The 144,179-nt window shown below is 38.1% G+C and overlaps 8 protein-coding genes across 12 annotated transcripts in view; 4 read left to right on the forward strand and 4 right to left on the reverse strand.

The window, feature by feature from the left end:
* The window catches only part of LOC134748594 (uncharacterized), a 22,426-nt gene extending 15,697 nt beyond the window's left edge, over positions 1-6,729 (forward strand). The window contains exons 10-11 of the mRNA XM_063683385.1: positions 1-1,868; positions 1,903-6,729. The exon at positions 1-1,868 is cut by the window's left edge and continues 1,247 nt beyond it. The gene's annotated coding sequence lies outside the window, so the exon portion shown is untranslated. The remainder of the gene's footprint in view (positions 1,869-1,902) is intronic.
* Positions 1-9,529, forward strand: part of LOC134748543 (trichohyalin-like) — a 10,341-nt gene extending 812 nt beyond the window's left edge. Inside the window, exons 3-5 of the mRNA XM_063683332.1 lie at positions 1,738-1,820; positions 7,185-9,162; positions 9,396-9,529. Of these exons, the coding sequence (XP_063539402.1) occupies positions 1,738-1,820; positions 7,185-8,339 (1,238 nt within the window). The 3' untranslated portion in view covers positions 8,340-9,162; positions 9,396-9,529. The remainder of the gene's footprint in view (positions 1-1,737; positions 1,821-7,184; positions 9,163-9,395) is intronic.
* Positions 9,530-12,262: 2,733 nt separating this feature from the next.
* Positions 12,263-22,261, forward strand: LOC134748631 (transcription initiation factor IIA subunit 2). Of its 2 annotated transcripts, none has more exons than XM_063683428.1 (4): positions 12,263-12,569; positions 12,823-12,950; positions 13,091-13,197; positions 13,762-14,188. In XM_063683428.1, exons 1-4 carry the CDS (start codon positions 12,498-12,500, stop codon positions 13,782-13,784), a joined length of 330 nt encoding a protein of 109 aa, XP_063539498.1. In that variant the 5' UTR covers positions 12,263-12,497; the 3' UTR covers positions 13,785-14,188. The 2 variants fall into 2 exon arrangements, with proteins under 2 accessions (XP_063539498.1, XP_063539499.1); XM_063683429.1 differs by lacking the exon at positions 13,762-14,188 and adding an exon at positions 21,567-22,261 and having other exon boundaries at positions 12,265-12,569.
* Positions 22,262-23,252: 991 nt separating this feature from the next.
* On the reverse strand, positions 23,253-55,314 carry LOC134748590 (proteasome activator complex subunit 4B-like). Of its 2 annotated transcripts, XM_063683380.1 has the most exons (30): positions 54,875-55,314; positions 51,853-51,993; positions 50,627-50,743; positions 49,500-49,619; positions 48,412-48,456; positions 47,325-47,535; positions 45,972-46,125; positions 45,100-45,277; positions 43,692-44,963; positions 43,120-43,272; positions 41,977-42,151; positions 41,509-41,651; positions 40,447-40,579; positions 40,014-40,149; positions 39,183-39,309; positions 37,964-38,209; positions 36,924-37,168; positions 36,345-36,475; positions 35,477-35,665; positions 34,352-34,547; positions 33,562-33,758; positions 32,577-32,695; positions 31,873-31,994; positions 29,226-29,368; positions 28,540-28,708; positions 27,785-28,013; positions 27,116-27,257; positions 26,557-26,726; positions 25,786-25,936; positions 23,253-25,187 (listed from the first exon to the last, which is right to left on the reverse strand). In XM_063683380.1, the coding sequence occupies exons 1-30, from the start codon at positions 55,102-55,104 to the stop codon at positions 25,134-25,136; spliced, it is 5,838 nt and encodes a 1,945-aa protein (XP_063539450.1). In that variant the 5' UTR covers positions 55,105-55,314; the 3' UTR covers positions 23,253-25,133. The 2 variants fall into 2 exon arrangements, with proteins under 2 accessions (XP_063539450.1, XP_063539451.1); XM_063683381.1 differs by lacking the exon at positions 49,500-49,619 and having other exon boundaries at positions 54,875-55,313.
* Positions 55,315-57,496: 2,182 nt separating this feature from the next.
* Positions 57,497-75,089, reverse strand: LOC134748591 (superkiller complex protein 2). Its single transcript, XM_063683382.1, has 22 exons — positions 74,930-75,089; positions 74,678-74,851; positions 73,792-74,047; positions 73,020-73,199; positions 72,244-72,536; positions 71,514-71,626; positions 70,399-70,630; positions 69,393-69,576; positions 68,928-69,065; positions 68,572-68,686; positions 67,406-67,532; positions 66,479-66,583; positions 65,624-65,780; positions 63,648-63,792; positions 62,961-63,283; positions 62,499-62,627; positions 61,739-61,871; positions 60,759-60,933; positions 60,009-60,225; positions 59,106-59,332; positions 58,318-58,470; positions 57,497-57,687 (listed from the first exon to the last, which is right to left on the reverse strand). Exons 1-22 carry the CDS (start codon positions 74,966-74,968, stop codon positions 57,547-57,549), a joined length of 3,756 nt encoding a protein of 1,251 aa, XP_063539452.1. The 5' UTR covers positions 74,969-75,089; the 3' UTR covers positions 57,497-57,546.
* Positions 75,090-78,864: 3,775 nt separating this feature from the next.
* On the forward strand, positions 78,865-106,223 carry LOC134748614 (senecionine N-oxygenase-like). The gene is made up of 8 exons (XM_063683409.1): positions 78,865-79,058; positions 89,782-89,969; positions 100,571-100,709; positions 102,524-102,695; positions 104,062-104,334; positions 104,901-105,061; positions 105,441-105,584; positions 105,967-106,223. Exons 1-8 carry the CDS (start codon positions 78,981-78,983, stop codon positions 106,165-106,167), a joined length of 1,356 nt encoding a protein of 451 aa, XP_063539479.1. The 5' UTR covers positions 78,865-78,980; the 3' UTR covers positions 106,168-106,223.
* Positions 106,224-108,007: 1,784 nt separating this feature from the next.
* On the reverse strand, positions 108,008-115,266 carry LOC134748592 (uncharacterized). Of its 2 annotated transcripts, none has more exons than XM_063683384.1 (2): positions 115,246-115,263; positions 108,008-111,795 (listed from the first exon to the last, which is right to left on the reverse strand). In XM_063683384.1, exon 2 carries the CDS (start codon positions 111,785-111,787, stop codon positions 108,296-108,298), a length of 3,492 nt encoding a protein of 1,163 aa, XP_063539454.1. In that variant the 5' UTR covers positions 111,788-111,795; positions 115,246-115,263; the 3' UTR covers positions 108,008-108,295. The 2 variants fall into 2 exon arrangements, with proteins under 2 accessions (XP_063539454.1, XP_063539453.1); XM_063683383.1 differs by having other exon boundaries at positions 108,009-111,795; positions 115,127-115,266.
* A 1,071-nt stretch (positions 115,267-116,337) lies between these two features.
* On the reverse strand, positions 116,338-131,472 carry LOC134748613 (senecionine N-oxygenase-like). 2 transcript variants are annotated; one of them, XM_063683407.1, is made up of 8 exons: positions 131,336-131,472; positions 127,540-127,742; positions 126,493-126,631; positions 125,578-125,749; positions 119,762-120,040; positions 117,707-117,870; positions 116,773-116,916; positions 116,338-116,560 (listed from the first exon to the last, which is right to left on the reverse strand). In XM_063683407.1, exons 1-8 carry the CDS (start codon positions 131,399-131,401, stop codon positions 116,363-116,365), a joined length of 1,365 nt encoding a protein of 454 aa, XP_063539477.1. In that variant the 5' UTR covers positions 131,402-131,472; the 3' UTR covers positions 116,338-116,362. The 2 variants fall into 2 exon arrangements, with proteins under 2 accessions (XP_063539477.1, XP_063539478.1); XM_063683408.1 differs by lacking the exon at positions 131,336-131,472 and adding an exon at positions 129,174-129,327.
* Between the last annotated feature and the right edge of the window lie 12,707 nt (positions 131,473-144,179).

The following is a 144,179-nucleotide window of genomic DNA, read 5'->3' on the forward strand; positions in this document are numbered from 1 at the left end:
AGTCACGGAGTTTAAAGCGGTATCCATCCAATCCAGTTATTGTTGACATAGCCAGACTTACTCGTATCTGCAATTGAACGCGAGTCCTGCCGACCTCTGAATGATCCGATGTCTGCCTAACCAAATCCAACCGTCATATTCAAAAAAATAAAGACAAATAAGGTCCAGTCGTAAATTGTGAACCAGACGGTAGTCACAAACTCACAAGTCGTGGTGCGTGCAACCATAATCCACCTATTGTTAACAGAACCAGATATGCGTCTCAGCGCTGCGTGAAACCCAGCCATTATAGATAGAGCCTGACACCAGACACCGACAATCTTCTGATATCCTGCCCGTCCCCGTCCAGAACCCATCGGAGTGGTGGGTGCTAATCATAATTAAGCTATTGTTTACAGAGTGGCCACGTATCTGAACTTTGATCCTACCACCACCTTTAACCTGAATCTGACTTCGGGTGATGAACCAGTCGTGAATAGGTTACCTACCTAAAAAGTTGATCAGGTCTGCTGGTTCTGCTTGCCAGAGGAATGCGAGTCAACATAGATACACCAAAGAGAAGTCTACTTTGTCGAGCTAGCCAAGTCTATACGCGAGAACGGGTGCGTCAACCATTAACAGAGGCTGTGCGGTGCATGGAACGCGCATTCTAGAGAATCCAGCTCGCCATGAAGTTGCAAGTTTTATTTTTGCCTATCATTGTCGAAAGCACACGTGTGCACATCACCCAAAGCGGCGTGAGAAGAGAAGCCCAATATTAGCGCCAGCCCGGTTCGACCACCAAAGCCCGCTTGTCACTGCCTGCCAGACTGGTGCTCTCCTGCTTCATCATAAGGTTCGATATATTATTAGTGCACGATTATAATTTTCTTTGAGGTACGATTTTCATTTTTACGCCAAGCCACTCATAACACAAAATAATAATAATGCCTCCTCCAAAATCGGCGCCCATATTTGACAGTTTCCTGTTATCTCCATCAGTCTTCGTTCAAGCCTTGCCCAGGTTGTATTTCTTCAAGTGTATTCGACCACCGTCATCGAAACGAGATCCAAAGACTCCAATTTTAACACTGCGAAGTCTACTAATCGCCGAGCCAAATCGTCTTTTACATTGGATTGTGAGTCTCTTTTTGTAAATTTTTGTCTTAGTATAAGTTCATCGATCTGCGGGTTGCAGAGTCATCATTCTTCAGATCTTCGGGTTTGTCGTTTCTTAGATCATCGGCTTTGTCGTTTCCTAGATCTTCGTGTTCGTCAGGCTTCGAACTTCGTGTTCGTCATTCTTCTAACTTCGTGTTCGTCGGTCTGCGAACTTCGTGTTCGTCGGTCTTCGAACTTCGTGTTCGTCGATCTGCGAACTTCTTGTTCGTCGGTCTTCGAACTGCGTGTTCGTCGGTCTTCGAACTGCGTGTTCGTCGGTCTTCGAACTGCGTGTTCGTCGGTCTTCGAACTTCGTGTTCGTCTGTCTTCGTGTTCGTCGGTCTTCGAACTGCGTGTTCGTCGGTCTGCGAACTGCGTGTTCGTCGGTCTTCGAACTGCGTGTTCGTCGGTCTGCGAACTGCGTGTTCGTCGGTCTTCGAACTGCGTGTTCGTCGGTCTTCGAACTGCGTGTTCGTCGGTCTTCGAACGGCGTGTTCGTCGGTCTTCGAACTGCGTGTTCGTCGGTCTTCGAACTTCGTGTTCGTCGGTCTTCGAACAGTAAGTTCATCGGTTTGAAAACTGCGAGTTCAATTTTAGACTGCGTGCTCGTCGGTTTTATAACTTCGTGTTCGTCGGTCTCCGAACAGCAAGATCGTCAGGTGGTCGGCGATCTTCGAACAGTAAGTTCGTCGAGTTGCAAACTGCGAGTTCAACGTGTTTTTGTCTGCGTGTGCGTCCATCTCCGAACAGCAAGTTCGTCAGGTTGTCGTCGGTCTACGAGTTCAACGTGTTTTAGACTGTTCATCTGTTTGCGGGTACACTTTTCTTAGGCCTTCGAGCTGCGGGTTCATCTGTCTTCGAACTGCATTTATAATATGTTGGTCTGCGTGTACGCCATCCGTCGGTCAACGGTCATCTTAACTTCGGGTTCGACGTACTTCGAAATGTGGGTTCGACAACCTTCAAGCACTTGTAAGTGTATTACTTTTTAAAATATCATTTAGGGAGGTCATCTGCCGTCGATCGCAAGCACCTCCGCGGCTACGTACCCTGTTTTCGTCCTTCGAGCAATATCCGGCTCCACACTTACCATATTTTAGATAATCGTCCGCAATTCTCTCTTCGTGCCCTGCTTGTCAGACTTCGCGCCTTGCGGTCGCCATTCTTCGTGCTTCGCAATCACCTGTCTTCATGTTTCATTCACCATGACACTGGCTACTGACTACCCGCCCTACAAGCCTATTGTACCTCCGTGCTTCTAATTCTTCTTGACTCTACCTACACACAGCGCCCACACGTAAGCCTGCTTTATTTCACAGATCAAGAAATATTCAACAAAGGAGCAAAAAGAAAAGGCCGGCATTGGAACTTAAAAACCCATAGAAGCTCATAGGTACAAGAACGCAACGGACCTTTAAAATGAAAGAGAACTCTGGTGGCGTCAGTTATACCGCGAGAGCGTCAAAGCGTAAGCCTTTTGCTCCGCAGATGGTGTCATCAACTGTTACTGCACAAAAAAAACTATCAGCATTTAGGTATTGAAGAGAAGCAACAACCAGAAATGTATCTTGTATGACTGGACAGCATCTCTCCTACATCAAACAACCCATCCAGGCAACCTACTTATATTTCTTAATTATGATAAAAAGTGTGTCTAACGATTTTGTTGCAGACAATAATATCACGTGAGCATATTTTATCACTTTTTGAACGCTTTATCTGGACATGTGATGCCTTAATGTTTTTTTCCATAGTTAGTCTACTTAAAGAATATTATTGGTATGTCACTAATATAATAATGTAATTTTCATATTTGTATACTTAACTGTGCATTTGTACTTTATGTGTTTTGACTGGTTACGTGTTCGAAATGTGTGTTTAAATCTGTTTTAGCCGAACCATCTCAATAGCACTAAATCCACAAACCTAATGAATTGCACAGATTGGGTACTCAAGAGCGAACGTCTTGCTTTGTTTAGGACTAGTCTGGAATTGTTAGTTTCTTTTAGATATTGGATTACCTACTAACGTAAGAAGCTTGCACGAGCAGACTGAATTATAGCCGCATGGGACGCTTATTACGAAACTTGTTTTTGGCTCTTCACCCAAAACTAGAAATGTACTACAACAATAATATGGGCATGAAGTTGCGCCTTCATATTGCAAGACCCTATTTAGAAGGTATAGCAGATTTTTTTTACTTATATAACAAATGTTAATGTAGTAACCTGTTTCTTGATCTTTATTAGACGGTAGAAGTGCGGAAAAATTTTGTATGTTCGCAGGTGAAATGTGCATAATAGGTATTGGTACTTTTAATATTTTTACTCTTAATCCAGTTATTGTTTACGTGTCATGTAATATTGTCTACTTAGTTTAAAGGTGCTGTTCAATGCTTGATCCAATATGATTTTATCTGCTTTTCCACTCGTGTTCGATGTGTGTCGTATGTTTTTTTAGATTTAGATACTGCAACATTGACTAACGGCTGCTTGGCACGGCATGGTTATGGAAAAAGAACATTGCAACAGCTTGCAAGTATTAGTGAAACCTGCAATCCTGAAGATATTACAGATTCTATAAATTGTACAGAGCGTAACCTGGGATGCGTGCAAAACTAACATATGGGCGAAGATTATTGATTACTGCAGCCGAGAATTCTTTTGTGAAATGTGCTGTTTGTGCATTGCTTTTTGGTTGATTATGTATTTGAAGTGTATCTGTATATCGTTTTGGTTGTGTTAAAACTATGTAGACTTTGGCGATAACGGAGTGCACGACAATAAAGTAGATATTAACACGAAACTTCGATAAAAGCTGGAATTGTGTGCTTGACTTGATATACTTAAATATAAAAATACAGAGAAGAAAAACTAAGAACATGGTACGTACGCTAATACAACCATTTCAGGATGACAGGAAGGCGAGAGGACCTATATACGAATTTACATTGAATTGCTACATATGTATTAACGGCATGGAATGAAACTAAGCACCTTCGACGATAACTTGAGTGGTGCCCTTAGCCGTAATAGAAAGATAGATGCAAACGAACACAGAGGGTAAGGAAATATGTTTTTTTTTTTTTTTTTCAATTTAACGGAAATGGAAATTTGGCCTTTCGGAGTTGGAATCTGGAATAAATAAAATAAAATAAAAATAAATAAATTCACAAAAGGATGAAGATTAACGCTAGATCAGGGACAGAAAACGGAAAGTAAAAAGACGCACTGAGATTTACAAACAGGTACAACCAATTTTATTTTTTTAGATTATTCCAATTCGAAGATTTTAGCTAGCACTAGTGTTCTCTTGATCTGAAATATAGAAATAACGGTAGCTAGTGGAGGTTCAAAAACATACAAATCAATGGCTCTCGAGGATTTTCAGCTTATTCGTACAACTAGAGAAGGTATGTTTTTTCAGACATTAATCTGATGAGTAACAAAAGCGAAGGTACATATGGATTTAAAATGTTTATTAAATGCAGCATAGGAATGTGGTACGTAAGCTAATTTAAGATTTTTAGATAAAAATAAAATCGATCTCTAAAAGTGTGACTGAAGAATCTGAAGCAATTGAGAAGAAAATCGCAATTACTACTTAAATACATAATATCAACACATACACTTGGTACGTACTGACTCAAGCCTAGATGAAACATCTATTTCCAATACAGATACCTATACTTACTGAAGACAGCGGTAAAGGATAAAGAATGTCGATATTGAGCAAAGACAATCGAAAGTATGAGGTTTGAACGTGGCCATTAAAGACGATTAAACACACATTGGGTACGTACGTACGATTTTTTTTCTTCAGATGACTCATAATTCGGAATACTCGATAATTTCAGATTGACCTATTGAGCAATATTGGATGTTTTGAATTGAACACTGAAGGTATGAAATTCTCAATTTTTTTTGAAATAGAACACTAGTACGAGGTAAGAACGTGGTCCAAAATAAGTACGTGGTACACAAGCTTGAAGAAGGGTACGTAAGATATAACATCGATTCTTAACCTACTCGAAGATTAAAAGTGAAACATAAATGGCACAAGACAGAACGAGGAAACTAAGACAGAAGATAGTCATCAACTGGAACACGTGTGGTATGTAAGCTAATAAAGATACGGTCGAACAACTGTTCTCCTAGAGACTACTTCGAACTACCATACCATTTGGAACTGGACTCGGAAATAATGAAGGTACTGAATTAAATTACACCATAAGGAGTGTCGATGTCGGTGTCTATAGCCAAGTAAATGAAAGATGCGAGGTTCGTTCTTATTAACGGGATTAGGTATGTAAAATTCATGATTTTTTGATGGAACACCGGTTCGCCTTACTCGATGATTTCAGACTACCATGGAATGCCAAAGGTATGAAATTATAAAGAAGCTGATCACTAAAGCTAAGAATACAACGTTCGAACGTAATAACTAAATAGGTACAGAGTTCAAACTAGTACTGGAACGTGATCTAATTCATAGCAGTCTACGAGATCCATTGAACTTACACAATGTGGTTTCAAGGTGCGTAATAAACAAAGTTGACTGCGACCGGACCAGCGAGGAATATCCAATAGCTGTTAAGCCGCTATGTAAGACAAGTAAGCGAAAGAAAATAACTACAATTTTGAAAATTAAAGAAGCAATATAGCCATTCGAATTTAGAGTAGGTAAGTAAGTATGAAATAATGAGGATTTATTTACAGACTTTATTAACTTGAATTATTTAAAGAGAATGAATGAATTCTAAGTCTACTTGCTAAATCATAGATTGATTAAAAATATCTATTGATGAAAACAACATACGCTACATCTATTGGTATAAACAACATGTTACGTCGTCTATCGACACCACAAATCATTGAATTGAACAAATGTTATTGGCAACTTCGGACACACGAAGGTATTGGTAAGTTCCTTAATAAAGCTTGTTTCAGATCTCAAGTTAAGGTTATCAACATAAGCAAGATTAAACATATTGAGATATGTATAAATAAGATTGCAAGCAATCGAACGACACATTTGTATGATCCTTAACAAGTTGAAATAAGAATATCAATATTGACACTAAGACGCTTCCCATACAATATCCTACAAATACCGGTTGAAATTCGTATAGTATTAACAACAAAATAAAAAAAGATCACTTAAGCTTTTAAGTTCTTGTAAAAGCAAGGAAACTGAAGACATACTAATAAAACGTAAACATAGAAAAATCTATAAAGAATATCGTCGTCGTCAAGCAGAATAATACCTATGCGAAGTATGAAAATAACGAAAAGATAAAAACTTCATCATGAAGGTAGAAGAATAGAATGTATAAAGAAGGGGGACCAGAAAAGACGTGAAATGATTATACACACAACTTAAGCAAACCTATACTAAAAGAAATGCAGAATAAAACAAAACTAGAATGGACAGCGTAAAGAAAGAAGATTGAAGAGGGCACGAAGAAAGAAGATTGAAAAGGGCACGAAGAAAGAAGATTGAAGAGGGCACGAAGAAAGAAGATTCAAGAGGGCACGAAGAAAGAAGATTCAAGAGGGCACGAAGAAAGAAGTTTCAAGAGGGCACGAAGAGAGAAGATTCAAGAAAGGATAAAGAAAGAAGACTGAAGAGGGCAAGAAAAAAGAAAACTAAAGATTACGTGAAGAACGATGACTTGAGAACGCATTAAGAACCGATACCCAAAAACCCATGCAGAAAGACGACTGGACAACTGTAATTAGATATTTACGATAAAAATACCATTAACAAAAAAAAACAATGTAAAAGCATGAAATAAAAAAAATAAAATAAGAAAAGACCATGAAGAAGGAAGACTCAATTGCAAAATTGCAAGAAAAAGGAAGACTCAAGACTGCAAGAACGAAACCTTAAGACTACAAGAATGAAGACTCAAGAGGGCAAGAAACAGGACTCAAATTGCAAGAAACAAGACTCAAATTGTAAGAAACATGACTCAAATTGCAAGAAACAAGACTCAAAATTGCAAGAAAGAAGACTCAAGAGGCCATGGACGAAGACTCTAGAGGGCAAGAACGAACACTTTAGACTGCAAGAAAGAATACTCAGACTGCAACAAAGAAGACAAGACTGCAAGAAAGAAGACTCGAGACTGCAAGAAAGAAGACTCGAGACTGCAAGAAAGAAGACTCAAGACTGCAAGAAAGAAGACTCAAGATGGCAAGAAAGAAGACTCAAGATGGCAAGAAAGAAGACACAAGACTGCAAGAGGGAAGACTCAAGACTGCAAGAACGAACACTCAAGACTGCAACAAAGAAGACTCAAAACTGCAAGAACGAACACTCAAGACTGCAACAAAGAAGACTCAAGACTGCAAGAAAGAATACTCGAGAGACAGCAAGAAAGAAGACTCGAGGGGGCAAGAAAGAAGACTCAAGAGGGCAAGAAAGAAGACTCAAGAGAGCAAGAAAGAAGACTCAAGAGGGCAAGAAAGAAGACTCAAGACTGCAAGAAAGAAGACTCGAGACTGCAAGAAAAAAGACTCAAGACTGCAAGAAAGAAGACTCAAGAGACAGCAAGAAAGAAGACTCGAGGGGGCAAGAAAGAAGACTCAAGAGGGCAAGAAAGAAGACTCAAGAGAGCAAGAAAGAAGACTCAAGAGGGCAAGAAAGAAGACTCAAGACTGCAAGAAAGAAGGCTCAAGAGGGTAAGAACGAAGACAAGAGGGCAAGAACGAAGACTCAAGATGGCAAGAACGAAGACTCAAGACGGCAAGAAAGAAGACTCAAGAGGACAAGAAAGAAGACTCAAGAGAGCAAGAAAGAAGACTCAAGAGGGCAAAAAAGTAGACTCGAGACTGCAAGAACGAAGACTCAAGAGGGCAAGAACGAAGACTCAAGAGGGCAAGAACGAAGACTCAAGAGGGCAAGAACGAAGACTCAAGAGGGCAAGAACGAAGACTCAAAAGGGCAAGAAAGAAGACTGCAAGAACGAAGACTCAAGAGGACAAGAAAGAAGACTCAAGAATGCAAAAAATAACTCGATGCAAGAACGAACGAAGAAGACTAAAGAGGGTAAGGAGAAAGAAGACTCGAAGAGGGCTAGGAGAAATAAGACTCGAAGAGGGCAAGGAAGAAGTCTCAAGACTGCAAGAAGGCAGTCTCAAGACTTCAAGGAAGAAGACTCAAGATGGCAAGAAAAAAGACTCAACTGCAAGTAGAAAGAAAACGAGAGAAAGAAAAATCAATATTGCAATAAAGAAGATTCAAGAGGACACAAGAGGGCAAGAAGAACGAACACTAACACTAGAAAACATCAAGAAGGAAAACTAAGAGGGCATGAACGAAGACTCGAGAGGGCATGAAGAACGAAGACAGCATGATGAACTAAGACTCGAGGGCATCCAGAACGAACACTAGCGAACACATGAACGAAGACAGACACTAGAGACTACATCAATAAAGATTTAAGGGGGTAAAAAGAAGGAAGACTAAAGAGAGCATTAAAAGAAGACTGCAAGAAGTAGACTCAAGACGACACGAAGACAAACATTCGAGAGGGCATGAAGAACGAAGAATCAAGAGGTCACAGAACAGGAAAAACAGACTCAAAGTAACATGATTAACATGAAACAGAACACTAAAAAAATAAAACTCTTCAGGCAGAAGACAAAAAAAAATTTACATGCAGACAGAAGACTGAAGGGTATAGAGAAGAACGGAAAATCACAAGGGCAAGAAGATCGAAAACTCATAAGAGCAAGAAGAAAGAAAACTAGAAAGAGATCGGTACAAGAAAATAGAATCCAAAGAGTATAAAGAAATAAATTCGAGAGATGATGAAATGAAGTTGAAATGTAGTCACTATAACTAATAAGCAGAAGAAAAAGGTTCAAAAAGTCGTAATCGAATGAGACCAAATACCTAGACACAAAATTCAAAAGGATGCCGAGTGAAAACTAAGAAAGCAGCTTCCAGGGCGAGAAAGAAAGAAAAGTCGAGACTACGATGCGATATTCATCGACAGGCAAATACAAATTCAAGGTTGGTAATTAAATTATTATTATTTTTTGTATTTTTACTTAACATTAGGTAACTTTTAATTCGTATTTTCCTAAGAATGAAGCCCACCTTGTTCGATTTACCTTTTCTCAAGGACGAGATTTTTAGTTCGAATACCGCTCTTGTTTCCCTAGGCCCCCTAGGACCTAATCTAAAGAAATCGTATTTAGTTAGGACCTGTCATCAATATTAATTTTTTTTTTTCTTTTTGACAGCGCTACGTGTATGCAGTGGTTCCGTTCCAGTTCATGAAGGCTACACCTACCAGCGGAAAGACGAAAACTTGCAATTGTTGTAATATGTATACGATTGTAAAGATTCAATAATAATTAAAGTTGTTAATATATCAGGTTACTAGTATTTACTATTAATTACCTACTTAAAATGGCCTTACAGTGAATTCGCAACGGAATTCCTCATCTGAATGATGGTTCAAGGAAATGCATACAATATTTCAGATAATGAATTCCTTACGCGCTGGCCACTAGGAGGATATAACCAAACGGAGACGCCAGCGCCACGTCTGTAATTTTCTGTACAAAGTGCCGATTTTCGCGGGGGAGGGGAACGTCAAATGTCAAATTAGCCATGCCAGGATAAACGTCAATCCATACATTGTGTATGACCCAGAGTAAAGTATAATAGGTATGACCATTAGTCGACTATTTTTGACAGAAGGGATTCCGTTTGGTTAACATCCTCTTGGCTCGCCACGACATTGCGCGATTGGCTTCGGCTACCCTAGATAGAACAGCAGTTTTCCGTATACAATTAGTAGATTGTGTCACAAGGGAGCAAAATGACATATTTACGGCGAGGGCGTAAATTGAATCCTTAACAAAGCGAAGGATTCTATAATAGAATCCCGAGAGTACCGAGGGATTCTAAAGTAGAATCCTGAGCATAGTGAGGGAGTCGAGTGTGTTACCATGTGACACATACTGCTTTTCACATCACCTATAATGTAATTATGATGTTTAAAGATATTATTTAAGTTAAAAAAATAATGTGCAAAAAAATGTAAAAATAGTGTCCTAGAACAGAAAAGTGTTACTTTGATCCCTCCTAGCAGGGAAGAAAAGTGCCACTTTGATCCCTCCTAGCAGGGAAGACGAAGCCCGTTTTCGAATTGGTGATGTTAAATAGTACATTACGATACAAGTGATAAAAAATAGGAGATTCGCAATAAGTGTTGATAAATTAAAATACTCCCTTCGGTCGTGATACCCATTCGCACATGTATCGTACAAAGTTTTACAGTACATATAACCCTTTAACACATTCACTGCCCCCCAGGCACATGTGCGTTCACCGTCATACAAGTTTGTTCCTAGGCCACGCCCCCTGGCAGTGAATGCGTTAAATTTTCGACATAATATTTGACACACCATTCAAGATGACCTTCGTGCGGTGCGATGGTGTGTAAAGGCCTTATAGTTTGACAAAGGACTGTCTCATTTCAAACATAGACAGAGAGAATCATACTATCTTTGTCTTACTAGCACCCAAAAGAAAAGGATAACTATAGTTTTTTTGTTCTTATTTACTGACAATTTGATTTGACCAACTATATAGTTATACGTAAATTAATGTGCTAATTATCGCACTAGATAATTATAGTTGGTCATTACACACGAGGCGATATTGTGCAATAAGAAAGCCGATGTGTGTAATGACCAATGCACACGCGTTTCATACGACGTTTTTCAACACACGCGACGAAAAAAAAGAAACTTTCATATTAATCAAATTTTAATTGTTAAAACAGTTAGTAAAAGTCTAAAATCTGTCATACTGCCGGCCGCCCCTCGCCCCGGCCGCGGGCGGGCCGGCCGGTGCCCGCCAGTCCGACCAATTAAAGAAGGCTCCGTTTCCATGCATATTATTAGCAACCAGTTACCTTCTTAATTCAGTCGGATAATATAATGAAAATATCTAGGATTATGAGCCAAAAATCGGTGGAATAAAAACGTCGTTTTGAGCAAGTGTGTTGAAATAGATATTTTATACATTTCAAATATTGTTAACGATGTGTACCGGAAAATTCGGCACGACCATCGGTAAACTGGCTCCTGTACACCATGACGTGACCATGACCAAACCATGACCCAGTGTAGGCCAGCTAATGGCCGTATTACACCATCGCACCGCACCAAGGTCATTGTGCGACGTACCCATAAGTAAGAGCGAGAAAGAGATATCGCTTTCTCGCTCTTACTTATGGATGCGTCGCACAATGACCTTGGTGCGGTGCGACGGTGTGTTACGACCTTAAGAGACGCATTTATGCGTTAGAGGGAACAAATGATATTGCTATGTCATTCCACCGCATAGCTGCGTCCCTTAGACTGGCCTACGTTGGGCCATGGTGTACAGGAGCCATACTATGACCCCGTCCATACGTTTTCTATGGGACGATTACCCCTCGTCTACATTTTTTAAATTTGCCGCCTTTTTCTACTGACAAAATTTGCTTGACCAACTATATAAATCGCATGCCATGGAGACTATATATCCATATCGCATGCGATTATCGTGACGTTTGGAGAGCCATTAGCTGGGGTAATATTTTGTGGTATATGAACGTACCCTTGAATAGCTTGAAATAATAAAAAAAATACCTAAGGCCCCATAAGCACGAGGGCTTAAAAAGCGTTGCGTGTGCGACGCACCCATTAGTAAGAGCGAGAAAGAGATATCGCTTTTTTGCTCTTACTTATGGGTGCGTCACATACGCAACGCTTTTTAAGCTCTCGTGCGAATGGGGCCTAAAGGTCCTGTAAAATAATAAATAAATTAATAAAATAAAAAGCCCGCTATCCCTCTCTCTGCTCTGCTTGCATGCTGCTGTTTTTCTTCATCTTTCATTTAATTTCACTCATTAATGGCATTAATGGGGTTGTCAACTGTCAAAGGTTTGCAAAGATGGCGCCATCATAGCTTGCCATTTTTTTTTGAGATTTTGATGAGGTTTGGCTTAAACGGCTGGCATCCAGGGCATAAACTTCCATTAAAAAAAACAAAAATCTGACACAAATCTAGGGATTGACGCATATTGACAGGCCAATTATTATTCTGAGGGGCAAGCTATGCTGGCGCCATCTGCTATTTTTGTTAAACATACTTCGACCAGTTCGACCCTCCTTCGACCGGCCAACCCCATTAAATGCAGTTATTGCAGTTGTTCGTTTCGTTTTTAGGGTCCGTATTCCGTATTATTCTATCATATAGTGGCGTTAAAATTCAGATTGTCCTGTTGAAAATTATTTAAAAAACCGTTTTCTTTGTGTATGTAAGTTTAAATTACACAATCTATAATGTCATATCAACTGTACAGAAATACTACGATCGGAAACACGTTACAAGAAAGCCTTGACGAACTGATCCAGGTAGATGTTTATTTGTATACTTTTCCTGTTTTGAAATTTCGTTTCTTAACATACTATATCTTTTGTGTAATGTTATCTCTGTGTTTAATTTACATATGTATTAGTTTAGAGTAAATAGATAAAATTGCAATACCCTTACAGGGTGTCATGTTGTGATACATTATCGATTAAGAACATCTGTAATTTTACCAATGTGAAAGCAATAAATATATTATTATTATTACTAGAGTTGCTAAAATGAATTTTATTTCAGTATGGGCAGATAACACCGGCTTTAGCAGTGAAAGTACTATTGCAGTTTGACAAATCTATAAATACAGCTTTATCCAACAGGGTGAAATCTAGATTAACCTTTAAAGCCGGAAAATTAAATACTTACAGGTATGAAAATTGTTATTCTATTTTAATTAAATTATGTACAATGTAACAGGTATAATGTTGTAATGTAATCCATGCTACCAACCAGCCACCCATCAACTTGTTGCTTTTATATTATTCAAATGATTTATTTATATTTCCAGGTTTTGTGATAATGTGTGGACCTTTATGTTGAATGATGTGGAGTTCCGAGAAGTGCAAGAAGTTGCTAAAGTAGACAAAATCAAAATTGTAGCTTGTGATGGTAAAAGTAAGTACTACAGCTCACTTGGTTGTGTTTTCTAAAAATAATTAATTTAGGGTACACCACCTTAGTAGCAAAACTAGCAAACCAATGCAGAATAAAGAACCATATTTGTGCGAGTATTATTAACTAAATTGCTGGCCTCAATCTACCCAATGCTGGACAACATGTTGATCTATTATGATATCTCTTTAATATCTTTAAATTAGGCACAATTTTCAGTTCTAACAATCAAGTGTTTATCTTTTTAGGGTTCCATACCCAAAGGGTAAAACCGGGACCCTATTACTAAGACTCCACTGTCCATCTGTCTGTCTGTCACCAGGCGGTATCTCATGAACCGCGATAGCTTGACAGTTGAAATTTTCACAGGTGATATATTTCTGTAGCCGCTGTAACAACAAATACTAAAAAGTTCGGAACCCTCGGTGGGCGAGTCCGACTCGCACTTGTCCAGTTTTTTTTATATTTACAAGCGCAATTTCACATGGGTTCACAGAGTCATTCAAACACAAACACAAGTCTTACATATTGCAATAGCAAAACACACTAATATGTTTTTTGTTTCAGATGTTGAGGAATTAAGGAGATAATATTTGTGGTGGTGGTATAGTGTCTAATTCCAATAATTATCTTGAAATATTTTTGTAAGGCTCTAGTTTTGAAAAAGGGATTCAAGTATGCATCAGTATAAATACTCGGCCTAATTCGATTGAGAGCCCTTTGTCAGTATTTCAGTTTGGTTTGTTGTGATCTATGATTATGAGGTTAAATAAGACTTGACACTGGTGTTGTGTTCTGTAGTGTTAGGGACATGCATTTCCATTGCTTCATAATTCAGGACAAATACTTTTTTAGGTTTTTTGGTAATTGTATAGAATAAATTGAAATGTTTCATTTAAAATTCTGATTGTATTTAATTCATTAATCAATTAATTCAATTAATTTTATCATGTTATGTATTGTCTTTAAATTAAATAAATTATACCTCGAAATTTTCTGTCTCTAGAATAAAATAAACCTTTAAAACCATATTTATAGTTGGTCTAGCAAATCTTCAGTAGAAAATGGCGGCAAATTTAAAAGATCTAGACACGAAGAGATATCGTCCCATAGAAAATTTAAATTTCGGGCCTTTTTCTACTGACAAGATTTGCTTGACCAACTATTTAAATCCTCCACCTGAATGGGTCTTATTTTTTTCTGAATGGCAACATTTAGAAAGGGACAGAGACAGAGGTCTCCCTCATGGCTCTTGCTCGGCACGTTTTCCTCCTTACCGTGTAAAATTAATCTTTAACGTAATACAAATAGAGTACATTTTATTTATTGACTTTTTTTCAGTATGTCTTTATGATATACTAGTTTATAAGTTTACATTCGCGGCTCGTAGATCGGCTCATGGCTCGTCTCGGCCACAGCTCGTCGAGCTAATCGATTTTAAACACAAACGGCACGGTATCCCGTTTGTAACCGAATGACAGCCGAAAGCGAATGTAAACAGCAAGCGCGCGTCCTGCGCTAGCCTCTTTGACTCGTTAGTGGAGTCAATATAAAGTTTAAGTTACATTAAATGCACACTCAAATTTTTCTACATGGGTGAATTCTATATCATATTGAATACCCGTCTGTAAAGTAACAACTTGATATCAGTTCCCGTTTTTGAGAAATAAAACTTTTTTTTAAATCTTTTATACTACTTAAACAATAATTCCCACATAAGATATTTTTCGTAGAATGGGTTATGAAGCTTATACGACTACACGGTCAGAATATCTCTCGACAATAATGTAAATTATAGATTTATTGAAACAAATTATTATTTTGTAAGTTTTTCATGACCGAGGAACTCCCACACCGAGAGAAAAGTTTACTATGGTGGTTGTGAAGTAGTTGTATCGATCATGTTTAAAAATCTCCCGAGTCACTACTATATTTGTAGAATAGCAGCAAGATTTTGGAAACAAACAGCAAATAATGTTCTGCACAATTAATGGACATTTCTAGTTTTTTGCCAGTAACTGCACAAGTTATGGAAGAATAACATATTCATTTTTCTCTCGATAATTAAATCAATTTCCAGCATAAAAAATTTAAAAAGTATACGGTATTTCCAGGCATTCACAGAGGCCAATTCGAACTTTATTTAAGATGTCAATAATATATAATTTTGTTATCATTCGCCCGACCGTCTCACTCGCACCAAAACATATTTTAACTAGTACGAGCGAAATGCACACGCAAATTAAAAAAATGACATTTTTAATAACAAAGTTCGAATTAGCCTCAAGGTATATTAGGAAAGTATACCTTATGGCTTATGGCATTGCGTTAAGGTTCAATAGTTCAATGCATTAAGTGTCTGTCTTTATATGAAAAACAATAGCTGTCAAATTTTTATATCTATTCACAAAACGTTTAGAATACTGGATGCTGTGTCAGATATAAATAGACCCTTGAAGTCTTACAACTATCTATTATGCTTGATCTGAATCTTACTGGTTAGTAAGGACCGTCCACTTAGTTATACTTCGAATAGCCGCCCGGACAAATTATAAAGCTAATTTCGAATTTTAAATTTGGACAATTCACGAGAAGAGTAACGTAACGTCAAACGATATGTTTGTCCCTTTTCAACGATCCTGTCATCCGATGCTTTTAGTAGCGGGAGCTGTGAGAGTGAAAGACGCAAATGTCAGCAATTCTTACCGCTTGGTATTTGTCAGCGAGCGCATCGCGACATGAAACCAGTATGAACCTGGCCCTCGATTACGTATAATTGTAAGGAAACTTGGGATTAAGTTATATTAGTCTAAGGTCTAACAGTTGAGAATAAGACGTGCTCTGAATATACAGTGTGGAATTTTTTTATGGGCCCTGAAGGGAAAGTGCCTTAAAACCTTAAGTTAGCTCATTTTATTTTTAAAAATAAACAAAACTGCATTCAAAGGTTTTTTGAAATTCGCTTGTCTCGCCTGGGAATCGAACCGACTAAAAATTCCAAACAATAAACACTCCCTATTTTATTCTACTAGTCGATACCACGTCGATACAGTTAATGTTAATGATAACATTTCTTCAAGAAACATTAGGTCTTAAACTCGTCTGTCGTAGCAAAATTGAAAAAAAAAATTAAAAACCTTTGAATGCAATTTAGTTTCTTTTTAAAAATAAAAGAATGTCTCCTTTAAGTAAAATGAGCTAACTTAAGGTTTTCAGAGAATTTCCCTCCAGGGCCCATTAATTTGATTATTAAATTATAGTGGTAAGTAAGCGCATTGAGTATGCACTTTTGTCTGAGGCGATGCCGCTTGGCACGATTGATTGTTCCTTAGGGCAAATAAAACTGATTCAGCCCGGTAGCCACGAGATCGTAACGCCCCCCAAAAGGGGGGTGAAAGGGTCGGCTCCCCAAGTCCAATCTATGCTATATTTCTTCCTGTTCTTAGCAACTAGGGTAACTTATATATCATTTTCGTATAATTTAGGAACGAGGAATTCATTTTTGAAAAAATTATTAGACCTTTCCATACAAAAAATTTAATGTTATGTAATTTTTTGTGACAATTTTCCCTGTTACAATTACAGTGTGGCGATTTGCACTAAATAAAAAAATGGACAATGTAGCCCATTTATTGTTCATTCTGGAAAATATCACTTTAAAGGAATAGCTGCCGAAACGCCTGTCAAAAAAGAGGCGTTTTTTCTTACTAAGCGGCGTTTTAAGTTTCCAAGTTTTTATTCCTTACTTGTTGTTTTTATTCCTCACTTGTTGTTTTTATTATTTTTTCGCAACTGTGTTAAAAAACGTCGTTCGATACACGTGCGGAAATGTCATTCTTCACTCGTCCCGAGTCTTGCCAAGATACCTATCTCGGTACTCGTGAAGTAATGACATACTTTCCGCACTAGCATCGAAATGTACTATTTATTTCATTTGGGCACCAAGAAGTATGTTGGTAGTAAACCTTTTTGCGAGTAAAATAGTATGTAATAATGATTTAATATAATATTGTTAATTAACTAAAGTTTCATTATTGCGTCATTTCATCTCATAACCCTACTACCCATTGAATTGAATGACCTTTTTCACGTTTTCTGCAGCAATGCAGTCGACTGCAGCAGCAATATTGAAGCGCGACATTGCTGTCGACTGCTACGGCAGTAGCCGTAAATGTCAAAATCAAATTTCCTGTCTGGATTTTGACGTTCATTTAAAATAAATAATCAAAGGGGATCATCGATTTTGGGCCCGGAGGACAAACCATCGCGTATATTATGGTACACTACACAGACGGTTACAGTAATTATAAACGCAATTGATTACGGAAAAAGATATAATATTGGGTGTAAATGAAACGGGAATGTATTATACAATAAAATAAATTATATCTATTATTAATTTCCGTAAATCACACCATCATCTTTATTAGCATAGCATAGCTTAACGCTCAATTTCGCACAAACCGTGAGGTTTTCACTAAGGAGTTTAAAATTCTCTTTGCACTAAACTTTATGGTTGGTAAAAAAGTGTGTATTCTAATTTGGCACTAACTGCCACTGTCTGTCATTGCTATGTCATAGCCTCATAGCTGACATACGTGAGATATATGCCGCAATGTATGCATTGCGCGTTTTATCGGAGCTTTGCCTGAGGTGTGTTAAGTAAGCGCGCAATCAAAATTAAACATGCGTAAACAATCGTTACGCGTACCGATGAAACTGGGTAAGTTAGTCATGGGAGAATTAACGGTCGACCGCATCGCGAACTCTCGGCAGTTCAAGCGGACCGATCGTCTACCGCGAACATTGAAGTGAGACGGAGATATGGAAGTCGATCAAACGTTCTCTACAGTGAATCAGTACCCGTCAGTTAGTGCCTGCGTGGGTAATTTAAATAGCTTGGACGTCGTAATAATTATGGTTGTATTCCATACAATATTACATATACGTGAGATTTTTTTTGTTATTACACTAACATGAGTAAGAGATTTATGAAGGTGAAACAAAAGTCGAGTGTCCATTTTCTATAAGCAACAAAAAAAAATTCGAAACAAAAATGGTTAATAGTAATTAAACGGATTCATTTACGTTAGAGATTTTTTTGTAGAATATAGTAAATATAAAGAGCTTAATTAACATGTAATTTTTATGTACACATTAGTTGTTATTTTTATGTAAAAAAAAAAATTAATAAAGAAAGTTATTGGGGGCAGGTTTCTGTGCCAAGCTGGAAGAAAATATAAATACTTAATGAGTATATGCCTGAGAACAGCATATTAGAAAATCTCTAGTGTGGGGATTGATGTTTTGGTTTATTTCTCTATTTTAGTAATAATTTGGATTTATAAAAACAAATTGACATATTTTGTGGAGATTTTTTTCAAAATATATTATTTGTAACATAGGTAATCACATCTCAAAAAATCTCTAATGTGAGAATTAATGTAGATTTCTCATACATTTTGAACTGTGCGGACCGGCCTATCGTGCCCAAAAAACCGCTCCTTCACGCGAGCCAGGCGAGCGCGAGACGAGCCACGAGCCCACCGATTACAGTCACGTCTCGTGACTCGCACGCACGCGAATGTAAATCGGACCTATAGATGTCATAGATGTGATCTCCTCTCCTGATCTCTATGGTCTCTATGATGAAGTGTTGACTCTGCTGATCTGTTGTGTTGTTAACTCGCAGTAAGAAAATCAAGCGTTGTTTGAAAAACTGCGATTGTTTTGTGTATTAAAGTTTAGATTACACAATCTATAATGTCATATCAACTGTACAGAAATACTACGATCGGAAACACGTTACAAGAAAGCCTTGACGAACTGATTCAGGTAGATGTTTATTTGTATACTTTTCCTGTTATGAAATTTCGTTTCTTAACATTCTAGTTGCTAAAATAAATTTTATTTCAGTATGGGCAGATAACACCAGCTTTAGCAGTAAGAGTGCTATTGCAATTTGACAAATCTATAAATACAGCTTTATCCAACAAGGTAAAATCAAGATTAACCTTTAAAGCTGGAAAATTAAATACTTACAGGTATGCAAATGTTATACTAGGTATTACAAATAAATAATTTTATATTATAATTGGATTATTAATATAACTAATGGCTCTGTGAGCTGTAGACCTCGCGACAAGCTTAAAAAAATGTATAAATGCTTACTTTGTTCAGTCATTATCATAGCGAATGAGTCTAGCTAGGGGTCTTTGCCATAGACCCTACGACCCTACTGGCGCTTAAGTCCTCTATGCCGATATCCGCTATTTTCAATATTTTCCAAAAACGAAAACAGTAAATTTCTATCTAACTACTGAACCTGCTCACAAAATTTCATGAGAATCGGTTAAGAAATGCGACCTGCAGAGGAGAACATCACAGACATGTGAAGGTTTTTTTGCCCAAGTTAAAACGGATACCTTCGCTAATGCTCTCTCTTTAGCCTTTTTCTACCCTTTGGGTGTAGGCCTCCTTCATTTTGCGCCATTCATAATTCATAATTTATTGATAAAGGTAATTGTTTACACGTCAAGAATATTTGATTACATTTAACGAAATGTAAATTAAATTCGTCGCGGTTCTGTGCGACTTGGAGCCACTCTTTCCCCGCAGTATTCTTAATGTCGTCGTCCCAACGCATCTGGGGTCTACTTTGAGGACGCTCTTCCCCCCATGGTCGCCACTCGAGTAGTCGTTTGCTCCACGAATCGCTAATGCTCAGTCAATATTATGTAGGTTCGTTACAACAGGTATACCTAACTTATGTAACCCATCAACTTGTTGCTTGTTTTATATTTTTTAACTGATTTATGTTTCCAGGTTTTGTGACAATGTGTGGACCTTTATGTTGAATGATGTGGAGTTCCGAGAAGTGCAAGAAGTTGCTAAAGTAGACAAAATTAAAATTGTAGCTTGTGATGGTAAAAGTAAGTTCCTTTTCTTATATACATCCTCATTTTCATCTATTTTTCATCAAATGAAATTAGGGTACACCTTGTAGGTACTATAGTAGAAAACCAAACCAGATATTTATCAGAGATGTGTATGACACTACAGCATTGTCATGATACATCTATTATGCTAATAGATCTAATAGATGATCTCTTCTCTCCTCTACATCTCTTTAACATGCTCACTGCGGCACCGGGCCTGAAGACCTGACACAAAGTATGGTAAATTATGAATTACACTAATTGCTGCAGCAAACAAGTTAAGTTATTACATACCTAGCTGCTGCCATACAATCGAAGTTGAACTCAATTGTTGTACAAAGTTTTCAGACATAGATACTTATATGTTACGTAAATGTTCTAGACAAGTTTTATGTAGTGATGTAATTTAAGCATGTTGTTTTAAAATTAGAGTGTAAGTGTAATGAAAGTTAGTGTGTCGATTGTATGGGATGGGAGTGGTTTTTTGTTTTTGGCGGTGGGCTTATGTGACTCTTAAGGGTCTCCGGCAAGCTCGGTTCTCGATACAAACGTAGTTCTGCTCTGATTTTAAAACGAGTAGCTAGTTTAGTTTGTACTCACAATAGGATAAGGTATATCTATGTCTGAAATTAGTTTATGTAGCTTCAGATACCATAGTTAAAAAATACAGCACATTTACGTTTTTCATACAAAACGTGTTTTTGCTCTATATCGTTTGTTTTATAAACTGGAGCTATATAAAGTAATTTTAGACCTAGATACACCTCATGTCATTGTATGTGTAAATTACATTCCTAAACATAGTTTTAAAATGAAAACGGAACTCAGTTTGTATGGGAAGGTGAAATTCGGCCGAGCTTGCCAGAGACTCTTAATATCACACATTAGACATTAGAAGATCATGTTCCTATTATCATGTCCCAACCTATTATCATATTTTAGAATTTTAGATATTTACATGGGTAACGTTTCCCATTATGGCATGTTTGAAGTCAATTCTCACAACTAATAATTGCAAAAAAAGTACACTAATTACCAAAGAGGATATAATAAGATAGAGCGGTACTGTCATAGTAAATTTTGTAACCACTGTAAATTCACTGCCATCTATCGACATACTTTAAAACTAAAAATGAAGATTTATAAAAATACGTTAAAATGTATTTAAATATGGATAAATGTTTTTTTTGTTTGCATTAATTATATTTATATGATTTTGACCCATGTTCTTTCACTGATATGCGTTAAAATTATAAATAACAAACGAAACCGTCAACGCCCTCTATACGAGAGTAGGCCAAAACTAGTGGCGCCATCTGATCGAGAATCAAATTTTCGTGATTTTCGAGGCACGTTTTTTCCTTAGACTGTATCCATCCATTACGGAGTTATATCCCTTTGCTAATTACTAATTAAATGTATTTTTCCTTCCAGATGTCGAGGAAAGGAAATAACATTATTGGTGCTGGTATAGTGTTAATTCCAATCATTATCTCAATATATTTTTATAAGGCTATAGTTTTGGAAATGGATTTAAGTCGCTGCTTATCCAGAATGTATGCATCAGTATAAAATATTCAGGGCCTAATTGGATTGAGGGCCTTTTGTCAATATTTTAGTTTCGTCTGTTCTGAATCAATGTTCATGTCTAGGGCTCTTGACACGTTTGTGTACAGTAGTAGAAGGACACTTCAATACCAAAACAAGGGACATGAATTTTCACTGCTTCATTTCATCCATTAAGATTTCAAGACAAATACTTTATTAGGTTTTTTTTGGTATATTCTTATTTTTTAGATCCACTATAGGTATCATCATTCGCTTGCTCTTGTCCCATTCACTTGGGGTCGGCGCAGCATGTCTTTTTTATTCCATACCTGTCTGTCGCCCGTCATCTCATCATTCACTTGCGTTCGTTTCATATCATCTCTCACACAGTCCATCCGCCTTTTCACCTCCTTCCACATTCATTACCTTTCTCGTGACATGACTTCCACTATAGGTATATCAGTAGTTTCGTTTTTGATTGTACGGAATACATTGAATGATTTTATTAAAAATACTGATTCTAGTTAATTCATATCATATTGTGTATCATGCTTAAATTTAATAAATTGTATACTGGTTTATGTTTGTTTTCTTCAAACAGTCCATCAAATAATAGTTTCTATTACTTAGTCCCAAAATGTCATTTATCATTTTTGGAATTTATATCTACAGTTTGGACAAATCAGATAGGTAAATAAGAAAAAACTGGCAGGGCATATTGGGTCTTGCTTATTGCAGAATCTGTACCTGCAAGGTCAAGGAAATCCTACATGAGCCTGAGGTCAGTCAGAAACCTCTAATTCGAAGAATTGGCGCAGGCACGTGTTTTAACGAAAACGCCTGCAATCTGAACTTTCAGCAGAAAACAAAAAAGGCTTTATTGTAGTCTAGTTGCTTCACGATTTTTTCCTTCATCGAATTGGATAAAAATATCAAATTATTTTTGGGCATATCTCTAAGTTTATGTGAGGATATATGTAGGTGTACTTACATTACATGTATATGTGTAACTGTGTATGTACAGTCGAGGTATTAAACTATTAAATATCGATACAGACATAGTGCCAAAAATATACACACTACCACAGAATAAATAATAGTACTACCGTATACCGTACAGAAAACAGAATGGACTTCCTACAAAACCGAAGTGTGACAGTGATTCAGGGACGAATAATGTTGTGCCTTTCTAACGCATGGCACTATCCCTTTCGGCTATTTAGGGTTGTCAAAATTCAAGTCATTATCTTATCTGTGGTCGTGCACGCAAAGGGACGTCAAGTTGTGCCAACCCTAGATTGCTCGAAGCAATGCTGAGCCGGAGCCGAGACTGCCCGAAAGAAGGAGTGTCGCCCCACTGACACTACCTACAAGGGCAATGAGGTCGTGTATACATATTTTTGGCACTTTGTCCGTGTCGATATTTAATACCTAGCCTAGACATTACACTTACCTACATGTGAAAGGAATGTTCAACAATCTATTAAACTCTAATCTAATAATAATCGACAAGGACGACAAGCTCGGGTCATTAATTGATTCTGAAAACGGAATGGAAATAATAAAACAACGTAACCATTCAAAATATATTTTATTTATTATCTAAATCAATATTTATACATATTATTTACAAATCTAACTTTTCAACAGATCTTTAAGAAACAGCCGATTACAAATTGGCTAAAAAAACTTCGGATTATAATTATTGGTAACAAAAAATATTCACGTACTTATTTATCACTAACAAAAAGAACCGAAAAATAAATTTGCGTCTGTCCTTGTTACAAAAATAAATTGAATAGCCCAACCTCATTATAATTAATTATCATAATTTTCGAAAAATAAATGAAATGTTAATGGCAGAATGTGGTCTCTTGAGCTTGAAGGAATGAATCTACCACCCACCTTACAAAACCAACACCATCACAGCATAGAAGACGTGTTAAAGCTAAAAAAAAAATCTGTCCATGTTCTTTGTATTACGTTCAGCGGAAAGTATATCTTTGTTATCGAGGTTTTTTTCACAGTCGCTCGTTGTCTTACTTTAAGATAGTATATTTCGTTCGTAGGTTTTTGAAGAAATATTTTAATATTTTTTAGATTATTCTACAAAGATCTAGGGCATGGGCACATTAATTTTTAGAGCTAAACTTAACAAAACTTGTACGATTAAAATTATACATTTGTGTAATGTTATTTTTGTCTTCTCACTTCCAACAGTAGTTATTTTATGCATTGATACATAGTAATAATTTTATTTTCAGGGATCATTATTTTTATATTTAATTTGTAGGAAAACAATCAGAGATTAATTACATCTTGCATAGAACTTTGCAGCGACTTGAAAAGAACAAAGTGAGGGAGTGTCATTAATTGCTAAAAGCAGAATAGGCGAATAAAAATAGAACTCAAAAACCTTACAAAATCAGTTTCATTTTAACAAATATAACGAAACCAATCAGCGTTCATTTACCGTATATTTCCTGAACTACCTCACCTACATTTTCATACTGTAGGGTGTCAAGCACGCCTTTTATTACGGAAGTAAGCATAGTGCGAACTTAAAATGAAATTGTCTAAGTGTAAGGCCTGAGTGGACGCTTCTATGCAAGACCCACGCCGCACGTCGCCCCAGCGACGCGTGCTGCGTGCATGTTAAACAAATGCAAACGTACCTATAGGAGCGGCATTAGTGCACGTACTGCACGTGCACGCACGCTGCTCACATCACTTGTGAGCCCGCCGCCACGCTGCACGCCCCGCCGAACGAGCGTCCACTCAGGCACAAAACAAAAGATATTCCAAGATTCGCCTTATAATTTTAGAGATAGGAGAAGAGATACATAAGATGTTAAAACGCTATGTTTTTGTGAGAATCACCTAGCAACTGTTATCATAGTTCCGATTCTAACGTGCATACGTTATACGTGGGTCATTCTACTTTTTTCCATTAATTTATTGCCAGAAAAAAGTATGATAGATATTGAAATCGTGTACCAGAAAAAAGTATGATAGATATTGAAAAGATATTAAAGATGTATTCCCAAATTGTACCTGAACCAAATAATTGGAATTTGTTGAACAAAATTCATATATTAATATTGATTAAAGTAAAACGACGGTAACGCAGTGGTAAATGCCTTATTTTCATAGAAATCGGGAGACAATCTGTAACTGATTAAAAATATCATAATATATAAGAATCAGGATTAATAGCCTAATTAAGCCTCATTCTCCGTCACAAAACAGAAAAAGAAAGTAATGGCAAAGTATTCTAAAATACACCAAAGAGTGTCAAAAAATTATGCACAACGAAAAGTAGAATGGCCCACGTGATGACCATTATTGATGTTCTTTCGATATGAATAGGGGAGTCGTGCGAAGTTTTCATCCTCCGTCGACTCCATAAATGTTCGACGAGTGGCTGGATTCATCGGTCCACGAGTCTGAATGCTAAGCGCAGTATGAGGGCGGGGACGTGAGGTCGGCTAGCAGGTCCAGTTCCTCCTGTAACATAACAAACGTTCGATGACTTCTGGTCATGGAGACTATATAAAGGAGCAAAATCTCTGTGTATGAAAACTGAAAAGTGTCCATCAAAAACAGGCAGGGAAATAGGCGGCGCCACCATACACCGAAATGAAATGTCATGGACCTAGTATTTTATATAGATGTGCGCCCGTGCGACCGAACATACGCAATGCGACAAAATGAAAAAGTATTAGTATAACCAATGAGGATATAATTAGATAGAGCGGTACTGTCATAGTAAATTTTGTATCCGCTGTAAATTCACTGCCATCTATCGACATACTTTAAAACTAAAAATGAAGATTTATAAAAATACGTTAAAATGTATTTAAATATGGATAAATGATTTTTTTATTTGTATTAATTATTTTTATATGATTTTACCCATTTTCTTCCATTGATATGCGTTAAAATTATAAATAACAAACAAAACCGTCAACGCCCTCTATACGAGACTAGGCCAAAACTAGTGGCGCCCTCTGATCGAGAATCAAATTTTCGTGATTTTCGAGGCACGTTTTTTCCCTAGACTGTATCCATCTATTACGGAGTTATATATATCTTTGGTATAAACCTGTGTGAGCTGGTCGCGGTGTCTCGGCCAGTCGTCCTGGTGCGTGCGGCGGAAGTCGGCCAGCGCGGCGCGGATGGCGGCCGGCACCGGGTCCGGCGCCGACGTGTGCCGCGCCAGCTCCGCCAGCACCGCGCCCAGCGCCCCCCCCAGGCTGCGGATGGGGATATACACTCACAGTTACAACTAGCCCTTATAAATATACTTTGTCAAAGGACTGTCTCATTTCAAACATAGACAGAGAGAATCATACTACCTTTGTCTTACACTAGTACTACCACCCAAAAGAAAGAGATGAGTATAGTTTTTTTCTTCTTCTCATTTACTGACAATTTGGTTCGACCAACTATAAAAACAAAAACCTGCAGAGCATGTCTAGCCACACAATTAGCCTCATGCATGAAGTTTATATTTGAACGAAATATTTTTTATTCGGATGTTTGTTACCGTTATATCATGTTACAAATGCATTTCCGTTATTAAATGATCATTTAATTGCTTAAAATAATAAATAAAAAGTATAAAAATATGCTCGCGAAAAGCAAGTGAGCGAAACATCACGTGAATCTAATCTAACTCATCGACGAAACTAAGGCGCCGCGTGCGTCCAGTCCGCGGTCTAACCGATTTCAGCGCACACCGTTTCGCGTCCTCAACCTTCAAATCCACGGTTCATAGCTCAATATCTAAGACCAGGAACTGCTGTGGCAGATCTTGAATTTGATCCCTGCTCGATTTTTTTAAAATTCAAATAGCCCTGTGATTGATATGTACCTGTAGGGGCGGGAGGCGAGGTAGGCGCACAGGCCCAGCACGCCGGCGTGGCGCTCCAGCGGCGCCTTGCTGCGGCACGTGAGGGTCAGCGAGCGCAGCGTGCGCTCCTCGTCCGGTAGGGCTCCGCAGTGCATCAGGCCTGTTAGAAGCTTGCCGGCTGCTTGCCGCACCTGAATAAATTCGTAAAACTTTCGTTACAAACTTATTGTGATAATTAACGAACATCCCTGCTAAAAATGACGGCGGGAGCTGTCGTTCCGTAGAGAATTGTTAACCATTTCATACAAGCATATTTTTTTCAAGTACGATGGCATAGTGACGAAAACAGATTATGTGGAACCAGTCCTTAGAAGAAGCAATTGTGCCTTCGATCTATTTGACGACGGCGCACGAAAGATTTGACAATTTGAGGAATTAACGTTCAATGGCGGATTCAATAAATTACCTCAAACCGAGGGTCCCTCATGAGCTTGAGCGTGGAGTTCTCGGCTCTCACAGCTAACTCTGGCTGGTCGCACAGTAGAGGTACAACAGCAGCGGGTGATATTCGATGTATTACCTCAAGTCGCGGGTCCCTCATGAGCTTGAGCGTGAAGTTCTCGGCGCGAACGGCTAACTCCGGCTGGTCGCACAGTAGAGGCAGGCCGTAGAACAGTAGCGGCTGCGCGAAGTCCAGGCAGGCTAGGCGCGCCCACCACGATCTGGTAGGAAATATCAAATAGTTAATAATTACATAGTACGTGGATGATTTGTTTGATTAATTATAAGAATGGCATGATTTAACAATTGTACTTACTGATATTGGTAGGTACATGCCAGAAAAAAACCCTATTTTTAAATTTTGAAACAATGAGAGCTGATGCTAGTTTAGAGACCTTAAAGACGATTACCCCAAAGGGTAAAAACGGGACCATATTACTAAGACTCCGCTGTCCGTCTGTCTGTCTGTCACCAGGCTGTATCTCACGAACCGTGATAGCTAGACAGTAGAAATTTTCACAGATGTATTTCTGTTGCCGCTATAACAACAAATACTAAAAAGTACGGAACCCTCGGTGGGCGACTCCGACTCGCACTTGGCCGGTTTTTTTACGATTACCTCCCATCCGCCAGTCTCTATAGTATGCAGCGCCCGTTCAAACGCCCCAATGTCATTGAAAGCGAGTGCGACAGACGCTAAGTATCTATCAGCGGCTCTCGCTAGTTCGTCGTCATGTGTATAGTTTACCTCCCAGCAGCTACAGTCTCTATAGTCAGCAGCGCCTGCTGGAACGCCACAGCGTCGTTGGCAGCGAGCGCCACGGACGCCAGGAAGCCGTCGGCGGCGCGCGCCAGCTCGTCGTGCGGCACGGAGGGCCCGCGGGCGGCCAGCGAGCACGCGGTGCCCACGAGCGAGTACTGCGCGGTGATGGCGCCGTGCACGCCGCGGACTATCATGCCCATGCAGCCGCGGAGAACTGCAACAAAAACTCAGTGTTCAATTTACACTCGAGATCTAAATTATCGACAGTAACAAAACGCTAAATATATTTATAAACTACCTTATTGCCTACAAATTAAAGTCGTGAATATTTATGGCCCTTATTGTTATTTCAGAACTAACTATGCGCACACAATTTAATGAAAGGATTTTTTTTTAAAGATCGCTAATTATTGCGGGATACGACGTCCGCCAATTTGAGACTCGTTCAAATTTGCCTTACTAGCCATAAATAATTATCGGTTTTAGGTGCATACCACTTTGGCATGAGAACTGGAAAACCAAGGCGAATTTACGATTTTACTCCTATTTTAAAAAAAAAATTGTATGCGTTTAGGTAGTATGTTAAAACCTATTACTTTATTACAAGCAAGCACCCATTTTTGTAGCGTAATTTCCCCTGGCGTTTTCTAAGGACTCTCCTGGCTTGTTAGCATTCGCATTCTCCAGCTAATGATATAGAAGAGTGAGTGACACAGTGTTAAATTTTTTTTAAATATTACCTGTGGTAAGCAGGTTAATAGCCCGTGCGTGGTCACGCAGATCAGTCGCTACACTATCGCCGCCGAGCCGCAGCGCCGTGTCGAGATGTGTCGACAGATTCTTGTCGAGTCGCTCGCCTCTGGCGTTCTCTGAGGATTCTCCGGGTTCGTTAGCGTTCTCATGTTCCTGCTAATAATAATAATAAAGATATTATTTACTTACTTGTGGTTTCTAAAGCAGAATCTATTCAAAATTACAAAAAATAAACTGACATGTTCATTCAAAATTCACAGTCAGTTCAACGTTTATTTTTTGCTTATTTATTTATTTATTATTATAGTATTTTATATACTTATGAAGAAAATTAGAAACATGAAAATTGAATATAATTAAATAATCTCATGATACGACGGTACGTGCGACGGCGTGGTACGTTTTCAAGCAAAAGGTACCACATTGTCGCTTACCACAAGGATGAAATTTGCTTGTATCTTTATACGTATACCTAATCTGTCAGAGCGTCTGAACCTTAAAACCACCACGATACAGCCGCTTTTTCAACGACATTGTTGCTTTGGCACGCGCTCAGACACAATGGCCGACCGCTCCCATAAAAGAAACAATAGCTTTTGTTTAACAGATTAGGGTCTTAGGCGTAAAAATCATTTGAGAAAATTCATAGTATAAAGTTAGACCTGTAGCATACCTGAGTATCATCAATTGGGTCGAGCCTCGCACTCGCGACGGGCACGTCCACACGGGGCGCGCGCCGCTCGGGCGAGGGCGAGCGCGCGCGCGGTGAGCGGCGAGCGCCCGCCATCTGTGCCATGGACGCTGCCGTTTTTATCACTAGAACACAACAAAATATATATATATATTTGACGACCGGTCTGGCCTAGTGGGTAGTTACCCTGCCTGTGAAGCCGATGGTCCTGGGTTCGAATCCCGGTAAGGGCATTTATTTGTGTGATGAACACAGATATTTGTTCTCGAGTCATGGGTGTTTTTTATGTATTTAAGTATTTATATATTATATATATCGTTGCCTGAGTACCCATAACACAAGCCTCCTTGGGCTTACCGTGGGACTTGGTCAATCTGTGTAAGAATGTCCTATAATATTTATTATTTATTATTATTATTATGTTCGTCCTTTACATAATCTCGGGACCATGGGGTCCCGGACATTTGGAAGGCGTGCGTGGGGCCGAAGCCAACACGCAGAGGCCCCTTGTAAAAAGACAATTTACTCTAAAAGGTGATGTGACACCAACCGATGATTATCCCTGTATGCACTATAGTAGTGCACCCAAGGACAAGCCCCGGTTAGTGCAGGACTATTGCAATGATAAGAAACAAAATAAACTAGACTATTGTGTTGAGATGTTAGTGTACTGGTTACCGGGTCTATGGAAATACTATGGCACCTGCCCCAATCTATGTTTAAAAACACGAAAAAAATGGACAGGTGGTGACTCGCCAACTCACAATATGGGTCCCCGAAAACGGCCGCTCGCACGGAGCGACAAGGGGACAACATCGCGTGAGTGGCTCAGGGTGTGGAGAGGTGTGCACCGCTTTCTACCCAGTGGCTGTAAACACTCACAGCCACTGTGCCAACTCGCGTCTTATGCATATTTCACTTCCACCCTGCAAGCATATAGCTCTGACACCCCACTCTGGACGGCCGGTAAAGGCAAGCCAGAGGTGAGAGTCCTGCGGCCCCTGCTCAGTGTTCACTCCAGCCGGCCAATGAAGGCAAGCCGGAGGGAGGGGCCTGACCGACTCTCGGGGGTATGGGACCCAAGGGACGTCACTTCCCATTCAGCTCGCCACAAGCTGCCCTGGGGGCTTATTATTATTATTATTATTTGTATCTCCTCGGATTTCTCGGGCCTATAAATCCCGGTCTTTTGATAGGCTTGCGTGGGGATATAGATCCAACACGTAGAGGCCCCTTGGAGAGCTTTAATGTCATGTAGAACGCCTGCTGGAACCCGTTCACAGGTGCAACAATAGACACCCATGAACCGGTTGCAACAGGCATTGGGACTATTGTAGAAAAAGTGAACAGTATACCGGTCTATGGATTGAAGTTTGAGTGGACAATGAGACTGGGCTATTGAAAAGAAGTCCGGACACCTGCCATAACAATGCTAACACACGTTATCGAGGCAGGTGGTGACTTGCCGCTGACTAGATGGGCCCCTGAAACTGCCGTCGTGAAGACGACCAGGAGCAACACCGGTGTGAGCGGCTCAGGGGTGTCGAGAGGTGTGCGCCGCTTTCTACCCAGTGGCTGTTACCAGCCACTGTGCCAACTCGCGTCTTATGCATCTTTCACTTCCACCCCTGGAGCATATAGCTCTAGCGACTCCTCTCTGGACAGCCAATGAAGGCAAGCCAGAGCTGAGAGTCCTGCGGGTCCCCTTGGGGTCCACTCCGACCGACGAAGACACGCCGGAGACGGAGACCCTGACCGACTCTCGGGAGCACTCGGGTCCGTGGGGTCGTTACTCCCCAACAGCTCGCCACAAGCTGCCCTGCGGGCTTATTATTATTATTATTAAAATAAATCAATGGATGAACGCGCAAAACTAAAATCAAATGGCACTGCAATCAACGCGTGCGCACGCTCATTCGAGTTGCTACCCGGATTGAGTTTCCGTTTTCATTGTTCTGAGAATTACTTCAATAAAATCACTTTGTTTGTATTATGTTATAATTCTTCAAAATAGTTGTATTAATCCACCTAGGTAAATATTTGCTACACTATCGCATTGGGTAATTGTCATGATAGCTGTACCGTTATTAATTTATAAAAAAAAATTGACCAATTATTTGTTCAGAGAGTTAAGAATCACTTGTCACCTCGGTTATCCCAGCCGGGTTAGCACATGATTGGCGCGACAGTATCTCGCCGCGACATAGACTACTCGTCCCCCTTTTTTTTGTTTTTTTTTCTCTGTATTATTCTGTGTAATTCGAAATATACCTTTAATATGTTCTCACTACTGAGGTGAAAAATTATGTGTGCAACACGAGAGCAAAGTTATTTTAAATCCCGTGTTTTTGAGTCTCTCGCTTAATTAACTTTATTCATAAAGTTAGCAAAAGACGGGTAGTCTATCTCGCGGCGAGATACTGTCGCGTCAATCATGTGCTCGGCCTACAGCGCCTAAAAAAAAAAAGTAAGTAAATACGAAAATTCGAAAATGATGACCTTCGATATTGTAGATAACGCCTGTTAATTTAAAATGCCGTTACAACTAGTTTGTCACTTGTTGTTTGCTAGAAAGACACAAAATCGAAGAGACATTTTAAGTGTTATGAATACAGGAGGCAACACTCACCAATATCTCCATTCTCGTCATAAAGGGGCTCCAGTCGCGGGCGCACGGAGGCGAGGAAGGCGGCGAAGCGCGGCGCGCCGCCGGTGAACACCAGCTCCGTGTCAAAGATCGTCATAAGCAAACTAGAGATATAATAGAGTTTAATGAATATTATACTGGTCTAAATCGTTATATAATGAATATTTTAGTACAGTTTAACAATTATTATTATTAAATTAAAAGTAAAACTAAAAGTAACTAAGAATAACAACTTATAAATAAAAAAATTAAAAAACAAAACTACTCTTAATTAAAAAACATCTAAATAAGGCCCCCGCGGCATTGTGCCAAAGATGCTGGCAGCATTCCCTCGCTGAATGGCAATACTTATGCGCCAGCTCTCTGGTCACCGGTTGCGTCGACGAGCTTTTTGCTAAGTTCTTTAAAAAGAACTTTTGCGCTTGGACTCCACGGCCCCAGTGTCTCGACACCAAATGCCACAAAGTGGTATTGTGGGCCGAGACCTCGGTACTTTGCGAAAGTACAGTTTGATGTGTCAAAGATTTTCCAATATTAAAATGTATTTTATGCAACATAACGTAACGAGGTTTAAAAGTTATTATCCAGTTATACAAAACACAACTTTACCTAACATAATCGTACAAATTAACCGTGAAAGCTAATACTATAACACCTTCTTAATTAAATAAAGGAGCACAACACACCTGCCAACTGTCTCTCGCACGTTCTGGTACGGGTGCTGCATAAAGTTGGCCGCTTCAAGCCTCGCCAGAAGCTCGAAGCCGAGAAGAGCCGTCTGCCACCTAAGAGAGCCAAGGGCACCCTGTAAAAATAAAATCGTAAGTAGCTCCATGCATGATTTTTTTTAAATTTTTGTACACCGGAGAAAATAAAAATACTTTTGTAAACCTTCAAATTATTTTATTAAAAAATATTTAAAATGTTTAAAAGTTTTGAGCGGTTGAAACGCTCATATCTTTTGGTGCGAATTCGAGAGAGCGTGATGAATTCACATGTTGGACGGTTCAACTGACGTTTGCTACTAATAACACTTATGTCCCTTATGTGTTACTTCCTGGCAATGTGCCGATTAAGTGGCTTGTTTATGAAAAAATCCTGAAGAAAGGCCAGGTCAAGAGCACCCTAAACCGGCGAGCGTGTATGAGGAATGTTATGAAAGTGAAGGAAGCGAAAGAGGAGGAAGATCGTAGCAAGTGGAAATCCGTGGTCTCTGCGTACTCCTCCGGGAAATAGGCGTGATTATATGTATGTATACGTATATGACACTTATGTGAACTAATCTGTCGAACGCGTGACGTCACGTGACATTTCGCGCGTTTCTCTCACTAGCTTCGCGGGCGAATTTGTGTGCTTTTTATTTATTATTTTAAGCCATTAAATGATAATTTAATAACGGACACGGGACGTGCACTTTTAACATGATATAACGGTAACAAAAACCCGAATAAAAAATATTTCGTTCAAATATAAACTTCATACATGAGGCTAATTGTTTACTTTTATCACATCTAACGTCTAATACACATGCAGAGCGTTCACAAGTAATTCCCAATTGAGAAGAGCCAATATTTTTTCAGTTTGACTAGTGTTCGGGGCAGGTGGCAGGCGTGGAGTTGATGTTGGACTCTGTGATTCAATTTCATAAAGTTATAATCTAAATTTACACACCTGCAGCGCGTACAGCCTTGCGCACACCACGAACGACGTGTGCTGGTCGGGGTCGTGCGCGCTGCTGGCGGGCGGCGCGCACAGCTCGAGGAGCTCGCGCAGGAACCCGCCGCCCCGCGTCGGCTCCAGCTTCACCACCCCCGAGGCTAACGAAGTGCCCCAGTCCTCCATGGTTTCTGGGATGACGGATGTTAGGCCTGGAAAAGGGAAGTAACTTGAAGTCTATTCGCCTAAATTGATTTCATATTTATTAAATCCCAACTTTAAGTCAAATCCAATGAGGTTAAGCCATTTAACGCTCAAGTTTACTCAAGAGTTGAACATAATAAATCCGATACGGGATTAATATGGATGTTTTTAATTTGTAAATACAGAATTTTTAGTCTAACAGACCCCTACAATGAAAAAAAAACCGGCCAAGTGCGAGTCGGACACGCGCACGAAGGGTTCCGTACAATTATGCAAAAAACGGCCAAAAAAATCACGTTTGTTGTATGGGAGCCCTACTTACTTACTATGAGATACTTACTAGCTATGAGTCTAGCAGACAGACAGACAGATAGACGGACAATGTAGTCTTAGTAATAGGGTCCCGTTTTTACCCTTTGGGTACGGAACCCTAAAAACAAATACAAACGTATGCAAGCAGACTTAGTGCCTGTTGCACCATCCTAACTTGACAGACTGATCAACGTCACCCGGCGCGCCGCTGCGGTTTACTATGAAACTTTCCATAGGTTTGTACCCTAAGACAAGTATTTACGGACATATTGAACAAAAGTTAACATACCAGCACTATAAACTTCAAGCACACTGCCATAAATGCTCAAGGCATCCTGCCGGCGCCAGTACCGCGGCGCTCTTAACGCAGACGCGGCCACCTCGGACGCGAAACGTTGAGGCGCTTCCTGTGAGTCGGCGGCGCAGCGCCGCGCGTGGACAAGGAACTTCTCCGTTATGACTGGACCGAATTGGGTGAACAGAGACTGTGGAGAAAAATGTCTATTACCAGGGCGCCATTTTATAAATCTACATACAATATACAACTTTTAAAAGAGGTTTGACACGCGCTTGACCAACGGTGCGGAGTGATATTATCACATTTTTTTTTGTGCGGAGTGATATGATGACTTTTTTGTGCGGAGTGATATGATCACTTTTTTTTGTGTGGAGTGATATGATCACTTTTTTTGTGCGAAATGATATGATCACTTTTTTTTTGTGCGGAGTGATATGATCACTTTTTTTTACTGTTGACGCTTTAGACTTGTAAGATTGTAATTAAAAGCTTTAAAAATCCGCCGCGAAAAAAAACGCTCCTGGTTGCCTGTTTTTCATAGTCAAGGCAGTATCGTATAGACCTGTTAAATTTTGGTTTTAACTGTCATATTGTGCAGTATGACGTTACTGATAGTGTACTAGATTTTTCCGAGCGATTTTTACTTAAAATATTGGCTACGTGAAGCCTGTAAAGGACATTAGGTACACTGATCCACCAACTCAAGTACACAAGGATTTTGATATGTATCCCAGTGAAAAAACAATTGCAATATACCAACTAACCTTAAACATGGAGAACCGCACTCCTCTAAACTTGTCCTTCCCCTTCTTCTCTTCCACCGTCAAGAACGACACCAGCTTTCTCCACGTTGGCGTCATCGAAGAAGAAATCGTACTATGTGACCCTCACTTCATTTTTTTCCTGAGGTATATCAGAGGAATATCTCGATCCTTAGTGGGATTTACACAGTGCAATTTTTTGCAGCGATACAATCACGGTTCAGTCTCGATGTGGTAGAGAAGAGATACAGTAAATTAATGTCAGCATCGCGCGACCGCCAAGCGCATTTGTATCGCTACAAAAAGTTGCAGTGTGTTAATGCTCTTGGAGAATAACTGTGATATATCAACTAACCTTAAACATGGAGAACCGCACTCCACTGAACTTGTCCTTTCCCTTCTTCTCTTCCACCGTCAAGAATGACACCAGCTTCTCCACGTTGGCGTCATCGGAGAAGAATTCGTGGATGTGACGCTCGCCTTCCTCCATCTCTGCGGGGGGGACATCGCTGGAGAACACTTGTTCTGATGCTGGAGCTGCTACCTGAGGATTTCGTTTGAAGAATTCATTTAGAAATAATATAAGATTATTTGCCTAAAACACTTGTGTCAAATTAGGCCTTATGTAGGGCTATAAAGAATTTTGTTCCTATTTTAGACTAACATTGAGAAAAATATGATTGAAAATTTAGATATTTGACAAAGGTTTAGTGGATTTAGTTGTGTTGTGTAAAGGTCAGTTACACAAATATTTTGAAAGCAATGGTCTAGAAGAGTTTGTACCTCAACTAGTTTTAGCTGTGCAAGGTCGGAGGAACAGTCCGTGTAGCCGATCACATACCCGTTGGTACGATCTAAGTTTGTCCTTTTTAACCTAACCACAGAATAAGTAATAGTATTATTATACAGAACGGCCACGCACCGCCCCGCCCCGACTCGAATTACCTCGCCCCGCGACAGAAATCTGGCGGACTTCTGGCGTGCTCTCAGTACTATTTTTAAGCAACTTACTCACACTGTGACGCATGACGCGTGTACGGACGTGCCGTACACACATAGAAACGCGAGTGATTTTTGATGTATAGCGTGTCTGCCCTGTGACCTAACCATGGAACCAAGAGAGAACCGCATGGAAATCCAAAAAAATGTAGCAGAAATCCTCAAAATGATCACGACCTTCAACAATCAAGTAGTAGTATTTAGTAAATCCTGTGAACAAGTACCTCAAGCTGTTCAGGCCAGCAGTAGAAGCCATAGTTAGGGTTCCTTAGCCAGGGCCGGTCCCACTCCTCATCCGTTGCCGGCACTTTCTTGTCTTCAGACCACATGGCCCATTCCAAGTCCTTTCTGTAACCTGCAACATAAAAACATGCACACACATTTTTTAGAGTTCAAAAAAACTCGAGCCTTATGAGTCTTAGGGTGGTATTTCATATGTCCAATGTGTATTGCGTCTCACATTTTGCTTAATGAGAGAGTGATACGCAATGACATTGGACAAATAAATTGGACGGGTGGAATACCACCCTAAACTAGATGAACTTGATAACTTCAGTCTTTTGAGGAGTGAGTTGAGTCCTATTTCGAATCTTTTGGGTAATTGTGACATAAAAGGACTCTAGCCCAAGAACAACGATTCGAAATTTTAAAAGTTAATGAAAAATGTCACTATAGAAATAATTTGTTTACCTAAATCATACATTGTACTTACACCGCGTCTTGAAATTTGTTGCAAAAAGTCTTCTCCAGAAAGTCCTCTCTGGAGTCAAACAAATCTGTTAGATAAATCTAGTGTAAATTACCTGGCTCAAACTTTTTCGGTTTCTTCACCCCGGCGACCTCATACGGATCCACCTTAATCTTCTTAAGCTCCCTCTTTCTCTGCTGCAGCGTGAAGTGCGTCAACTTCTGTGCTGTTCTGCGTACTGCTATATCGTCGTGTAGTAAAGAATGTAACGCGAGGCGGACGGCGCGTGCCGTGTAGGGGGTTTGGACTGATGGACAGTAGGTCAGCATTTGCATGGCCAGCTCGAGACGGCGCCATTGACTGAAAAAAAAAGGTAACTTAGCATACTTACTTAAGAAAAAGATGTAAAATAAGTTAATAGGTGAAACAAATGTTCACAATTCAGGTGTGACCAAAAATAACGACCAAGAATAAGAATAAGAATTTTTTTATTGCCACATTATCCAGAAGTACAAAAGAAAATAAAATAAAATTACATAAAACAAGAATAAGAAAAACAATTATTAATTTATAAGTACAATCAATTGGGCAAAGGGTTTCCAGTCTCAGCGTGTGCCGGGCCGAGATGCCCGGCGCTGGTTTTCAGACCGGTCCCAGACTAGGACGGTCGGAGGGTAGCATAATTATTAACTATATCAATTACAATGACAACACCAAATCTTACTATCGGAAAAATATAAAAAAAACACTAGTTGCTCTTTGGTTGCGTGAGCCGAATTGTACACCTAGGAAATGGAATTCATTTATAGTGGGTATGCAATTCATTTATAGTGGGTATGCACTTTTGGGACCCAGGGAGGTTTTGGGATTATACTGAGCAACTTTTACTTGGGACCAACCACTAATCGCGAAAAAAAAATCTCCCCCCCCTAGAAAATGGACCAACCAAAATGTATGAAACAGCCAAATTTTTTTTCGCGATTTCGTGTTTGGTCCCATAGTAAAAATTGCTCAGTATAATCCCAAAACCTCCCTGGCAACGGGAATGAACTTATTTTTTTAGCCACCGTGTATAAGCACATAATCGGAACATCAGCGTTTTATTAGGATACGTGGAAAACGTCACTTCTACATTTGGACAACAAATGTACTTACACATTAGGAGTCTCAGCGACGTCAACCAACTCATCTACCAACTCCGTGTAGATTTTCTCAATCTTGTCCGAATGCGCGAGCTCCCTAGCTTCAGCATTGGCCAATAATTCCGCCAGCTTTGCTTCGGAAAGTTCAGCTTCGGTGAAGAAATGCTTGGCTGCTTCTATGGCGGATTGGGAGATGACCAGCCGGGTGTTTACTGTGGGGAAGTGGCGGTGAAGGGTTTCGCTGAATGCTTGCTCCAATCTGAAAAAAAAAAGGAATGTTGTTTGATAATCATACCGTAGAGCTTCTCTTTTAATTACCCACTAAGATATAGAACAAATAAGATATACAGGGTGGGTAAAAAATAAGTGCATTCCCGTTGCCAGGGAGGTTTTGGGATTATACTGAGCAACTTTTACTATGGGACCAACCACGAAATCGCGAAAAAAAAAAATTCCCTTACATAGAAAATGGACCAGCCAAAATGTATGAAACAGCCTAATTTTTTATTGCGAATTCCGGGTTGGTCCCATAGTAAAAGTTGCTCAGTATAATCCCAAAACCTCCCTGGCAACGGGAATGCACTTATTTTTTATTTATTAGCCACCGTGTATAATTAATGTCATTAACGGGTCTAACGCGATTAAATTAAAAAAAGATAAAATAATGAAATTTAATCGCGTTAGACCCGTTAATGACATTAATTAATTATCCGGCAGAATATCAGTTCCTTGCTCGAAAGAGTGAAGCGTATAGCTGAGTCGGCACCCTTTTGCTGTTGCTGCAATGCACACAGTGCAAGTCTTTCCGCTATTCCTGTTGGTGTTATGTCTCAATTATTTATAAGATTTTGTATTTTGTTTTAATTGATTGTACATTTTGTTAATTGTGTATTTTTCTGTTTGTCGATATTTCTAAATTGTGTGTATTTGCAGCAAACAAACAAATAAACGCTTTATCTATCATCTATCTAATTATGTATACAAAACGCGAGAGTTTAAATAAGATATAGTTGCAAAAAAAATACAGTATTTTGTGTATATTTTTAAAATACTTTCGTTATGGTTCGAAAGGAGTTTCTTTTGTTTAGGTCTACTATTGACTGGTAGATAATATCATTAGGCATTAAATTTACCATCTGTATATCTCGTGCACCAAATTTTCCGGTTTTTGAAACTAAAATAATTCATAAGAAAGACAAGTTTTCTGAAGTTCAAATTGGGTCTAGTCTTACCGTAGTATGCTAGGTTTTTCACTGAGAGGCGCTTTGAGTATAGCCGGCCAGAGCGTCTTGACCACCTCCCAGTCTTGTTTGGCCGTCAGTGGACCAGTGCGCGGTCCCAGCATTATGAACAGAGCGCCTACGGACAAATAAACAAATAAACGAGGTGTTGTCTGGCAATAGTACATTGTGCAACATGGGGCGTAAGTTAAATATTACAAATGAGAGTACAGTTAAATTTGATTTTTAGAGTTGCAATATTATTACGCCCCGAGTTACACACAATGTTTTTAATCACACTTGCGATACAAAAACGAAGTATAAAGACAAAAAAACCGTTAATTATAATACTAGAAACTTCATAATTCCCTAGGGAAAACGCTTTTTCTATAGTTCCCGCTAAGCCTGCGTGCAATTCCACATTTACTGATCGAGTGTGATGAAAAATATAATTACCCTATTAGGAATACAGCGAGTGGGCAGGAGACTTAGAAATCGCCTCGGAGCAAAATGGCATTGGGAGAGCCAAATACCATTTTTATGGGAATCACATCGTAAACTGTGGATCAGCGTCACATTATTTATTGACAGTATCGGAATCGGATTTTCCATATTAGAGGTGTTTTTCGATTTGTCACAATCTGTAGATATCTATAGATTATAGACCAGGGCGCCTGGCCTACGTGCAAATCGTTAACGCTCCCTAGCGTATCGTAGTCATCTCTATCACTCTTCCTTAGTGCGATAGTGACAGTTGCGTTTCGTTCGCTATGGAGCGGACCCAGGTTTTGTTACTATAAAATTATAAATGGTATAAATACAGATTATATATGCTATAAATACCTTTGTGCCTCGCATGCCACTCATCGCCCTCGCCGCCTTGGTGAAGCAGTTCAGCCAATTTTGGTACCAAAGCGCGGTAGGAGTACGGGTAGTGAGATAACATCCAGGATAAACGGAGTTGAGCGAGCATTCGCACCTGAAACCATAATATCATTATGTTTTGACACATTGCAAGACTGAAGTATAGAGAAGTAAACACGTTGGAGGATCTGCCACCTCGTGTCCTAAATCTAAATAAGTTTTTTTTTTTATTAAACACTTTGGCATCTATCCTTTTATAAATTGCATATATTCGAGAAATTAAGACGGTTGCCGCCGCGAGCGGGTGGGACAGGGGTTATGGCGTTAGCCGCGTAATTTGAAGCCGGTTCGAATCCGGCCTCGGCCACTGGATGGTTTAGTTGGTCACTTTTTCTAGGTTTAAAATATTTACCGAGCTGTATGTGTTGATGGACAGTTCATACAACGCGTTGAGTGCTTGCAGTGCGGATGGTGTTATGCCCGCGTCGCATACGAGGTCTAGTCGAGCTTCGTCTTGCAGTCTGGCCCCATCTGCCACCAGCGTTCTACGGAAAAGACAATTGGAGTCAATGTGTGAACCTCACTCTCACATATGGATAATCATAGTATATTATATCTTGTATAGGCATGGATTTGGGCACCACAGCTGAGGTCACGCAGAACATGTCATGTAGGTAATGATAGCGGGATTTTGAAACTAGCATTTCTTTCAAGTATGTAAAACAGTCTGCGCCGGTCCGTCACCGTCGACGCAAGCTCCTGATGACGTTCCTCGGTACGAAGTGAAACATGTCGAGCGTTTTCGACTTAAAATACGTGAGTGACCCGTTATTAATACGTTTAATATATGTAAAACAAGATTTACTAAACACTTCCTTCAAAGAATTTGGCTTAAATATTGTGCACTATAATCCCATTCACTCATTCTTTCATAAACTACTTTTTTTGCAATCAATGTGTCTGTAATCATTCAGCTCACCCGTCCTGCTTATGTTATTTATGACAGTTCAGAGTACATAATATTGTCTTCGGTTACCGCGATAGTTACTCATGAAATAAAACTATGAAAACGGATTATATCGCGTATATTGAATTTATAATACATCCCGACGTTTCGAACCCTTTACAGCGTTCGTGGTCGGGATGTATTATAAATTCAATATACGCGATATAATCCGTTTTCATAGTTTTATTTCATGAGTTCAGAGTACAGTTTACTCGGACCAAATTTTTCTTAACACCTTACATCACATGGCGACCCTGCCAGTACGACTTTGGTGCTGCACCAGCGGAGTACTGCTAGCCAGAAAAGATCTTGTATACAGAAAAAAACTTGTACATATGGTGAAATTGGTGGAGTGCTTATATTGAACATGACAATCATTTTAAATGAATACTATAAAATGTACCCCACCCCACCCCAGCAGGGGGTAACAGGAAAAGAAGAAGAAGAGACTATAAAATGTATAGGTACCTTAATTTGGCGGCACCATGTGCATCGCCCGCCACGCCCCCCCGCCCGTCCAGCGCGCGTTCCAACGCCCCGTATGAACGCAGTCGAGCTTCAAGCCCCGAGCCTGAGCGTAGCCCCTTCATCACCACCGCTCGCTCCCAAACCTGGCAAAAATCCGAAATGTATTCTTGGGTATCCAGCGGGACTATTTTTGAAACAGAAATAAAATTTGGGGACTATGAATTAACAATTAACCGAACTACGATAATATTATCACATATTTTTCAACGGTCTTGTCAGCAAGCATTCATGCTTGGACCTGCAGCAGTGGTCGTGTAAGCGCTATCCGCAAATTCTCGCCGTCAAATGTTACTATGTGCCTTGTATAAGGACTGTTTTCGATTTTGTTTGAGTCTACTTATTGATCTACTTCCAAGCCAAAATTTAAGATTCTAAGTTGTCTAGAACGTGCATAGCAATTTTGATTACCTGTATAAGCATCTCCAATCCGCGCGTATCATCGGTCTTGTCAGCCAGCATGCGCGCTTGAACCTCCAACAGCAGCCGTGTGAGCGCTACACGTAGGTTTTCGCCCTCTAATGTGACTGTGTGCTTCACGCCGTTCGTGAATGGAATACTGGTGGCTGGCACGAGGGATTCCATGCTGAAAGAATGGAGTATTTATAAATAAATATTAGAGGACATTTTTACACAAATTGACTAAGCCCAAGGTAAACTCAAGAAGGCTAGTGTTGAGGGTACTCAGACAAGAATATATATAATATATAAATACATAGAAAACAACCATGACTCAGGATCATCACACAAATAAATGCCCTTACCGGGATTCGAACCCGGAACCATCGGCTTCATAGGGTCACTACCCACTGGGCCAGACCGGTCGAATTTATATAATCTTTCTCTTCAAAACGCAAACGACAAATAGACCACAAAGGCGCTTTTGTACATCAAGTTACATATCGACACTACTTTGTAATAATTTCATATCTCATACTGATATTCAAAGTTAAACCGCAGTAACTCCACACTCTTGGTTGACAGAAAAAAATATACGAGCTTTTCCCAAAGTAGTGACAAAGGAAATGAATTAGGCTGAGTATAAAGTCTCTTTATTAAATTACTAGCTTTTGCCCGCGACTTCGTCTGCGTGGACTTAGTAACCCCAGCTAGAGCGCCTGAGCGTAGATAGCGCCTGGAGAAAATCTTATAGCAATTATTCAATTTGAGCATATTATGCACACAAATTAGCAGACACTTCATTAATTATCTCAATTCCACCCCGCTTTTTACTTTCTTAAGGGATGATTTTCGGGATAAAAACTATCCTATGTCCTTCTCAGGGACTCAACCTATCTCTATGCCAAATTTCATCTAAATCGATTCAGCGGTTTAAGCGTGAAGAGGGACACACAGACAGACAGACAGAAAAACTTTCGCATTTATAATATTAGTATGGATGTGAGACAAACTGTAGAGGTTTCTGTGGCATGTGATGTGAACTATAAAATTCTGACACTCAGACGCAATATTTTAGGTTTAGTGACTGATCGGTTAAATTTAATTGCACGGAACGCTTCAAATGTAAGCTGCACATAATAATTAATAACTCACAGGGTCACAGGCTCTTCATTAGGCGGCGGTAGAAAGGTGCTGCAGGATAATACGGCGTTGATGACGTAGAAACAACGCAGCCTTCTCTCGCGGCACATGTCCCTTTCGTTGGACAGCCATTGACGTAGACGCGCTAGCTCTGGTTTCAGATATCTGGTGGAAGATTTGTTTATGTCACTACATTGATATGTTTTTTATAAAACCTCTTTAGAATTTTCAATGCAATGCCAGAGACTTTTTCATGTATACAGTAATGGAGTATACTTTGTTTTTATAATTCCAGATACTGAAATGACAGTTCGACCATCGAATCTAATATCCAATCATTTAGTTTTGTACCAATATTGATCTAAAACTGAATTGTTGTTACTGTCATTAGTATATATCGACGCTGAATTGACTTGAATAGATGACGCTTTAAACATCAAAAAGTATAAAACATTTCCAGCTAACATCGGGTCAAATCATCGGAGCTGAAGCTAAACGACTGACATTTTATCTCTTTCATGAAATGGATAGATCTTTTTTCTGTAATAAATGTGGTGATAGTCTATTTTTTATCTTTGACATACCTGTCAACCAGCATCTGCGCACACGCAGCTTCCTCCTTACACGGCACGTGCCACTTAAAGTCCGCCTCCTTCAACAAACACCCCCTCCCCCACTCCCTAACTGGCAACCAAGTCTGCGGCGCCGACCCATAGTCCTTAGGAGAACTCCTCCACTCCTTCAAATCCACAAAACATAACGAAGTAAACATGCGGCTTAATATCTCACACGCACGAATCAGAGAGTACTTAGCGTGAAGTTTGAGCGCTTTATCCAATACTGGAATTATCTGCGGAATGTATTTCAGTAGCACCACCCCATCGCATTCAACAACATTCATGAGCAACACCAAACTGTATGACAAGTCTCTTTGAGGGTTCTCATCGCGAATAGCCTCTTCTGTAGATAATAACTCGTTTAGCTCTTCGCATAGATCGGGTACGAACGCAGCTAGAGTAGATTCGGAGTCGATGCGAGCGAAAACTTTTAGTAACACTCCAATCATACTACCTGACACGTTTGTTTCATATGTAGATTCATTCGCGAATGCTTTAAATTTCTTCAAAGCTTCTTTGAATATTTTAGGCGAGCATTGCATCAATACAGAGGTAGCAGCTGATGAAATAGCAGTTTCCATAACCGCATCCGTTTTACTACGAACGCTGTCGGATTCCTTTGTATCCAAACGCACATGCTCCATGACACTGGATTCTATGATCGTGAACAATCTATCAAGGAACACTAGTACGAAATCCTCGAATTGGGCTGTAGATTGACAGGTTAATGATTCTTCTTCTGTTAAATCTGGCCAATGCTCATGGGCTGAACTACAGTCGATATACGGGACCATCCAACTGAAGATCAGTATAAAGTGCAAGGTAACTAATGTCTTTTTGATATCATTAGGATCAAGACCGGGCAGAACGGCTAATAACAAAGGTACAACATGTGTAGGTCCTTCAGGATAGTCGCCATGAGCGCCTTGGAGCATGGGTCGTGCGACGGCCGCCACCGCTGACATAGCCGCGGTAACCCTATGAGGTTCTGTTAGGGAAGTTAGAGATGTCCTTAGCCTCTCAAGTAAAGGAGGGACCACTATAGCCGGTCTCAGAGTAGCGAGGTTTTGCAAAGCGATGGAGATGTCTAAAGAACCGGAGCGGCTGTAGACGGCTTGGAGTGTCGGTTCTAGGGTGATGTTGACGAACTCTGTGATGTCTTCGTCGCGGAGTTTGTACGCTTCTGGCGTTTTGTTCTCCCAGCTGTTTCGGTAGCGCTTTTCGCGTTCACGACGCACCCTGGTAAATATAGACAAAAATTTACGCAAAATATCATTATGATTAGAAATGTCGAATAGTATTATTTATAATACATTCAGTACAAGACATATTAAGAAGAAATCTTGTTGAAATGTTCCTCAAAGGTAACAATTACCTGTTCAAAAACTCCCTTGCGAGCTTCCTAAGCATATCTCTAAGACGGTACGACCAGCGACCCGCATTGGCGCTGTGCAAGTAACTCTCCACCGCGCCTACGAAGCAACGCAGATGCTTCAGCGTCAGCCCATCAGGGTTGATGGTCCATACGATCCATGTCGCCATGTCTTTGGTGTCTGAAAGGAGGGCAAGTTTACGGCTTTTGCTTGAGATGTGACAACATTTAGGGATTTAGGCGAAGTGCTTGTCGATTACTGAAGAAATATATGATTAATTTTTTTTAAGCTTCTTAATATGATCTAGCCTAGTTTTCGCATCATACTGACCTACAGGCTAGGACCATGTGGACACACAAGCAGATATAAAGTGCAATAATAATAAATAAAAATAAATAAATAAATAAAAATGTTATTTATTTAGGTATCAACCCATTACATTAAGAATAATTATTATATTAATCTAATTTATACATTCTAATATACATTATAATTATACATTCTAAAATAATAAACTCTTTATGTGTTGTAATGTCCTTTGTACCAGTTATTAAACACTTTTTCTGAATTATTATTATACTTAGATCACTAGATGGCAGAGCTTACGAATAATACGGGCAAGGAAGCGTGCATGAACTCATAGGGGGTTGCATCTGCTTAGGGTCGTTGTTTAAGTTTTCGATTCAGGACGCGAGGTGGAAAACCCTCTAATGCACACGTCCGCATATAATTTTGTCCGAATAAAGTTTGTATTTATCCTGATTTCAATTAACATAGCGTCAAGCTTATCGACTAACAAGATAAATACGAACCCAACCGAGAAAACAAGACGTCAAAACATTATTTACTACACCTGTATCCTGTACCAACTTACCAAGGGAATGGTTCTTGGAATACTGCATGTCCTTATAATTGACGGGAAGGTTGAGGGCGTGGAGGAACCTGGTGAACATCTTGGGCACGTAGGGGCTCCAGTCCACTGTGCCGGGGTTCTTTTTGGCTAGCCCGGAGAATAGGGTCATTAGGTCCTGAAACATATATTTTGTTATTGTCGTATTGTATGGTAGTTTGGGCGATTTTCCGCAACTTTATTGTCGTTAAAAAACGGCTAATAATTTCTCAAGGCTCGCGGACAAGATATCGCGACGTCAGAAAAGTTACATCAAAGTCACTTGGACACAATATAGCACACAAGAATTAAGGTCGTTTTGCAATATAGGTATTATTTTGTATGTTTATAATTTTTACGTTTCTTTTTCATTTAAGAAAAAATAACTCAGAAAACTACTATAGTCGGAGGAGGTAAGAAGTAAATTTTGACAGCTATGAATTGTCTTATACACGGTAGCTAAAAAATAAGTGCATTCCCGTTGCCAGGAAGGTTTTGGGATCATACTGAGCAACTTTTACTATGGGACCAACCACGAAAAAAATTTCCCTCCCATAGAAGATGGACCAGACAAAATGTATGAAACAGCCAAATTTTTTTTCGCTATTTCGGGGTTGGTCCCATAGTAAAAGTTGCTCAGTATAATCCCAAAACCTCCCTGGTAACGGGAATGTACTTATTTTTTAGCCACCGTGTGTATATGACACTAAGGCTATCAAATAAACGGTAGGTCTTAGTTTCGTAAATATAAGGATCAATTCTTAACTTACACCGACTTAAGATTCGATGAGATGCAATGCAAGTTGCATTATGCAACTTCTAATAATTTTTTTATTCATGAACAATATTCATTGTGTATGAAATATAAAAATATACAAATATACAACTGCATAGCATTAGAGGATTGTTTATTATGTCACCTAGAAATCCCTCACTACGCTCAAGATTCAATACCAACACAGTAGGTTGACATGTTTACAACTTTGCTTGCATAACTATTAATTAGTCCGGACAATACTGAGAAAATGCATAGTTGTATAGATAGATATATCAGTCAGTGGCCTTTCAATACCACTACCGCCGGTATCTTATTGCTTATTGGATTCGAGCCACAAGTTAAGTTTTGGCAGAATTCCACTTATTAGTAAAGGAGTTCCGCTTGTAATATTAGTTGTAGTTTATTATGCAACACGGCCGAGATTGTCGAACCACAGTTCGATGCCCATGCGCCGAATCTTTAGGGTACAGTCCCACCGGCACTCGTAGCAACCCAGTCATTTGGCTCATAATGCGGGTGTTTGATTGTTAAGGTTGACCATGTTTAGAATTTTTACTTACCGAGATTCCACACGGCGAGTTGTAGCAAATATCCCATAACGCCATAAGATTATCGAACCATAGCTCGTGTCCATGCGCCGCATCTTTAGGGTAGAGCCCCACTGGGAGGAACCCAGTCATTTGACCCATCATGTGGGTATCGGTGGACCACGGGTGGATTTGAGGTAGGAACTCTTCAAGCATTTCTTTCGTGGCGCTTAGTTCAAAGTACCTGGAACGTTTGGTTTGTTATAATTATGGCACATTTTTCGAAACATAAATGGCTTATTCATTACAAAGTCATCATTTACATTTTTTAAGTTCAGGACACTTTCTAAGTAAAGGTGTTTTTAGGGTTCCGTACCCAAAGGGTAAAAACGGAACCCTATTACTAAGACTCCGCTGTCCGTCTGTCTGTCACTAGGCTGTATCTCATGAACCGTGATAGCTAGACAGTTGAAATTTTCACAGATGATGTATTTCTGTTGCCGCTATAACTACAAATACTAAAAAGTACTGAACCCTCGGTGGGCGAGTCCGACTCGCACTTGGCTGGTTTTTTTAACCCTTTTAACGACACGCCTGTCGCGCGCGGCGCGTTCTCGCGAACCTTGTCAAAATGCACGAAGGCACAGAAGAAATAAAAGTATTTACTACTGTATAGAAAAAACACTTCCTCAAAACCGAAGTTTGACAGCGACTCAGGGACGAATCACGCTGTCCGTTTCTAATGTATGGCACATCCCTTTCAGCTATTTAGGGTCAAGTCATTATCTTATCTGTGGTGTGTGCACGCAAAGGGACGCCAAGTTGTGTCAACCCTAATAATTGCTCGGAGCAAAGCCCGAAAGGAGGAGTGTCCCCCCCCACTAACGAAGGTTGAGATTGGGCTGTAGCCACGCGGTCATTTCATTTCCAAAGGGTCTTTAACGTTTAACTTGAGAATATAGATAACATTATAAAGTGAATGTCCTGCCTAATGTTTGACAGGCTACAATTTAAATAGTTGACATTCTATCTGTCACCATTATTACAAGGAGTTAGGATTGCGGATGGCAACAATTGGGTGTCAAGCACTGAAACACTTACGTTACGTATAGGTACTTACGGTCTTGCGCATTTCACCATAGACATGTATGATCCTTCCAAAGATCTGAAATAAAACCATATTATTAAATTTAATTTGCATTAATAATAAACACTCACATGCATTCTACCACCACTGGTACCAGTTACCACTGCCACCACATCGTCTTGAAGAAATGATGATAAACTCTGGCAAGCCAACTTTGCACGAAATTCAAAATTTGTGCGGAAGATCGGTCCTTCACGTTTAGGCATATTTTTCGAATTTGCCGCATTTTTCTACTGACAAAGTTGGCTTACCAGAGTATAAACTGGATACATTTTTGATGGGATAAATGCAAAGGTATTTTTTGTTATAGTAATCGGATGTCGTCAACACTAAAGACCTTTGTCGCGAGCATTACAATATTTACAATTTAACAACTGCACTGAAAATCTTCCTCGCGACAGAAGGTTTCCATCGTCGTTAAATTGCTTTGCTTAGACTGGATTCGATAACGGTATCCATTCAAACATTCATTCAGTTTTTTTCCCACTTACATATTGTCCTTCACTCCCATCCCATTCATATCGCATTCACTTTTTCTTAGCTCCCTCCAAAATTCACGTCTACCTAAAGGTGTGTCCACCTATCACGTTTCATACATGCTTCGATCTCGCACTGCACGAGCGCTGTGCATCGTTAGCGACCGATTCTTAAACAAGCGCAGTCGTCATATCTGGACGCATTCTTTAATATTTTTCTTGGCAAACGAGGTTCATTCATCTCTAACTCTCAAGTATCATAAAACTCGGCTAAAACCTTATCCGATGAGGACAGAATCCAGGCTAAGTCCGGCGACAAAGATCATGGAATACATAGATAACTTTTAATGTGGGATTGACAGATGGATTTAATACTCTTGATTTTCGACCTGAATACAAATAGAAATATAAAACACAGAAAAAAAGACTATGATTATTATGCAATGGAAGATATCAATCTGTCAGTTCCAAATTATCTAGATACACCTCTAGTGTAGACGATAATGTAAACCAATGACTGCCGATCAAATGAAAGATGCCTTGCTGCCACCAAGAATGACAAAAGCGAATCAATGTGATCATTACGTCGGCAGCTCATCTCCTGGCCGGGCCATTCCGAACATGTTTAGGGCGTCGTCCAGCCCGTTGCCTGATATGAATTTGCGTATCATATCTAGCATACCGCCTCCAGTGCCACGGTTAGGCCTAGATACAGATGAAGATATTAGGGAGCGTCCAGATCTGGTAAACGTACCGGTGTACGAAAGGCTCGGTATAGTCGGTATAGTGTATAATCTGTATAATCACCGCTAGTTGCGCGCGAACAATTTTCGAATAGTGCATCAGCTGCGCATTCGTCAGATCTAGATGCACTTTTTTACTTAGTTTATTACTTAGTATTTTATTATATTACTGTACCTAACTGGAAGGAGTTTTACCTAAAAATCTCTAAGTTATGACATTCGGTATGGAAATATTTGAGTCCCGGAAAAAAGGAAATGATACATTTCATCCTGAAATGTATGGACCCTAATTGAGGTCAAAGCTTGCACGATACGAACGAAGCCGTAGGCGAGGGTTAGTATGTAAGATAAAATAGAAGCCGTAACCTATACACTTTAAATAATCATTGCATCTTGCTTAGGTAATAATAGTCATGAATAAATTGATTTCTCAATTACGTAAGACCATTAGTCATAAATAGTCGGTAGGTATTTGTGTCATGACATGATATAGCTAATTTGATATAATTGCTTAACTGATGAAACAATTTCGTTCATTCCGTTATTATTATTAAAATGTTACCAGTTTTGGGTGAGAAATAGCAGCAGTAGTATAAATCCCGGTTCACATTTGTCTGTCGCGTCGTGTTGTTGTGTCATGACGCATATCGGTTTCATACATTTAATATGGTTGCGTTCACATTTGTCTGATGCACGCTGCGTCGGATGAACATTTACTATCAGCCTCACAAGTAAAAAGGTTACTGTTAAGCTCGGTTCACATTTGTCTGTCGTATCGCATCAGAACGGCAATCGGTTTCATACATTTAATATGATTGCGTGCACATTTGTCTGACGCAGCGTGCATCACGACACGTCAGACAAATGTAAACGCGATTATATTAAAATGAAACCGATATGCGTAACGACACAACACAACACGACACGTGACAAATGTGAACCGGGCTTTAGAATTATAAGGCTACTTACGTGAGATAATGATAGAGGCCAATGCTAGTGGTGTTCTTGGCGAAAATCTTCTTCCCAACATCGTAGAGGGGGCGCCATGGGAGGGTAAGTTCCTCGGGAGATACCAAGTGCTTTTTCCTAAAATTAGACAGATTTAAGTTAATAAACTGTGTGCTCTGTGTAACATGTTGTAGATTAAGGGGAATATTAAAATTGATTTAAAGTTGGCGGTAGGGTTTTAAAAAAACAGATGCAGTACCGTCTATACCATAAGGGCACACGGGGGCCGTGCCCAGGGCCCCCATCCTCAGGGGGGCCCAATCCTCAGGGGGCCCCGAAGGACAGACAGAAACAGTGATCAACTGGGTCGAAAATAAAACTTACTTTTGTCTTAAAATTTAGAGGTAGACCAAGATAACTGCAAGGATTTTGACAGCACAGCAGACTGTTATTTATACGTCATAATTTCATAGAAGTTTGACGTTTAACACTTGCAAAGTGAGCTATCAAAATCGCTGCAGACTTATCTTGGTCTAACTCTAAGTAGTCTGTCAAAATGATGTTGATTTTATTTAACGAAATAGAAACAAAATAAAGTCATTCTTTGCCTTTCGTTCTTTGACTTTTCGTCAGTCTAAACTTTTTATGTCGGGTACTAATTAATAATTTATCAGAACGCATCCAAATTTACTACGTACACCATTTAGCGATCACCTATGCAAACCACCTCGATTCCAAAGCCTCGTACCAATGAGTTTTGGATGTATGAAATGTCATTTGATATTTACCAGTCGCTTTTCGGTGAAGGAAAACATCGTCAGGAAACCGGACTAATCCTAACAAGGCCTAGTTCCTCCTCTGGGTTGGAAGGTCAGTTGGCAGTCGCTTTCGTAAAAACTTGTGCCTACGTCAATTCTTTGGATTACTTGTCAAGCGGACCCCAGGCTCCCATGAGCCGTTGCAAAATGCCGGGATAACTCGAGAAATGATGATCCTTTCTTCTTCGTGTTAGGAGCTATATAAGACTCCAAAGCCTATGTATCACTGCGACCATCTCTGATGTATTGTGATCGCCACCTACTACAACTCTCGATCCAAACCTGCAACTTCAAACAGCTGCAGGATCTTTTTGATCTCGAGAGACTTTAACTCTTCCGGGCGCAATATGTGTCCGCCCAGGATTAAGTCACGAGTACGCATTAGGCAAGGGCACTCTGTGAGGATGTGCAAGGAATGATGATTCTTACTTTGTAAGCATGATGAACAGGGTGGCAAATTTGTGTATTTTGCAGGGCTCCAAGTCAGGTATGAGCACCAACTCATATGCCAATTTTATGAGAGCAATGTGGTCTTCTTTTCCGAACTTGAGGCCATATATCCTAAGGTATCTGAAAGTAGAAAACAATACGGTTTCATGTCATTGTTTACTATTAAAAGCGTTGATAGCCTAGTGGTAAGTGCGTGTGACTGTGACTTTCAATCCGAAGGTCGCGGATGCAAACCCTGACTCATACCAATGACTTTTTCCGAACTTATGTTTAATATATCATTTGACATTTACCAGTCGCTTTTGGGTAAAGAAAAACATCTTGAGGTAACCAGACTAGTCCCAATAAGACCAGATGGCAGTTGCTTTCGTAAAAACTAGTGGCTCGCTAATTCTTGGGATTTGTTGTGAAGCTGACCCCAGGCTCCCATGAGCCCTGGCAAAAAGGTAGGGCAATGCTAGGAAGATCATGATATTTTTTTACTATCAATATGACCCAACCTCATTACAATAACAAACTATAAATTGTTTGAAATATGCAACTGGATTTGTAGCTTAAAAATAGTTTAAACATAAACCTAGAAATAGACAAAGATTAATCTAGCTAGGTCTGGTATATTGTTCTGTTCAATCTGCACTGCATATGTTTTGAAAATTGCAAGTTTCCACTGAAACAAGTGTATTTGTAACAAAGATGCTTGTGAAACAAAAGGATGTGTTGCCAAACCGCACACATGCAAGTCTTTGTTCATTAAAATCATATTTATAGATTCCAGATTTGCACACAAAATGAACAAACTCATACATTGTGGGATATACATATGTGATCAAAGAACTGTATAAGAAAAACAGATGTGTGGGTGTTGGGTGTTGCAATAAAGGGCCATAAATGTGTTGTGTTTTGTTTTTAATCAATGTTAATTATTGTTAGCAAATTTATGATGGCTCAAAAATACATATTTTAAAAAATTAAAAAAATCAAATTATAGATTAGGGTTTAAAATAAGAAAATAACTGTCATTCTAATGTAACTATGTAGATAATAGCTTCTGCCTGTGGCTTTTTCTGCAAAGATTTTTATACCTTACTCCCACACAAATTTAATTATTTATTTATTTAAACTTTATTGCACAATTAAAACGCGTACAAATGGCGGACTTAATGCCTCAAGGCATTCTCTACCAGTCAATGAAATCAACTCAATTTACATCCCATATGATGACAGACACCAGACTGCCAGTCTGGCCTAGTGGGTAGTCCTGTGAAACCAATGGTCCTGGGTTTGAATCCCGGTAAGGTATTTATTTGTGAGATGTACACAGATATTTGTACCTAAGTCATGGGTGTTTTCTATGTAAATAAGTATGTATTTATCTATATAAGTATGTGTCAGCACCCATATTACAAGCTTTGCTTAGTTTGGGGTTAAGTTGATCTGTGTAAGATGACCCCTAATATTTATTTATTTCTTAACCTGTGAGGGAATGATATTTTAGATAGCTATTTACATATGCTAAAGACTGAGAAAGGTGAAAAGATATGGAGGAGGCCTATACCCGACAGGGGTCCCTAATAAAGTAAAATGAAAATTACTATGTAAAACTATTTAAGGAAAAATAAAGGCATAAATAAATATATTTACATACGGATCCAGGAGCAGCATCCAAACTTAATAATATAATTTGATATTCATTTTAATTACTCTCATTGCATCTTGTACACACTTTTACACGCATGCAATACCATGACAATTCAAGATCACATTTTCGAAGTCTGATTGCCTCACCAGGTCACAAGTTGTGTCATAATAATAATAAGAGTTATAAGATCCTCTCAGATAATACATATTATACATAATAGGGAATTATATGCAAAACTCTGCATAGAGGGCGTCACTTGCACAATCACAGGGCCTGCCGTGAAACACGAAAATTGAAAGTTCGATTTCTGCCTCTCTATCACTTGCATAGTCAATCAATAGAGAGTCAGATAACGAAATTTCATTTCGCGTTTCACGGTAGGCCACCTAAACAAACCGCCTTGATGCATCAATGTCATAGTGGAAACTTGTCAAAAAACTGTTTAAGGCATAGTATGTATAAGTTACTCTATGGTTTAGGATGTGCACTAGTGCTGCACTCTGGCGGCAGAACATTGCAGTGATATTCCCTATTGCAGCATTATTGTTTCATTGAGTCTATGATGTAAACAGGTGTATTGTTGAGGAAGCTTGGGCACCCGCCAGAACATTTCAGACATAGACTGCCAAAGGTTGAATGAAATAATGAATAACTACAAATTAATTTTAGTACTAGGAAGAATGGTTATCAATGATAGTTTGTTGAAATTAAAAAAACTTGTAATCAGGAATTGGTAACCGTTTTTTTTTTATTCCTAATTTTATTAGGAGTTTCTTATTGTTTAGTAATAATTGAAGTGATAACATAAAAATTATAATATTTATAATGATAGTATTAAAATACAGCTGTAAAAGCTATAGATATTTTTAACTTTTTTTACAGGAAATCTACACTTTTTTGGTTAGGACTGAACAGGAAAATGATAATAAATATTAATTATCAAATCGAGAACATGAATAAAAAACCGGCCAAGTGCGCTCGGGCACAAAGGGTACCGTACCATTACGAAAAAAACGGCAAAAATACTGGAGCCCCGCTGAAATATTTATTTTATTCAGTTTTTAGTATTTGATGTTATAGCGGCAACAGAAATAGATCATCTGTGAAAATTTCAACTGTCTAGCTATCACGGTTCATGAGATACAGCCTGGTGACAGACAGACGGACAGCGGAGGACAGTCCCATTTTTACCCTTTAGGTACGGAACCCTAATAACTAAACATTTTAAGAAAGTTTTCCCTGCAATTTTGCTTTAACACTATAAAAATACAAAACAAATATTTATTAAAGTTGGTACCTAATAGTAAATTGAGATGATTTTATTGTTTTTGATTGATCAAATTAATAAAATAGTAAGCTTACTTCATTAGCCTGGAAGACCAAACCCCGCAGGCCGGTTTCATCTCACGCAGCATCACAGCCTTCGCCAGATTAGTTTTCACCTGCTGCAGAAACCGCGTAGACTCCTCATCCAGCTCTTCCGCATAAGGCAATACATGGTTCGTCAGAACCTCCTTCTGCGGCTTGAACCCCAGAGCCGCTATACGCTCTGGGGTCGTCACCAGCAGCTCATACTCTTCGTCTTGAATCATTTTGATTTATAATCACTTTAAAGTTAGCGTGTCATCAGCGTATGTCCTTCTACTCCGACCGACACGAGCTATCACGCACACGTTTATGCACTACGTTTCCGCGCAATTACCACCGTAGTTCCGTCATTAAAAATTCAACAACAATGAATTTACACAAGTCATTGAAGAGAGATATTTATGAGCAAAGTGAGAAAACCAGTCCAATACGACGTTCCTTTTCACTAAAATTTGACAATCATATTGATGACGTTTTTATTAAGTACGTTTCGTTTCACGCAAGTAAAAACAATCGTTCAGAAATTGGGTCTGCAAATGTGTTGCTTATATTCATGAATCTAGTATAACTGGATCGGTCATGAGGAGTGGGGGAAAATGACCGAACGGGATAGTCTTATGTATCTTTCAGTAGGAGTAGCAGAGAAAGCGCTGTTATTGTTTGTCCTTGTCATAGTTTCACTTTTCCACCGCTGCCACAACCGAGGTTGTGGCAAACAAATAAGTACGTGACATGTCATGTTTGTTCGTTGCTTGTTTAATTATCGTTGTTTTGTATGAAATTGTGCTTTCTCTTATGAAATATAGTGATGGTTAGCGTTTTAAATGCTTGAACTTTGATAAAATACTGGTGAATTGTTCTGTAATCGGCTGTAATAGCCGCTCTGAGCAAAAATATGAGATCATAACCTTTCACACGTAAGTACGGTATTTTACACCTTCCTCTTAACGCAATATGTGAGAATAACATCGTAAAATTACGTTACACTCAAAGCAATGTAGAATCAAACGATTTCAATAAAAATATCACAAATATTTACGCAAATCACCGCAAATTAACAAAACATTATTTGTAATATTATCCGCCCAAATTACGTAGGTAGGTAGGAGTCTGAGGTCAGCCATTTTTAAACTTCTTCTTAATTTAGCTGCATAACAATCATGTTAGGGATACCAGATGAAAATATCATAATTTTATGGGTAATTTTGACCTCGAAGTTTTTTCGTACTTCTAATTCCAAAAAATAAATAAACAAATGTTGTGAAGATTAAATGTGGTGTACATTAATTGGTGTGATTGCGATTTGTTATTTTCTTAAATTAAAACCCATAATACATTTTATTTTACGTTTTATTTACTAAACATGTTTAGTTTTGTACCACCTACGCGAATTATAGGAGGTATTTCATTGTTTATACGCCTAAAAAAAACGGCCCATTGACATTTTATTTAACAATTTTTTAATACCGTCAAACAAGCTAACTTTGCCTCCAGGGTAATCGCCCCAACGTGATATCAAATATTGGGGTAATTTTTACCAATATGGTATCCCCAAGTTTATGACGTCATCTATATCTATCCCTTACGGGCGCACGCGTATAGCTGGTCTAGTAATGCTAGGTCTATGCTTATATTATAGTTGGTAAAACCAAATTGGCAGTTAATAAGAAACAAACAAACAAAAACTCATCCTTTTCTTTCGTCGGGTCTTTTGGGTTGTCCATTCCTTTGACAGTGTGCTACTCTGCAGCGGTATATGGGTTATATGGTGAAATGATGTACCTAAAAGGTACATCATGTACCTATAATGTTTATGTACCAGTGATAGGGAACGATATAATGGGCATTGTAAGGGGCGCCGCTTAGTACTCATAGACAGAAATGATATTTTCTATATTATAATCATATTTTATGAAAATTGATGTACTAATGCTGTTATTGCTGTTTATTACGTACCTATATATATATTTATATTATATATTAGCCTATTTTGGTGTCCCACTGCTGGGCAAAGGCCTCCCCTCGTTTTCTCAACTCGACCCTGTCATCGCCATTTTCCCACCATTTGGGGTAGAATGCGTCCAAGTCGTCCCGCCATCTTCTTTTTGGTCTGCCTGAACCCCGGTTTTTTTTTCAATTTTCCCGGTTTTAATCAATCAGTAATTTGTGATTTTATTTACATTCTATACTTCCTAACCTAACTAAACGGTATGAGCTGCGCGGATGAGCGAGAGGGAGATAGAAATATAATAGGCATTAGAGTTCGATCAACAATATTTGTGACGTTTTCAAGCAAAAGGTACCATTGTCGCTTACCATAAAGACGAAATTTGCTTGTATCTTTATACGAATAGCCTGTCAGAGCGTCCTTATGGCAAGCGACAATGTGGTACCTTTTGATTGAAAACGACACATTTGTAAAAGACACTAATAATATTATAAATGCAAAAGTAGCTATCTGTTTGTTACCTCTTCATGCTTTAAATTAAATTGGTATGGAGATAGTTTGAGTCCCGGGGAAAGACATAGGATAGTTTTTGAGGAAAGCATCATCCTATGCAAAACGAAGACGCGGACAGAATCTAATAGTAACAGTAAAACATATTTTCAATATTTTTATTATTTTGCTCGTATAAAATATAATAACATACAATTTGAACAGCTATCTAGATAGTTTCCTTCTGCGTGGTGTAGAGACTGGCCGCGAATACGATGTCCCGCTTGATGGCCGAAGAAGCCTCCACCATCTTAGCTTGCAGTTTGGGGTCTCCGATGACTACCGCCGCGTCTTTCACGTCTATTAGGAGCTGTAAATAAAAAGGAATATTGAAACACATATATGTATACTGAATTGATAGCTTTTTCGCAAATAGGATTGGGTATGGGGCACATTTTTTGATGTTTGGACATTTCTATTTAAACTTGCATTTTAGATTTTGGAAATTTTATATTTTTTCCACTCAGAATCACGAGATCTTTCGATCCTAATACGAGAAAAAGTGTCTCCAAAATTTCATAATTTTTTTTTTCATTCATAGAAGGTTTATAGAAAACCGTAACCAAACGGACCAAAAAATTTGGGGACACTTTTTTTTCTCAGTAAAAATGGAAAAAGCCGAGTAGAAATAATATAAAAATTCCCAATTCGAACACAAAAATTTTGGTACAACTAAATAGAAATGCCCGTTTACTACTTACACCAAGAGAATTAGAAATAGAGGGAGATGTAGGTCACAAGGTCCAAAATACGATCATGCTGATGATGATTATTTACACAGATTGCTTAGTAGGACACATTATAATTTATAATATATAATAATACAAGGTTTTTAAGCGTTTAGGATTTCACATTATATTTCTTCTGTTTTGGCTTTATATTGTGGCAAGGGCCACGGGGGTGTATAGAACAATAAAAACACGACTCAAAGATTAAATACCTCATGCAATTGCTGAATACACCTAACAATGATGCCTTCCTGTACATCCGTGAGGTCCATGATCTCGGCGAAAGGCTTCTCCAGCGCCCACTCGTACACCACCTTGACTAGACCGAAGTTCAGCCTCTCTTGTTGGCCTTCGAATTGACCCACCTAAGAAAATGAAACGTATACCGTCATTACATGTCCAACACGGCCATCCTGATTCGAAAGACAAACCTACGTAATTCCCTTAAAGCTTCTATTCTATATTCTTAAAGGGATAAGTTCACCTTTGTAATCATTCATTGTATTCTCTGTATTATTGACCTGTTTTGTGCAGTCACATCGGCAGCGAACGGAGGAAATAGATAGGAGTGAAAAACTGAAGCGTATATGTGTCGAAGTCTAATGAAAGGTGCCACTGTCGCTTACCATAGGGACGACATTTGCTTGTATCGTTATACGAATAACCTGTCAAATCGTCCTGATGGCAAGCGACAAAGTGGGACTTTTTGCTCAGAAACGACACATATTTTGAATTTAATTACTCTGAGTCCACAGAAGTCAATTTCTGATTGATTGCTTTCTAGCCGAGCTGGCAGAGGTTTGTATATATGTCCGACACGGCTATCCTGACTCAAAAGTCACTCTACGTTGCTCGGTCACGACATCGGCGGCGAGCGGAGAAAAGCTGAAGCGGACCACTTACCATAAGATAAGATAAGATAAGATTTCTTTATTGTACAACCGTGTTATAAATAACAAACCTAATTTTTCTAATTCACTCTCCAAGTAATAAAACTCACCAAGTATTTCGACTCAACGGAAGACAACTCCTGATCAATCTGATCAATAGCTTTCACGGCCTCAGCCAACCTATCCGTTAGAACTGGTTCGATGGCAGTTCGCGCTTGGAACACGAAACAACTGAGTAACGCCGCGATCTCTGCTGGCGTTTTATCCGTAAATACGTTGCGGAATACTAGTTCTGCTATGATTAGCTCGTTGGTGCCCATTCCGCAAGCAACGCGGCCTGTGAACAAAATAGACATTAGCGAGATTTGTATTAGGTATTTTAAACTAACTAAAGTACGCCCTTTTGGCAGCCCGATCCTCTCCCATTCTTAATAAAAGAAAGAAAAGAAAGATCTTCCGTAAGATCCTGGGACCTATCAAGACAACGGCACGTGGAGGATACTGAAGAATACCGAAATCGAGGAGTTGGTGGGCGGGCCCAATATCATCGGCGAAACGAAGTCCCACAGACTGATGGTTCGGTCACCTATTAAGAATGGGAGAGGTATTTTAAAGCTGGACAAAACTTTATTTGGCCCTGAGATAGTGTCGTTACAATCAGCTTACTTATGGCAATAATGTGGGTACGTCATGTATAATCAAATAAAATGTCAGTACCGGCCATGTCAATTACTAATTTCAAAACATTGTTTATTGGATTGTTACGCAATCCTTCGTCCTTTTGTTGATGTAAATGTTTTATTCTATTCTTCCATCTTTGACAATCTTTTTTGTCATTTTCGAGGTAAAATCGTTTATAATTTCGAAATTTTTTTTTTGTTTCCATTGGTGTCTTTCAATGTCTATTGTCAAAGAGTTTCATTGCTAGTAAAATAAATTAGTACTACTAAAAATCCGCAACATGGCGAAGTTCAAATAGAATCTTATCAAGGTATAAGTTATTAGTACATTACCTTTTAGAATAACACTATCATGTTCATCTATATAACTGAGCTCTTTCAACACCATGAGTCTTCGCTGGTAGTCCGGATATAAAGCCAGGTTTTCAAACGATAGTAATCGTCTGTATTTGTCACGTTTGCGTTCCGTTTGCTTACGTTCGTATACTATCGCGAATTCGGACTTGAAGTTCGCTATGTCTGTGGATTTTTCTAGGTCTCCTAGTGATTTCTGAAATAATATTGCATTTTGGTTAGCCGTCAAGAAAAGGTATGAAACAGGACCTTATCATTAATAGTAGATTGTGTCACGAGGGAGCAAAATGACATTTTTACAGTGTGGGCGTTGAATCCTGCACGATGCGAATGAATTTATAATTGTTCAAAAAACATAGTTCCGCTCTCATTTTAAAACGACTAGCTAGATTGCTCTGAAACTTAGTACTTACAATAGGATAAGGTATATCTATGTCTGTAATTAGTTTATGTAGCTTCAGATACCATAGTAAAAAAAAATCAGCTAATTTAAGTTTTTCATACAAAACTTGATTCTGCGCTATTTCGTTTGTTTTATAAACTGGAGCTATATTAACTAATTTCAGACCTAGATAGACCTCATGTTATTGTATGTGTAAAGTTTCATTACAATCCAACACGTAGTTTTAAAATGAGAGCGGAACTACGTTTGTATGGGAAGGTGCAATTCGGCCGAGCTTGCCGGGAACTCTTAAGTAAACTGAATATATCATAATGAAAATGCCATACCTGTAATCTAACCATATTATCAAGCAGATTTAATATCACCCCCGTCGACACAGCCAGCGACTGAGTAAGGTTGATTTGATCCAGTTTGGATGCCCCTGTTTTGACGGCGTGTGATATCCGAGATAGCTCCTGTATTGCAGTAGCACAGCTTGAACCCACTGGGGCGTCTTTGAACCTGCAATTATGTGTTTTATGTTTTAGTCAATAAAGTTTACTTTCATATTGGCTAAAAGTATTGAGCACACTCTTTCTAGGGTTTCGTCGTGCGAATCGGATGCAGTGTGCCATGCGCCTCAGGATGACCGGTGACGATGGGAATACTATTTTTTTCTTACCTGCAAGTAGCACCACCAACCAACCACCACCACCAACCAGCGGTTCTCAAACTTTTTTTGGTGACGGAACCCTTTTGGACAGCGAAATATTTGACGGAGCCCAAAATTTAAAAATTTCGTTCGTCACTGTGGATCAGATATACCTATAGAAGAGCTGGTTTTTTTTCTTAATATTACAAGTATTCTCGCGAAAGCCCTAGCTAGGGCGCGCGTCAGTTGACGTCTTTGGCACTCAAAGGGATAACCTTTCGTATGCCTAGGAGCAGATCTGCTGCATATATATTCAACTTAAACATGAAGTTGTTACGATTGCTATTTATATGGCAATTTTTTGACATGCGCAGACGAAAGGTTAATTCTCAATTTGTAAATTAATCCATGATGAACAATATAAAATTTTAGGTGTCACAACCTTAGAGGATATAACCAAACGGAGTAGTCATTAACAGGCGTTCCCCTCTGTCGAAAATAGTCGGCCAATGGTCATACACAATGTATGGACTGACGTTTATCTGACATGGCTATTTTGACGTTACGTATAGATTTGACGTTCCCCTCCCCCGCAAAAATTGGCAGACTTTTTTGTACAGCAAATTACAGACAAGGCGTCTCCATTGGTTATATCTTCCAAAGGTCACAACTGACCTTGGCATTTGCCGTTTCTCCCAATCTTGTATAATGATGGAGGCATCTATTTTCAGGGTCATTTTAGTTACGGTCATAACGTTCTTTGGTGCTATGCAGAGTATTGTGTGGTCCATCGTACTTTCCTCGGTACCTGGAAGTCACAGACAAAAGAAAATGAATAGGTAAGTGAAAAAAAAAACACATTATCGAAATCTTGTCATTTCTCGCACTTAAACTATCGTGAGACATATTTCAAAATATTTATCAGTACGGTTTTTACTCACTATTGTGTTGTGACGATCGCGGGGACATAGTGAGTGCAGTGTGCTTGACTTCGTTCGATACAGCCGCCCTACCAGACCTTCACTTGACGACTCCATCTGCGGACTGCCCCGCGCCCCCGCCCCCGCCCCATCAGCGCGTGCGCAACGAGCGACGAGGCGGGCGGCGCGGGCAGTGCACGACGTACAACCGCCGCGGACACGAGCGCCTGAGGATGGATTCCCAAAGAATCCGAAACATGTCGCCAAAAGCGACTAAAAATAATAGTGAGTAAAAACCGTACTGATAAATATCTTGTCATTTCTTTCGTATAGTATATATCGTCTCCTTCGTTTTTTTAGTAGTTCTCGTAGGACTATTCACAAAGTCTAAGCCGTTTATTTATTTATTTATAAGTCAATATAATAAGCGGTCTTGCAACCATATTTTATATTCGTATGCTCCACGTTATACTTGAGATAATAATGTGCGTATAAAGTATGTAAAATTTAATTACCTATTCCATTGTAGAGAGTAGAGAAGCTCAGCATTCTGTACCAACTTTCGTCTATATCAAAGTTATACCTAGCGGTGTCTTGGACTGCCGTGTTCAGTGCTAGAATCTTGTACGGGGTTTGCCTAGGTCCTGAAAATAGAAGAGTACATAGTACTGTTATTGTCCATATGAGTTTTTGATATTTTACTCGGATTTCGATCTCGCATTTTCAATAAGTGGGGCGTTAATCGACAATCGAAAGGTAAACACTAGTCACGTGGTTATTTTTCATTTTTTTTTCGATATGCGTTTACGATTGAAGATCCACCTTATGACTCACAAAACCGCTTTTCAACTTAGCTACCGACTGCCATGATCTATTTTTATGTTACTCTTGCAGGGCTTAATAAAGGACCGTGAGTACAAGGACGGTACAAGATTATAGATATAAATGCTAAGCAAAACATTGACCCTCAAAATTACCTGTCGAATTCAAATAAATCCCAAGCTGATTAATATAAGGTCCCGCTGAAAATATCAAAATCTTCCCCGGCACAAATTCCTTCAACACCTTAGGCTGGTTCAACAAAATCGGCATGATATCATTCAACACATCGATATACATTGCCGCTGTATCATAGAAGGTAGCCAGCGGGGCTAAGTGAGGAGGCAGCGGTGTACTGCATTTCTCCGAGTATTCCTTTTCGGCGATTTGCAGCTGTTTTTTATAGTTGTCTGATTGTAGGACTTGGTCGAATTCGCGGAAGGAACGCTGCATCATGCCTTCGACTGAGACTGTTGCTACTCTGAAAATATAAGGCATATTTTAAAATCGAGTTTGGTTCGGATTTAGGTTCAAATTTGCCAGCGCTGCTAAATTCTGTCCTGTCATTGAAAATTAAATACACATTTACAATTTTATTTTTATTTATTTGATTTATTTATTTTATGTTAAGATTTTATATTTAAGATTATTTTGTATTTAAGATTTTTCAAATCGTTTCATTTCAATTACATGTAACTGTCAGTTTTACACCGAAATATAGGCGTTTAACAAGTTCTGTGACGGTGATTAGGTTAAGCTGCAGAGATAACTGACCCCTGCATAGAAACTAGTTTGTACTTGTTTGTACATACTAAAACGAAATTACCTTTTGCTATCATATTTACCTCAACAGACTAAGTATCATGGCGTACGTCAATCTGAACTGGGAAGACAGCTTCTGAGGTATGCCCATCATCATGCCCTTCAGCTTCACCTGGTCGGGGACACCGTCTTTGCAGAGGATGATGACTGTTCCGGTGTCATCGAGACCTGGTGGACGGTTATATATATATATATATATATATATGAGATATATATAAAAAAACCGGACTCGCGCACGAAGGGTTTCGTAGCATTACGCAAAAAACGGCAAAAAAATCACGTTCGTTGTATGGGAGCCCCACTTAAATATTTATTTTATTCTGTTTTTAGTATTTGTTGTTATAGCGGCAACAGAAATACATCATCTGTGAAAATTTCAACTGTCTATCTATCACGGTTCATGAGATACAGCCTGGTGACAGACGGACAGACAGACAGACAGCGAAGTCTTAGTAATAGGGTCCCGTTTTTACCCTTTGGGTACGGAACCCTAAAAAACATTTATTTCGGACCACAGAACTTGACCGCGTAAACCGCGTTGTTGAACTGGACCCGTCACGGTCACCCGTGTAATATTAACGTTGGTATTTTATAATGGTCGTAAGTCCGAATCCTGGCTGTTTACAATAAGAGATATCATTTGATATTTACGAGATGCTTTTCGATGAATATTGTAAGGAAAATTTAGACATGCGCGAAACAGTGCTTCAAAAAATAATGCTAAATCACATAACTTTTTCGAAAACGTAATATTACACCGAGATATCACCAGGGACCGGCCCGCTATCCCTTATCGAGGTTTTATAAGGGTATTGCATAAGGCTTAACTCACCATACCCTTTGCCAGACGAAACCCTTTGTTTTGGTTTTAAAAACCCTTATATAAAGCTACCACATTTGAGTAATCGGTAGCCCAAATACCCTTACAAAACCCTTATCATCCGCTCACAAACACCTTGCATATTGCTTATAAGGGTTAGCCTTATAAAGGGCTTCCCTTTTAGCATATAAGCGTGCTAATTTAAGTCGTCTACCTTGTTCATAAAGCACACATTACTTCAAATCCGAGCGATCGTCGGCGGCGACGGCGGCGTTCTTTGACAAGGCACGTATTTTCTTTCCTTTTCATACACTACCGTAGATATATACTAATCCTGTCTCTTTCACGCAAAGGGAAACCTTTATAAAAAGCGCTTAAAGATAAGGGTAACACTTATTAAGAGCTAGCCTTATTTTTGGTTAGCTTTTCGGTAAGGGTTAGTCAAAGGTAAGGGTATGAATGGGCTTGCAGTTCAAAAGGGAAAGTCTTTCAGTGTGTTAGCCGTGTTTAAGTGTCGCCCATTGAAAGGGTTTTATCGCGGAAAGGGTTGTCCGGTCCCTGGATATCACATCACTCGATACATCGCCGGAGCGTGAACAGCGATCGGGAGCGCGCGAAAAAGCACCGAGTGCGAGTGGGATAACAAAGTAATAATGGCATGGCGAACAAACATGATACTATCACAAGTGGCATTATACATTACGCGCACTGTGTATACACTTGATCTGACCATTTATATCGGCGCGTCAATCTATATTGAATCGCTCGGTCGTTTGCGCTCGCGTAATGAGTGATGTTTGAAGTAATGGTTGGCTTACGATAACGTTACCTAGATGCTAGTAAGATGCTGGTGAGAATGAGAATGGTGATATTAGGCTCGTACTTTGGCCGCAAAAAACTCGCAGGCATAATGCTCAAAAATGCAAGTACGTACCTATACCTTACCTACCTTGTTGTTTTATAGACTGCAATTTATATACAATAATGAAACTCCAGGTCTTAATTTAAGAAATATTTGTAAACTTGTTTGTAAACGACTGTTTGTTTCTTAAATAAAATAAATTAAATTATACCTACAGATCTCACGAGCAACGAAACCCGGTCATTTGGTACGGAGATCTCCATTAAATATATCCATCTTCATTGCTTATTAGTGTATTTTAAATGTGTCGCACTAACCTCGCCTGCCAGCGCGACCAGCCATCTGTATATATTCAGCGGGTGCCAAGATTCTGCGCTCTAATCCGTCGAATTTGGTGATTTCGTCGAATACCACGGTGCGCGCGGGCATGTTCACTCCCATGGCGAATGTCTCCGTGGCGAATAGAATCTTAACCTGTTTACAAGTAATAAAACGTCACAAATCACAGTTCAATTGCAAAATATACTACCAAATTAGTGTGATTATACCTATACTAAAATCACAGGTCAATTAGGCATTTTGTGTTGTAGATTTGTTACTAAAACTGACATTATTACACTTTGTATGCAGAGTTAGCCAAGTCCTAATCCAACTGCTGTTTTTGTCTCTAGGAGCTTACTTAGGGAATGACAATATTCGTCAAAATGTTTTCTTCACATCTGTATTGGGATAAAATTATCACTACACCTTATAAAACAAAGTCCCCATCGCGTCTCTCTGTATGTCTGTATGTTCACGATAAACTCAAAAACTACTGAACGGATTTTCATGCTGTTTCCATCTATCAATAGAGTGATTCTTGAGGAAGGTTTAGGTGTATCATTATGTTAAGGTTTTGTGTAACCCGTGCGAAGCCGGGACGAGTCGCTAGTTTAAAAAAACAGGCCAAGTGCGAGTCGGACTCGCTCACCGAGGGTTCCGTCCTTTTTAGTATTTGTTGTTTTAGCGGCAACAGAAATACATCATCTGTAAAAATTTCAAGTGTTTAGCTATCACGGTTCATAAGATACAGCCTCGTGACAGACAGACGGACAGCGAAGTCTTAGTAATAGGGTCCCGTTATTACCCTTTGGGCACGGAACCCTAACAAAATAAAACACGAAATTACTTACATGTCCTGATTGAAACAACATTTCAACGATTTCTTTGAGAAGCGGCAGAATGCCGCTGTGATGCACTCCAATGCCATTTACTAGTACCCTTTGCAAGCGTAGAACCTGTAATGATGATGATGATGAGTTGAGTTAGAAAAATATCTTCTGTGGTCGTAGGCCCAGCCCAGGGCCCAGGTTTCATGATGCCCATGACATTAGTATAATATTTTATTGACCGAAGCGTTAGCGAAAGTGTCCGTTTTAACTTGGGTCAAATGCTTTCGTATGTTATCCTCTAGAAGTCGCAATTTTCAACCGATTCTCGTGAAATTTTGTAACCAGATTCCATGATTAAATGGATTTTTTTTGTTGATCCAGATTTTGAAAATCTTTCAAAATGCGGAAATTGGTATAAATAACTTAAGCGCCAATAGAGTCTATGGCGCATAAGACCATTGCGAGTTCACTGCAAAAGAAGTGTTTTCACACAACTTTGTGAACAAATCAAATTATTTTATTAAATATTTTGGTTTGTGTTTTAAGTAGCCCGTAAGTAGCGTACTGCTTGTCCTTAGAGTTGGTCAAAGATGCCTAGTCTAAGGGTCAGTTGCACCAAACTATTTGTCATCGTTAAAGAGTTCGCTAAATTTTATTGTATGGGAAGTTTCACAGTAAACCGCCGCCGCGCGCCGGGTGACGTTGATCAGTCTTTCAAGTGCGGATGGTGCAACTGGCACTTAGTAAGACGGCATATGGTCGAGAAATTGGGACGGGTTCCGCCGTGGCGGGGTGGCCTAGGGGTTCAAGGCGTTAGTCCGGATTGCTAAAGACGCCGGTTTGAATCCGGCCTTCACCACTGGAGGGCTTCTTCACTTCTTATTTTATATATGACATCTATTTCAATCTATAATAAGGGAATTATTTATTTATTTCCGACATACAAACCTGGGGCAGCCTTCTATCAGGTTCCTTGAGTCTCTGCAGACACCGTTGAAAGAAGTTTCGAATGTGGCCCTTTTCATGTGCTGTCGTCAAATCTACTGACATCAGATTCTCTGCATTCTGGTCGCATCTGAAACATAAAAATATAAAATATTTAGATTGCAAAAGATATTCGTATTAAGTCCCCGGCAAGCTCGGTTCTCCATACAAACGTATTTAGGCCTTTTAAAACGACTAGCTAGATTGCTCTGAAACTATGTACTTACAATAGGATAAGGTATATCTAGGTCTGTAATTATAGTTTACGTAGCTTGAGATACCATAGTAAAAAAAACAGCGAATTTAAATTTTTCATACAAAACTTGTTTTTGCTGTATTTCGTTTGTTTTATATACTAGAGCTATATAAACTAATTACAGACCCTCATGTAAAATTTCATTTCAATCCAACACGTAGTTTTAAAATGAGAACGAAACTCCGTTTGTATGGGAAGGTGAAATTCGGCCGAGCTTGCCGGGGACTCTTAATTCACCATACGAGCAATGTATTTTTTGCTTAAACTGTAAAGGGGCACAGAAGACAAGACTATTGGTGTAAATTGTAAATTATCAATGTTAGGTTTATTAATTCCGATTTAGGACTCAAGGTGGCAGACAGTCCAACGCATATGGGAGCCTGTAGGAGGCAGCATACGAGTAGGATTCCCTGTTACCACCCGCTACGATAACGAAACGCTTTGTGTCTCTCTATCACTCTTCCATATTAGTGCGACAGTGACAGTTGCGTTTCGATCGCTACGGAGCGTAAACGATTGGCATGTTGGCTACGCACCCTGGCATGAAGTGTCAAATAGATCCTAATATCAGTGGTGGGACACTCCTCCTTTCGGGCAAACTTGGCTTCGCGCGGCTCAACATTGCTCCGAGCAATTATTAGGGTTGACACAACTTGACGTCCCTTTGCGTGCACGACCACAGATAAGATAATGACCTGAATTTTGGCAACCCTAAATAAATAGCCGAAAGGGATAGTGAAATCAATTAGAAAGGGACAGCATGATTCGAACCTGAATCGCTGTCAAACTTCGGTTTTGTAGGAAGTGTCCTTTCTGTACAGTAGTACTGTTACTTATTCTGTGCTAATATGACAAAAATGGAAAAATAACTAACCTGTTTCGAGACAAAGTGAAGGCCACAACCGGTAGCTTGTCGTTCTGTCTCAAATGATCGATAAATGCCACCCACATGGTTTGTTCCGCTTTAGGATTCAAGAATTGTTTTCCACCTGAATATAACATAATCAATAATTTATATGTCGTTTAATCTTAGTCGGATTCCACTTTTTGCGCAAAATTAACCCTTTTTCACTGACATTATTTAGACATATCCAAAAAATGCCATCATCATTGATATAAGCTTAAATAATGATGGTGGCTTTACTTTTAGAAAAAGAAATACTAAGATAAATGGTACAAATAAAAAATAAATAAACAAACATTACTACCAAGAGTAAAAAATCTCTTTACCCTTAGGTCCAAAGTTTTTCTTAAAATCGTTCTCCCTAGCCTTTTTAGCGGCGACGGCGTCATTGTACCCTCGAAGTCTGAAGTTACCCTCCTGATCTAGAACCATGAACCTTTCGTTCTTCGATTTGCCACCAGAACCTAGAATAACATACACGTAGTAAAATATTTAACGGTAATTTATAATATTTCTTGCCTTAATAAAAGATATACCTATTTTTAAGAATATTTATCGAAATAAATTTTAAAATTTTACCCTGTTACGCCTTCTGAAATTTGAAGAGTACTTAGCTTCGCGCATATAATTGCAAAGCTCGGGCAATTTTTTTAGGAAAACTTTTTTATTAGAAAGATACTTCTTTTATTCGCTCATATTACAAGTTATGAGTATTTATTAAATATTTTTAGTAGTACCAGAATCTAGTTTACTTTGTTACTTAAAATAATGGTCAATTAAACTTTAAGCACCTGTGTACAGATAGTGGCACAGAGGTACAGGTCGCTTGGCTGTAGACACGACATAGACCCGTCGTTTCTTGGTCCGTCCGACCCAATCGGCGAACTGTAGTGTGTTCGGTACAGTTGCACTCAACATAACTATGCTGACGTGAGCTGGGAGTAATATTAACACCTCCTCCCATACGTGTCCGCGCTAAAAACAAGAACAAGGTTTGTAGCTATGTCATAAATAAAGACAAAAAATGCATGCAATGTCTAATCTTCTAGAAGTCTAGAAGACGGGGTCTTTGTTTGACATAATTATTGAAAGTCATAATGTAATGATTGTCCGATTATCATTGGTCATAATTCTGAAACCATTAACATTTCAAGATTTTCGTAAGGTTATCTTATAGATAGGTTAGGTTAGGTTTGGTTTATGACAATCCTGAAAAGTTACGCGTTTCTGAGAAAAACCAAATTATGACTTACAAAAATGCGGACAAACAATACATTATGACTTAAAACTTTATGGGAAACAATAGATACCCCTAGGAGGCAAATTGGATGATTGGGTTGCTTGATCCTTTGACTGCCAAAGACGTTTTTCGAAGACGAAGGTTCACGATATGCGTAGCGTTCACACACAATGTACAGAGGGTCGTCCACACCGCAATGTTATACGCAGCATATTGCGTAAACGGTTCGTCAACGTTTTCGGCGCTCCAGTGTGCGCGGAACTTACAACAGATAGTCTGGCTAATGAAAGTTGAACCTGCAAAAACGCGGCAATTTCAAAAAATCTATAGCAGGCATCTTTTTGATTACAAGGATTGCATAATTTTTATATATTTTTTAAATTGCCGAGTTTTTGGAGGTTCATCTTTTATAGTTTGTCAAGCAATACCCATAGAAAATTTGAATTTCACGCCTTTTTCTACTGACAAAATTTGCCTGACCAACTATATTAGCCAGAATACGTACTGGAAGAGAAAAATGTTAACAGTCAATGATTAAATAAATATAAGATAAGTACCTCAGCATTATTGATATAATGCACTTCATCGAATATCACAAACTCCAAGTCCCTGGTAACATCAGACCCACAATACAGCATAGACCTTAGAATCTCCGTGGTCATCACCAGGCAGGATGCTGTGGCGTTTATCTGAAGGTCTCCAGTTAGAAGGCCCACTTCACCAAACATCTTGTTGAAGTCGTTGTATTTTTGGTTGGACAAAGCTTTGATTGGTGATGTGTATATTGCTCTGAAAATATGAATTGAATCACTACACCTTAAAACAAAGTCTCTCACTGCGTCTGCCTGTTTGTATGTATGTATGTTCGCGACAAACTCAAAAACAACTGAACGGATTATGCGCGGTTTTCACCTATCAATAGAGCGACTCTTGAGGAATGTTTAGGTGTATAATTTGTTAAGGTTTTGAGTAACCCGTACGAAGCCGGGGCGGGTCGTAACATATTATATTTTCTAATACATTTATGCATAACGTAATTTGAGTGTGGATTGTACTCTGCTTGAACCAACATTTCAACATGTTAAGGTGTATACGGGTAGTACAAAATCACTCTCACGAAATATCCTTCAATATTATCCAGTTGCTCTTCTGCAAAGGCGCAGAGGCTGCCAAAAAGTAAACTTCGGGCTCTAGGATGCAATTAAGTAATGGTCATGTCTCCCGTATGTCTAATGCCAGAGTTGCTAAGCGCATCTTCTACTCAGAGTTGCAAAGTGGGAAGCGGAAACAGGGCGGCCAACTTCTGCGCTACAAAGATGTGCTGAAGCGACACATGCGGAGATGTGACATTGAACCATCGCACTGGGAGACTTCGGCACAAGATCGGCCGAAGTGGAGGCATACAGTGAGTTCAAAAGTGCAAGCCTTTGAAGAACAGAGGGGATTCGAACTCGACGCGAAGCGTGACCAGTTAAAGACCCGACCACCTGCGGTCATAAACTATAATTTTGTCGGAGGGGTGCTGACCTGCGGTGAGTGTGGTCGTACATTTACCGCGAAAATAGGCTACGTCAGCCACCTGAGAGCTCACGATCGTCGCTCTCACTAACCAGAAAAACCCAGTCGCCGAGGCCGAAACCGGCCTGGACAGGATGATGGGAAGTAAAGTTACCTTGTACAATTTCTCCTAGACATAGCGATGGCGTATTCGGCGACAACGGTCTTGCCGGCTGACGTGTGCGCGGCGACGAACACGTGGTGACCCTCTTCTAACTTTAAAATAGCCTGCAATCAAATACAACATATGTAGGTATAGGCACACTGCATTGAACTTGAACATGTGACCTTGGCTTTAAGTTCGTTTAATCCTATCATTATTTGCGGGACAGAGATGGAAATACAGTAAAACAGTGTAACAACAACAGTGTAAGTTTGTACTGTATTTCCATCTCTGTCGCTCAAATAATGATAGAATTAAACAAATTTAAAGGCAAGTTCACATGTTCAAGAAGTTTGCCAGCACCTATGTATATCTATGGAAAGTAAGTTTGTTGATCTCCTTGATCCCATACGATAAGAGAGAGATAAGACGGATTTTTTCCTATGTACGGAATTCAAGGTATAATTTAACAAATTATCAATTCGGAAAAATATGTGACGTTTTCTAACAAAAGGTACCACATTGTCGCTTAACATAAGGACGAAATTAGATTGTATCTTTATACAAATAACCTGTCAGAGCGTCCTTATGGCAAGCGACAATGTGGTACCTTTTGATTGAAAACGACACATATATACAGCTGACGTACACCAGACTTCGTGGCACAACTGTCCGATGAATCTTGCCAAACGAAATGACTGCTAATGCGTAATGGTTGCTTCCGAACTACTAGTTAAGTTACCTGTTTCTGAAAGTTATCCAACTCAAACGGATAAGAGTGTGCCATGTCTTTTATTTTCTCTCTAAAATCTGGCACTGGTAACGATACGTCTATCATCTCTGCCCATTCTGTACTAGTCACCCCAGTCCTTACTGAGGAACTAGTGATGTTTAATATTGGTATCTCGGGTAATTCTACCGGTGGTTGTATGATGGTGCTTTCTAAGAAGTTGTCATTATCCATTGAATCTGATTCCGACTGTGGTTGATTCTGTTTTGTTTTGGGTCGAGGTTCATCCTCGTCTTTCCATAGTCCTGAAAAAATAGTCATTGCTGAATTACAATGATACAAATATTTTTGACTGGTTTTCATCAAAATTGGATGAGAAATATCAGTTCAAATTTTCATTGCATTTATTCGTGATACATTTACTCTTGCATACACGAGCATAGAACAACAAAGAAATGCTAACCCGAAAGTCAGCGCAAATTTTTCGGCGATTTTAATATAGTTAAGCTGATGTATTCAGAAAGTATTTCGTGAGATTATCGAATTATGGTATAAATGTTACTTTTTGTGACTTATTGTTACTTTTGTTTTCATGGCCCCATGCCTTCTTAAAAATATTTTTACAAAAAATATGGTTGAATAAATAAAAATTCGTACTGCTGTTATTTTACTATTTCTAATTCCAGGTAGGTATGTTTTTTGACGATTATTGGTTAGATAATAGTTTTTAACAGCAAATACATTTTGTTTCCTATCTTTTACCTTGTGAAATAGTTAAAAAGACTTACCCACTAAATGTGTATTGCTATCAATAACTTCTTCCAAATCAATATTAGCCTTAATATCAATACCATCTTTATCCATCTTTTCACCTTCTGTCTTAACCTGTTCAGGACCATTTAGCATGGTGAAGCCATCTTCAGCAAATAGGACTCCTTCCTTGCACCCGGGCGGTATGGTTAAGAGTTCTAAAAATGTGTTAATATTTTTTTTTACACTAATAAGTAAAAACTAAGGCACTGAAACTACAAAATAAGAACACAAAGGGGAAAAAACAGACTTTAGTATACAGATATTTTGACATGTGAAGTAGAGTGCTGCATGGCTGAGATAAATCATTGTAGGGTGACTGCTACAGTTATTGATTGTCCACTCTTAACAAATTAGAAAGAAACAAGACAATAGAAGTCTTATTGTTAAGAGAGGCCAATAACTATAGCAGGCACCCTAACTAAAATGTACAATCTAAGCTTATAGTGAGCAGCAGTGTTGGCCGAAACGTAAATGCAATTAACCATTAACCAGTACAAGTACAAGTAACCGTAAACTGTAACCGTCCGTTATGGTTCAATTTGTACTGGTAAATTGCAATTAACATTCGGACAACACTGGTGGGTAGGTCTTGGTACCTCAGTTGGCAGAGTGACAGGCATGTATCCTGGAGTTGAAAGTTCAAGTTTTTTCTGAGGCAGTCAAATGTTCCATTTTCTTCTATAATCTAATTATATCATTATAGTTATTTAGTTAACAAAACATGTATACATTTGATTAGTAACTTACCTTCCCCCAAAAACTTTCCTACTTCTTCATTCTCTATATCTATATTTACATCCCCCTGTTGCGCTGCCTCCAGCATCTTCTCCAGTTCCTCCTCAAAGCCAGCCGGCAAAAACGGGCTTTGGGTTGTGGCCCCGCGGGTAGACAAGCTCGGAGGCAGCGGTGCTCGGGACATTGACTGAAGTTCTTCATCATCCTCAATTGGTAGGCTTACTTCTTCAATGCCTGTTATTTCGCCTGTTATAGGGTCTCGGACTACCTGAATGAAAATGGAAATGATGTGTTTGCATTTTTATTACCATTGCAATTATTGGAAGTAAAACATTTTCGCTTTAGTTAAATGATTTGAGAACTGAAAATCTGTTTCTCAGACAGAACAGAGAACTGTTAAATATCTCAGGAATTAAATTAAAAAAAACTAACAGTCTTACAATATTTTATGTACAGTCGAAGGCAAAAATATTGATCCGAACAAATGGCTCAAAAATATGTGAACACGACTTTATTGTCTAAGGTGTAAGAGTGTACACATATATTTGAAGATTTGGCAATGTATATATATTTACGCCCTTGACTGTACAAGCAGATACTTTGCACATGTATGTGAAGAGTAAGCAATGAGCCCAGTTACTTACGGTGGTTACTGCACAACCTAAATATTCAAGGTGTACTTTTTCATATGACGATTATTGGGCTGAGCATTATCACCTCGAGCAAAAAGCGTCATTGTATTTTCGCCCTGAACAAAACTTGAATATAATGTTCGAATCAGTACTTTTCTCACCTTTATGTATACTTAATTGTTTCTAGTAACATTAACAAAAACTAACATATAGGTATACTGTGTGCGATACGAATTAATAACGCGTGTATTGAAAATAAATATTACCTCTAATGTGGTGTAAGGGTCTATCTCTTCATCATCTATTTTAAATAATGAATCTATATCTGTTACTCGGTGCCAGTGAGTCTGTGACTTCTCCCATCGATGGATTGACAATCTTTCCGGTTTCAATAAATATTCCTTAACACGTTCGTTCAGATCCTTGAAAATCGGGGGAGGCTGAAACATATTGAAAGTAAGAAGTAAGGTAGGATAGTTTTATATTTTTGAAGTAGAAAAAACACAAAAATATTATACCTTGAGGTCTGAAAACTCCTCTTCCGTATCTGACGGCATTTTCTTTTAATGTGGAATAATCACAGTGAAAAACAAAGTTTAAAAATGAGATATTCGGCATAAAAATATTGCAAGATGTTTTCGTCCACACACGGTAAGGAGACGAATTGGGTAACGTTTAAATACTCTCTTATTACATAAATCTACTCATGAAGGAGTTTGGTATCAACTCGACACCCATTTTAACACATGTAAATATATTCATGATCTACAAATCTTTGGTATAACTATTAAAATATCATTTATTTTTATTTTTTAACTCGCGAAATCGTAAATTAATATTAATATTCTACCTAAAGGAATACTAAAGGTAAAAATTTTCGCTATCTGAACGTTCTTTACATCTGTCATGCAAACCTACAAACTGTCAGTTGAATGTCATCATGACGTTTAGTGTTGTACGTAACCGGTAATAAACGTTTTCTGCAATATAATAAATTGAATTATGTTGTCCAAAGTATTTGTTTAATACCTTAATCATTTTTTTAAATAATATAATGGTAATATAATATTTTTTATTATAAATATTATATTAACTGGAAAGTGTACAAAAAATCTCGAAGCATACCAAATCAAAATGATCAAAAGGTACTAAACGAAAATAAACAAAAAATAAAAAAACAAAAATGGCGGGAGTGACAAAAGCCAAATGACTGAAATGTGAAATGACTTAAATTTGCATAAATTTATTAAAGTGGAAATTTCAAATACTTAAATTAATATTTTGATTCTCACAGACATCTACGGCGAAAAAGAATAAATAAATAAATTTTTACTCATATGGACCCATTATGGACCTAGTCCCACATAATATAGGTATGCAGATGTAATAAAAGTTGTGAAGTGTTGATGAAGTGTTGATGTACTGGTGCTGGAGGTGCTACCACACATAAACCTACGTTACGACGACCAGCGGGTGATTATTTTAATTTCATGTCTCTAGGAGCAGTTCCGGCGAAGAACTCTATGGGCGGTTGGACCTGTGAGGGCTGTGAGTGCATAGAAATAACTATAGGTACGTGGCTCTTATTAAACAAAAAACCTAAGAACCAACCTATGCCTTCTATGGATTAACTAGTTCAGAGAAAAAATAAAATACTCGTAGGCTTAATTTTGTTTAATTTCATAAGTTTACAGCTTACGCTGACACACTTATAAAGGAATTTAAATTATTAAGACAAGACAAGAGACGCCATTTCCAGCCAAGGACATGCCTGCTCCGGAACAGCCGGCATACCAGGGCCACCAGGGGGCGTAAATTTATGGAGAGACACGCTCTGGGATGGGAAAGGGATAGTTATAATCAGCCGGCTATGCAGCCTAAAGTCAATATTGGAAGGTAGGTTAGGTAGGTAGGTGGGGTGGGTTATGTCGTCGAAGGAGAGCGTTGGTGATAATATAATATATTAGCATATTATGCTGCTCGTCGCGTCCGTTTCGGTCTTCGTCATATCGTGCATCAAGCGATGTCATCTTGAGATGCCGTTTGCTCGTCGATTTGAGGTGCTGGTTAAGACTTTTTCTGATTCGCTGTCGGTTTCTTAAATTTGATATACATATAATATTGTCTTCGGTTACCGCGATAGTTACTCATGAAATAAAACTATGAAAACGGATTATATCGCGTATCGCGTTTCGAACTCTTTACAGCGTTCGTGGTCAACGGGTGACTGAGGAAAAATTACAAAGTATTGGTATTTTTGCACTTTGTAATTTTTCCTCAGTCAGCCGTTGACCACGAACGCTGTAAAGAGTTCGAAACGTCGGGATGTATTATAAATTCAATATACGCGATATAATCCGTTTTCATAGTTTTATTTCTTGATATACATATTTTTCTTGCTGCTTTGATAAATTCGCCTTCGCCGTCAGGACTGGACTAACTTTTTTTCGTATTGTAGATATAAGCATTTAACTGAAAATATTCGTAAAATTATTTGATTTAGGCTGTTACTTAATAAATATTCTATTCAATTATCTTATAGAAGCTCGCCCAACGCCAATGTGATTCAGCTACTCAACATGGTGTAACATGGTGCTGTCCATGAGGTATATCTCGGTCTGTAATTCATTTATATAGCTCCAGTTTATAAAACAAACGAAATAGAGCAAAAACAAGATTTTGTATAAAACTTAAATGTTCTGTATTTTTTTAACTATGGTATCTGAAGCTACATAGACTAATTACAGACACCTTATCATATAAGTACAAAGTTTCAGAAATAAAGTAGAATTTTACTAATACTGTAATTATGTAATGCGACTAAAGACAGCCCAAAAATTTTGGGGCGATAGAATAGATGCGCGCTCGTTTATTACACGATTAAGTCCCGTTTAGTTTAAAATTACGATAGAATAAAAGTTTCTGTTAATAATATTTCATAAAATAATTTGATTTGTGTCCTAGTTGGAGATTGTCAGTATTTTTCGATTACCTACTGATCACTGAGCAGCGTAAGGTGCAACATGGAAATAAGGTCCCACAAGGTAGATCGCAGGTACCTACTTAATCTTCGAATAAGAGCAGGGCAGGATCGGTGGTTTTGAAAGTCCTTGGCAGGGACTAGTATTTTCTTAGTAGTTTGTGGCAGGGACCTTTGTTTGTAAATACAACAAATCTCCGTGCAACCCAATTAGTTCTAAAGCTAAAAATATAACCGATATAATGAGCTTGAACCTGAACACAATTGTTTGGTTTGGCACAAAAAGTGCTAATTGTATATTTTTTTGTATAATAAACATTTATTTACATACAAGATATATACAGTGGTACTACGTAAACGAAATTAATAACTAGCTTAAATCTAAAATAGGCCCTTGAGGCATTGTACCAAGGATGCTGGCGGCATTTCCCCGCTGTATCGCAATGCTGATACGTTGTGCGAGAAAGCCGCCAGCTCTTCGGTCACCAGTTACGTCAACCAGACGCTTCGCGATTTCTGCAAACAACTTATGCGCGCTGGAACCCCATGGACCTAGAGTTTCAACTCCAAATGGAACGAAATGATACTCTCTACCGAGGCTCTTATATTTATTACGTTTTAAAATTTCGGCGCTTTCCGCCGCTCCGCCCGCTTTTACATTAGTCCGTTGGAGGTGGGACGGTGCCAGTGTGTCTACGCAGGTAGCATCCCACACCAACATCCGTCCCAAGCTCCAAGGAACCAAGGACATCCCATCGGGCCTCTTGCCATCATCTCTGATAATGCCAGTCGGCTCAAGAAGAGCGGGTACATTGATGGTGGCAAGAGACCGACGGATTTTTGTATTGTATTGTATTGTTCTCAAGACTTCGGTTATTCCATGTTTCTTACACGCGCCGTGACTTAAAAAGTAAATAATGAACTAGACCACTGTCTGGTCCGTGGTCACCAGCCTCACCAGGGTTCCGTATCTTCATACGATACGAGAAAAACAACGAACAAAATACCGTATAATGGAAAATGCTTTAATTTTCACGGCGCTTAAGTTTTTTTTATTGAGAAGAAAAGCTCATACAAACATGTTCATGGTTCATAAGTTCATAACAATTTTTGTTGAGCAAGTTAGTTACTTAAGCCTTATTTTTTCTTTAATATGTTTTGGTCCGACGGTGCAAAAGTTTTAGAAATTGGTCAATGTTCACTAACATATACTTATTTATGTAAAATTTGATTACAGACAATATATAGACAACAGACAAGTAAAACTAAATAAAAGCTTGTAAGTAAAACTAAAATAAAACGAAACTGCTTGCTTATTACACACACGATGTTTCTATAACAATAACTTTTTTTGGGCTACATAAGGGCGACAACATGTCTCGTTTCGCTTTTTATGACATTAGCAAGTCACTAATCGATTTTATTATTATAGAATGTATGGCTTGACGGTCAAGGCCTGAGATCCCACCACCAAGTAGTCAGTCAACCTACACCAGTCTTTTGTTTGTGACTCGCGCGCACCGGGCCGACGCATGCGCGTAAATGAGTTATAAATTAAAAATTGTTTAAACAAATAATTATTTAGTGAAATGGCTAGTTTGATGCTACATGTGACTATTTTGTGTTTTGTTAATTTGATTTTGGAAGCAACGGATGGGCTTGCGGTGGTACGTGTTTGAATTTTTAAATTTAACGATCAATTTCAGGAGATATTTCATTTGGCATGGCAAAAAATAATATGACGTGTTTTTATGAAAACCTTGGGATTGATAACGTTAAAGATTATGCTTATTTGTTATATGCGAAATTGTATGGCTTATATTTTATTAATTTATTTACTAATATTTTAAGCGATGGTGGCCAATTTTCTACTAGGTATCAAATTTTATTAAAATATAAAATTAAAATTTGCACCTATAGTCCTAACAAGTTACAAGACTTAAGCGAGAATTCATTGTTTAGAGATGCATTATGTTAAACATATTCATCATTAAGATTATACAAGTTAAAGAGTCCCTAGTCCCCAGCAAGATCGGTTCTCCATACAAACGTACTTACGCTCTCATTTTAAAACTACTACCTAGATTGCTCTGAAACTTTGTACTTACAGTAGGATATGGTATATCTAGTCTTGTAATTAGTTTATGTAGCTTCAGATACCAAAGTTAAAAAAATACAGCGCATTTAAATTTTTCATACAAAACTTGTTTTTGCTCTATTTCGTTTGTTTTATAAACTGGAGCTATATAAACTAATTACAGGACTAGATATACCTCATGTTATTGTTCGTGCAAAGTTTCATTACAATCCGACAAGTAGTTTTATAACGAGAACTATACTCCGTTTGTATGGGAAGGTAAAATTCGGCCGAGCTTGCTGGGGACTTAATTAATTTTTGACGATAATATTATAGTCTTAAACTGGGTAGCAATTTCGTTCAAGGTGCCCAAAAATATTACGAAAGAACAGGTAGGGTGTAGGTAATCATAATCATTAATATTTTTATTTGACTGTTGGTGTCTTTGCAGAAACGTTTTTAATTTTTTTTTTAATTAAGGGCCTCTACTCACCGTACCGATAATCACATGGAATTTTTGATACATTGCAGCTTTTGATCGATCAATTGAATTCCTTGAACCTACTTAGCCGTCAATGTATGTATGTAGGTAAAATCACATGCGATTTAATGCAAGGTCAGTATAGGCCTTAACAGAACAGCAGTACTTATATAGTTGTCCACCTGTCTCTTTATAACACTCAATTAAAATGTAACTATATAATTAACTACACAAACACGCACACGTGGACAAGAAGTTAAGTAAATAACTAATTACCTTATGCTTTCGTCGTTAAACAATAGGTAATTGGTCGTGACATACGGATAGACATGCAGCATTTAATGTTAACACAAAACAATCGTCTTTTGTTTTTGTTAACTTTCCCCATTTCGGTAGAGTCGCTTGTGTACGAGTACAATACTGCGGAAACTGCATAGTAAGACCATTGGCAACAATGTATGGGTTGTTAAACTTTTACAGCATTTAGACCGATTCAAGTATTTACGAGAGGATAGGTGAGGTCAATGCGGCCAAATCCGTCTGTGGGACATTCCGTACGTATGCGTATTCTTTTTTTTTGAACCTGACTTGGGCTCTATTACACTAGGGTAATTAGAGCGGTAGGACCTGCGGGGGGATGGCAGCCTGGGGAAAATCCAGGACCCTTCCGCATCACACGAGACGGTTTTGCTACGCTGGTATGCGTATGCGTATTCACCATAGTGCTGCCCCTCTATGACCACCCCGTTTTTTTTGTTGACTGAAAGCTTTCAATTCTGTACAAACTCAGTTTAAACATGTCATCTAGGATTAAGTTAACGTAAACAAGCTTCACAATAAGTCCAAGGACTCGTTGATAGGCTGAGAACGGTGAATGTTGAATAGGTTACATTAAGTACTCGCACTTTAGTCAGAAAATGTACGTAAAACGGGAAGTACTTTACAACCGGCTCTCTACATTTATACTTTTGTTATTTGGCTCTACAGACGTCATCGATAATTTCATGCGATTTTGATATATTGCCGACTACTGAGGTACAAAGACACTATGTAGACGCGCAGCTGCTGGTGAGTAAGGTTGGCAGAGCTCAACGAGGGTGCGGAGTGTTAAGGTCGACAATCGGCAACGCGCATGTTACAATTCTGGAGATGCAGGCGTCCATAGGCTACGGTGACTGCTTACCATTAAGCGGGCCGTATACTTGTTTGCCACCGACGTAGTATAAAAAAGAATTCAATTGATCGATCAAATGCCGCAATGCATCACTAATATCAAAGATCTATGTAACTCCGTATAAGATGAATAAAGTCTAAGGAAAAAACATGAAAAATCAAAGAAAAATTGATTCTCGAACGGATGGCACCTACACCTTTGGCCTATTTTCGGCTAGATGGCGTTGAGGGTTTCGTTTGTTATTTAACAATTTTAACACATATCAGTGAAAGAACAAGGGTCAAAATCATATAAAAATAATAAATACAAATAAAAAAATCATTTATCCATATATACAGGGTGGATTTTCTTAGTGGGTCAGTGAGGGCAGCTAAAGGATCCCGTGCTGCTACGTGAAAATGGTCTTAGAAGAGTAAAAAAGTAAAAAGTTTTTAAGTTTTTAATTAAAATTTTTGTTGACAATGATGACAAATCTGGCGTATGAAATGTCAATGATGCGTTTTGAAATTGCATCGACTCAACTTGTGCGTTCAGAATTATATTTAACATCATTATTAAAAAACAAACTTTTCTTATGGAATTTTAAGGTTTATGTCATAAAGTCATTAAATAAAGCTAAATTTGGTATTTTTTATAAGTTTCTCAAACCATTTATTTAATGATAATTAATATCGAACGAACCATTATTATGAGCGTTTTACGTTTTGTTATCTGTCAAGCTACTTAAACACGCTCCATCCAAGGTCAAATTACTTTCCCCACTAGTGGATAAAATGCGTTTTTATCCGCTTGTTTAAAAGGATAAAAGACAACTTTCCGAGCTAGTTAGGGTAAAATAAATATAACCTTTGTAGGCTCTATGTGTAACCCCGTGTTCCTACACTTTTCGGAAAGTATAGTAATATACTACACTTTCCGGTAATTGTATTCATTGAAAATTGCACTATATTATCATCATCGTGCACAATGTGCCAGAAACAGCATAAATAATTCAAATCCGCTTGTATGATTACCGTATCACGTAATATTAGATAATCGTTGCTGTAATTTTTCGTAGGTATGTAGCTACTATTGAGTAATCATATGCAGTGTGTCACGGACGATTCGATTTTTAGGGTTCCGTACCCAAAGGGTAAAAACGGGAATTTTCACAGATGATGTATTTCTGTTGCCGCTATAACAACAAATACTAAAAAGTACGGAACCCTCGGTGCGACTCGCACTTGGCCGGTTTTTTTATTGCCTTATGTTATGCGGCAGTGCGGCACAGTCACATGTAGGGGAATCCATATTTATACAGGGTGGATTTTCTTAGTGGGTCAGTAAGGGCAGCTACCAGATCCCGTGCTGCTACGCGAAAATGGTCTTAGAAGACCTTCCCTCAATTTTGAATTAATGAAGATTGGCGTTTACAGATTTTGGAAAAAAACATACGTATCGTGCGAGAAAAATGCCATTTTTGGTAAACTTTTTTTTGATGCCAATCGATCCTATTTTTTGTATGTATTATGTATTTTTAAACATAAACTGCTCTGACTTCTCCAACTTCAACTTCACAAACTTCTTCAACTTCGACTTCTCCAACTTCTTCAACTTCGACTCTGCCAACTTCTTCAACTTCTCCTACTTTTTCAAATTCTTTAACTTAAATTTCTCCAACTTCTACTTTTTCAACTTCTTCAACTTCAACTTCTCCAACCTCTTCAATAACTTGAACTTCTTCAACTTAACTTCTCAAACTTCCTCAAGTTCTTCAACTTCTTCACCTTCAACTTCTCCAACTTCTACAACTATGATATCCTACTCAAACTTACATATTTGTTACTCGCTTAGAATAAGATACATAATAAACGAATACAGTTATTCGCTTTACTGATGTACCTATGCCAATATTGAGTTTTTAGGTGCTTATTATTACGTGTTCGTAATTTATAATTCGAAACTCATTCGCGTGCTTAAATAATGTACCAGAGCTAATAAAGCAGAGATCTAGAATACCTATGTACGTATTTAATACGGATGTACGGGAAGTAGAATAGAATATATTTTATTTGTAGTAATTGTCATCGTCATATTCAAAAATTACTATACCTATACCCCTATGTTAGTAGTAGTAGTTAGTAGATATATACCTATACCTAAATACCTAAGTACTGTGCAGTTTTAAGTAAAACCCAGGGCAGTATACATAAATTGTTAAATATTCATGTCCGTCATGTTTTAAATACCTACAATTTTGGTATTTATAATACTTTCATCTGAGACTAGGCCTAAATATACATATTATTTAAACCTAGTTCTGCATCTGCAGAGTTGTTAGCCTTGCGGACTGCAGTGATTTGTTTCTTGTTTCCGAGATATTTGCATTTCACGACTAAACTAGGTAATGTGTACATACCTAGAGTCCGTGTAAGCCTTTGTCATTGCAAATGTCATGCGTCGTATCGTAAGAAGTTAAGGTACGATGAGGTACAGCAACGTAAGGTATTACGGGTACGTAATTATAGACAAGTACAAGTACATGGCACCTTCGGTGGCGGACTTGCATTGTTGGCCGCCCTAGGCCCTGGCCCTGTAGTAACTATACTATTGCCGGCCTTTGTCAGCACCCATCATATGGGGCATTTTCTATGAAAAGGGACCTTATTGTCGATGGCGCTTACGCCGCATAGCGTCGCGCGGCATTGTATTTATACCGGAGCATAGTTTATAATGGCGTAAGCGCCATCGACAATAAGGTCCCTTTTTATAGAAAATACCACATATAGACTTATATTGACCGGGATATAGACCGTGATTACCTTTTGTATTATCTGTGAGCTCCCGATATTTCGACGCAGTTACATGCATCATGTTCACGGGTGACTGAAGATAGCGGGTGGGTGTCAAAGTTGTGTAGACAGCGCTCTGTCTACCCTCATTCTTGCGCGTCGGCTGCGTTCACTTTCAACGTTACTAACGGTCGCATTCACACTTGTTGGTCCGGTCGCGTTCACAATCGTTGGTCTGTCCAAACACACTACACTCACGGTGTCACTACGCGTGTTTGATTCGGATATCACTGGTTTTTCCACAAACAAATCACAGGATTCCACACATTTGACAGTTTAAACCCATCTTCACGATTGAAATTTTTGTATTTGTGAATTTCAACGGCTTCTCTTACCAATCTTGGTATATAGTGGCGTTCTGTCGAAATGACCTTGGGACTATGCAACTTGATCCAGTGATTTGTACCCGACTCAAGGAGATGCTGAGCAATAGCTGACTTGCGAACGTCATTGTTCTTGACCGCAGCAATGTGTTCTTTAATTCTGCAGGCAATAGTGCGTATGGTCTGCCCAATGTACGAACTACCACAGTGTTTGGACAGACCAACGATTGTGAACGCGACCGGACCAACAAGTGTGAATGCGACCGTTGGTAACGTTGAAAGTGAACGCAGCCGACGCGCAAGAATGAGGGTAGACAGAGCGCTGTCCACACAACTTTGACACCCACCCGCTATCTTCAGTCACCCGTGAACATGATGCATGTAACTGCGTCGAAATATCGGGAGCTCACAGATAATACAAAAGGTAATCACGGTCTATATCCCGGTCAATATAAGTCTAGTGAAACTAACCGTGAATCATTCAAAACTCTAATACCACATATAGGCTGCCGTCCCTAATATCTGGCCGCTCTGGGCCCGGGCCTACTGGGCCTTAAGGCAAATCCGCCACTGATGGCCACTTTACTCTACGGACATCTACCCTGTCTTTGCATCACGGCTTTCTATTTACTTAACACACAGTCAGCCAGCACAACGAGACCTTTTTCGAACGTCGGATAGTATGAAATTTGGCTTTTTTCGCAGAGCGCAACATACCCGCAGGCCGTATTTTGAAGACCACTGCATTAGACTTCTAATGTAATTGATTCCTATGTTTTAGGTCTACTTTTGTCGCATATGCTTTTTAATTTAGCCAGTGGACATGATCATGATTTTTCCTCTAGACGACACATAATGCAGTCAAGGGTAGCGTATGACCTGATGCGCGACACGTGACCTTAATTGCTATTTTTCGAGGCCAAAACGCATCCACGAAACAGGAAATATGCCCAACTGGGTTTGAAAATGTTGTGAAACCTATATCACTTATAAGTTAATAATATGTAGGTTATTAAGTTAAGTATATTGTATAAAGATATTCCAGTAACCTATGATCGATTATTATTATGGTCGCGATTATTAGTAAATAGAAAATATACATAGACAGCTGTTTTGTAAAGAATTATCGGTATTCTAAGCCAGGCAATGTAGGACATGGTAGGCAATAATATTGTCTTCGGTTACCGCGATAGTTAATCATGAAATAAAATTATGAAAACGGATTATATCGCGTATATTGAATTTATAATACATCCCGACGTTTCGAACCCTTTACAGCGTTCGTGGTCAACGGGTGCGGGTGTCTGTGTGCGAGTGGGTGCGGGGCGGGGGATGTAGTATAAATTAAATATACGCGATATAATCCGTTTTCATAGTTTTATTTCATGGTAGGCAATGTTGAGGAAAATTACGGTAGGTACTATTACCTACCGTAATTATACCTATGTATGTGCCTACTTAATTTTTATCTTTTTTATAATCAACAACCCGACACATCATTTTTGGAGATCCCCAAAATGTCCACACTACATAATTACTTGTCCATGACACGGTCGTTAATGGCCAACATGCATTGTTAAAAAGTAAATTAATCGATTAAGGCATTAGTATCCGCACTTGAGCGGGAATTAATTAATTAGTGTGAAGAAACATGTTGTTTTACGGCGGACGGGGTGTTAAATTAAACGTCATGTTTTGTCATTTTGTGTCGCAATATTATTTCATTTCATCACTGAGAATTCATACTTTGAGGTAGAAGGATTTCTGAGATTTTTTTTATTATCTATACATAGAATCATTAATATATCATGGTTATTGATGGATTCTGTGAACTAATTTTGCCTCTGTGACGATTAATGTTGCGGACTAATTTGTAAACAATAATTTCAATTAGGTATGTGTATGAAATAAAGAAATATACCCCTTGACCCCTTGACCTTAATTGATTTACTATATCTGTAGGTAGTTATTAATTGCTTAAACAATTAAACTTGTTTAAACTGTGTATATTCGTACTTAACCGGATTTCTATTGCAATTAAATAAATCGGTTCAAAGATAATAAAACAATGTTCAATAGAAACAGATATATTAAATAAAATATCTAGATCGAAAAATTTCAAAAAAGCAACTTTACCGAGAGTTCACTCACTTCCGTTTAATTTTATTATAAGTCGTTCCCTTAATGTTATCAAATAAAGGTCGAACACGGCAAAAGTGGGGCATGTAAGATTGACTATTGTAAAAAAAAAAAGGTATATAAACTTTTTAAGCAACTATTTGATCACAAGGAACTGGCCTACAATATGTCAATGTTTTTTTTTAATTTTATTTATTCGTTGCCAAAATGTCGACCAAACAACATAAGCAACGTGAACGTATTTTGCACGAATATGTAGAAAATTCAATGCTCAGCTACAGAGACATCGCGAAAAGACTGAAATTTCCTCAATCTACGGTTTGTCGCGTATTAAAACAGTTTCGTGAACGCCTCACAATAGATCGCAAGCCAGGAAGTGGTGGGTTACAGGGAATCAAGAATAAAAAAAAGGAAGAGTGTTTTAAGGAATTTTGCCTCAAATCCAAAAATCTCATCTCGTGATGTTGCCAAGAAAGTTAAAATGTCTCAGTCCTACGTTCAAAAAGTAAAACGTAGGGCAGGGCTTAGAAGTTTTAAAGCCCAGGCCGCACCAGATCGAGACTCAAAACAGAACTTGTCTGCTAAAAAACGGTCACGAAATCTCTATGAAAATTTTATTACGAAATTTAAGTGTGTAGTCATGGACGATGAAACATACATAAAAGCGGACTTTAAACAAATTCCTGGGCAAGAGTTCTATACTAGCACAAGTCGAACAGATGCTCCTGAAGAATGTAAATTAAAAAAACGGTCTAAATTCCCCAAAAAATTCCTTCTCTGGCAGGCAATATGCAGCTGCGGAAAAAAAAGTCGCTCGTTCATTACCACCGGGACCATAAACGGCGATATTTATCAAAAAGAGTGTTTGCAGAAACGTTTGCTGCCTTTCATAAGAAAGCACGACTCACCGCCGCTGTTTTGGCCAGATTTAGCCAGTTGCCATTACGCAAAACCAGTGATGGAATGGTACAAAGCAAACGGCATCGTGGTAGTACCCAAAACATGCAACCCGCCAAATAGTCCAGAACTCCGGCCCGTTGAAGAGTACTGGAGTATTATGAAAGGAATCTTAAAAAAGAAAGGCGGTCAAGTAAAATCGGTCCCTGAGCTTGAAAAAATATGGACCTGGGCGACTAAACGGTGTCCTAATGAGATGGTGCAAAGTCTTATGAGCCGTGTGCGTAGAAAAGTTAGGAGTATGGGTTACTGTGTAAATAATATTTAAAATAAGAACTGTTATTTTAAAGTCCGTTAAATTTGTCATTAAATGCAGTAAACTTCATGTATTTATTTATTGTAAATATTATTTAATATTAATTTTTGTGTGCCCCACTTTTGCCGTGTTCGACCATTAGTCAGTAATTAATGACATCTTGATGACTTCCAAAGAAATGCCAAAAACTAAAACTTACAAACATTCAATGTCAAATTCATGATAAAATAATTCGGTGTTCAGTTTTCGGAACCGGCTCTAGCTATATATATATAGCCGGTTTGGAAGTCATCAAGATGTCATTAATTACTGACTATACTTATAATATAAATATATACGAGTAGGACGGTACGGTCGACATTTGCCGGAGAGTCACTTAGGCATATTATCTTGGGTTGTTCTCATCTTCCTAACAGCGAGTACTTGCACAGACATAATCTCGTAGCCAGAATTATTCACCAGCAGCTTGCTCTCCTATACGGCCTCGTGGTCCGCGAAGTACAGTACTACAAGTACTCACCTGCGCCAGTTCTCGAAAATGGTCGGGCCACGCTCTATTGGGTCGGTCTATCATGACTGACGGACTATTGTAGCCAATAAGCCTGATATCGTGCTGATAGATCGAACGCAGCGCCGGGCCGTGCTCGTCAACGTCACCAATACTATCCCCCATGATGTGAATCTCGTGAAAGCCGAGAAGGACAAGTCCAGCAAGTACTATACTTAGACTTGGTTCACGAGTTAACCGCAATGTGGGATGTTGATTTGACGATCATTGTTCCTATAGTCGTGTCAGTGAACGGTCTTATAGCGCAGTCTCGACCAACACTTAGAGATTCGCTGGGTGGTTGGATCAAGGGTCAGATGTAGAAGGCGGTAATTTTAGACACGGCGCGGCCGAGACACCGGAGCACCCAGTATATAGGACTGGAGTGTAAGGTTTGCAGTCAGGATAGTAGAAGCGACGGAAGATTTTTAGCCGACTCGAATACAGGCATCGTAAAGTCAGCATATTGTACTTTTATACTCACATTGTAAAACCCTAACCTAAGACCCAAGATAAATAAAGGAATATTATAATATATTTTTTAGCCAACACAAATATCCTCCCACTTTAATTAATTATATAAGTCATTGGTCAACCTGAACCTATCTGAATCCCTTTCACTGATTTACTAACGAGAGGTAAACTTACACTTTCGTATAAATTACCTCACTAGGTGTGATGCGGTTGTCAAAGCACGTGTTAGCAAAGCTTGGCTAATAAATATTTATTATCAACCACTCGTGTCAATAGAATATAAAGTGTTTTACTATTTATGTTGTCCGGCGTTCGATGATTATCTACAGCTACGGGTGTTGTGGTTGTCAATCTCCGGAAATATTAATATTATCCATGTAAACCTTCACAGTCACTAATATATATATTCTCCATGTAAGGTTACCTGTCTTTATTGCTCAGGAGTGTTCTAATTACAACGGGAATTTACTACTTATATTAGTTTTACAATGCATGTGCTCGAAAAGTGCGTTTCCTACGGAGCCATATCATGCAGAAAGTACTACTTTTCCGCACTAGTGCTTTTCTTTCAATTTTTTTTACAGTACATGTGGTGCTACTTTCTCGCACTAGTGCGGAAAAGAGGACTTTTCGTGCATATGTCGAAAGTTTAAAGGGCCATATGTACTGTAAAATGTTGTACGATACACGTGCGAATAGGTAATTAGCAACTCGTGTCGATTTAAAACACTCCTTTTAATAATTAAACTTATTTGCCATGATATGTTTTTTTTTTATTGACTCGCACAATGCATAGTAAAACATTGTATGATACACGTGCGTAAATATGATTTCCGCACTTGTTGCATAAATAGCTATTGTTTCATTTTGTACGATCGGAAAGGATGCAGGAAGGATGAGGTTTAATTTTAAATCGACAAAAAATGTAATATTCTAAAAAACAGCACACAAGCCTCTAGTTTTGTGTGCAGAGTAACTTATACTTATCTAAGTCATAATCATTATTATAATATTTATAATGTTACATGACCCGTATTATTGATGATGTATAAAATTTAAAACCGAGGTATCTCCTAGGTTTTGAGTAAAAAATAATTTTAACCTAAAATAATTCCGTTAATATTTTTTCAGCCATCCCGACGAACGTGCGTGATTGGCGCCGGCTACGGCGGGCTTGCTTCTGCGCGGTACCTAAAACAGTATGGCGTGGACTTCACCGTGTTTGAGGCGCAACGGAGCCTTGGCGGGAACTGGAGGTTCCAGACTGATTTGGAGGAGGATGGTCTGCCAGAGTTCACGGGGATCTATAAGCAACTAAGGTAAGTTTGCTGTAGTATAATAGCGTAAACTTTAGATACAGTGTTCGAGCTGCAGAGGAACCTCGGCGGCCATTTGAGGTTCCAGGCTGATTTGTAAGAGGATGGTCTTCCGGATTTTACGGGGTTAGTGTACCAGCTAATGAGGTTGATTGACTTTGGCAATAGACGTTGACTTCAATAAACGTTTTGTACTAGGCGCAATATATTTAGCATTAGCGGGAACTAAAGGTTGCAGACCGATTTAGAGGAGGATGCCAGAGTTCACGGGGACCTACCTACAAGCAACTGAGCTTGGTTTGTTTCATTGATATGGCGTCGACTTCACGGTGAGGCCGATTTTAATTTAACAATTTACTACACCATGTAGTCTACATGTACTTATGAATACTATGATGTAACAACATCTTATCTCACGCACACCATAAGAGAGAGAGAGAGAGAGAGAGAGAGAGAGAGAGAGAGAGAGAGAGAGAGTTAGCGATCGCCAAGGTCGTATCAAAACCTTAATAAATTGTTAAATTAGAATCGTTCCCCGCGGTAAGCAAGACTAAGAAGTCTAAGAACATGACATACTATCTATTTTTAAACAAAATTTAATGATGCGGATAAAACTGGTTACCTAACATCTGATAAACAGACAGAGATTTTTCTAGCACGAACGAGGCAACGCTAGTGACTTCTTTCCGAGATTTAGTTTATCGATATCTTATAACGGTCATGTTATAAGCAAATCTGATCTGTTTGGAAATAAATTATCAAGAAGAAATAAACTATCAGTTTATTAATACTTTACCCACTATACTTCACATGACACACATAAACCAAAATTGCTTTTCAAATCGCGATCGCCAATAAAACCATCACATACAGTCTGGCAAAAAAGAGTAGAAATTAAAAAGTGGCAACACTGTAGTGCGTCCCTTTCAAATCAATCTAAGAAAAACGGGACGGCAATACAGTGTTGCCACTTTTTAATTTCTACTCTTTTTTGCCAGACTGTAGGTTTTCTTACATGATTTTTCAAGTACTTAAACTGCCAAATTTTTTCCATATTTTCGGGTGTAAAACTTCTTTGCCTTTTTGAAAAAATCCGCATAAATTGAATAACTTTTTTTTTAAATTCCGCTGATGTAATGGGTGCATGGCAGAAATATGGAAAATGATTAACGTCGAAGGGGTACTTACCGATAATAGGATTGTAGATGTTTTTATTTTGTCAAGCACTAACAACATGACCAAACGTCTAGGCTAGAAAAATCTCTGTCTGCTGATAAAACGCATCAAGCGCAACGGTGTTTGCTTTACCTATTTACCTAGTAATTGTCTTCTTCTTTTTCTTCTTCAACCTAGCATTTTTCCGGCCTAGCGCCAGGGTCCGCTTTCCTGCTCAATCTTCTTCACTTTGCCCGGTCTTCAGCATGCTCAGGTGTGAGATTGTTCTCTTCCATGTCCGCTATCACGACGTTCAGCCAGCGCTTCTTAAGCCTACCGCCGCCGCGTGATCTAGGGCCTTGGACAGTGAGTTCGAGGCATCTATTTCCTACGTAGCGTAGGGGTTTGCGGCTTAGATGACCATACCATCGGAGACGACTTTCCTGCAGCTTATCCGCTACGTCACGGATTCCGAGGCTGCCACGGATGTGTTCGTTACGTATGCGATCTAATCGCGTAACGGTAACGCTACATCCATCGCGACATCTTCATCTCCTATTTAGTAATTGTATTTAAGTAAAATAAGCATATCTTGTTTATGTGTCGTCATTGTTAGCGTGACAATCAAAACTCACTAATTACAAAAAAAAATCTAAAATGAATCTTGTTTTGGTACTACCGTACGGTTTAATATGGCTCTGAACTTGGGGTAGTAATTAGTGAGTTTGTCTGTCACCTGACGAATATACGCTTTATGTAAGTATGTAATAGTTTAAGTTTTTAAGTTTCGATCGACTGCAAGGTGCATAGTTCTTCACTGGGTCATGACACTGCAATTTCCAGTTTTTTCACGAGATGCACCTCGCAAACCGGCCAAAATAAGGTCAGTTGCATCACAGCTTTAGTGACCACATGAGCAGGGTCATCCTGACTATTGGCTGTGTGAATGATTTTTCGCGATATCGAAGTTCATGTTGAGATTGTCAATGGTTATTGTCTATGGTTGAAAGAACAAACGAATGAGCTGACAGACGTCACTCACTCCATTCTCGAATAAAACTAAGAAAACATGTACTATTTATATTAATACAAATATATTACTTCGGAGTCAACAATCTTTAATTCAAATAGCCCGTAAACATTAACATGGTAGCAGATCGATAGAAAATAAATACAAAGATGTATTTCGGGTAACGATTCATGGAAATTCATGGAAATGAAATAAGAAAATATAACAAGAAAGAAAAATAAAAGAAGTAAAACAAAAGAAAAATATGACGACCGCTACAACAATTTCGTCAACAAATCATTTCAATCTACCAATTTTAAACGAAAATAGTAATTTCAGTACATGGAAATTCCGTTTAAAACTAATATTAGAAGAAAAACAACTGTCGTACGTGCTTAATACAAAAAAAGAGGCATTGGATACGACCGATAAGAAAAAAGATGACGCGAAAGCAAAATCCGTCATAGCCCAATCAGTATCTGATAAATATATAGAAATAATAAAAAGTGGGGAAACAGCAAATGAAATGATGACATTTCTCCAAAATATATTTGAAAGAAAGAGCGTATGTAATAAATTTTATCTAAAAAGAAAACTCATCACATTGAAGTGTAATGAACCTCTACAGGCTCATCTAATCAAATTTAGCTCAATAATTAGCGACCTAAGCGCTATAGATGTTACAGTAGATGAAGAGGATAAAATATGCTACCTATTATCGTCATTACCAAAGGATTACGATCACGTCATTACGTCAATTGAAACAATGGCATCTGAGAAAAAGTTGAATTTTGATTTTGTCAAAGCCAGACTTCTGGATGCTGAAACAAAAATTAAAGAGGAAGGCACAAGTCAAGAGTCGGAAGCAGCATTTAGCTCAAGATTCCATCAATACAAAAACAAAGATAAATATGAAAATTCAAAGAAAGAACAAGAGACTTCAAGAGGAGAATATAGAGGAGCTCAGACTTCAAGAGGAGAATATAGAGGAGCTCACTCATCCCGCCCACCAGGACGATTCTTTGGGCAAAGTCGCCGTGGACGAGGACTTTACAGAGGAAATGGAAGATTCCAAAGTCAAGGAGCATTGTTGACTACAGAAGAAGATATGATAGAAGAAGATATAAGCTTCATCGCAAGTGAAATTGCATTAAGTGGTAATAGTGAAAAGGACAGAGACTATGATATAACATTTATTATAGATTCTGGATGTACTCAGCACATTGTAAGTAGCCAATTTGAATATGAAATGACAAACGTCAGAAAATTAGAAAAAAACTGTGAGAATACAAGTTGCTAACGGTGAGTACATATTAACTAATAAAGTAGGAAAATTTAAAATAATATATAATGAAAAACGTAAAATAAATATAGAAGCATTGATTGTCGAAAATATTTCATACAATTTACTGTCAGTCAAAAAGATAGCTGAGGCAGGATATAGTATTATGTTTAATAAACATAGAGTAACTATTAAAGGAAATAATGCATTTATTGCAGGCATACTAGAAGGCAAACTTTACAAGTTACGTGCAAACATATGTAAAGAAAGTTGTAATATTAGTAAAGTCAATGATCTTGGTGATGTTCTTTGGCATAAGCGTCTTGGTCATCTGAATAGAAAATCTCTAGGTATTATGAATTTACCAATGTCTAATAAAATTTGCAGCCCCTGCTTAGAAGGTAAAGCAACCAGAGCACCTTTCAAACAAACTCCAAGACCGAAGTCAACCTATGTCGCTGAGATGCTACACTCAGACATCGCAGGACCAGTCAAGGACTGTGGACTAAACGGTGAAAAATACTTCATGACTATACTTGATGATTATTCTCATTTCTGTGTGGTATACCCACTAGTTTACAAATCAGAAGCATCAGAGAAGCTCATCAACTATATATTGAGAATAGAAAATGAAACAGGTAATAAAGTAAGAAGAATTCGTACTGATAATGGTGGAGAATACACCGCAAACAAAGTAAAAGACTTTTGTAGAAGAAAAGGGATTAACCTTCAATATACTGTACCTTACACACCTCAAGAATCAGGTTGCGCAGAACGTCTAAATCGTACACTGTGTGACAAAACAAGAACTTTATTTGCAGAAACTAAGCTGCCCAAATCTCTATGGTGTGAAGCAATTCAGTGTGCAGCTTATCAACTTAACAGGTCTCCGTCATGGGCAATAAACTATGAGACACCCTGTTACATGAGATATGGTCAAACGGATCTATCAAAACTACGAGTTTTTGGCTGTAAAGCATGGGCCACAATTATTCCAAGAAAGGACAAGCTAAGTAAACGAGGTCAAGAAACAAGAATGGTTGGATATAACAGTGTAGGTTATAGATTATGGAATCCAGAAGATAATTCCATCATACTTTCACGAGATGTAACATTCGATGAAACTGATACACTATATAAAGAAGAAAAAGAAGAGAATAATGTAAGAGAATATATAGAAGAACAAGTAAGACAAGAAATCAGAGAAGAAGAAACAGAACCGCTCAAAGAAAATGAATCGCAACAAATAGAAGAAACAAGAAGGCATTCATGCGAAATCCAAGTAATGAATGGTGAAAGACAAGAACAAGCTACCCGATCTGGGAGAGCAGTCAAACGTCCTACGTATTCAAATGATTTTGAAACGAACATAGTTATCTGTCTAAGTACAAGTGCACCTGACACATATGAAGAAGCAGCAAGACAACCAGAATGGAAAGAAGCTATTAATAAAGAACTACAAGCATTAGAAAAGCTAGAAACATGGGAAGAAAAAGAATTACCAGAAGGAAAGAAAGCAATTGATACTAAATGGATTTTTAAAGAAAAAGATGAAGGAACAAAGAAAGCAAGACTAGTTGCAAGAGGATTTCAACAAAAGAAAGAAAACATATTTGAAAATAATTATTCACCAGTTGCGAGACATTCAACAGTAAGATTGTTTCTATCTAAAGCTATTCAAGAAGACTTAAAAATTGCACAACTTGACATACCAACAGCATTTTTAAATGGTAAACTAAAGTCAGACGTATACATCAAAATACCTCAAGGTTATGAAACTAAGAACAGAAATAGAGCACTTAAATTGAAACGTGCATTATATGGATTAACAGAATCACCACGATGTTGGAATGAAACGATAGACACATTTGTGAAAACTATTGGATTTAAAAGGTCTGAATATGATTACTGTATGTACTACAAAGAAGACACCTGGATGCTTATTTACGTAGATGATATCTTAATTATTGGAAAACGTACAGACGATACAATAAAAGCTTTAAAAAAAGAATTTAACGCAAAAGATTTAGGAGAAATTAAAAGATTTTTAGGAATGGAAGTAAACAGAAAAGAAGACAGTATAATTCTGAAACAAACTACAATGATATACAAAATTCTAAAGAAATTTAACATGGAAGATTGCAAAGGAATGAAGACACCTATGGAAATAAACTATAATATACAGATTCAAGATGAAATGTTAACAGATGTCCCCTACCGAGAACTAGTTGGAAGTCTTATATATTTAACAGTCACCTCAAGACCTGATTTGACATTTGTTGTATCTTATCTTAGTCGATATTTAGACAAGCCGAATGAACAACTCTGGAAAGCTGGCAAGAGAGTTATTCGCTATCTGAAAGAAACCAAGGACCGCGGATTGATCTTTAGAAAGACTGCAGATGCCGAACTATATGGATACTCCGATGCAGACTGGGCAGGAGACAAGAATGACAGAAAGAGTGTGAGCGGAGGCATCATCCTACATGGAGCAAACCCCATATCATGGTTCTCCAAGAAGCAGTCCTGTGTTGCCCTGAGCACTGCCGAATCGGAATATATTTCAGCAGCAGCTACAGCACAAGAGATGGTTAACATTAAAGGTTTAAGCGAACACCTAAGACTTAGTAGTGAAGCTACTCTATTCGTTGATAACATTGGAGCAATATCTATGTCAAAAAGTTATGAAAATTCAAAACGAACCAAGCATATTGACATTACGGCTCATTTCCTCAAAGACCTTGTGGAAAAGAACATCATCAACATAGAGTATGTAAACTCAAATGAAAATTTAGCCGATTTAATGACTAAAAGTTTATGTAAAGAAAAATTTAATTACTTTGTTAACCAATTTTTATGCTAATATAGTCCAATCAACGGATACTTAGTACAGTTGATGGATATTTTCTTTGACAATTAGATTAATTAGTAAATGGTAATATCTTATGTTATTGTTACTATTGTTAGATTAATTAATGGTAATGTTACCTGACCATCATTTAAGTGTCAATTATCATTGTCATAATATTTTAAAATGCTTTTAGTAAGCAGTATAATAAATAATTAATTTTATTTTAATTATCTTAAAGTTAAATTGTAACATTAATTTAAAGCTATTTTAGCAAAAGCTTACTAAATAGCAAATTAAGTTTATTCATATAAACTTAAATTATAATTTTAATTTCAGAGGTTCTTAGTACGAAATGTGTATGTACTATGCAGCAAATTTAATTTTTTAATTGAAAGTTAAATTTGAGGAGGAGTGTTGAGATTGTCAATGGTTATTGTCTATGGTTGAAAGAACAAACGAATGAGCTGACAGACGTCACTCACTCCATTCTCGAATAAAACTAAGAAAACATGTACTATTTATATTAATACAAATATATTACTTCGGAGTCAACAATCTTTAATTCAAATAGCCCGTAAACATTAACAGTTCATCTTTAAGTAAAAGTTGTTATAGTATGTCATCATACATAGATACATATATAGATATTGACAATGCGGCGTAGTGAGTAAATGAAAAATAAATAGAGCAGCCCGTACCCCGTACCTATACGGCAACGGCAAGTGCCTGGTGATAGAATAGATAGGTAGCTCAATAAAAGAGATAGAAAAAACAATTAAACATTGAAGGAGACTAGACTATGATCTTACTATTCATCCATCGTTTCTTCTTACGGGATAAACTTCAAAAAGAGCCGCATTCCAAATATTTAATTATTAGAGCCACATCACAAATATTTGGCAAGTGCAGCCAGGCGCAGTACCTGCAGAACGTGTATTTGTTTTGTCGCTGATAATCGATTACGTCAGACCCGAACCGCTTCTTGCTCAATGGCTTATGGTAACAGACATATACTGCATATATAACATCATATATGTAGAGGGCGCATGTAGTTTGCTTTTACAGAAAGAAAAACATTTAAACATAAAAGCAGACAAGACCAAGGTCTTAATTTAACCATCGTTTCTTCAGCGTGTGGAACTTCAAAGTATAGAGCCGCGTCACAAATATTTAATTATTTGAGGCACATCACAAATATTTGGCAAGTGCAGCCAGGCGCAGTGCCTGCAGAATTGTTTTGTCGCCCATAATCAATTACGTCAGAGACCCAAACCGCTTCTTGCTCAATGGTTGAAGTTAACAGACATATACAACATATATATATGCTTTTACAGAAAAAAAAAACAATAATTGCACTCGTATAGAAGCTTTCTTCGTCGTGTGGATTTTCAAAGTAAAAGCCGCATCACAAATATTTGGCAAGTGCAACCAAACGCAGTTCTGCAGAACATTATGTGGTTTTCCAATACAGAAGAGTCCTAATGCTTCAAGTGCAATAAGGTCCTTTTTATCTGAAATTCCAACAAAATTTCAGATAAACAGGTCCTTATTTATTGCACACGAAGCATACGGATCCTTCTCTGATGGAAAGTCACATATATTTGCTTTTGTCACCGATAATCAATTACCTACGTCACATGCAGTCCGATCAAACTGCTTCTTGCTCAATAATTTTAAGTGACAGACATATTTGATATAGATTCCGCATACTCCTTCCACGAATTTTATAAAAAATTGCAGTAAGAGAGAATGAATTCATTCATAATGTGTCCATGCAATTTTAGCAGAACGTACATCAGTTTATATTTTAATGTCGGGCAGAACTATCGACTTATATACTAAATTTAAATTTCAGGTAAAGCTAGTAAATTAAAAAATACCGCGCACCAGGAGTTTAAGATATGAAATCCTCAACAAATAATGATTTAGTACTTACCTCTTTGAGCGCTAAACCTATCAAAGGCATCGTGACTTGTCTGCCCATAGCGCCAATAACGCTCATTGGTGTTTTGGCGTACGCTGTGAAAGTAACCTTCACGGTTTCAAGTAAAGTATATATTTGATATTTTGTACAGCAAGCTACAAAATTACTTGGAAACTTTGTAATATAATAAAGGGTAAGTGTGTACATAATGCCAATGTCTGTGATATGTTTGGATGCAACAAATGGCGATCAGTAACAAGATCTACATTTGGGTGATCTACTTAAATATCTCTGTTTTAAGATTAAACTTCTCGCCGGTTTTCCTCGTATCTGTCCATTAAACAAGAAATGAGCCCGCATTAACAATACCAAATGTAAAGTACATTACCTACTGGAGAAACCACGGATGTTAGGTAATTCAACCGGTTGGAACGAGAATACGGGGACTAGTCCAGTCAGTTTAATCTAACCTGCTTACTGTCAACATATTTTATAAATTAATTATACAAATACTGGTAACAATTTATAGATTCAATTCATGTTTGAGGATAAATACATACCTGGAACTTTAGTTATATTTATTTAAAACTTAATTGCATAAAGGTAATTTTTTTTTAATTATTGCTGAGACGAACTCGAATGCAACTTACTTGATTTTCTCCTTTATGTATAGAAAACTTTGATGTCAATTGAATTCCATCGTGGTTTGGTACTTTTTTTATATAGTTTATACAGGGTGACCTCAGCCATTGGACAAACCCTGAAATCCTACGTAGAGTTTCTTCTCAGAAATGATCTTACGTTAATATTTTTTAATTTAGAACAATTATTATTATTATTACGAGCCTATTGTGTCCCACTGCTGGGCAAAGGCCTCCCCCCTCTTCTTCCACTCCTCCCGGTTTTGAGCTACATCTGGCCAGTCGCTCAAAAAGGAGTCCAAGTTATCCCGCCATCGCCGACGAGGTCTGCCGGATCCCCGGTTTGACTCATGGGGCAGCCACTCTGTGGTTATTTTGGCCCACAAGTCATTCGGCATGCGGCAGACATGACCAGCCCAGTCCCACTTTAACTTGTCCGCTTTCCGAGCTACATCTATTATTTGGGTTTTAGAGCGCAGCGTGGTGTTCCGGATGCGATCCCCGAGTTTCACACCTAATATGCTGCGCTCCATACCTCTCTGACAAACCCCGAGTTTGGACTTCTGAGCTTCCGTCAAAGACCAAGTCTGAGCACCGTAGGTGAGGACTGGAAGTATGCACATGTCCATGAGCCTACGTTTGAGTGATAGAGGTAGGTCTCCCTTCATGAGGTGTTTCATGGACCAATAGCTCTTCCAGGCGTTCTCGGTCCGTCTGTCGACCTCTTTTTCTTGTCGCGCCTGGAAAGAGACTATTTGGCCCAAATAAAGGTATTCATGGACATATGCAATGTGTTCTCCGTTTACCTCAATCCTACGTTTTGTGCTGTTAGTCATGACTTTGGTCTTTGACATATTCATCTTCAGTCCAACCTCGAGGCTTGCGTAGCTAAGGTCTTCTAGCATATGATGTAGCTCGGATGCCGTTGAGGAAAAAAGGACAATGTCATCGGCGAAGCGAAGGTTGGTTAACCTTTTCTCTCCGACAACCAACCCCTTGTCTCCCCAACGCGGCGCAAGCTTCTGGAAGACATGTTCTAATGTGCTGGTGAAAAGTTTCGGCGATAGCGGATCTCCTTGTTTTAGAACAAAAGATAAAAAAATATTTTTTTTACAAAAATTAAAGCCTGACCAGTAATATATGATCATTGTCAAGAGGGCGCTGTTGTTGCGCATGTATAGGGTGACAGTGCAGTATAGTATGAAAAAAATAGTTTCAGTGAAATTCCGCAACATGGCGCGTGATCATATATTCCTGGTCAGGCTTTAATTCCAATGATCGACAACAAAAAAAACATATTGTATTAATAATTGGCAGTGTTTTTGACAATTTGTTCGAAAATGTGCGGCAATTATGACACTTGTCAAAAGTCAGAATCTTATTAATGTCATAAATAAAAAAGATAATCAATAAGGTCAAAGAAGGTTTCATACTTATTAAATATATTAATAACGGGCCACTCACTCTCACTTCTTCGTAACCGCTACACCGGTTGTTATGATACTTTGTATACTGATTCTAAATACCCTAATGCATATGTACATTTCGGCTTTGTCCAATGGCTAAGGACACCCTGTATATGTAGGTCGACCGTAGTCCCGATTAGACGTACGACGTACCTATTGTTGCGGGTTCAAGTCCCAACTACCGGCCGAGTCCATCCAGTTTTCAATGTTTTAACATAACCAGACATTTTACACGTGTGCTTAAGCGAAGTTATTAATGTCAATACGTTGTTCCAGGACAAATACACCGCGGCAGACCATGGAGTTCGCCAACTGGTATTTCCCTGACTCAACGCCTACGTATCCCAGCGGTCCCTGCTTCTACAAGTACCTGAAGAACTTCACCAAAGAGTTCGACCTCGAAAAACATATAGAGGTAAGTACGTAAAAACCTAAAAATTTCTGAGACGCGATAAGTAGTGCAAAAAAGTAGAAACAAGTTACTACCTAGTCAAAACTTCTAAGGATTTAGTCATCATATGACGTTGGGTGGGATTCCCGACGAATTAAAATTAGGATCATCTAGGTTTTCTATATCTTTTTTTGCGAGCGAAGCCATTAACGATAAGATCAAAGTAAGATATATATTATATTATAATAATAAAGTAAGATGAGTCAATTATATTCTCTAAAATCTGATTATTCATACATTCATTCATTTTTATTTTTAACATTCTAAATCATTCTAGATAGGTATAACAAGGGTAACGATAGGTATACGTAGGTATTTTTGTACATAATATCATCTATCTTTTCTTGTCGTGACTTAATGTGAGTTGTGTTGGGTCGTCATCTCACAATAGATCCTGTTTATGGCATAAAATCGTTGTAAATAACGATCGATACAAAGACGTAATTGCTATGATTCTAGTTAATCACATTACTCTTGTTCGTAAAGGCAAGTAAAGGAAACCAGTTTATTGCTATGCAGTGTTTTCCTACGCTACGGTTAGGTATGACATACTTCCTGCAACAAAAAACTTATACGCTGGTTTTTTGAATAGGACTTTTTTTGTACAAATATTGTAGGTAAAATTTTATACAGTTGTATTGTGTTTTGGTTTACACAAATAAAAAACAAGCAACTTCCTTTATATATAAAAATATAAACAGTCAAGCCAGTTACTTATTTTAGTTAGTTCCCTACAGAAACAATATGATATTCTATTCTATCGTAATCAACACCTACTCGTATCTTTTCAGCAATGTCTTTTCAGCTGGTCACCTAGGCCAGGGGCTCAGTGGTCGACAAACTTATTAAAGAGAACAGCCAACTACAGGAAAAAATCAACACTTTTAGCATTTTAGGAATGTCAAAGCATCACAAAAGTTAATTTGACTAGAACTCATCTAAGTGTTAATTTTTAGGGTTCCGTACCCAAAGGGTAAAAGCGGGACCCTATTACTAAGACTCCGCTGTCCGTCTGTCTGTCTGTCTGTCACCAGGCTGTTGTAATTTTCACAGATGATGTATTTCTGTTGCCGCTATAACAACAAATACTAAAAACATAATAGTATAAATATTTAAATGGGGCTCCCATACAACAAACGTGATTTTTTTGCTGTTTTTTTCCGTAATGGTACGGAACCCTTCGTGCGCGAGTCCGACTCGCACTTGGCCGGTTTTTATATTGTCTTGAAGAGCCGAATTGCAGGTCCAGCGAGCCTCATGCGGCTCGCGAGCTGCGGTTTTCCCACCAACGTTATAAATTCTTAATGGTAAAGTAATAAGAATCTTGGAATCTACACTTCACAGCTATCGTAACTCATATATATACGTACCTATAAGAATATTTCTCTCATCTAACTTATTTTTAATACGTACAAGATATACACAACCAGATGTACAGTAGTATTACTAAACGAAATTAATAACTAGCTTAAATCTAAAATAGGCCCTTGAGGCCTAGTTGTAGGTACCAAGGATATTGGCGGCATTTCCTCGCTGTATCGCAATGCTGATACGTTGTGCGAGGAAGCCACCAGCTCTTCGGTCACCAGTTACGTCAACCAGACGCTTCGCGATTTCTGCAAACAACTTGTGCGCGCTGGGCCTAGATCTATGGACCTGGAAGTTAACTTTTTAATACTATTTTCAATAAGATTCTTACAGTGAATCTAATTGAAATCGTTATAATATTATGTATGATGAACTAAATCTAAATAATAATTATAAAAATCTATTTTCAGTTCCGCTCTTTAGTGACGTCAGTGAAATGGGCGGGTAACCAATGGGAGATCTCATACACGAAGACAGACACCAAAGATAACGCAACGGCGACGTGCGATTTCGTGATCCTCGCCACCGGACATCTGGGCAAGCCGAAAATACCTAAGTTTGAGGGCCAAGATGCCTTTAAAGGTGACAATATTTGGGATATTGATTGCAATCTCTTTTTAACGTAGTTAAATTGACGCATAGACTTACATTGACCGGGATATAGACCGTGATTACCTTTTGTATTATTTATGAGCTCCCGATATACGGATGGGATACGGTCTATATCCCGGTCAATGTAAGTCTAGTGAAACTAACCGTGAATCATTCAAAACTCTAAATGGACGCATGTTAGATTAAGTATTAGATATAGTCAATATTCAGACACAATTGTAATATTGTAAATAACGGAAATGGCAAAAAACGGAACCCTTATGGATTCGTCATGTCTGTCTGTCCGTCCGTATGTCACAGCCACATTTTTCCGAAACTATAAGAACGATACTGTTGAAACTTGGTAAGTAGATGTATTCTGTGAACCGCATTAAGATTTTCACACAAAAAAAAAAAAAATTTGGGGGTTCCCCATACTTAGAACTGAAACACAATTTTTTTTTTCATCAAACCCATACGTATACGTATACTATACGGATACGTGGGGTATCTAAGGCTATATAGGTCTTCAAAAATGATATTGAGGTTTCTAATATATTTTTTTTCTTAACTGAATAGTTTGCGCGAGACACTTCCAAAGTGGTAAAATGTGTGCCCCCCCCCCCCCCTAAGAGAATGATAAAACTAAAAAAATATATGATGTACATTACCATACAAACTTCCACCGAAAATTGGTTTGAACGAGATCTAGTAAGTAGTTTTTTTAATACGTCATAAATCGTAAACCGCAATTTACCTTTCATTCAATCAACTCAAATATAAAAAAAAACATTTAATTTCATAAACATATTTAAGTATACCCATACAACAAATGTGATTTTATGCCGTTTTTTAATGGTACGGAACGGGTCCGACTCGCACTTGGCAGGTTTTTTTTCTACGCAGCTTTTTCAGGGAGGCACGCTAACTGACATCGCCAGACGACTTTGCCCTCTTTGCATATCTTCTAACACGAAATGGGGGGTACTAAAATTATGAAAAAGTGAAACACAGAGAAACATACAGCAAAAATGTACCCGGTTGACAGATGCTTCTTCCATACACGTTACGTGGCTATTTCCATACATTAAGTTGATTGGCGTTTTCTAACAACGGTTGTCGTTTTGGCTAGCCCCCAGTTCTGTTGTTTCATTAATCTTCTATAGGTTGTGAGTGACTGACACATACCTAAGGGATTTCTGCACTGAGGTATAAACGTCGTTGTCGCTAATGAGAAGGATAAATTAGTAAATGACTAGTGATCACTAAAAGTAAATTAGACACTATCACTAAAAGTATACTACTTAGATTCAAATGCTAAACTTTCAATTGTTTAATCTACAATTTTTCTTCACAGGCAAAGTAATCCACGTTCAAAAGTACAAAGACCCCGAGCCATTCAGAAACCATCGAATCCTCCTGATTGGCGCCGGCCCTTCAGGTCTGGACTTAGCTACGCATTTGACCAATCAGAGCGCTCGGTTGGTTCACAGCCACCATTTGAAGTACAACCCGCCGTATTTCGGGGCCAATTATGTAAAAAAACCTGATGTGAAGATGTTCACGAGAAATGGTGTAGTGTTCGAGGATGACAGCTTTGAAGAGATTGACGATGTGATACTTTGCACAGGTAATAGGTACATCCCTTTTTTACTTACAAGATTATTTTCCTTAAACCTTGTTCATCCTGATCTCCTATTCCCTAATGGCTCCATGCTCACAAATATAATTTCATAATCCAAATTCAGCTTGCAGACTACTATAGGTAGTAATTACGGTCCTGCTGCCGTGCAGATGCCGCGTCAGCCGTGCGCGAGACGGTGGCATCTCTCTGCCAGGCCGAGAAAGTTGTAGACGTAGGTATTGCTCTGGCATTCTAGCGGATAACTTTACTGTCTCTCTGGACTGTCAATAGCACTGAGAATACAAAGAATCATCATCATCGTTCCAGCGTTATCCCGGCATTTTGCCATGGCTGACTTAGGGAGCCTGATGAGGTCTGGTTAGTAAGGTAATAGCAAGATTGACACAAGCACTAGGTTACGAAAGCTACTACTATCTGACCTTCCAACGTTCCAACCCAGACCCCTCTTATCTTCATTAGGACATTAAAGTAGACATATTTAGATCTACAGAGTAAGGTTAGAAAATTTGTAAAAAATATTCTTTGGTTGAATAAATCCACGTTCATTTCAGGATACGAGTTCGACTTCAGAATTCTACACGAGAGCTGCGGGTTGACGGTGTCCAGCAAGTTCGTACTGCCGGTCTACCAGCACATGGTGAACATCCGGAGAACCAGCATGGTGCTGCTGGCGCTGCCTAAGCCAATCATCACCCGGACTATTGATGCTCAGGTCACACTTCTTTGATTAATTACGGCTTCTTTGATATTTAAGGGCATTCTATCATATCGTCAGGGATTTACGTACGCGGTATTGCACTATTACATATTATATTACATCAGTCTAGTAGAATTGAGCCAGTCTGCAATATAGAACCAAACTTGGCACTATTTCAATTGGCAATGTTCTTGTAACTTCAACCGTTTATCTGTAAATAATCAGAATAGAAAAGTGGAGTATAATGGGGTTGTTGCTGGGTAGGAGGATAAACAAACACTTTCAAGATCGCATTTTTCTAATAGTATGGGATATAATATATCTTATTCCTGCCAAGAATAACCTGTTCCTATTCCTATGACGTCAACTAACATTCGAATATTTCTAATTAAAGGCGGATTACGCAGCATCGTTGGCAGCAGGTAAATTCGAGCTGCCCTCACAGGAGACAATGCTCAAGTCCTGGCTGCAACACGTGTATTCTCTGCAGACCAGGGGCAAGAAGATCGTGGATGTCAACTTCTTGGCCGACCAGCAGGTAAGTCTCTGATTAGAGAGAACTTTTTTACATTCGTACCGAACCAAAGTACGAGTACCTACATCATCATTATTGTCATCATATCAGCCAAATAGGTACCCTTGTTGAACCGATGTCTCCACTACTAATGTCCTGTTTGCATCAAGATGAAAAAGCTCTTAGCTCGCGGACCCACACCTACCTCTACCTATATTCATGACTGTCCCTATTCAGGCACTATGAACACTTCATACCCGTCACCAGCATCCAAACACCATAACAATCCAATAATTACCGTCAAATCACACAAACTACTACACAAACACAATCACACAAACAGTATTAAATTAGCCCGATTGACGTATTAAATTTTATTTAAAACTGTAGTTTTTCCTTTTTTCAGGACCAATACTTCGCCAACCTCACCGCCGAAGCCGGCATCACTCGCGTGGCCCCTGTACTAACCACAATAAGAGACTTCAACGGCAAGAACCGTCTCGAAGACTTACTCAACTATAGGGATTACGACTATAAAGTACTCGATGATCACAACTACGACAGATTTTACAACCCGAGGAATGAGACCTGTAATATTTTAGCCTAATTAGTAATTTTGTATAGTAGGTAAAATAGAATAGGAATAGATCAGCTCTCTGAAGACCTGTAGTCACTTCTTGAAGTTTTGCGAGAACGTGACGCATGATATTTATAAAGAACGAGGATTAAGTTACAATCCCGTTCTAATAAATAGCTGTTTATTGCTGTAGAAGGATTGCAAGTAGTGTTTGTGTCGTAGTGACAGGACGGGCGCGACAGTATCTTGCCCGAGCCCGAGACATAGACTACCCGTCATTTCTCTGTATTCATTTGTCCTGTGCTAGGCCTAATGTAATTGCAAAAACGAAATACCCATAAATTCATACTGGTTGGGTATCGATTTAACTGTATTAATTTAATGAGTGAAATTATCATCTAAGGATGCAGACCGCCTCTTAAATGGCATTGCCGCGAAATCCCGAAATAGTCCAGTCAATATCAATATTAGCGGATTTGACCACACGACTCTTCTTACGACTTCTGCGAAAATTACGCACTAACACTTATGAACCCATATAAGTCTGTTTTTTTATTCCGTAGACTAAAATGACGTTTCATGTGTAAGAGATGACATTTCTTAGTACCACATGAAATGTCATTTTAGTCTACGGAATAAAAAACATAGACTAGGTATAGAATTCAAACTTTGATTACTACGCTTTAATATAAATTATAACTATATAGTTACCTATATTGTAGATAGTTATGTGTAAGTACAAATATATAGGATGTAACAATTGCTGTGTTTAATTTACGTGTTCGTAAAGATGAGTAAAGTAATTGTGTGGTTTTATGAAACCACGATGCAAGTGACTTTTTTCGGATTGTAGGCATTTAACTGAAAATTTTCGAAAAATTATTCGATTTAGGGTAGGTATTAAAATCGCGTTTTTAATCTTAAGTATTTTAACAATAAATATCCTCTTAAATTATCCTACAAAAGCTCGTCCAAAGCCAATGTAATTCAGCTACTCAATACGGAATGGCGCTATAATTTTAATTATTAATATCGCTTACATCGAGATGTCTACACGCTTGCGAGTAGGTAGCCAACTGTTGGGAATTGTTTGACGGAATTGTGACGTCCGTGACGTTCGAAAACAAAAAGTCGTATGTGACTGAAACTTCCTATCATAATTGATATTATTTGCCAATTCGATAAGAATTTGACAGATAGAGAGTTTAAACCTTATCGTCATACCCCGCAATCGAACTAGCAAATCTGTAGCAGTTGTACATCAGGGTTGTCACTGTTGCCAAATGAAGATCAATGTCATGTTGGTAGAAAGTATAATATTTGCAACTTACTTTCTACCAACATGACATTGATCTTCATTTGGCAACAGTGACAACCCTGATGTACAACTGCTACAGATTTGCTAGTTCGATTGCGGGGTATGCTTATCGTATTTAAGGTTAATAAGGTCTGTTCTTAAAATTTTGTATGAAATTACAAGCAAATATCACTTCGTGAATTAAGTATTAGTACCTTAGTCCGATAATGAAGCTTATTAAATAATTTTTAAAAACTATGAACTTTAAGTACTAGAAAAAAAGTAGAATTTTACGAATGCTGTAATTCTGTAATGCGACATGCTAAAGACAGACCAAAAAATTCGAGGTGATAGAATAAGAAAAATGATCTTGACGCGACTTTATTGTTAAGATAATAAGAGCGTGTCAAGGTAATTTTGAACACCTCGTCCGCTTAGCAACTTCTGCTGCTGACTGTACCTTAGTATAACTAAGTAGTCAGGGTAGATGTGGTGTTTACAAAAACAAACCTTTAAGTGAATAAAAAACTTTATTTGCAAGCTTCAAGCTTAAAGTTATAAATAAAATAAAAAAATACTGTAAACGTGCAGCTTATACACGAGCAAGGCATAAAGCATAAAATTAAAGTTACTTATTTGTGATATTGACGAAAGTTAAACCCTTATCTGGCGTTTGTTATCTGACATTTTTTAACTACAGTTTGCATGCGTATAATAACCCGTGAGTAATACTAAATGCATTGTGCAACCAACATTAGATGTCGATTTTTGATGCTAACTAAAGACAAAAATAGGTACTTACTCTAAAAACAAGAAATAATACGCAGTAAAATGCTATCGTTATCATAACAAATCGTGAAATTATTTTTCTTTAGGCACAGGCAACGGGTAATTGCCGAATTTGATGAAGTAGTTTATTTGTACTAGTGGAGATGAATGCGATTCGATTAAGTCCCGGATTTCTTTTAAATGCGGTTTCTGGTCATCGTCGAAGTAAGTGGGAAGCATCTTGATAGCTACGAAATAAACCGGAACAAAATCCTTTTCAGACATCATGCGTACTAATAATTTTAGCCTTGTCAATCCATTTATGTCAAAAAAGTCAAGCACATGTTCTAAAGCTTTAGCGAATGGGCGGTAGATCAATGTATCATACTCAGCAACATCTTCCTTTAGATATTGAATTATTGTTTTTGTTATATCATCTATACTTGCTGAATATAGATCATACAGCTGGGATTTCTGAGTGATTGAATCAGGCTTGTTTTTGTAAAATATATCTACAAATGCGGCAGATAATTTCAATTGTTGGAATAAGATGATGTTTTGAGTAGCTGGCAGTGTGCTCTCTAGTTTTTTCAGTATATTACGATACAACGGGCTTGGTTTTGCTTTGTTCTTCAAGAAAGGATCTGTCGATCGATGTAGATGTTCAACTATTTCCTCAAAGTTTTGTTTTACAATTAATTGTCGATCGTCAACTTTATTCCATGATGCCAGAGACTTTTCCATTAAAGGAACAATTACCTTATTAAATCTAGCAGTTTGATCGCTTTCATCAACAGCACATAATAAATATGTTGTCAATATGTTCATGTCATGCCTGTGTTGATATCCATAACTTCTCTTAAGTAGAACATATTTTGCAAATTCTTCTATTATATTCGCTACGAATTCGGAATCAAGTTCTTCAATAATATTATTTATCTCTTCTTTTATTTTTTGCAAGGTGCTTTGACAATCCACTTTGGATGGAAGAGATTTCAGGAATTTGTAACTTTTCGTGCAATAGGCAGCTTTAACGCTGCTATGTACTTTAGCTACTTCGCCGAAAGTGTGATATATAGCCTTGTCTTCCTCGGCTGACAAGCTATCGATAAAGGTTTGCATCAATTCCCACACCTCTGCAATCAATGTTACGTCATGTTCCTTACATAACATCTCATTGGTAGTTTGGAAGAGGACTGCACGAACAGAACAATTTTTTGTTGTTTTCCAAACGTCTTCAAATATTTGTTTCATATCAGATGTTGATAGTTTAGTAAACGCCAGACGTATACCATGTTTCTGTAATGTTACTATACCATTTAGGAGCTTAAGCACGACATCGCGGCTGTGACTGGATCGCAAGTTGTACAAGATGGAACTTAAAGCAGGCTGAGTGAATTGCACATAATCACCTTTCGCATACATTAAAACCGCATCATGTGAGACCTGAGGCCGAGCGGTATGCATGCTTTGTGCGATGTTCTTGCGTAAGCTCAACTGGAGCTCGTCTGCATCAGCCCAATTTATTTTAGTTTCCTCAGGTTCATATTGTTTCAAGAATTCCAATACTTGTTGCTGATTAAGCAAACAATAGAGGCCACGAACAAGCGCTTTGTGTCCTCCAGGTCTGTCAAGTCGCTCGCGGTAAGCAGCCGTCCATTCACTGGCTATCTGCGGCCAGTAGATCCGTAATTTCCGTAACACCTTTTCTATAGGCGTGGAGTCGTTGTAACGCAGCGTATCTAGTTCATCCTTGTGTCTTAATAGCATTTCGGGATCGTGTTTTAATGCGTTCATGCATACAACTTCAGAGGGAGATAAAGCAAGGGAGTCCTCAAATATGTATCTCTTCCAAGACTTTTTTATTTCATACAAAGGCATCAAGGATGTAGTCAATCCGTTTTCTTTCTTAAACTTAACACAATCTTTAATCTTGTTTATCAGTAATGGGTAATCACAGAGGTCTTTTTTCCATACATTCAATAGATCAAGACATTGTTTTAATAAGTCGACATACTCTCCGAACTCTGTTTGGTGAGAAATGACATGTTTGTCTAATTTAGTTGCCAACAAATTAAACAGGTAGTTGAACACTTTCTCTCTTAGAACGCCTTTTAATTTCTTTTCGTAACTGCTTAAAAAGTCGAAGGTGAATTTTTGTTCTATAATTTTAGGTACTTCCTGGTCGTGAGTGACTTTGTATGCTATTATGGCCTTAATGCACGTTTGGACATTATTTTCAGACTCAATGTATACTTCCATACTGCGGAAAAGTTCATCCAGGATGCCCCAAATGTTTTCATTGTAAAGATGAGGATGTGTTTTATGCAGTAAATCATTAACGAACTGGACTTTGAAACGGAAGGGCTCGTTAATGTGCCTTTCCCGATAGTACAGTAGTACTTTTTGAATGTGCGATAAATTTTTCCTAGCATTTTCTACCAAAATCATTAACATGGCGTTTCTCTCATCAGGGTTAGATTCAGCGCGTATCAGCTTTTTCAATTCGGGGAATGCGACATCAAATGGAGCATATTTGTACCAGCGATACGTGCTGGCGCCGCCAATACCACCACCGCCACGGCAACTCATTGCCTTAGCTGAACATTTTAGTACTGTACAACCATCATCACTGGTGTCTGTCACTGTCCTGTCAATGCATTGCTTCATGAATTCAGACTTCTCCTCTTTCGGCATGTATTTGATGAAGTTGCCGAGTCTGTCTTGATCAAACCAACGCTTTAATTCTTTGTTTTGAAGTTGAGTACGTAAGAACGGTTTTATATCTTCTTTCTTCAGACTTTTGGCAAAAGTGTCGATGTTGATACAGTAAATGTATTTTTCAAAATTGTCAACAATCCTTTGATAACATTTTTTCATAACGATTTCGGTATGCTTTTTTGTCATAGTGGGCATATTATATCTCTCATTTTTTTCTAAAGCATCTAGATATAGATCTGTATGGGTAGTCAAAAGAAACATCGCAGCTTTTAGATGCTCAGTTCTGTATTGGTGGTTATCAGTAGACTTGAGAAATATTTCAAGTATTGTAGGCGACCTTCTGCACAGTCGTCCAAATATATCAGGTGATATTTCCACATTGTATTTTTTTACAGCTTCTTCTACTGCATTCATTGGACAATTTGGTAACCATTTGATAGCTGTTTTTAGATTTTTTTCTCTGAAATATTGGAAAAACTTTTCCACCATCGCTCCATTTTTCAAGGTAAGCCTAATGTGAAGTAGGAATTTACTACTTGCTTTCGGCATCATCTGAGGGAACAGTTCGGAATGCAGGTACTTGGGATCGATTATATGTGCATACTGAGCATCAGTAAATAACCAGGTCGACCGTTTTATGGCTCTAGATACGTACAACAAGTCTTCACCTTTTAGGACTTCGAGGATGTACTCCAAATCCCGGTTGTTGCTGGCAAGATCGATGTTGAACAAATTTTCGATGTCAGTCTTGTTGTAGTCGATTTTAGCTGGTTTAGAATTGGTGGTAGCGACATCCTTTAAAAGTTGATTGTAATGCTGGTGTCGCTTACCTAATGTGACACCTTCAAGCACTAACGGCGCCATGATGGATTCTGTAAATGATAAAAAAAAATCTGATTATAATAAACTCGTGTTTATTATACAGGGTTATACAGAAGACGTGAGCAGTCACCTGTATTTTACAGTTAAAGTTAGTTAGTTCAAATTTGTCAAATCTGGTCAAATCTAAATCCGATTTTAATTATTATGGTAGGTAACCTTAACAACTATGATATTCGTCTTGTAACAAAGTTTTTGAAAATGATAAAGAATAGAATTGGCACACCTCAGTAAATATAAAACAGTAAATATAAATACAGCATATAACAATTGAAACAATTATTATAATTAATTAAAAACAATTGATATGATATTAGTTAAATTACAATAGATTTAAACTATCTGCAGATGTGCAAGTTGCGGAAAGTTTCCAAAAAGTTGGAAAAGTTCTCAGAAATTTCTTGAAAATTTTATAGAAATATAAGGAATTTCCATTTTATGTTTCGGAAACTTTCAATCCCCATATATAAATGTAAAAAGTTTTTGAAACTTTCCTATGTCGAAAATTTCGCAATTTTGGAAAATTTCCTTTGGCACATCAGTAAAACTATCTATCTATATTAACGTATGAGGTTGGCAATGGGCACACTGTTATAATCAAGTGTAGCATGACGCTACATCTGTCGTCAATTTTGGAAACTACTTGCTTGTCTGTCATGTCTAGTTTGCTTGTTTGTTTAGTCGTGTCGTACAGTGTGAATTGATTCACGCAAGTACGGTTAGATGGCGCTCTATAAAAACACATGGAACCTTTTTTGGACTGAGATGTTTTCGATGTTGGCAGGTTACAATTGCGTTGAATTTTGAATTTCAATTCTGATTCGGAAAGAAGAAATTTGTTTTCTGCGGGGGACTTGAGATGGATTTTGAGATTGGCGTGGAAAGATCTGTTTGTGGTCCGCGAATATTTTTCAATTTTTTCCTTGTTTCCGTCAAGTTAACCTTTTAATCGAGAGGAACGTTTTCTTCTGAAGTTGCCAATAATAACTTTGAGTGTGCTTTTCTTCCCGTCGTTCCGCGGCCTTGTTGGCCGTAGTTGCCTGCACCAGGACCTTTTAAGGCCACCGTCGAGCAGTGCTCCGGTGGTGCGTGGTGGCCGTATCAACGACGGGGCGCAGCCGCCGACGGGCAGTCGGCAGTGGATGGTCGTCGACCGGCGGTCAGGTATCAGACCCACGGAGGACACGAGCCCGCATACTGCGTGGTTCGATAGGTCACGGTACAGCGTCGGTTGGCCGTACGTTTTCTTTGGAAAGGAACTAGCAGACCCACGGAGGACACGAGCCCGCATACTGCGCGGTTCGATAGGTCACGGTACAGCTTTGGTTGGCCGAACGTTTTCTTTGGAAAGGAACTAGCAAATTGTCATCGTCTACGGAGCTTGAATATTTTTTAACGTTATGGAATCGGTTTCCGTTTAATAACCCTATAATTGTTCATTGTTATTTTTTGTGCCATATTTCTTTTAATTCTGTAAAGCCGCTGTTATCCGTATTCCGCATTTCTTTACGGCATTTTCAAAATTCTAATTGCCCCTAATTGTCAGGCGAAATTAATATTCGGCATTAAATTTAGGCACCTATCACCCGTTGAAACAGCCATTATCGTCCATAATCTCCATCTCATTAATCCATTTCTTTCCTTCTACAGCTAAATTTATACGCCGTTATCTTTCGCACGTACACCAGTTCACGCCAGTGCGGAAAGCGGACCGTCAGAAAAATAATTTTTTGGTTTTTTTTTTTAATTCCATGTGTAGATTTTTTTGTGGTATTCGGAAGTGCTTTATAAATTATACGTGTTGTGCAGAAGTATTTGTTTTACTGCAGAAGTTGCTACCCGGATTGATGTGTTATTGTTATGAGAATGAAAAGTTCTTTTTAGAAATAGTTCTATAAATATGTATGTCCCTAGATTACTTTTTGCTACACTAATAATACACTATCGCATTGGGCAACTGTTATGATAGCTGTACCATTTTTATCCATTATCAATAAATAAATAAATAAAAAATCTGTCGTTAATATTTTGCAAAGGCACGATATCATACGATATGATTGGCCGGATTGACCCACGTCAATGATGAGCTCATGTTTTTACGCCCCCCCATACACTCAACACAACAATAACTCCTACACTCGGTAAACTGTTTTTGGTATAATCAAGAGCGAATAATTTTTTACAAGATAAAAAGTAGTAATATATACTTAGCACATATAGATGAACAAGGTTTGGATTTTAACTTAATAAGTCCAATTAATTGATAGTAACATCTGTTAAACTTTACTTTGTTACCTCTATGTTATAAGATAACAGGCAGGCATACTATTATTGAGGTGTAAGTAAAACAAAATACTTGAACAATTATTTTATTGGCCTTGTCATTCGTCAAGCATAGCATTCATAGCAAAACGTTTTAATAGTATACACTAAACTTAAAAAGTAGCACCATATGTACTGTAAAAATGTTTACAATACATATGGTGCTACTTTTTCGCACTAGTACGGAAAAGAGCACTTTTCGTGCATATGTCGAAAGTTTAAAGGGCCATATGTAGTGTAAAACGTTCTACGATACACGTCCATATAGGTAATTCGCAACTCGTGTCGATTTAGAACACTCCCTGCGGTCGTGTTTTAATTTATCGCCACTCGTTTCGAATTTCCTCTTTTCCGCACTTGTATCGTAAATAACTATTATGAATACACATAAGCACATTTTTTTAATAATGATACTGTCATAGATTGTAGGTATAGGTATCTATAATTTATACAACAGGTAGGTAGATTCCTAATCGATTAAACAGACTGTTTTTGAAACTACACTAGGTTTTGGTAACGCGCCGGTCGCGCCGCGCCATTTAAACAATAGGCCCCTACTTACCGTTTTTTTTTATTTGCTTGTTTGCATACTTTGTATCAATTAGTTGCTAGTCCAGAATTTTACAACCACTTAGTGCCAGTTGCACTATCCGCACTTGACAGACTGATCAACGTCACCCGGCGCGCCGCGGCGGTTTACTAAGAAACTTTCCATACAATAAAATTTTGTGAACATTTTAACTATGACAAACAGTTTGGTGCAACCGACCCTTATTATAGCTAAATACCTAAATAAGTATACTGTGTTCAGGAAAGGTGTTTTCGAGTAACAGGAAAAACCGACGACAAATTCTTGCACCATAATAGTAATTATTTGTTAGTCATCCCGTGTACGTAAATTTTACACGACTTACCTACTAAATGTTACAATATATATAAATGCTTAGCTTTTTTATATATAAGTGTATAAATACCAAAAAGGATGTATAGAAATGTACTTACAGAAATACAACTGCTTAACTCGTATTAATATTAGAGAGGAACCGCTAAAGTTACCCGATCTGGCCTCCGGCTGATGACTAATAAATAATGGAATGGAAATAAATAAAGTCTATACGTACATGAACACCTCTTTGATGAACACACGCACACAGTGCCCTGCCACAGACTGCGCTACAAGTGACGCGATGGCGAATCGTTCGTTCAGAAATCACTCTGGGTTAAGGATTTACTAAAACCGGTAACGACCTTATATCTTCTTTTCTTGATGGACTTGAGGGCGGTGTTGCCCGTAGCCAATGTCACGTAAAAGGGTAGGAACAAAATAAATGCTCTTAGAGCACGACGCTGTTCGGTGTATGGATGGTATAGAAAGGATGCCAATCTCTTATGGCAGAATTGTTGCAAAAGTGACCGCTTTCAGCTTTAAATAATAGTTCCTAATCTCTCCGGTGGCGCTAGTTAGGCTCTGGGACATGAGTATAACATGAACCATATAAGACAACAAATAACCCGACCAAATTACGTAGCTTGTTTTTGGTAGTATTTCGGTGTATGGCGGCGCCGCCTAATTACTGTTTTTTGATGGACATTTTTCATACATAGAGATTTGGCTCCTTTATATAGTCTCCATGGTTCGGTGGTTGTTGTAGTTGTCTCGTAAAACCGATAGCTGGATTTTACGAGAAGCACGTGGACTACCGGCCGTTGACTCCAAAATGGTGGTTAAACACGCTTTGAGATTAATTCTCCATTCACTGCACACTACCACATTAGATTATTGTATAATAAAGCTATCGATTTTACACTTTAAACAATATTAATGAGCAAAAACAAAGGAATTAATCACGAGGCTACTATCAAGACGGCGTTCGAACCGGAATTCCGACCTTATATCGACATACCTATATTTATTTCTTGCTACGATGAAATTTAAGAACCTGGGTTCTTAACTAAAACGGCCGTTTTAACTTTGGACGCATTTCTTTGGATTCAGGCTTGGGGCCTAATAACTTTGTTAGTACCATCTTGTGACATATCCACAATTGTGACCACTTCTAAGTAATAGGTACCTATCATATAATAGGCGCCCCGCTGTCGGTTAAGTACTTTTACACATTTATTAAACATAAAGCACGCAATTTTGGATGTTTTTATTTTCTGTGCAGTACAACAATACTTTTTATTAAAAATTCTTTACATTAAGTATAAAGATTATTTTAAATTTTGCCTTCGAGTTTACGTAACAGTGTTGTTTGATGTGTCGTCCTCCAGGAGTCGCGTGAACGTTTCATTGTCAAGCACAGTGTACACGTAATTCCGGTATGTGTACAAGTTTTGTAGTTTGGCCTTAGTGTCCATATCACGGATCTTGAACAGGACTGGTGGTACTCGGGCGATACCGGATTCTCTTGTCAGCTCTTCGTAGTAGTCGTCCTGGATAAATGAAAGTAATTGATATAAGAAAGAAAATGAAAGAATAATAATAGAAGCTAGGAAAGAGTACTAGAGTAGTAAAGGTACTTGTAGTACTTAAAATAGGACAGACAAGTCTGGAATAGGTGAAATGAAAGTACAGTGCCATGTATTGAGGTCTATGAGAGAAGTTAAAACAAGTGAGCTCAATTTAATTTTGCTTAACTGAATACCTCTTTATCTGCTAACAGATGTATTTCACTCAGCGGACGACCCTTAGCGAGAAGTGCATCTGCACGTGCTTGCCAATCCGCCATCATTGCTTCCTCGGACGGCAGAGTGAAGTTTCCCTTTATTAGCGCTGTGGTGTAACGTGCCTGAGGACGAAAAAAACGTGTTCACTACAAATATAATAAGTAGGTAAAAGTTGGCTCGATAGAAAAAAAGTGCGAGTCGTAGTCGCCCACCGAGGGTTCCGTACTTTTTATTAGGGTTCGTACCCTAATAAAAAGTAAAAGGGTAAAATAAAAACGGGACCCTATTACCTAAGACTCCGCTGTCCGTCTGTCCGTCTGTCTGTAAAGAGGCTGTATCTCATGAACCGTGATAGCTACAGTTGAAATTTTCACAGATAATGTATTTCTGTTGCAGACAAATACTAAAAAGTACGGAACCCTCGGTGGGCGAGTCCGACTCGCACTTGGCCGGTTTTTAGTATTTGTTGTTGTTATAGCGGCAACAGAAATATATCATCTGTGAAAATTTCAACTGTCTTGCTATCACGGTTCATGAGATACAGCCTGGTGACAGACAGACAGACGGATAAACAGACGGACAGAGGAGTCTTAGTAATAGGGTCCCGTTTTTACCCTTTGGGTACGGAACCCTAAAAATACGAAAACGTCTAAAATTTTCATTCAATTCCAATTGTATATCGTCACCCTGCATATCACAGCAGTATAATTTTAGAGGGACATAACGAGCAAAATTTTAAACGGAAGTCATACAGAAGAACAAACGTTTTCAGTTACCTATTTAGGTAAATCGTTAAAACCCGCGCAATGCCGTATCTTCCTTCACCAAATTCGCGCGGCGTGCCATATATGTTTTATTTCCTGGCTTAACAATGCAAATAAACATCATGATAACGCGGGCAGTTACACTTACTTGAGCGTCAATAGCAACAACCAAACACGCGCGAACCACTAACCCCATGAACACCATGGAAGGTTCGTGTATGTTGATCATGTACTTGTAGAGAGGGACCACGCTCCTCGCCGACAACGTCAGGCCGCTACTGCTGTCGAGGAAGGGGTAATCGTATTCGTAACCTGGAAAAAGTGCCACTTAAAATCTAAGTAAATTTTTTATTAAATATATATTTATATATTACAACTACAACCTATTATAAACTACAACTAGCGACCCGCCCCGGCTTCGCATGGGTGCAATGCTGATCCCTTTCTCTTGAATCACTATCTATTAAAAAAAAACCGCATCAAAATCCGTTGCGTAGTTTTAAAGATCTAAGCATACATAGGGACAAAGATAGATATAACTCCGTAATAGATGTTTACAGTCTAAGGAAAAAACGTGCCTCGAAAATCAAGAAAATTTGATTCTCGTTCAGAGGGCGCCACTAGTTTTGGCCCACTGTCGTATAGATGGCGTTGACTGTTTCGTTTGTTATTTAACAATTTTAACGCATATCAGTGAAAGAACATGGGTCAAAATCATAAAAATAATTAATGCATATAAAAAAAATCATTTATCTATATTTAAATACAATTTATCGTATTTTTATAAATCTTAATTTTTAGTTTTAAAGTGTGTCGACAGATGGCAGTGAATTTACTGGGGTTATAAAATTTACTATGACAGTACCGCTCTAGTATAAGTTACTCTATGATAGGGACAAACAGACAGCAGGAAGCGACTTTGTTTTATACTATGTAGTGATTGTAGTAAATGTATGTTGGTATGGATTTAATAGTCTTTAACAAAGGCTGACAGGTGAGGCATATTGTAGGCTCAAAAGATCGAGATCTTATTAATCATAAGGAGAAAAAGACTACGAGAAAAAGGTAGGTGAAATAATGTAATAAACCTGGTTACGGTCTTCTGTAGCTTAGAGTACCTACTCGATATTTTATATTTACACATAGATATAGTTATTTGTTATACAAGGGTGCAAAGTTGTATTTTACCCGCGAGTGTCGAATTGAAACACAAGCAAGCGAAAGGATTCTATAGTTGAACCACGAGCGAAGCGAGTGGTTCTAAAATAGAATCCTGAGCGTGGCGAGTGTTTCAACACACGAGAAGTAAAATACATTTGCACCCGTGTGTAACACAAAACTTTTCACCTCACTATAGCGAGGAAAGTGCAACATCCTCAGGCGTTAGATCATCTTCATCACTGGAATCACTAATTTTTTTACGATATTATAACAAAAAACTCTGGAAGTTGTTTTTTTACACGAGAAGTTTTCAAGTAAAAAATTTGTTGACAATGTTGACATTTCTGACGTACGAGTATGAAATGTCAACGATGCGTTTTGAAACTGCATCGACTCAACTTGTGCGTTCAGAATTATATTTAACATCATTATAAAAAACAAACGTTTCTTATGGAATTTTAAGGTTTAAAATCATTAAATAAAGCTAAATTTGGTATTTTTTATTAGATTCTCAAACCATTTATTTAATGATAACTAATATCGAACGAACCATTATCATGAGCGTTTTACGTTTTGTTATCTGTCAAGCTACTTAAACACGCTCCATCCAAGGTCAAATTACTTTCCCCACTAGTGGATAAAACGCGTTTTTCCCCGCTTGTTTTGAAGGATAAAAGACAACTTTCCGAGCTAGTGAGGGGAAAACCATTTATTGACTTTACGTAATTTTAGATAAATATTTATTACCAGACTTTATAGCGTTTTTATAGATTACTTGTGTTGTGTACTAGTGTAGTGTGTGTGTCTAGTGTTTCCTGTCATTAATCTTTTAGGACATACTACCTAGGGGTCGTAGCCAAGATGACACATCGACAAATGCCAAACGAAAAGAAAAGTCCATAGATTATTTAAGTTTCGATGGGAGTTTTCTATCAATGATCGAACGACATCTTGGCTCGGCCCCCAGGACTCTTTAACTGGTGATCGAGTGCCTAACAATAAGCAAGTCTTCTATTTCTACACATGACAGTGATATATTTACCTGTGCACAAAATGACATCATCAACTTCTTCAAAACTGCCATCAACGAAAACAACTCCCGTCTCATTCAATTCTTTCACATCAGGTCTCTTCACGTAATGACTTGGGAAGTGGGTGGTATCGAATTTGGCAGGCGAGTGGTGGCTGTGAACCAGTCGGCTGGAGACTTCAGCTACGAGTAAGCTGATCTCCATGCCTGAGGGCCCGGCGCCAATGATGAGGACTCGGCGATGAGCGTAAGGTTCCAGTGTTCTGTAGTCATGACTGTGGATTATGGTTCCTGAAAATACCGAAAAATAGAGGAATGAATAGGAGTACTTATTCGACAAGTGTTATCTATAAACGCCACTGTTTAGATTTTTCTGAGAATATGAAACCTAGTTGAGCTGATTTTTATTTTGCTATAGGTTTTTTCTTTATAAAATTTGGCTGGTTTGGAGAGCTTCTTATTCTGGGCGGATTGGGCGTTTAAATATGAAATCAAAACTTGTACAAAATAAATCGACTGGCTTAAATGATTTAGAGTATTTAGACGAAGAAATCCTGACATCACAAAGGAATCATCTGTGATCATTTTAACCCGACTAGGGATCGTTTTATCCATACATACCTAGGTATAAAATGATCCTGTACTAGACTTTTAGAAAACATAACATAATTAATAAACTACACACTTTGCCTTCCCAACTTAACACGGGAGGAGAACAGGAACCTAAGATTAAATAAACAGTTTCTCTGCCCCACATGCAAGTAAAAAGCAAGAAATATCAAATCTGATAGCACCCCCCTAAGAGCAAAGAACTCAGAACCCGACGAAGAACCAGAAAGTGACTTTTTAACATCGGCCAGACAGTTAGCGAATTTGTCAATCCCCACAGAGGCTATGACCGCCTTTACGGCAGCTATTAAGGAACTTAGTGACACTTTCACCTCAATGAAAATTCAAATGTCAGAATTCACGAAGTCCGTAAACCATTTCTCTGCGGACCTCTCAAATTTTAGGGAAGAACTATCATCTTTAAAAGAGCAGCAAAAGGAAACCGCAAGAATTAAAACAGAAGTAGTGAACCTACGAACTGAAGTGGCCGAGCTGCGAGATATCATTGCAGCCAAGGACCAGCGTCAACTCCTAAAGGATGTAGAAATCTCCGGTCTACCGGAATCCAAATCAGAAGACCTTCGGCAAATAGTCCATGTCATCTCGAACAAGCTAGGCATGCACTTGGACCCCCTAGAGGTGGACGATGTCAAGAGAGTGGGGGCCCGGCGCGATGGGTCCCAGCAGCGGGCGCGCCCCGTGGTCCTTACCTTTATACGCCGTGCACCCCGAGATCAGCTACTAAAAGCATCAAGAGTTCGACGAGGTCTGACTTCTGCTGAACTCGAGATCCCAGGGCCGGCTACTCAAGTCTACCTGAACGAACACCTTAGCAAACCAAACCGCATTCTCTTCAGCAAAGTCAGGAAACTCGGCGCCGAGCTCCGATTTAAATATACATGGACATCAAATGGCAATATATTCATGCGTCGCACGGACACCAGCTCAGTGACACATGTGACATCAGAGGCACTACTCGAAAAACTGAGCCAGCAGCGTCGCCCCGCGGAGGACCCCCGCGCTGCCACAAACCCAGCCAGCGAACTTACTTGCTCCTAACGCTACGGTACTAATTAAAATAGGGTTGTATCTCTTGAAGGCCTTAATTATGGTAAGCTATTTCCTCTTGCGCTGCAATTATAAATCTTTCCATAATTTTGTAATGTTAAGTGCATGTACTCCTTGCCATAAATATGAGTGCCATAAAAATATTGTATTAACAAGTATTACTGTGAATTATATGATAATAGGTACTGCTAATGTTCCACTCCATTGTATTATGGTTACCTTTGTTTTAATATACACTTCGCCATTGAAAACAATCTCCTGTATAATGCTGTTACTTAGCTTTAAGTTATCCAAAAAAATTCATAACACAGAAAACCGGTCACACTTCAACTCGAATACGACATTTGCCCAACTCACATTTGATACAAATAATTACGGTAAATATAAAAATCCTAACTCGAATTACTCGCTCCCAAAACTATTATCCATTACCCTGCAAATAGCTGCGTGCTCAACTTTAATTATAAATAATCTGATCACAATAATTCTGCTATCGATTACAGTGCCCTGTGTAAACTTTAATATATATACAGTTCTTAACGTAATCAAAAAAATTATTGCGCTTGTAACTCTGAATTTTAAATGTAACACTGCTAAATGGGGGATTTAGCTTTAAACAATGATCTCGATTTAATTAACGAAATTAAGTGCCTAGAAGTTCAAGATCCGGAGTCATGCTCTCTAATACTGTCACATAAATTCAACTTTAGGGTTCTGACTCTCAATATAAGAAGTATCAGTAAAAACCTTGACCTGTTTCTTGTATTTCTACATAGATTAAAATTAAAACTGGACATTATCATTCTTACAGAGTGCAGACTTAGTGATTCCACGACGATAAACGAAATCCCGGGATATAATTCTTTCTACACAAAGATCAACATCAATCAAAATGGTGGAGTGGTGGTCTACATCAAAAGTGAGTGGACTGCCACGGTTTCTGAGCCAAGTCTAGCCGAAGCATGCAGTTTAATTATTGATATTCCTAATACTGCTACCGTTATTGGAATTTACCGATCTCCCTCCTTTCGGAACACGGATAACTTCATAAACTCGTTAGACAATATTTTACAATCTTATAAACAAAGAAGTAACTTAATAGTAGCAGGTGACATCAACATCGACATCTCCGAACCAGACTCTATGGCATACCTGTGCCTAAATGCAGAACACGGCCTTGAACCGGCTATCAGTAAGCCCACACGTCTGAAGGCCTGCCTGGACCATATTTTTGTAAAATCAAAACTTTCAGCTGTCGCAATGGTTTGTGACTCTGACATCACCGACCACAAAATTGCCATTATGGGTCTTGCTATCAATGAAAAGCCACGTAGACCTATTTGCAGAACTCGTAAAGTCATCGACTATGAAGGGATAGAGGCTGACCTAACCACATATGACTGGAATAAAGTCACTTCACTGCCCGACGTAGATGACGCGGTAGAGCTGTTTATGGGCGTTATAGATAAAACTATCAAGACAAATGAGAGCACCTTAAAAGTAAGCAGATCAAAACGTACGATACAACCGTGGATGACGCCGGGACTGGTGAGGTGTGCCCGCCACCGTGACAGACTACACGCTAAATCAAGTCAAAACCCGAATGATGAACTTGCTAAACTTATCTACATCCGGTACCGGAACTACTATAACAACCTCTTACGAAAAATAAAAACTCAGTATGAGAGCGATCAGATTCAGACGCACTGTAAAAACTCCAAAGAGTTATGGAAAACACTTAAAAGATTTTGTAATATCAAATCTAAAGGACACTCAGCCGCTGAACTGTTGACTATAGCAGATAACACAAGAAACTCCCTTAGCATAGCGAATAACTACTTGTCAACGGTTGGCCAAAATCATGCTAATAATATCCTGCATCGCCTGAATGTGTCAGAGGAAAGTCTTGCGCTGAATGTAAAACTAAAGAACAGTCCACCGCACTCCCTCTTTCTGGAACCTACTGACCGACTTGAAATCCTTAAATTTATAACGCAACTGAAATCAGACAGTGCCCCTGGCCTGGACGGGGTGGGTCCTAGCTTTATTCAGCGCTTCAAACACATATTATGTGATCCGTTAACATACATTTTTAACCTTAGTTTAACCACTGGCTGCTTTCCCAAACTCTGGAAAGTGGCCTCAGTCACGCCAATCTATAAGGATGGCCCCAAAGATGTCCCTGCAAACTACAGGCCCATTTCGCTATTAAGCACATTCTCGAAACTTCTCGAGAAGACAGTTAACGTACGTCTGGCAAAATTTATCGAAGCGCATGACTTGTTATCGCCCAGACAGTTTGGCTTTAGGTCCAACCGATCCACCGAAGACGCAGTTGCACTTTTAACGGAGCTGATCTCTGACAATCTAGATAAGAATCGATATTGCATTGGAGTTTTTTTGGAATTGGCCAAAGCGTTCGATACGGTGTCGTCAAAAATACTTCTGAGCAAGCTGGAACAATTTGGCGTAAGAGGCGTTTCTTTGGACTGGTTCAGAAGTTACCTCAGAAATCGTAGCCAGCTGGTTAAGGTTGATTCCAATACAAGTGACCCCTTGCCGGTGCGCTTCGGCGTCCCTCAGGGCAGCTTGCTGGGTCCGACCCTTTTCAATATTTATATAAATGACATACATGATGTGGGACTCCAAGGCGCACAGGTGATATGTTACGCCGACGACACTGCTGTTCTGTTCACAGGTGACACGTGGAAGGAGACGTCCCGTGCGGCTGAGCTGGGAATGCTGTCGATTTACACCTGGCTGGAGAGTAACTTATTGACTCTTAACCATAAGAAAACAAATCACGTCTGCTTTCATAAAACTGCTGCATCTAAACCCCCAGAGGATCTACAAGTTAAAATACATAAATGTGGGTACCCTCTCTCTGAATCACGAGTATGCAACTGTGATGCTATCGCGCGGTGCGACGTGATAAAATACCTTGGAATTATGCTGGATGAAAATCTAAACTTTAAACTACATATTGAAGGCCTGTCAAAACGGTTAAGAAAAACAATCGCTATAATAAAACGAGTTAGAAACGCAGCAGACCGGAGAGTCCTGAAAATGGTCTACACAGCTATTTGTCAATCCGTGGCTAGCTACTGCGTTAGTATCTGGGGCAACGCAGCAAAAACCGCGCTCATAGTAGCAGAACGGGCTCAAAGATCTGTACTAAAAGTCATGCTTAGAAAACCCTTTCTCTTCCCCACGTCTCAATTATACAAAGAAGCCCGAGTCTTGAACATTCGACAGCTCTTTATACTCCGAACATGTATACTTACCCATAAAAACTTGATCGGCTCGGAATTGCACAGAGAAATGCTAAAAAAGCGCACTTTCATACTAAAAAAACCCCCAACTAAAACTAAATTTGCAAAGAGATTTGGCAGCTATGGAAAAACATCAGTGTACAATTCAATACTAAAACACTGTTACATCAAGGACCTCCCTGTTTCACAGGCAAAGCGAGTTATTTGTGACTGGTTGCTAACTATCGATTATAATAAGACTGAGGAGATAGTGCAGTGACGCTACGGCGCACTTGTATGGAGAAAGGAAACATTGTATAATGCTCTAAATTGTATAATTGTATAATGCTTTAAATATCGCGGCCATAAGCCTCAATTTCTGTCCATATGTAGTGGTACTCTATGTTACATAATTAGACATTTAATCTATAGGTATAGACACTTAGCCGTAAGAGACTTGACTGACAGACTGACCAACGTAAATCCCTAGTAGCTAAGGTTATAAGCACTAGCACCTATCTTCATCTTTAGACATACTTTCTTTTTTTTTTTTTCAATCTAGTTTTTAATTCACTAACTGGTCGCCCAAGATACAGGCTATGCCTAGTTTGGGGACCCCTGTTCATACTGTTTTAAATGTACCGCTGTATGCGCGCAACCTGGACCTCATGTATACTCAAATAAATTCCCATCTTTGTGTGCAAAATAAATATATTTTTCATTTTTTTTCATTTTTTTTTCACATGCTAAATATGAGAAATGAGTAGTAGGTATGCAGTTGCTTAGATAAGTAAATGAACTACTTATTCATAAATATCCAAATCTTGTGTTTTTCTCTTCAACTTTGAACAGAGTAAAGTTTTTCCCTTGAAGGGATCATTTTGCACACATCTCCCCTACCTTTGAATTTCTCTTCTCCTGTTATAACAGGTCGGCTGGGTTTACTGTGATGTCCTGTTCCTATTATCACGTAATCATAATCTTCTACAAACTTTTCTCCGGTGACGACGTGTTTGTGCTTAACTTTCCACACGTTATCTGTCCTCCTTACTGACACCACTAGATGTAGAAACTGGAATCAGAAGAACTTATATTCATTTACGAAAGTACCTGTGTCGTATTTGCTGTCATATAAATAAATATCTGCGTTAAATTCCGTATAATATTGCCGTGTACTGTATATTCGCTCGTGTCTATATTTTGATGATCATACCAATACTCAAACATATTTATCACTTCAACTGGCAAACTAGTCCCGTTGCATTGCGTAACTTGTAAGATACCAGACCAGACCAGGTCAAATGCCCTCCGGGGGGGTGCCGTGGTCGACATGCTCGCGAACCCATTGCACCCCCCTCAACGGCATAGACGGAAACGCCGCAGGGGATGTTAGTGGGTATTCTCCTCCTCTTCCTCTGGCTAGCAGAGGAAGTTATGGGAGGAGCGAGTCCCACTTACCACCCCCCAATGGGCTTCCCCAGCCCGGGGGTGAGATGCGTAAATGCATTTACCCCTGCGTCAAAAAAGAAAAAATGCCCTCGACAAGTCCAAAAAACATGCGAAAACTGGCGTGTTCCGTTTGGTGTAATATTGAACAGTATGCTTAAGACATAGTATAGCCGATTCAGTTGAAAGTCCGGACCGAAAACCGAATTGGGCGTCATGTTGGTTGATATGTCTATTCAGATACGTGTTAAGCACACTGTCCAATACCTTCGCGAGTTTAGTTGCCAGCAAGCAAGCAGTATAGTTGTATACATTGCAAGAAGGAGCTTCATACGCATCTCGCCATAGAAACGCGATATTGTCTCTTACTTGTATATGCTTTTCTATATCAAAATGTTTGGCAAGGTCATTCAGGTACTTGTAGTAGCGCTCCCAACCGAGAAAGGAAGGCGTGTCATCAGGTAACCGGTACCCGTTTAGTTCCATCGTGGGCTTTGGCAGATTTGTCCTGGAACGTGAGAACATTTACGTATGTTATTTTTCACCTCAGCAGCTCGAACAAGACTACTTTCATCACTCCCTGGAGTGAGGAAAGTCGCACTTTCACTCCAGGGAGTGAAACAAAGTAGCTTTTTAATTTAGTGAAGGCCATGAACTGCCACTTCATACTTCTATACATTTAATATGTTCTCACTACTAAGGTGAAAAATTATATGTGCAAAATTATTTTACATCTCGTGTTTTTGAGTCCCTCGCTCCGCTCAAGATTCTAACTAAGAATCACTCGCTTCGCTCGTGATTCAATTATAGAATCTTTCGCTTTCTTGGCCCTCAAAATAAACACTCGCAAGAAAAACCAACTTTCCTCTCTTGTTGCACAAATAACTATTGTTATTTATTGAATGTACTTTGTACACAGTACTATGAATTTTCACGATAGAATGAAACCTCTTTGTTATGTCCCATTGTTTGTAAAATACCTAGATATATCTCATCGACATAAATCGTTGAAATTCTAACTATAAGTTTTCTTTTTATATGTACCTAATCCAGTGACATGTATATGTATATGCCATACGATAAATAAATGGGGTCCCTTTGTTTGGCATAATTATTGAAAGTCATAATGTAATGATTGTCATATTATCATTAGTCATAATTCTGAAACCGTTAACTTTTCAGGTTTTTCCTCGGGTTATCCTATAAATAAGTTAGGTTAGGTTAGGTTAGACGACTACGAACTACGAATATTGCAGAAATTTATTAAACTAACACACTGGATCAGAATGAAACGTATACCTACCGTATTACACCATGTTATTCAGGATCTGCACTACTACGCTTATTAAATCCAAGATGATAAGATAAATAGCTTGAAAGAATAAACATTAAAGACAATTTTTTCCTTTTATTTACCTTAAATGCATATACATGCTTGTATGCAGAGGCAGTCCATTTTCGTCTGTCCCCACTCTGGGGTCGAATCGCCAGGTACCACCGACGTATCTCGTACATTCTAGGACGGTGAAATTAATGCCTTCCTCCTTCAAATATCTGGCTGAAGATAACCCGGTGACACCTGCCCCGATTACGCACACTCGTGGATTACTTATTTTCTCCTAAAAAAGACAAAATGAAAGTTTACATGCGGGAGAGTGGTGAACGCCGCTACTAATTTTCCGGGTGAAATTTTTCTGCGTGAAAAAATTTCGAAAAATTTGCACAATAGTTTCTTTTTTTAATGTAAATTTCCATAAATTGTGAAATTTTCCAGAATTTTCTGGGAACTTCTCAAGGTTTGAAATTTTTTGGCAATGTCAACCTGGCGAGGTCTCGTGGGGGGGTCAAGCGGATCGGATTTTTTTCTGATGCCTCGGATTCGCCCGCTGAATAAAATCTTACAGAAGTATATAGATTAGAAAAGCATACAAAGCAAAATGCCTACTGTGAAAATCAAAATTTCTTTTTCAAATAAACGTGAAATAGATGACCGAACCGCATGATTATTTGTAGACCTTCAATTTCAGACAAAGTCGTGAATAATGAGCTAAGTAGAATATATTAATAACTGTTTGAAAAATTACGAGATTCTCCTTTTTTTTTGGTGCTTCGGGTTAAATTGATTTATATGGACTAAAGATCAATCGTGCCGATTTTCATAGCTTTAACACAATTTGCAGCGTTTTTTGGCGAACCGCTAGCACTAAAAGGTAGTAGGCCAGCGATGGTGCGTACGCATCTACACGTGGCCTATTTATTCCATAGTGCGTGCTCTCAACTCTCAACCACACCTTTGGCCTATTCTCGTGGTCAAGCAAATCTTGTCAGTAGAAAAAGGCGGCAAATTTGAAACAAAGCCATGTAGTCTGTCAAGCTGGATATGTCAGTAGCAATGTAAAGCAAAGTATGGAAACGAACAAAAAGCAGCAAGATACATCGAACAACGATAAAATGTATACGTAAACAAAACAGTTCCACAGATAAGATATAAATGACACGCGATTTGTTGCTAACCCGCGATTTTTCAAATTTGCCGCCTTTTTTACTGACAAGATTTGCTTGACCAGGTTTAATACCTATGTATCCAAAACCGCACTTCGTAAATGTGCTGATAAAGGCGTTTCTCATTTTTATAACGCAAATACATGCTTGAGAAAAAAAATAGTTTTAAATTATGATTTACTTCAGTCCTATACGATACGCTAATACATGCAAACAGTCAAACATATACTTAAAGCTATTTCTTGCTTAATTATATATCAAAAAAATACCTACTAACAAAGTACCTACTTACCTAGTCATAATTCACTATTCTTACCTCAAAAGTAGTTAAAACGCCTTAACGAAATGGACACAAAAACAAAGTTAATTTGTCATCTTAGAATTATTGTAGAATACATTTTCTTCTATGATTTTATTAATTCACAAAAGATCATAGTCATAACTTCACCTAAGTATATGTCAAATATTAATAATTATATAAGATTATTGCAAAAAAAAATTGTTTCTAATGTATTTGGTTACTGGTTTACTGCTACTTGGTAACTCACCATGACAACCTTGTGACGTAATGCAATATGCCGACTGGTCGACTGTAGGTAAACGTATTTAAATTTGACAATTTGTTATCATGTTATCACCACACAATGACTGATACAAAATCCTATACAACGTCCGCGCTTGCGTACACCACCACTGAGAGTGAGTGGCTAAATGTTTTGAAGTAGTCATGTCATGAATCAGGGACGAGATTATGTCAACAAATAAATAGCGTTGTACAGTTGTACTAAACACGAGATAGGTATAAATATATGACATGACAAATATAGCTTGGCTTCCAAATTGTAGTCGCGGGTTTGAAAATCGTTCTAATGATTCGATGAATTATTGTTACGATGAAAGGGTATAAAGTGGGACATTAAGTCGGTAAGCATTAACTGTTTGTAAAAAACTGTTTATGTATAAAAAATTAAAAATACAGGTTGTCCCATTGCAATTCAATGCGGTACCTTTGCACCTAACACCTATAATATATATGTGACTCCGTTTAAGATGAATAAAGTCTAAGGAAAAAACGTGCCTCGGAAATCAATAAAATTTGATTCTCGGACAGAGGGCGCCTACACCTTTGGCCTATTCTCACCTAGATGGCGTTGACGGTTTCGTTAGTTATTTAACTATTTTAACATATATCAGTGAAAGAACATGGGTTAAAATCATATAAAAAAAAATACAAATAAAAAAATCATTAATCCATATATATATTCACTTTCTGTTTTTTTTTTCGAAAATTGGCGGGTCGTTGCCAACTGCCGAAAAACTTGAAATTTAAAAAAATAAGCAGAAAAAAGGTTAGGAAGAAAAAAAGGAGGATCAGCGGGATATATAGTTTGTCAAAGGACTGTCTCATTTCAAACATAGACAGAGAGAATCATACTATCTTTGTCTTACACTAGTACTAGCACCCAAAAAAAGGGATGAGTATAATTTTCCTGGTTGTTACTGACTGACAAATTGGTTTGACCAACTTTAATTGTTTAATTATAGTTGGTCGAGTAAATCTTGTCAGTAGAAAAAGGCGTCAAATTTAAAAAATGTAGGCACGAAGGAATATCGTCCCATAGAAGATTTGAATTTCGCGCCTTTTTCTACTGACAAAATTTGCTTGACCAGCTATAAAATGTTTATAATTGTATCTGACAATAAATATAAGTTTGTTTTGTTCTGCATTTGTTGGAGTTTTACTTACTATATCTTACAAAAACTATTTAATTTTAAGTAAATTACTGTAATGAAACTAATGAAAGATAAATAAAAAATATTTTTTAATTTAACAATACAACACATATTTTGTAAATTTGATGCCTTTTTACTGTTCAATACCTAGAATTTGAAATAAAACCATTAAATAAACCTTGTAGTTACCTACTTATTTTTAGTATTTTTATCATCGCTATTTATTTACACTATTTATTTTATTTTCAGTAAAAACACATTTATTTTATTTTCAGTAAAAACACATTTCATTTAACTTATCTTTTTATTTTATTTTCAGTAAAAACACATTTCATTTAACTACCTATATGTAGAGGTATAAATTAACAGTTATTGTTAAAAGAGGACCTTCATACCTATTAAGGTTAAAAAATAAACTCAGATTGAATTTATTGAGTAACGCAGAATATGATTTGATATCAAATTTAATTCACATTAATTTACATTTGAATCAATTGTCACTCGATTGAGGCTTGGAAGTATTTCGTATTCCAAATGAATTGGCTATTGTTAACGCGTAGATGGATGCCTGGATTTTTATCGTGTCTGGCACGTGCCTCCAGCAACGAATAAGTACCTAATAGTTTCGGCTCTGTGTGTACTGGATTTATCTTATTTATAACTATTAATCCTAGTTTTTTTAACCCCTTAAGTAAGTATTAAAGCCTGACCAGTAATATATGATCATTGTCAAGAGTGCGCCGCTGTTCATTTTCATGTAGGTATAGGCCTATAGGGTGACAGTATAGTATAAAAAAATTAATTCCGGTGAAATTCCGCAACATTGCGCGTGATCATATATTCCTGGTCAGGCTTTACATAACAATTTTAATCATATTGAATAAAAACTACATTTGTGTCTGTTGTCAAGATAACCGCATTTGCATCACGTGTAGGTACATCTCACGAGTAATATTGATTGCAGTTTCCATCTTACCTGAATGTTCTGACCCATAATATAGTTAACTACACACAATCCATAAAACACTAAATGTTTATACATTTTCACGCTATTCTTATTGAACCGCCAGAGGAATACTAAAGCTATGAAGTACTCTTGTTCCGTGTCACTTATACGAGGACGTAACTTTGACCTTTACTGATAATGTTTTATCTAGTCATCAAAGAAATTAATTGAGCTTAATAATAATATAATGCTTGCCGCTACTGTAATGAAACAATGTTGTAAGGTTTTAAGCACACCTAAAAGCTCGGCACCAGTCAGGCACCGCATTAACCCGACCCGCTCAGTATTCTTCGTAGGAAACTCCTTACTGTAACGCACAATAATCAGCATCGCCTCACCTCGGAATAAGCTATTAAGTGGTGCGTTAACAACTCGTAGTTGGTCAACCGCGCTTGCGCCTTTACACAGGAGTCGTAACGGCTCAGCGACTGGCGACGGCATAGTTTGGAGCGAGACATAGCTTCGGACCTTTCGTTCCCACCTATGGTTGCCGCCGCCACCGTTGCAAGTCGCGCAATGTCGTGGCCAAGCCGTAAGGACGTTGTCGCCCATCCGCAAGCGCGATGTGAACCAACTATAGCCGTGCCTGCCAAGGCGTTGTTTCCTCATTTCTTAAAGTATTAATGCATTAAAAAATACGCGTACGTTGGAATTGAATCAAAATGTAGCTAACACGTATGCATATTTTATAGAAAATTGAAAAACCTACTGCGTAAATTATGTGTATTTAGAATTAGCTTTGTGTGTTTATTGGCAGGTGGGAAATGCTAATAAACACTTGAAGGTTTCACAGCACTTATGCAAAAAAGTGTAATTTCACGGCAATTCATTGCATTGTGCATCGGGAAAGCCGCAGGGCGCAGACCCTTCGGGCGAAAATTAGATTCGCCAGGGCCCATTCGCCGACAACTGTATTATATTTTAAATTGACCATGAAAAGAATTTGTGAGAGGACGCGGTCCTCCGATACAGTATATCACTAAAAATAGTATGATTTTGTTGAGATAAATCTTACGTTATAAAACGGCGCATTTATAACGTTTATAACGTTAAATAAATGCGAGTACGACACTATATAATATTAATTTATATAATATATTATGGTATCAATATCATTGCCTTGCCACCTGTAAATTCGCTCTATATAACAAGCGTTAAGCGTGACGCACTCATATTCATGGGTAGGTACTATATTTTTTAATGCAGTTGCTCAAAGAGTGCTAGGTACTTTTTGTGGCTGTTTAGCGTGCGGAAAGTTGGTTTTCGCGAACTAGTGCTTTTTACTTTTCCAATTTCTTTAAATTTTTACTTGTTCCAATTCATGACTACTTATTGATGAGTGTTAATATTAGTTTCCTTTAAACGTCGTAATCAACATAAAAACCTACTGTTAATGTAAGCATACGAAAAATATGCATATTTCATATTTTATTACTTACCTCTTTATTTATAAGTATTATAACACGTTTATTTTTTAATGTTGAAAAACCGTTCTTAATAAGTCGTCTGAATGGAACGGAACGCCTGTCAAAGAAGGTGTATTTTCTTACTGCAAGAATGTTTTAAGTTTCCAAAGGCAACATTCGATATTGTTTTTATAAATATACGATACACAAATAATCGTAAATAACGATATTTAGGTAATAATAGTACCTACAATGTTTTAATATTTACAATTGTTTCTGTCTTATAGAACATGCATTTGAAAAAAAAACTTTCATTGAAGTGGGTTCAATAATAATAACAAAATCTATTCTAGTCGAATAAAAGCTAGAAAAACACATCTTCATAATGTCAATGTCAATAATGTCACAGAATTAATAATATAAAAGTTTCGAATTCCATTCCTTACTTGTTGCTTTTCTTAATTTTTCGCAACTGTATTAAAAAACGTCGTTCGATACACGTGCGGAAATGTCATTACATACTTGTGACAACTTTCCGCACTAGCATCGAAATGTACTATTATGATTCCAAATGTATCCTAAACTACGATGTCAACTGAATAAATAAAACAATGAGTATTATATGTAGTATATGAGTATGAAACATCGTAAATTTAATTCTGGCAATTTAACTGTCAGGATTGAAAATTCTAACGATACTGGGGCCAAAACACTGTTTTTACAAGAAAGTAAAAGAAAATAATGTGGTGAATGCGGGTACTTAATTCCGAAAAGTTCAGAATGTTCCAAAAATTTACGATGGAAGATGAAAAAGTCGAAGTACTTAAGGTATATAGGGACAAACTGAGCCCACGTGCGCAACGTATGCTATGCATTATGATTATGAAATCTGGACCCTAAAATTTGTATGCTTAGAAACATACTTGTCATATGCAACGCAACGCATGATAAGTATGTTTCCAGTCCAGATTTCATCATGCATTGCATACATTGCGAACGTGGGCTCAGTTTGTCCCTAGCTTTACCCGATTACAAATAGAAAAGTGTTTATTGAATAAAATCTAGGTTTATCTGCGTATTGTTCGTGCTCTGCAGAGGACTACCCTCCTCCGAGTAGATTAGCCCGACGAATTTAAAGGGTCACACGAATCACCGCCTATTCAATCATCCAGATTGAAACTTCATGCTAGCAACGTTTAGTTTTTTAATCATTTTATTCCATGCTCAGTTGAGTAGCTTGCGTTGTTTGACTAAGGTGCATTGGGGTAACTTCGACAACGGGTTAATTTTGAAAGTCGCTTATATCTACTAAATTGGAAGCACTTAATACTTTGGCATCTGCTTTTGAATTTTGGTCACTGCTTACCAAGCTATCTTGCTAATTGTTGCTACAGTAGAAAGTGCTTCTAATTTTACTATAATATGAATTTTCTCAATAGGCTATTTGACTAATTTTTGAAAATGGTTTTAGTTGATTGTTTATGACTTAATAATTACACTACATTGATATTTCCGTGAAATTTCCTGTATTAAATATAAAAAAACAATGTTAAAGTTTATTTATTTTGAACGCGCCTTAAACGCTGTTTTTGCAAAGGGGCTAATCACGTGACACGTGTGACGTCACACGCGAGTAAACTCAGTCAATGACCTTAGTAAATCTTATGGTTTATGTGCATTAAATTGATTATTTCACTGTAAAATGGTATATAAATGGTGTATAGTGCCGCAATGTTCAAGTACGACTATAAAAAATCCAGATAAATTGTTTGTTTCCGTTCCAACGAATCCCAAAAAAAAGAAAAATGTGGTTAAAACTAGCGCGAAGAGACCCAAAGAGCATTTTAGCGCATACAAATGTTTTTATGTGTGAAGACCACTTCGATGTAAGTAATATTTAACTGTAAATAAATATGGTAGTTAAAGCAGCGGATTTTGTTGTATTTAGGTATTTAATGTATTACTACATAACCTCATAACATAGCTCTTTCAGCATTAGTAGGTAGTTAGTAGCATACTTTTTCTTTCAAACTAAAGTGCAGTATGGAGATACTATTCTCGTCATCGTATTCTATATATATATATCGTCGTCGTATTCGTATCATCGAAATCGAAATGTTCCTAAATAAACAATTTCTACGTATACTCACACAGCTGTTTTTACATTTCTAAGTTCCGCAGCATAGTAATCCGAATTATCTTTAAAGAAAAGTGCAACCATTAATGCGTCTATGTCTGGTATGGTTGCCGCTATCAGCTTTCACATATTTCGGCTCCATTTTGAGATTCTTATGAATATTGTGCTACTAGATATACGGATAAATCGGAATATATCAGAAAAGTGTGGAACAATAACTAAAATTAACTAAATACAAATAAAACTGTTAAAACACTCAAGGCAATCAAGAATGTTTACCCGCCTGTGACGTCATCCGAGCGTTGACCAATCACAGAGCGTTCATGTCCCTGATGAAATTTCAAAAAATATTAAATTTTCTTTCGTTTATTTTCCAAAAACTAAACATAATTTACATTCAAATATAGTGAAATATACTTTATTAGTTTATTATCTTTCAGGATGACAGCAATTCGTTATATATTTTTAATGTTGTCAAATACCCTATTGATTTTTACGGCACAGACCCTGTGTTTATTATTTTTCCCCTCACTAGCTCGGAAAGCCGTCTATTATCCTTTAAAACAAGCGGGGAAAAACGCATTTTATCCACTAGTGGGGAAAGTAATTTGACCTTGGATGGAGCGTGTTTAAGTAGCTTGACAGATAACAAAACGTAAAACGGTTCATAATAATGGTTCGTTCGATATTAATTATCATTAAATAAATGGTTTGAGAATCTAATAAAAAATACCAAATTTAGGTTTATTTAATAATTTTAAGTCATAAACCTTAAAATTCCATGAGAAACATTTGATTATTTATAATGATGTTAAATATAATTCTGAACGCACAAGTTGAGTCGATGCAATTTCAAAACGCATCGTTGACATTTCATACGTCAGAACAGAAATGTCAACATTGTCAACGAAATTTTTACTGTTCTCACCGACTCACGAAAAAATCAGAATTTCTAGTGTTTTCTGTTATATATAAAAAAAATAGTGATTCCAGTGATGAAGATGATCTAACGCCTGTGGATGTTGCACTTTCCTCGCTATAGTCAGGGGAAAAGTTTTGTGTTACACACGGGTGCAAATGTATTTTACTTCTCGTGTGTTGAAACACTCGCTACGCTCAGGATTCTATTTTAGAACCACTCGCTTCGCTCGTGGTTCAACTATAGAATCCTTTCGCTTGCTCATGTTTCAATTCCACACTCGCGGGTAAAATACAACTTTGCACCCTTGTATAACAAATAACTATTATTGACAGGCGCCTTTCGCACGTGCCAAAGCAACCATGTCATTAAAAAGTAACTATCGTGATAGTATTAAGGTTCAAATTTATGTATAGCTCATTCTGAAATAACGAGTTTGGGTAATGTACCGGTAGGACGATCGGTCGCCGATGTGTGACCTGTCAGATTGACACATGAATTTGAACCATATAAATAGGACGGTGACTTCCGGTTCGAGCGCCATCTTGATAGTTAGCATCGTGATTAATTACTTTGTTTTTTGCTTATTAATATTGTTTAAAGTGTAATATCGCTAGCTTATTATACAGTAAACTAATGTGGTAGTGTGCAGTGAATGGAGAATTAATTTTGAAGCGCGTTTAACCACCATCTTGGAGTCAACGGCCGGTAGTCCACGTGCTTCTTGTAAAGTCTAGCTATCGATTTACAAGAGCTAACAAATCACCGTACACTGTCTTGTACAACCGTACAATTTTTGTCGTTTGTAAACCTCTCAATACCTTGATACTGGCGAAATAGTCCCACTGGGCTGAAGCCATAATTTTAAAAGAAGAAGAAGAAGAAATAGGACGGTAAAAATTTCCTTTTAAATCAGTTTGTTCCCGTTCAGTCAGTAGCGGTAGCATTGGTAACCGCTGCACAAAAGAAACAAAGGCTTTTGTTTAACAGATTAGGGTCTGAGGCGTAAAAATCATTTGAGAAAATTCGTACTATAGAATCTATAGATATTAGCGATTTTCCAAATTATCACGCTTTCAAAGTTACCCCTAAGGGTGGTATTCCATCTGACCAATCTATTTGTCCAATGTGTAATTTGTCTCACAATATGCTTAATGAGAGAGTGAGATGCAATGACATGGACAAAGATATTGGACAGACGGAATGTTACCACCCTAAGCTATTTAGAATGGTGAGCATGGTAAAAATATTTATCAGATGCAACTATTTAAATATTTACTCTCTGGATTAGGCAATCTCATTGCAATTTTATTATTGTGATAAATGTACTCTGCTTCTGAAAATTTAATACATGGTCACACTAACATCCCTGACTTATTTATGGTTAGTTTAATTTTTATTATACTGTATATTTAGGTGCTTATTTATAGTTGGTCAAACCAAATTGTCAGTAAATAAGAACAAAAAAAAATACTCATCCTTTTCTTTTGGGTGCTAGTACTAGTGTAATGCTGGCACCACACTTCGCCTTATTTGGCAAATATTCGTGTTACATCTCACATCTCTTTCCTTTGACATACAGAAGGGATGCAACACGAATATTTGCCAAATACAGCGAAGTGTGGTGCTGGTATAAGACAAAGATATCTTGGAAATATTGTAAAATAAAAGACGGGCAAACTTGTAAGAAAATGAAATATCACTTTACTGTTATGCATATTCGTTCACATTTTCATAAATACCTATTAGGTATATATATTTAAATATGGAAGATGATAGAAGTAATGAAAGTATGTATATATGCAATATACTTACTATATCTACTTACACAGATGTGACCAAGACCAAACAATGAATAAAACATTTTTTTTGCAGATATTGCTATTTAGATCAATAATGAACCATCAGGCCCATTTATTTCTACGAAATTACATTTCTCACCGTAGCTACAATCAAAGACGTAGACGAAACGACGTCTGTAAAACAGTAACACAAGGACTTACGTCCTGGCTGTACTTTCTAGTGGGCCACTCACGCCCTACTTTGTACGGAATGCCCATATTAAATACGGGGTGGACGCGCTAACGTCATGTTTAAATCACTCCCCGAGCCTCCGCTTCCCAGAAGAAAGTAGATCTTCGATTACAGGTAGTTGTTACGAATCTGAGGGTTACAATTAAACTGGTTTTCCTGAGGGGAAAGATTTGTCAGGGATGTTAGTGTGACCATGTATTAAATTTTCATTAATTGATAAATACTTGACCAGTGGCGTGTATAATTGAATGTTCATTCTGGCTTTACGCGTTAGCTCAGGCGTGGGGCAACGCTAATTTGAACTGAACATGGTTTTTATAGGTTGTATTTGTTAAAAATATTTTAGCGTACTTAATACAGTGTGTAAATTCAATACGAGCGAATATTTAAACGGTGGTAGTAGGACCTTAGAAGTATATTAAGATACATTTTGCTTAGAAATACAATGAAATTTTTAACCATACAAAATAATTCGGCCCCCAATGTAATGCAACACACAGGTTACAAGATACGAGCATTTTAAAGTAACTGTCAACGCTTGTTGGCAGTTCGAAGAAAAAACGCAGTTCATAAGCTGTTTATGTGTGTTCAGCGATTTTTATGTAACTAAGTCATTTGAAAGATAGGTATAGTTAGGTGAGTTATTAAATATCCTATATTTTTAATGTTTTATTAAACATAAATTGAGTTAAATTGATAGCTTATGACCTGCTCTATCAGAAGGTACTCGTTCGTATTATATTTACTTAGTTTATGAGACAAGTAAATATAAATCTACAATCTGCAAAAAACGTTATTAGTTAACCAGACAGATAGGATGACATTCTTACAGTAGATAAGTAAACATAGACAATAAAAATAGTGTAGATAAAATTCATTACATATATTATATATATGTTATCTTAACGATGTTATCAAGCTAGCATTACATATTACATCAACATTGTAATCTAAATAAATAACTGAATGGAATGAAAATGCTCGAATTTTCTATGAAGTATGAAGATGGCTGATGTCAATGCCCGATTTTATGAAGCTACAAGTAGAGATCGACAATGGCATCATTGCTGGACCATTGATGTGCTGCCTTATTGACGAGTGTTGTACCTAAAATAGTAACTTACGTTTTATAAAATCGCGTCTTGTTTTTAAATGATCCGTCAAAGTAATTGTCTTCATCCCCTAGCCTTGTAACATTTGTCGTCACATAATAAAAATAAATTTCACAGTACGTCTCCAGAACGACACCGGCAACCCGAGAAATTCACGCAAAACAAAACCATTAAAATGATGACATTCAAGCGTGAGCCTGCAAGAAAACCACCTCGTTACTGCTTCGGCTGACCACGCGGACGAGTACAAAGGACTGCCCAGTTTATTGAAGAACTTCCTCCTTTGGTAAGACAAGGGCTCAAGTCAATATGAGTCTCCTAGACAGGTAGGTCTTTGTGTAACAATGGGAATTGTTCACGTGTGAATGAGATTGCCTTTTGAAACAGTTGTATTTGCAGGTCCAATAAGTTTTTGGGATAATAATTATAAAAGGGCGTTGTGGCAATATTGCAGTGCATATCAAAATGAGGTTTGGCTTGAGGTTTTGCTGAAAACTTGTTGGATGTGTTTGTGTTAGTTGCACATTATATTTGAACGGCCGCGATTTGTAGTTTGTTTTTTAGGATTCCGTAGTCAACTAGGAACCCTTATCGTTTCGTCATGTTCGTCTGTCTATTTGTCCGTCGGACGCTTTGCTCCTTGATCGTTAGTGCAAGATAGCTGGAATTTGGCATGGCTGTATAAATCAGTCAATCCGACAAAGTGGTAAAATAAAATCAAAAGTTGTTTTAGGGTACCTACGTATACGTAGGTAAAGTGGGGATGTATTTTTGTTTCGCTTCAACCCTTATGGTGTGGGGTGTCGTTCGATAGGTATCTCAGAAAAACGAATAAAGGTCTTTAACAAATATTTGCTACGAAAGGAAAAAAAATTGTCCCCTCCGCCTCTAACTTTTGAACCATGGGTCCTAAAAATATAAAAAAAAATCGTGAAAAATTGAGCTCAATAAAGACATTCAATGAAAACTATAGGGAAAATGATCAGTTAAGCTGTTTTAGAGATATCGCAAAAAATCTTCCCTTCATAAAAAAGATGTACAAAGCGCTGTGAAGGTACCTCCTTTTGCTAGTTATCTACTTACATGGTACTTACTAATAGCATCCGTTCAAGATCTACTATGACGGAAGGATAACTGCCAAACCCTACACAGCATAGATAGCCCAATATGCTATTGGCCAGTTTTTAAATAGTAACGACATTTGTAATATAAAGCAAATTTAGGCTAATTTATTTTATTCATTTATTTATTTTATTTTATTATAATTTTTTTAGCATGCAGATACGTCTGCGAGCGATACTCCAAATTTTATATTAAAGGAAAAAATGGAAAAAAGTTACACTTCCAAAGGGTTCAAATCCTGCCGGAAGTGTAACTTTCCATTTTTTCCTTTAATATAAAATGTTTTAGAAAATTAAATATTTTCTATTTATGCCGTTTAGTACAGTTTTGATGTCTACCGTCTCCAATTCTCCCTCAATTGCTTAAAGGTTAACTGGAAGAGATGCAAACCTTTGACAGTTGCCAACCCCATTATTATGCTGTTTAAGTATAATTTAGACTTCGTGTATCTCACTGAGGGCATAAGGCGTCCGACTTTCAAATCGCACCGGATCAGTACAAACCCGAGCTCGTACTAATGAGTAGGTACTTCTGAAGGCAAGTAGGTAAATAAGTATCATTTTGATGAAGAAATGTATCATAAGGAAATCGGCCTACCTACATACTACTTATCAAAGAGTAAAACATTAAAAGGAATAAATTATTAACCTAAATTGTGCCAATGAGATGGACCGACCAAATCAAAGCCAGTGTGTCAATGCTCACGGAAAACAGCTCCGGGATGGTGACGTGTCGTGAAAGTCGCTCAAAAATTTACATAATGGCCACGACTACTCTGTAAAGTGTTACGAAGAAGAAGAAGTTCCAAACACAATATTGCCGTAAAATATGAATATTGTACTAAACAAAGACGATATACCTAACGGTACATAAAGGTAATAAATAATGACAAAATAAGAAGTGCTGGAGAGAACGTCGGCGGGAGCAATTTGTTGAGCTAATGGAAAAATTCCATGGAAATCGGTCGGCCCTGCCGGCGTGGGATATTCATGATATTTACAAACTAATATTGGAGAAGTTTTAGCTCGGAGAGAAAATCTTGGCTTCTGTTTTCAGCGCTTGTGTATACCTACTACTATACGTAAGTGTGGTTCCTCTGAAAATAATTGGTATTAAGATAGGTAGGTACCTCTTCATTTATTTTATAGTAGTTGATGGCACTCGAGTTTTGGCATATTTTTATTGTACAGGCGATCTCTTGCCTACCGGGCCTTTGTTTGAGCTTAGGAACAATCGTGCCAAGCGGCATCGCCTGAGACCTACACACTGCACTCACATAGCCTTCGAATACAAGTTCAAAAAAATATACATTATTTGTTTCAATTAAAAAAACCGACCAAGTGCGAGTCGGTCTCGCGCACGAAGGGTTCCGTACCATTACGCAAAAAACGGCAAAAAAAATCACGTTTGTTGTACGGGAGCCCCACTTAAATATTTATTTTATTCTGTTTTTAGTATTTGTTGTTATAGCGTCAACGGAAATACATCATCTGTGATAATTTCAACTGTCTAGCTATCACGGTTCATGAGATACATCCTGGTGACAGACGGACAGATAGACAGACGGACGGACAGCGGAGTCTTAGTAATAGGATCCCGTTTTTACCCTTTGGGTACCTAGGGTTTGCACGATGGCTCTGAATGTATGGGAAGATCCGCGGATCCGGATTCAAGTCCGGATAATTTCATACATTTCGGATCCGGATTGTAAACGCTACCTGTACCCAGCGTGGGATATTCATAATACCTATTTACAATAATAATATTGGAGACGTTTTTGCTCAAAGGAGTTTCTCTGAAAATAACGGTATGTACCTATTCATCGAATTTTTAGACGCGTGGATTGTGACATTCGTGACTCAATTTTTGGCAATATTATTATACCGGGTGTGGCCTGTAACACGAAACACGAGCAAAAAATTAAAACATGTATTGTACTCCTCAAACGATAAAACTTTTGTTAGGGTTCCGTACCCAATGGGTAAAAACGGGACCCTATTACTAAGACTCCGCTGTCCGTCTGTCACCAGGATGTATCTCATGAACCGTGATATAGTTGACATTTTCACAGATGATGTATTTCTGTTGCCGCTATAACAACATATACTAAAGAGTACGGAACGTTCGGTGGGCGAGTCCGACTCGCACTTGGCCAGTTTTATTTAACAACTTTAAAAATTATGAATCCTTTAGATTTTGTATTCTACATACAAAATAAATATTGTCTTCAATGTACGCTAACAACATTGTAATTGACGTTGCTCGTCACTCGTCACGAACTAAACATGACAAAATTCGCAATACATTGCGTCTTAGAATTAAACTTTAAAGTGTACTAAAAATCAAAACACTAGCTATTTACTATTTATTTTTAAAAGTTGCTGAACAAATGTTGGTCAGTTTGAGGTGTACAGCTTTCATTTTAATTTATAAGAGTATTGTCCTGCCTATAAAATATTGATATTGATAAGTATTGATAAAAATTTGAAATAAAACACCAATTTGATTTTACATTAGTTCGTCACGTCACGCTCGAGCATGTAAGTTTGTGAGTTCAAGTGATATTTTAAATATAATGTAAACGTTTTATTTGGCTCTTAAAAAAAATAACTTACATGACAAAGGGAAGTCTTCGAAATCCTTAACTATGGGAAAGTAGTGAGACTATTGGTTCTTCTTTGTACCAGAACAGACAGCGCACTGAAAATACCTGGAAATAAATAAAAATCCGACATTTCCACGACTTTCCCGACAATAGAGGTATTACAGATGCCCATACAAAGCCCTCTAAACCGAATCTGTCGTGGTCAGGACAGAATGAGCCCCTCCTTATAAGATTACGGACACAAAGGCTGGCTTAGGCGGAACTACAATATTTAGGGCTTAACTTTGCGCCACGACTTCGGCATAGGGGACTAATTATTTAAGGGAGGATTGACAAGTTGTGTTTGATGTTTTTTTTGGTATGATTGTGCAATGTGTAAATATAATATAATTTTATCAGGAGCTTTTGGAAATATCATTGTATCTTCTACTACAGATAACAGGCACTATACAAGATTTAACTATCTCAAAGCCTTAACCCTTTATATTATATGTTTCATATTGTAATAATTTATGTAGCTATACATTATTTTCACATAAGTATATATGTATTAAAATTCGTTTTCATAAAATTAATCTTTATAACAACATCGGCTATATTATTTATATGTTATTTGCAGTTTAAATATGATACAAATAAAGACAAGTATATTAATTATCTCCTCTGATTACCTCATGTTGTACCGACATGATCCAACTATGCAACAAGCTATACACTATACTTACGTGCATCTTACCATTTAACGACACTATATTTCTATGTATAAGTATTCGTTCAAAGCAAAATTCTGATCACTAAATAAAATAAAATGAAATACAGATTTACCGGAGGCACTTTACCCTTCATTTGTTGCATTCTGAAACTTCAACCTTCTTATATTTAGAGTAACACACCCTTTGAGGTTTCCAAAAGATTAGCCATAAAAGGTTACTCCGTATTTTTAGGAACTTCTGAATCGTGGCTTACACAAAAGTAGCCATGCAAAAATAAACTTTAAATTAACAGGCTTACATTGAATTTTAAAGTATTTCTACATGTACCTAAACGAGCAATAACACAAGTGCCAGTTGACATAAAGGACATATTCCTGTAGCGAATAGTTGTATCGACAACGCGCGGATTTTCGGCCAACTAGTATAACAGAATTTGCGGTATTACTGAGCTGTAATCCTGCGTAATTCTTAATGGAATCATTCAGGTGAGCGCGCAAACATTTTTTGATATTATGATGTTGTCAAACTTGCAACAATACTGTGCGCAAAATATAGTAAGAAATATATTTCTATAATAGTTTATACCTATGATACAGTAATAAAATAGGTAAGAGAAAACTACTTGATTAGGTTGAGTATGAGTATGAGTAGAAAAAGTGTTCTCAACGAGCTGAAGAAATTCAAGCTTAAACTCAAAAATGCAAAACCCTTTTCACCAAAAACGGATTATTTAAAACAGTTCTTGACTTGATGATTATTGACGATA

Source organism: Cydia strobilella, chromosome 16 (assembly GCF_947568885.1).
Source record: "Cydia strobilella chromosome 16, ilCydStro3.1, whole genome shotgun sequence".
Classification (NCBI taxonomy): domain Eukaryota; kingdom Metazoa; phylum Arthropoda; class Insecta; order Lepidoptera; family Tortricidae; genus Cydia; species Cydia strobilella.

Bases quoted from the DNA above. Each gene is read 5' to 3' on its own strand.
- LOC134748613 (XM_063683407.1), bottom strand. From the start codon at position 131,401: ATGTATAAACATTTAGTGTTTTATGGATTGTGTGTAGTTAACTATATT. The intron at 125,750-126,492 runs GTAAGAGACAAT...TTCTGATTCCAG, and splicing joins ATATAGAAAAGCATATACAA to TTTCTACATCTAGTGGTGTC. The intron at 117,871-119,761 runs GTAAATATATCA...CACTTTTTCCAG, and splicing joins TGATGTCATTTTGTGCACAG to GTTACGAATACGATTACCCC.
- LOC134748614 (XM_063683409.1), top strand. From the start codon at position 78,981: ATGGCTAGTTTGATGCTACATGTGACTATTTTGTGTTTTGTTAATTTG. The intron at 104,335-104,900 runs GTAATAGGTACA...CGTTCATTTCAG, and splicing joins CGATGTGATACTTTGCACAG to GATACGAGTTCGACTTCAGA. The intron at 105,062-105,440 runs GTCACACTTCTT...TTCTAATTAAAG, and splicing joins CCCGGACTATTGATGCTCAG to GCGGATTACGCAGCATCGTT.
- LOC134748590 (XM_063683380.1), bottom strand. From the start codon at position 55,104: ATGATTCAAGACGAAGAGTATGAGCTGCTGGTGACGACCCCAGAGCGT. The intron at 50,744-51,852 runs GTAAGAATCATC...GTCTAATTTTAG, and splicing joins CTGTTCATCATGCTTACAAA to GAAAAAGCACTTGGTATCTC. The intron at 40,580-41,508 runs GTACCTATACAT...TCTTTTCCGTAG, and splicing joins CATGGTGCCGCCAAATTAAG to AACGCTGGTGGCAGATGGGG.
- LOC134748592 (XM_063683384.1), bottom strand. From the start codon at position 111,787: ATGGCGCCGTTAGTGCTTGAAGGTGTCACATTAGGTAAGCGACACCAG.
- LOC134748591 (XM_063683382.1), bottom strand. From the start codon at position 74,968: ATGCCGTCAGATACGGAAGAGGAGTTTTCAGACCTCAAG. The intron at 70,631-71,513 runs GTAACTTTACTT...TCATATTTTCAG, and splicing joins TCTAGGAGAAATTGTACAAG to AGCAATATACACATCACCAA. The intron at 60,226-60,758 runs GTATGGCATTTT...ATATTATTTCAG, and splicing joins ATAATATGGTTAGATTACAG to AAATCACTAGGAGACCTAGA.
- LOC134748631 (XM_063683428.1), top strand. From the start codon at position 12,498: ATGTCATATCAACTGTACAGAAATACTACGATCGGAAACACGTTACAA. The intron at 12,570-12,822 runs GTAGATGTTTAT...ATTTTATTTCAG, and splicing joins GCCTTGACGAACTGATCCAG to TATGGGCAGATAACACCGGC. The intron at 13,198-13,761 runs GTAAGTACTACA...TTTTTGTTTCAG, and splicing joins TGTAGCTTGTGATGGTAAAA to ATGTTGAGGAATTAAGGAGA.